This window comes from Vulpes vulpes, chromosome 13 (assembly GCF_048418805.1).
Source record: "Vulpes vulpes isolate BD-2025 chromosome 13, VulVul3, whole genome shotgun sequence".
Lineage (NCBI taxonomy): Eukaryota > Metazoa > Chordata > Mammalia > Carnivora > Canidae > Vulpes > Vulpes vulpes.
The window spans coordinates 144,434,787-144,578,965 of record NC_132792.1 but is presented as its reverse complement, the minus strand read 5'-3'; the positions used below and the strand labels follow the sequence as shown (position 1 = coordinate 144,578,965).

The 144,179-nt window shown below is 39.5% G+C and overlaps 3 protein-coding genes across 3 annotated transcripts in view; 2 read left to right on the top strand and 1 right to left on the bottom strand.

The window, feature by feature from the left end:
• The window catches only part of LOC112921749 (transmembrane epididymal protein 1-like), a 906-nt gene extending 833 nt beyond the window's left edge, over window positions 1-73 (bottom strand). Inside the window, exon 1 of the mRNA XM_026001070.2 lies at window positions 1-73. This exon is cut by the window's left edge and continues 833 nt beyond it. Within this exon, the coding sequence (XP_025856855.1) occupies window positions 1-73 (73 nt within the window).
• Window positions 74-29,576: 29,503 nt separating this feature from the next.
• LOC112921708 (transmembrane epididymal protein 1-like) lies at window positions 29,577-34,899 on the top strand. The gene is made up of 2 exons (XM_026001052.2): window positions 29,577-30,351; window positions 34,781-34,899. Exons 1-2 carry the CDS (start codon window positions 29,577-29,579, stop codon window positions 34,897-34,899), a joined length of 894 nt encoding a protein of 297 aa, XP_025856837.2.
• A 3,432-nt stretch (window positions 34,900-38,331) lies between these two features.
• RGSL1 (regulator of G protein signaling like 1) lies at window positions 38,332-106,360 on the top strand. Its single transcript, XM_072733679.1, has 22 exons — window positions 38,332-38,344; window positions 40,657-40,739; window positions 44,065-44,139; window positions 49,041-49,170; window positions 52,283-52,444; window positions 53,485-54,455; window positions 61,464-61,526; window positions 61,697-61,702; window positions 61,945-62,161; window positions 66,129-66,236; window positions 84,525-84,630; window positions 86,397-86,590; window positions 87,302-87,419; window positions 87,864-87,972; window positions 90,006-90,135; window positions 93,720-93,894; window positions 97,764-97,902; window positions 98,142-98,266; window positions 102,082-102,191; window positions 104,200-104,292; window positions 105,341-105,407; window positions 106,324-106,360. Exons 1-22 carry the CDS (start codon window positions 38,332-38,334, stop codon window positions 106,358-106,360), a joined length of 3,231 nt encoding a protein of 1,076 aa, XP_072589780.1.
• Window positions 106,361-144,179: the final 37,819 nt, after the last annotated feature.

Genomic DNA, 144,179 nt, shown 5'->3' with positions numbered 1-144,179 from the left:
CCACTGTGGCCTGATACAGTCCATAAGAGAAAAGATATAGCCCTGGGTATAAATGACCTATAAACTTTCCCATGAAATTACAGGTCTGTTTTACTACAGGGTGAGGATCAAAACTCAGGGTCTCTCTGCTCTCTTCTCCGTTGAGGGCCCTTCAAGTTTTCGGCTAACTTCTACCTACTTTTATCATCTCCCTCTGCCCACTGGTCCCAGAGAGAATGCAAAGTTCTGGACAGGAGCCTATACTTTTGGTGATGTGAGTCTCATTGTTCCATTCCATTCTAGGACACTGGGAACAAGCTGACTTCTGCCAAAAAAAAAAAAAAAAAGATGAATATTTAATATCTTCTAGTATACACCTATAAGAATGTGTGTTCTCATGGGCTCTATTTTTGGACTTTTGAGATGCTTCTGGTCACACTGTCCCTCTCTCCTAGAGCTTACTTTCTTCTGCTCCTGTCTAGTGTTTAGAGGAGCAGTAGAGAGGTACATGAACTGGAGATTACCCAGAAAAGGTCTGACTTACTCACCAAAATTTGTTCATCTTTTAAGAACCCATACTCATGTATTTTGCCATAAATTTTAAAAGCAAATATATTATTCCCAGATATGGAAGTTTATAAACATTTTGGGATATGCTACATATACACACACTGAGCATCTATCTGGCCTCTTCATTTTTCTGTAACATACTTAGGGGACTACCAAGAAAACCCTGACTGCCCCTAAATCTCTTTCTCGTGAGTAATCGATAAACTTGAAAAGCCACTTTTTGAGATCAATTTTGGGATGTTAAGGTGTGATTTGTTAAAATGTAGATATGTTTAGACAGGTAGATTCAGTGAGCTACTTATATTTCATGTGAATTAGCTCCTCAACTTTATTTTCTAATTATCATTTGCTATGTGTCTAATATATATAGGTAGAATAAGTCCTAGGCAGTAGATGACAGCCAGTTGATCTGAGGCAATGCATCTAGGGCAAGAGTCTTCATTTAGAGGGGATGGTAGAGAACAAGGTACAGGGAATGTGAGGCAGGCCCTTGGCACACAAGTGTTCTGGGTTTATTGCAGGAGGTACATGGAATAGGAGTTACCCTGAGAGTGATAGGTATGTGGAGGAGGAGGAAGTTCATCATTCAACATGAAGGGTGCTGACATCACAGTCTTCTGCATAATCATTTGTCCTCAGGGTAGAGCAATGCTGTGGGGCAGAGAGGCAGCATCTGTATGCTGATATCACCTCCAAATAGTGGGGTTGAGGAGTGTTTACACCCAGGTCACAGCACTGACTCTGAGACCCTCACCACTTATTCTCTCTCTTTCCTACACCCACTTAATATCAGAAAAAAAAATCCAATCTGTCCATGCCCTTGAGGATGAAGGCCATTTCTTGATAGTGGGAGAATGAGGATTTGGATGTGAAAGTGCTGTATGAAAGAGACCTGAAGATTGCTTTACAGAGGGACTTGAATTCCTTATTCCATTTTAATTTCGACTTTCCCTTCTTACACAAGTGTGGCATACATTGGCCAGCAATTCACTCTATTCATTTCCTTTTTTTTTCCTTTGTGCACTGATAAACTACATTTTGACCTCTACCTTACAGTTAGATGTAGCCTTGCAACTGACTTCTAGACAATGAGGTATAAATGGAAATGATACAAATTACTTCCTGGTCTCAGCTATAAGATCCTCCCTCACATACTCTTCCATGTTATTTTCCTTTCTCTGGCTTTATACAGAATCTCCCAGCTTAATATATGTGGAGAATGGAGGAGCCCTAGGATGGAAAGAACAGGTTGCCTGGATTACTCCTCCTAGGAAACCAATATGTTGTTCAGGAACACTCATTTTTTAACTATATATAAACAAGGAATGAAATGTTTTTCTTGAGCAATGGAAATTTTCACATCTGTTTGCTATTGTAGCTGTAATACCCAACCAAATGCAAAACTAACACACAGCTTTTATAGAAAAAATTAGACAAATTCATAAACAAAATAAGAGAAAAATAAGCACCTGCATGCAGTTCCAAACCTGATGATAACTACTGTTAACACTTTTCTGTAAAATCCTAGCTTTCCGGGGGGAAATGACTAAAAATTAAGAGACCAGGATCACAGTCCCAGTTCCCCTCTAATTGGCTTCTTTAAGAAAAGAAAGAACCGTGGCATCTGTGTTCTCTAACTTGAGGGGGGCGGGGAGAGAGAGAGAGAGAGAGAGAGAGAGAGAGCAAGCAGATGGGGAACAGGGGAGAGGGGAAACATTTGGAGATTTTGCATAGAAAGGAGTGTTTTGTCACCCCCAAATTTTTCCTTTTTATCTAGTGGTCAAAACACCCAGGAAACCTCAAGGAGCTGAATTCTCAGGGAGAGAAGGTACAGAAGGAAGCCAAGAGTATGACATTGTAATAGAGTAGGATAGGGAGGCAAAATCTCTGGTACTCTCTGTGGTTCTTGTCTTGTCCTGGGAAATCACTGAGCTGCCCTGAGGGAACTAGATCTCAGTACAGCAGAGCCCATTGCTCCACTATTAACCATCAGCAAAGAACCAGTGTGTGTTTCTGAGTAGCCCAGTTCTACCTAGAATGGACTGCAAGTATCAGAAAAAGACTGTTTGGGGTCACTAGTAATGTTATCTCCAGCACCTCCATGCTGTGGGTTTAATGAACATAGTAGACATTGAGGAACAAGCAGATGCCATTCATCTCCTGACCACCACATTTATCTCCATGTTTGGCCACTCCTGGCTGCTGTGAAGCAGTGGTCAGGGGAAGAGAGAAATTAGCAGCACTGACCCAACAGCAATGCGAGGTTGAAAGTGGCACATATGAGGACAAGTAGCTCCACTTAAGGTCTCATCTGGGATGCTCAGGCCCCCCACCCTGGCCAGACCCCAGCACTACATGTTGTTCATTAAAACGTGAACATCCTGATCTCAGGCTGTGAAGATAGGAATCATTCTTCCCAACCCAGACACTGCCCACAAGTAGCCAAGAAGGAAGCCAAAGGTGGTGAATGATTAGCAGAACTGGCAGACAGCTCCAGAGTCTGTGGACGAGTGCCTGGACAGCTGTTTCATGAGGGAAACTCCAATTGACCATAAGAGTCCATGGAGTTCCTTCATGTCCTGGCTGTTCCACACTGAGATGCCCCTCAGACCTGCCCTCCCGCCCCCATTCTCAAGGGGCCACTGGCACAATCACTGCCACTTGTCTGGTACGAAATGCCAGAGTAAAGCGAGAATATCCTCAGGAAGTTAGTGAACATGAATTTACTAAATACTGTGGGATAATCTTGTCCTCATCAAGCTTACGATTAATTAATTAATTAATTAATTAATTATGTAGTACCCACAGATACACACACACACACATAGAAAACATACAATAATTACAGAATTAATTAGAATTAGAGAATGGCATGCTGAGTGGTGTACAGAGTGCATTTTAGAAGATTTCAGTGACAGTTGTTGTTCATGAGGGAGGTTCAAGTTTAATTAGAATCATCCCTAGATATGTTCTAGAAAACTGCCAGTAAGTCAGGGAAGGTTCTAGTGTCAGATTCTTTCAAAAGACTTTATACCAATTTTCAAGGAATCCTTCATTTCTTCTTATTATAGGGCTGATACAGCAAAGAAACCAGGGTAGCATATGGGTTCTAGAGTGGCATGGTCAATCAAGTGCTTTCCCACCAGTCTCTAATGCTGAATCAAGGGCACTTGTAGGAGAAGAAGTAGGACTGGGATGGGACTGGGAAACAGGTGAGGCTGAGTTTACTTTCCTGAGATTCTAGGTTTAATATATAGCTTGAACATCTGGAGATGGTGTAAGTAGTCTGCTAGATTGGCTGATTGAAAGCTGGACTTCATGGTAGCTTACGCTCAGTGAAGTAGACATACTGACATTTTCCTGGCAAACTCTAAAGAAGCACTACCAAAGAGAACTTTCTGCAAAGATGGGGATTTTTTATAATCTGTCCTGCCAATATGATAACTTCTAGCCACCTGTGGCTATTGAGCACTTGAAATGTGGCCAGTGCAACTAGATAACTGAATTTTTTATTTTAATTATTTAAACATAACAAGTCACATGTGAACAGTAGCCATTGTATTGAATGGTACAGTTCTAGTGTAGGAAGTCTGAAGGCTCAGGGAAATGGCAAAAACACTTTGTTTTTTTATCTAAGTCCACTCTAGCTGTATCCCATAGGTTTTTATATATGGAGTGCTCTCATTACCATTCACTTTTCAATAATTTTTACACTTCTATTTTTTATTTTCTACTTAATCCAAAAGTTATCTAGGAAAACATCTTTTAATTTGCAAATTGAACCCTTTTAAAATTCCTTTTTATGTTGATGTTATTTCTGCTTTTTAAAAGTACGTTGTTTTTCTTTATAAATGTCCCATGAGAGATATTTGAGTATTTGATATTTCTATTTGTTTTGATATGATAACTTCTGAGATGGCTGTAATATGGTTCTTGACTATGACTCTGGGTTTGTTCACCCTCTTTTTATTTCTTTGTTTTTATTTTATGCATATTGCTGCCCTATATTAATACGTTAAATTCATAATTGTCATATCTTCTTGGTGAATTGAATATAAAGGAAAAACATGTTTGTTCCTTTTAATTAATGGTTCTCATCTTTAGTTTTCTTTTGTCTGATATTAGCATTTTAACATCTATTTTCTTTTATTATTTTTCTAGTATACTTATATGCCTATGTTTTCAACCTTCCTGTGCCCTTTGTTTAAGCATGCTATGTATTTAGCTTAACTTTTTATTTTAATGTGTTCTGAAAAATCTGTTACTTCAACAGGGGAATTTAAGAAACTCACCCTTATTGTGATCATTGATATATTTGGACTTTTTTTTTAACTTTCTAGTTCACGGTTCCATGGTCATTTTTTGGTCCTGACCCCGGTTCTTCTTTTGAAAGTCAGTCAGAGAAGGACAAACATTATATGGTCTCATTCATTTGGGGAATATAAAAAATAGTGAAAGGGAATAAAGGGGGAAGGAGAAAAAATAAGTGGGAAATATCAGAAAGGGAGACAGAACATGAGAGACTCCTAACTCTGGGAAACGAACTAGGGGTGGTGGAAGGGGAGGTGGGCAGGGGTGATGGTGACTGGGTGATGGGCACTGAGGGGGGCACTTGATGGGATGAGCACTGTGTTATTCTATATGTTGGCAAATTGAACACCAATAAAAAATAAATTTATTAAAAATATTTTCATAGAAATAAATAACTTACTAGAATTAAAATTTCTACTGAAATAAACATATGTTGGTTGGAATTGAAGGTTTTGGGACTTGAGATTGGTGACACATTACTGTATTTCTGTGTTCTCCAACTTTCCTCACCCTTTGGTCTCCAGCTTTGTTAAACTTTATAGACAATACTGTAGAATCTTGGAAACCTGATGTGCCACCTGGCATGTCACATAAGGCAAAGTTGTCCTTGAGTTCTTGTAGCACCAGCAGTTGATGTGACAACCTCTATTCCTTTATTCCTCATAAATAAATTTTTATATATGAAATTTAATAAAAATCATGGCCTCACCTCACCAGTACCTCGTTGATTCAAAGCCACACTATTGGATGCACCAGTTATTGGTTAGAATCTTTCTTGATTGCTAAGAAAGACTAGAAAATTCTGAGATATCCTAAGAAACAATAGAGTGAGGCAGTAGTACCAATCTGCCATGGTTGGACTCTCTTATCCCATGGTTGGAATTTCACTTATTTCCCGTAAGTATAATATGGGATTGATAATAGTATCTCCTCAGGGGGTTATTGTGAGGATTAGAAAAAATAATCTATGTAAAAACACTAGACACAATCTTTGATACACAATAAGAACTCAGAAAATGGTACCTGACATTGTTAGCAATTATCTTAGTTCATACCCAGGACTCAAGACAAAACTATTTTCATACAAATTGCTATTTCCTTATTGCCCTTCCCCTTCCCTGGAGGAGAGCAATGGAGCTCCTTGAAGACTCTTGAAGAGACATAATCAACTTCTCTTGGTATTGTTAGCATCCTGAAAGCTGCCCGAAGATGTGAATCTGTGAACAGAGAGGGTTTGGGGTTTAAACAGGTGCTACAGGCACTGGCCTTGTACTGGCAACCCCTGTCCTATGTTTGCATTTTGTCTGCAGTTGCTGCATTAAGAAGACCTGACCTTAATGAAATATTCAGTCCTAGATCTTTTTATGTCCCAAATTAACTTTAATGAGCAAACAGGGAAAGATCAAGAGGCTGCGACTGGGACTTAGGGGAAACTTTGAAGCAGAAGCCAGAATGGGGTAGATGCCCTCTGGAGATGGGCCAACGTTTGCTTTTGATGACAGTGAACCTTCAGATCTTGTTCATTTGAGCTGCAAACAAGGGGCTCTGAGAAATCAGTATACCTGAGATTTTATCTTTTGCAATGCCTCTGTGTTCCTCATTCAACAAACACGTGTTGAATACCTACTGTAAGCAAGAACTGTGCTCTAATGCTTTTATTATATGCTTTGGGTAATAATATCAAGGTGAATAACACACTGTCATTGCCCTCAAGGATTGTATGTTCTAGTAGAGGAAATAGGTGCACACAAATGGCAGCATTGTATGTTGGGGGTGCGGGGAGGAAGACTGTGAGATGTCACAAAAGAGGTACAAATTTCCATTAAGTCAAGGAAGAAGCAATTGCCTCCACCTCAGAGAGAACCAAGACTGCTATATGCAGGAAGTTAAATCAATGCTACCCTTTAAGAATAGTGGGATCTGGACAGTGGTCTTTCCAGTGGAACACACTGTGAGAACTGGCAGGGAAGTCCAGGGAATGTTTTGGTAATAGCAAGTTGTCCCTACTCTGTTTCTTCTATCTGTGTGTTCATGAGAAAATCTCTTAATCAGTTCAAGCCTCAGTTTTCCCAGGGGTTAGTTCTATCTACTCCTCAGAATAACTGTAAAGATTAAACAACTTGTTTTAAAATAGGTAAAGATCTGGATCATCGTATGTGCTTGAATAATGGTAATGTCCCTCATGCCAATTTCTGTTTCTCTCTTTTATTACAGTCCTTGAACTGGTGAGAAGCATATCCCTAGGAATTTCTATGAGGATATGGAGTTTGGGGGTTAAAAAAAAAGGGTTGCTGCAGGTCAATACTGATATTTAAATAAGGATGTTTAGGATTTCCACAGTCTTCAGCAGAGGCAGTTTTGTCCTGTCATAAAATGGCCCTAGTGTGTTGGATAGAACCAATCCTAGACTAACCATCTCCACTATTCCTGTCCTTGTTACAAATCCTGGCTGGCATGGTCCTCTTTTCCAAGTGTCCAGCACTGCCACACCACCGGAAAAGTCTTCTATCAAAGACTTTTCCTTCACTCCTTCCCAGGCTTCTAGTTAAAGACTTTCCCAGAAAGGAACTTAAGAATCCACCAGGTGTTCTGTTCTTAACAGAGTTGGTCTTTTGGACTTGTCTCAAGAGTAATAGACCTCATTTGGACCCATATCTTGTCATTTTCCATTTCTGGTATTCAACAAATGTTTGAAACAGGATCTTAACTGTAGCTCATCCTTTTGTCTCTGAGTTTCAAAGGCTAGTAATAAAACTGTTGGTGGGAAGTCCCTTTGTCATTCCAAGGGCAGGTGTAGGAACCTCTATGCAAGACTCAAAGGAAAGGCCTGGAGTCCTGCTGCTGACTTTTGCTCACCACCCAGCTCTAGCCCATCTAAGAAGTTGAGGTAGACAAAAGATTAGAAAGTGGGGATTTCTTTGCAAAGAATTGTCAGTGTCCTATGCATTCTCTGCACCATCCTCACTGGCTAGTGAGAGGGCTAAAAGTCCACTCCCCTTACCTCAAGCCATGTGACAGGGACTCCAAGAGGTGCTGTGTGTAGAGCAAGACATGTGTTACTTGGAGGGATGGAGGGCCTCTGTCTGACTCTCACCTGGAGGTCCAGTGGCAAGATGCTCTCATGGGGTTGTACGTGCCTGGTGCAAAGTGGTAAGAGGTGGCACAGAGGGAGTGACGGGCATGCCCACTGGCAGAAGAAGGGCAATGGTAGTTGTGTCCAAAGTCTGCCTATGAACTGTGTGGAAGTCAGTAGGACTGGGCTTCTTCAAGGGTTCTTCCCCTAGGAAGCTCCCTGTAGGGATGAAGGTATCTAAGAAGTTGAAAGGGGGAATTGCAGGTAACCATGTGGAGGAAGGGTATAGCCAGCATCGAGGTAACCTCACTGCATAATCTCTGAGGGAACCACAGAGGTAGCTCTAGAAAGAGGATCATGCAAAGGACATGGACAAATATACTGGCCTCATAAGACTATGCTCCTTTCCCCAATCTCCTTTTCCCAAAGCCAGCCTGGGACAGATCAGGAAGGGTGCTAGAGAGTGGGCAGAGTAAAGCAAGGAAGAGATAGAAGTTGACCACACACCATCTCAGCCACCCCCCACCACCTCTGCAGACTTCTCAGCCTAAAGCAGTCCAAGCTGGGAGATGAGGAATTTTAAACTGGACAAAAGTTCAGGGTTTAGATAATGCATATGACTTGGGCTAGATTATTTGATGAGTGCATCAGATTGGACCTTTATTATCTGAGTGACTGAGATTTTGGCCCAGGAGCAAAGAAAATTGGTTCCACAGAGCAGGTTTTAGGGGGACCATGGTAGAAAAGAATAAATTGATCCAAGCTTGTCCCTGGATATATTGGGCTCATTCAACCAACTAGAGTCTGTGCTATAATCACAACTGTGTTAGGAGCTGTGGGAGTTAAAGGGTGAACATAGCCCACTATCTGCAATCCAGGAGCTGCTAAAGAACAGGAATAGTTTTAGTAAAAGGCACACCCTGAAAAGTCTGGCAGTATCATTCCAATGGAATATAGGGAAATGGTAAAGAAATTCCATCTTAGGATCCCCAAGGGAGCCCTTGTAGAAGGGATCTGAGCTGGAGCAAATGGCATGAGTGGGGTAAAGGCATTTAATATAGACAGAATTGCCTCAGGCAAGATGAGTATACAAGAATGTACAGGAATGTTTGGAGATCAAGATTATAATTGTGGCAGTTGGGATTAAAAGATTCTCATAGCACTTTACAGTTTGCAAGGCTCTTTTGAATATCTTACTTCATATAATCATTATCACAACCCATGGGACAGGTGGGGAATGTGCATTTAGCAAATGAAATAACTGTGGGTCTATGTTATTTTGTTACCCAGTATGGCATGCTAGCCAATGACACAACCAGCATTTGAACCCAGGCTCTCTGGTCTCAGGTATTGTTAGTTGATTCATGGTATTTAATCCTGACCCTGCACACATGTTATGAGCAGTTCAGTTCTAGAGACTATTTCAAATTTTACTTTTGGAATTATAGGGAAGTGTTATAAGATTATATTGATTGATTCATTCATTCATTCAACAAGTAATTACATTTTAGTGGAAAGAGGAAGATGATAATCTATATATGAGATGCTGGTAAAGGCTAGAGAGAAAAATGAAATGGGGAAAAGGAATAGGACATTCCAGGCCTGTGAAAGATTACTATTTTAAATGGGATCATCTTTGAAGGCCAGTGTGATCATGGTGACATTTGAGCAGAGACTTGAGTGATAAGCTGGTGAGTCATGCAGATATTTGAGGAGAGATTGGTTAAGACTATGGCCATTATCCACATGGGGGACGATGGTGTTGTGGACCAGGAGAAGTGAAGATGATGCGAAGTTGTCAGATGTTACATGTTTTTTGAAGGTAGTGTCAAAAGGATTAAGACCTTTGTCAAAAGAATGACACCAAGATTTTCAGCCTGAAAAAACTATAAAGATGAATTTGCATTTTTTTGTGTTGGCAAAGGCTTCAGGAGAAAAAGGATTTGGGGGAAAGGTAAGGAGTTTATCTGGAGCCCTGTAAGCTTGAGAATGCCTGTTTGATATTCAAATAGTGATAGCGATTAATTAGAAATGCCTGGAGTTAAGGGAGAGGTCAAGACTAGAATATAGATTTGGGAGTGAGCATATACTTCTAGCGTTAGTGAAATGATTGTCAAGAACTGTAAAGGATCTGAATTTTATCCAATTTACAAGCCAAGAAGTCGGCCTACCACAGTGCCATGGATGCTGGCAGAAGACATGAGCTTCTGGGGTCACAGATAAAGACCTTTATTACAGTAATCACAGTAGGCCTTTTCCTTTCTTGGTTCCCTGAGTCTCAGTTCCCCAGGGCAATGTGGAAGGGCCAGAGAAAACCTGCAAATGCAGTAGGTTGCATGACAGAAGAGGAACCCCGGGCTGAGGAACCTAAATCTTTTGTTAACTGGAAATAAGCATGCCTACCCTTTGCTCTGAGGGGGACACACTATCTCTGTGTTTGAAATCTATTTGCTATATTCTTGAAAAAGATACTTCATAATAAAGTCAGTCATCATCTCTGCTCATGAGTTACAGAAACATAAGAGACCATGGAGAATTGTCTCTCCACAGGGTATCACCCCCTAAGGAGCACTATGGAAATTTTAAGGGGCACTTTTTGTTTTTATAATGATTGAAGGGCTACTGTCATTTCATAGGCAGGAGCCAGGGATTTTAGATACCCTGTAGTAAATGGGACAGTATCACACAAAGAGACTTCTCTCATGTCCCATACAACTTTTAATGTCAAGCATTCACTTGAGTGAAAAAAATATATATAATTATTTGAATGATTTGAGTCTAGACTCTTATTTCTACTTTACAAAATATCCCCCCTTCAGCTTACTATATACTCAATATTTAATTATTTAAATCAAAGGAACATTGTACTTTGCTTTGTTCAGAATTCTGTCAAAGTTACCATTTGAGGAAAAAAATACATTGCTAATAGCAACACAAGTTATTTGAGTAGCTGTACTTATGTCAGACTACAAGTATAGCTGACACAAATATAGTGATTTTATGTGTATGTGGATATATATTTATTCCCCTTTTATTTCATGAGGTCAAATATGAAGGTTTTTTTTGGAATATTATCTAACTTCTCTTAAAACTCATTCATTATGAGAAGGTATAATATTGTATAATATCAGATTCTTGTACAAATACTGCTGAGACATCAATGAAGAAGAGCACTGGAAATTGACCATTGGATTTAGCAGCATAGAAATCATTAGTGGCCTTGAAAAGAGCAATTTCAGTGCAGAGGTGGGGACAAGAGTTTGTTTGAAGTCAGTTCAAAAGAGCGTGAGAGGACAGGAATTGAGACACGAGGATAAACAACTTCTTTGAGAAGGTTTTCTGTAACAGGGAGCAGAGCAATAGGGTGATATGCAGAGCATTTGGCACAATGCCTAGCACATAGAAAGGGCTCAATACATGTTGGTCAGAGGAGGACATGATGACCCATGGAAGGTGCTCAGGAAATGGTCTATTGACTGATTACTAACAAAAAGACATGTAGGCATAGGGGATGATCCGGAAGGGCTTCTTGGAATCTTTTCTTTTGATCTTTATTTTTTAAAAAAGGTTTTACTTATTTGACACACAGAGTGCGTGCACAAGTAGGCAAAGCAGCAGGCAGAGGGAGAAGCAAGAAGCAGGCTCCCCACTGAGGAGGGAGCCCAATGCAGGGCTCGATCTCAGGACCCTGAAATCATGACCTGAGCTGAAGGCAGATGCTTAACTGAGTCACCCAGGCGCCCCTCTTTTGAGCTTTACAAGAAATGATGGGTTAGAGGAGTGTAGAGGTAAAGTGGTGTTTCAGGCACAAGCCAAGGAACCCACACGGAGAGATGTTGAGGGAGAGGCAGCCTGTCTGCCAAGCCAGGGAGTTTTGGGGGGTTCCAAACAGGAGGCTTGAATAGAAGTATCTGGAGACACAGCTAACAGAAGGCCTTGAATGTCAGACTGTGGCATTTATTTTGGGTCTGATGAATCAGTAGGGAAGCCAGAGATCCTAAGCAGTCAGGGACATAATGGGAATATAGCATTAATTGTATTTTCAACTACATGCTGTGCTTCCATTCTAAGTGTTGAAGTTGGGCAGGTTACAACTCATGTTCCAGACAATCTAATGAGAAACACATGTTTTCATGCTAATTCCAACCTTTAGTTTCTTCCATAGGTTAGGGCAATGCTGGAAATAAAATTCTGAGGATAAAGATTAACAGAAAACAGAAATTCACTTTAGTGATTTAAGGAGGGGTGGGGAGAAGGGGTCCTCTGAATAAGCATATTTGATGTTGGCTTAAAAATAGACTCTGCAGGGGATCCCTGGGTGGCACAGCGGTTTGGCGCCTGCCTTTGGCCCAGGGCGCGATCCTGGAGACCCGGGATCGAATCCCACATCGGGCTTCCGGTGCATGGAGCCTGCTTCTCCCTCTGCCTGTGTCTCTGCCTCTCTCTATCTCTCTCTGACTATCATAAATAAATAAAAAAAAAATTTAAAAAAAAAAAATAGACTCTGCAGAAAGCCAGGAACTGTGGTCTCAGCTGGACTTTAGCAGAAGTCTCTGGTTTCTGAGACATTCTTAGTGGCATCTCTCACATTCCCATGAGTCACAGTGAAGAACAGTGACCTCACTGGATATTTTAAAGTCAGGGTCATTCATCGTTGTCACATATCGTATTGAGGTCCTGACCAGGTATGGTTGGTGCAATCTCAGAACACAGGGGAATGAGTGGTGAGGATGGGTCTTAGAGGCATTGTGGCCCAGGATCAAGTACCAGGCTTTGGTTTCCACTGGACCTGGGTTTGAATTCCAATCTTTCACCTCCTGCTTGTGTGACCTTGGCAAATCCTTGAACCTTGATCACTTTATCTGTCAAATAGAGATGATGCTGATTGTAAGGATTACTTATCACCAGCATTTGCTGATAAGAATATTTATTGCTTCCATTAGTTTTTAAATTCTGTCTAGTCAATGAATGATGGAGTAAATGGAGAACAATGGGAGAGGCGCAGAGTTTCAGGTTGGGACATGGTGGTTCCACTTAGATACCCCCCCCCCCCACAAGCCTTAGATTATAGTCTACTCTTTGGCAATCCTATTTTGTTCACATGGTACAAATGGAGATTGTGGTCATTTATAAGGAAAGCTCAAACAGGAGATTGTGGTTGTTTCTGATTTTTAAAAAATTATTAGATCATGAGTCAATATCCCTCGTGATCCTGGGGCTTTTCACATAGAGAGATTAGGCAGGTGCATAGCTACAGGGAATGAGCAGGCAAAGAAAATGTGAACAAGTGACCTTCGACTCTCTAAGCAACTTAAACTGTAGCTTTCTGTTAGATTATCAACTGCTGGCTGGGATGACTGAAACACCAGATATGTTTCTATGAGTGTGAGAGCCTGGCTTGCCCAACTCCACCGTGGAAAAGTTGCAGTGCCAGCTACATATGGGCAGCCATAGGAATTCAGCAGGTCTAGTCAGGGAATTGAGTCTGACCCCTCCACCTGGAAGGGAGTTTGAATTATTCTTCAAGTGGAACTTTGAAAGGTGGCCATGGGGTCTGGAGCTCAAACCCAGACTCTAGCATTTTAGCTGTGTGGATTCATGCAATTAGTTAGCCTTTCTTTCTTTCTTTTTTTTTTTAAGTAGGCTTCACACCTAGCATGGAGCCCAGTACAGGACTTGAACTCATGACCCTGAGATCAAAACCTGAGCTGACAACAAGAGTCAGATGCTTAACCAACTGAGCCACTCTGGCACTCCTAGTTGGTTAACCTTTTTCAGTATTAGTTTCCCCATTCTTAAAGTAAGGATAATAATTAGCAGTATTATTGCATAATTTCAGATATTTTTGTTAAGATTAAATGATAAAAACTATAAAGCCTAGAGGCACCTGAGTGGCTTAATCACTAAGTCTCAGACTCTTGATTTCAGTTTAGGTCATGATCTCAGGGTGGTGGGATTGAGCCCCATGATGGGCTCTGTGCTGGGCATGGAACTTTCTTAAGATCTTTCTCTCTCCTACTGCCCCTCACTCATGCTCACTCTCTCTCTCAGATAAATAAATAAAAATAAAATCTTTAAAAACCCCACAACAGGGATCCCTGGGTGGCGCAGCGGTTTGGCGCCTGTCTTTGGCCTGGGGCGCGATCCTGGAGACCCGGGATCGAATCCCACGTCGGGCTCCCGGTGCATGGAGCCTGCTTCTCCCTCTGCCTGTGTCTCTGCTTCTCTCTCTCTCACTGTGTGCCTATCGTAAATAAATAAAAATTAAAAAAAAAAAAAAAACCCACAACAACCATAAAGCCTAACTCAGTGTCTGTCACAGAATACCTCAATAAATGTTAGCAACAAGGACATGAGAATGTTACATTGGGATAATGACAATATTTTTAGAAAATGCTTTCCCAAGCATTATCACTTTCAATTTTTATAACACCCTAGTATATAAGAAGAATCATTATTCCTTTTAATTAGATGACTAAAGTTCAGAGAAGCTATGTGACTTTTCAGGTTTATGCAGTAAGAAAAATTAGGATTTGACGGGGTGGTCCAACTTCAAATGCCGATTTTATTTATTGCCATGTGCTGCCAGCATGAATGCTTGAAGAGAAAGGGACAGAGCAGTATTTGGTGGGAATGGGAAGGCACACAGAAGGAAAAATGAGAGGGTACCCAAATCCACACTTTTGTGCATGGAATTTGGTGTTAACTACTGGAATCTCTGAGTAGATATGTAATTACACTCAATTTACCTTTGAAAGATCATATATAGGAACCTCAAGTATTCAGAATATGAAGAATGTCCAAGAGAAAAGAAAGGAGCACTCCTAAAATTTTAGTTTAACATTCTAAGACTCAAGCAGTGACAGTTATGGAGAGAGGTATGTAAAAATCTCATTCAAAACCAATTTACACTCTATATATGCAGTGTTAATTTGTCCTACTGATTCATTCCCTAGGTCATAGATTAGAAGCAAAATAGCAACCGAAAAAGAAAAATTCACATATTGATGGCAGAAAAGAATTTGCTACTGCCTGACAAGAGGAAAAAACTATGACAAGCAAAATAAAACTTAAAAGATTTTAACAGTTTGGGTCTAAATGTAGATAATCACAGTGCTCCCTCCATATCCCACCCCCTGCTTTGTGGTGTACCTTCCTATATCATAGCAGAACAAGATAAGTAACTGAGCCATAAAAAGATTAAAAAAGTAAAATGTATTCATTATATCTTATCAAGGTAGCAGATATGTTTTAATACATTTTAGCAACATAATAAAACTTTTAGCAGTAACTGAAGAAAAAGGGGCAGCCCTGGTGGCTCAGCTGTTTAGTGCCGCCTGCAGCCCGGGGTGTGATCCTGGAGACTGGGGATCGAATCCCACATCGGGCTCCCGGCATGGAGCCTGCTTCTCCCTCTGCCTGTGTCTGCCTCTCTCTCTCTGTGTCTCTCATGAATAAATAAATAAAATCTTAAAAAAAAAAGAAAAGAAAAACTGAAGAAAAAGAAAACTTATTTTTAATCCAATTTCCTGGGCAATTTGATGGCAGACAAGCTTAGATTTTATTGTCACTAAGAAGTAATTCATTTGTATAAACACTATTAAATGCACAGAACCAGTGTGTCAGATCTCAAAGTCATGACACATCATTTTCTGCTACAAAAGAGTAAGCCATTAAAAACTCAACTTGAATTTTCTGTTTCTGTGTATCAGGAAGACCTGGTGGGACTTTTCACTGGTATGTTGTGTATGTGTCCCGGCTGCAGTAAACATCCCCCTTTCTGTGCTGGGAAAAGAGGTAGAAACTCATCCATGAAGGAATAAAAGATATTGTCCTGACTACACTGCCAGGCTGGCAGATAGGCCTTTGTATTCCTAAAGTTTGGATCCTCCTCCTTGAAAGGGTAGATGTCTCTCCTTTTGTCCTGAAAATGCAGACCCTTGCTAATGGTGCTCAAACTATTGAAGCAGAAGAATCAGAACGGGCCTTTGGGCTTCAGGAAGTTAAAAGTGAGCAGCAGCCTGGTCCTGGAGGAAATTCCAGAAACTGGGAGTAAATGCAATGACTTCTTCTGAGTAGGGCCTCAGAGGGGACTCTAGGGGTCTGACAGGATTGAATGAGAAAAACAAGGTCCTGGGACCCAGGCAACAAACACTGGTGTCTGAGGCAATTCTGAGTGATAGTGTTGTCCAGGGTGGCCCTCCTTCAAAGGCCTCTGCTAGCTTGAGTAGGGACTACACTGTGGCAACCAACCACTACCTTACTGGGGCTAAATCACCAGAAACAGAGATTCAGTGGCCCTCCAGAGCCAGAGGGGCAGGGAGATTGTTGCTGTATCAACAGCAAGAGCACTCTATCATGTTTCTCCTCTCTCTGAGAAAGGCTGTTTGAAAGACTTAGGGGACTGGATTAGCCATGGGGTTCTTGGAAAAAGAGGGAGATAGGTAGTAGTAGATGATGATAGGTCCATCTCCTGACAATCTGGTAGATTGGGGCTAGAGCCAGTTCTATTTTCATTTCAGAAGTGAATGGCATTACTTCTGTGCAGAGAGTGCGAAACCATTTATGTGTAATTTTTTACATCTGTATAGTTAGGAGACCAGGGAAAATGGCCACATATCCTCATGTCTGGTGTTCACATAACCAAACCATCGGTTCTTATGGCTATTCAAAGGAGATGAGTTATTTTGATGCCCTTCTTCTTAGCAATCCCATCTGCGTCTACTAGATTTGGTACTGTGATGCTTCAGCCAGCTAGTTAGCCAGCTGAAGATATGTCAGAATAGCCTTGTGTTGCAACACTTAAAAATCAAGTCTGGGCCCTGAATGTGCCTCCAGGAGAGGAAACTTGCTTGAATTCCCCATCATGAGAAACAAGAGCTTCCATATTGCGTGGAGTACGTCATAGTTTTTAAGGTTATTCAGAAAGCTGGCCAGCATCTTTGGCTGGCTAACAAGCTGGCTGAAGCATCACAATACCAAATCTAGTAGATGCAGATGGAATTGCTAAGAACACTTGGGGGGACTTCAGGTTCTCAGAAGGCTTTAAAGTAACAGACCATCTACTTCCCTCACATGAGGAATCAGGCTCTCTTGGGGACTTGAGTCTCTTAAGCTCGCGATGGAGATGTTAATGAGAATGGACAGGTTCTCTTAATTATGATCATTAACACAGATTATGGGTTTAGTGGGATATTTCTGATGGCTGTAACCCTGACTTAAGTAGTTGGGATTTTCTGTAATTGGCTCCCGTATGTCTGTCCTCCCAAGGAAAGGAGAAATCAAAATCCTTTTCAGATGGTTTGAGACTCAGTTGCAGTACAACAATGTTCTTTGATTTCTCAGGAGTACTGAAAGCTCCTAATAGGAATGGATGTGGGAGGAAAGAGAGTTGCATCAGGGGCCCTCCTTTGGGAGCAACCAGCTCCTAGAGGAGGCTCTTTCTAGACTGGAATGCCCTCTCCCAGCCCCATTCACAAATGGCTTGGCTAGACCAGTGACGCCATGCTCTGGAGAGAAGAAAGCAAAGCACCCACCTGGATGTGTGAACTGCCCCAACTCAAATACCTTTGCTCCCTTTAGAAGATGAGCTTCTCTTTAATAACTACTCCAAGGACTTCTGGTTTGGGCAATATAACAGACTGATGTAACCCCCCTTCCACCTCCACAGGAAAAAAACTTGATGGATAAAATAAGTAAGAAGTATTGGAACAAGATTATTATTTTTTATCCAAGATCTAAAGAAGAAACCCTCAATTCCCAGATAATAAAATATAAACTATAGCTCGATGACAGGATCATGATGGGGAATTGATTCTGTGGCAGGCAGGGTTTGACTGGTCCCTGCTAGTATAGAGGACCTACTAGCTGAGGTTTTCATGCCAATAGGGGGACAGAAGGTATGGACTTGGACTCAGACATTGGGAAAATTAAAACACGGTTTCTACATAAAGACTAGATTTGGAAATGGTCCTGTCAGTATAAGAGAGACTAAACAAACTTCCCACCAACTCAGGAAGTAAAGAAACTGCTCTATGCTAAGAGCTCAGGGTAGAAAATAAAACAAGTCACAAGTGAGATTCTGAAGCCTCTCTAAATTCGCACTATTCAAGTATGAGGCTTGATTCATGGCAAGAATCTCAAGCCATGAAATTAATGTAAAATGTAGTTAGCATCAGCCTAGTAAAACTCATGGAGTGCTTCTGCCCAGCAGAAGCAATGGGACTCCCAAAGGAAAAAGCAATCCCAGCAGAAGTGGGTTCACAATCAGATTTATAGCCCCCTGCCCAAGGAGATGGTAGTAGCTAGCTAGAGGTGACATAACAAATTACCACAAACTGAGTGGTTTCAACAGAAATTGTCTTACAGTTCTGGAAGTGAAGAATCTGATGCAGGTGTCAGCAGGGCTGTTCCTCCTGAGGTTGTTGGGAGGAGTCTGTTATATGCCTCTTCCCTGGTTTCTGGTGGTTTGCTGGCAGTCTTTAGTGTCCCCTGGCTTGTGGAAACATCACCTCCATCTCATCCTTTATTTTCTTTTCTTTTGTTTATTTTTTCACATTTATTATTTATTAGTTTCAGAGGTAGAATTGAATGACTCATCAGTTGCATATAACACCCAGTGCTAATTATGTCACGTGCCCTCTTTAATGCCCATCACCCAATTATCCTTTCCCTCCACCACCCTCAGTTTTTCCTAGAGTTCAGAATCTCTTATGGTTTGCCTCCCTCTCAATTTTTATATTATTTTATTTTTCATTCTCTTTCCCTATGTTCATCTGTTTTGTTTCTTAAATTTCACATATGAATGAAACTATAAGGTATTTGAGGTATTTGTCTTTCTCTGATTGACTTATTTCACTTAGCATAATACCCTCTAGTCCTATCCATGTCATTGCAAATGACAAGATTTCATTCTTTCTGATGTAATAGTCTAGCTGTGTGTGTGTGTGTGTGTGTGTGTGTGTGTATGTACCACATCTTCTTTATTCATCTGTGGATGGATTTCTGGGCTCTTTCCATAATTTGGCTATTGTGAACATTGCTGCTATAAACATTGTGGTGCAGGTGCCCCTTCAGATCACTACATTTGTATCTTTGGGGTAAATCCTTAGGAGTTGCAATTGCTGTGTTGTAGGGGAGCTCTATTTTTAACTTTTTCAGGAACCTCCATACTGTTTTCCGGAGTGGCTGTATCAGCTTGTATTCCCACCAACGGTGTAAGAAAGATCCCCTGTCTCCGAATCCTGGCCAATATCTGTTATTTCTTGAGTAGCTAATTTTAGCCATTCTGACTGGTGTGAGGTGGTATCTCATTGTGGTTTTGATTGGTATTTCCCCAATGCCAAGTGATGTTGAGCATTTTTTCATGTGTCTGTTGGTCATTTGTATGTCCTCTTTGGAGAAATGTCTGTTCATATCTTCTTCCCATTTATTGATTGGATTGTTATTTGGGTGTTGAGTTTGATAAGTTCTTAATCGATTTTGGGGATACTAGCCCTTTATCTGATAAGATAATTGCAAATATCTTCTCCCATTCTGCAGGTTGTCTTCTGGTTTTCTTGACTATTTACTTTGCTGTGCAAAAGCTTTTTATCTTAATGAAGTCTCAATAGTTCATTTTTTGCTTTAGTTCCCCTTGCCTTTAGAGACAGTCTAGCAAAAAGTTGCTGCAGCTGTGGGCTCCATTTTTAATTCCAATTCTACTGTGTACAAGTTGTATGACCTTGACTTAATTACTTAATTCTCAAAACTTCTGTTTCTCCAACTGTAAAATGGAAACAATTATTTGTTTGCCTTCTTAATAGGCCCATGCCTCTTCTTTCATCCTAAAGAAAACTGTCCCCCCCCCCCATTGTGTGTGTGTGTGCATGCGTGCACTAGTTACTCTCCTCCCTCTTCTGTGTATAGAGGAGATGGGCCTGAGCACCAGCTCCAGCTGCATAGAGTAAAGCAAGTTGAGCCCAGTGTTCATTCCTTTGCTTGTGTTGGGTATAGGCATAAAAGTCAGGTCCAGTCAGGGAGATGTCCCCATCATGAATAAATCCTTTATGCATATATCTTTAGAGATGTATCTCCAGGCTTTATATACATAATGGTGGCTTTATATACATAATGAAGAAAAAAGCTCTCTTCTCTGCCTCTGGACATTCTGTAAGGATATGCTATTTGGAAGTGTGGCAGCAGCTTGAAACCATGATGATTATTGATCTGCAAACAAAACCAATGAGAATGGCAGAAAAACTAGAGAGACTCTGAGTCCTTGATGACTTTACCCAGGAACTGTAAAAACCAGCTCTGGGGCTGTACTACATGTGGAGATCTTATTAAATGAGAGAATACATTTCTTAATGTTTAAGACAGTGGAACCGGTTTTTTTTTTATTATTTACATCCCAAACATCTTAAGTGACTTATTATCTCATAGATTTATGTGAATAAATATCTCATAGATTTATGTGAATTATAGGTAATTCCTATAAAGTGCTTAGCCCTGTGAAATGTTAACAATTATCATTGATAAAACACCTCATTATGGAATTATTTACTGCTTTCTTCTTTACTAAGATGTGTGATATTTCTCCAAATATATATGAGAATATTTGTGGGCAGGACCAAAGTTTCTGCTTCTTTGATGCCCAATTCAACTACCAAACAAAACACATAGTATTTAATGAATGTTTCATGATTAGTCAATATATATATATTTTCTCCCTAAATATAACCCAGATGGACAATCTAACCCAAATACCCTTGTGTTGGGTGGAGGCTGTGTCCCCAAGAAGAATGTTTTATTTTGCTACTGGGCAGTGAATTCCAAGAGAATCTAAGTAGTTTGAAAAATGGGAAAGTGGCAACCCTTCCTGACATTGGCAAGTGCTATAATCACAGGCTATTGAGGCTCCCTGGAAATCATATGGTACATCTTCTTTATTTTATAGCTGAGGCCCAGAGACTTCTTTATGGTCTAGAGACCAGGCCAGGACTGGAACCCATCCTCCAGACCCTGCTTTAATCCCTTTCCAGCATTTGTCATTACTTTCTTGACTTTCTCCACAGTCAACTTCCTTTACAACCTGAGTAAGAGGGAAGCCCTCTCCCTAAAGGCTGTTTGGGCTGCCAGGAATTCGTGGGAGTCCATCAGAATCTGTGGGAATCTGTGCATCCACTCCCTCCCAAGGTTATTCTGCAGAGTTGCTGCCAGAGACCAGGTGGCCTGGCATGAGATCTGAGACTCGGCATCCTTTGCTGACTGCAAACATCAGCCCCTCATCCCTGAGGGGTCACTGAGGGCTAGAGGTGGAGAAAAGGCCTCTCCCTGTCCACATACTGATCAGCAACTAGCATGGAGGGCTGGTAACAAGGGTAAGGAGGGAATCCCCATCCAAGTCAGAGCACAGTGGGGCACAGCATCTAAACCTGGATGGTGTCATCCATCCCAGGGTGAGATCTAAAAACTCTTAAAAGACTTTTGTTCCAGCCTGTCCTAGTCTGGCTCTCCATGTGGCCTACCCTACCATCACCCCTGCCCCCAGACACCATATACATTCATAGCTTTGTTCATGCCATTTTGCATACCTGAATGCTCCCACCTTCTCTCATCTGCTCCCCACTCCCAAGTTGTTGGCCTGTTGAATTAAAATTTCAGTGCAAATTTCTGCCCTTCCATCAGAGTTAACCACATTCTCCTCTATGTTCCCATCATACTTGGTTTATTCAACATAAAATTTAATTAAAAATGGCTTTAGTTGGGTCTTTTCTGATAAATCAGTGCTTCTCAAACTTTATATGCATACAGATCATCTAGAGATTCAGATTTGGTAGGTCTGATTTGGGGCCTCGGAATCTGCATTTGTAACCAGCTCCCAAGTGATGCTGACATTCATCGCCCATGGACCAAAACTTTGAGTGTCAAGGTATTGCTTTTGAGTTCCTTAAGGGCAGGTATCATGTCTTATTCATCTTTGTAATACCAGCTTCTAGCAGAGTGTCTGGCTGATTATATGTAATTAATACCCATTCATTAAATTGAAATGAATCAAATTAAGGCACTGGTATTTCTAAGGTGTTTCCTTTAAATGAAAATATGTGGTCTGGGCAACATTACAAACAACTGTAGCTGGAGTAGCAGAAAGTCGGGTGGGGCAGGACTTGGGGCTCATAGGAAAGGCAGGATAAATCGACATTACAGATCCAGAAACTCAATTTTATCAGTCTGTTTAGGTTCTAAAAGACTGATTAACATTAATATGTAAACCAGAAGGCCAATTTATTATTTAACATCAGAAGATATGTCTTTCCAGTGACAGAAATACCAGTGCTTGCCAATGAGGTTCTCTCTTGTTCCTACCACCCATCCATGCTTCCTGCCCACCCCCCACCCCTTCACCCTAGGGATAATTTAGCTCATAACCTTGACTCAGAATATAGGTAACTAAAGGAACTTGCAGGTAAAAGACAAACTTGAGGGGCAAACAAAAGAATTAATCATGAAGGTATCTTTTAAAACATAGTGTACAGGGGCACCTAGGTGGCTCAGTGATTGAGCATCTGCCTTTGGCTCAGGTCATGATCCTAGGGTCCTAGGATCAAGTCTCATATTGGGCTCCCCTCCTGCTTCTCCCTCTGCCTATGTCTCTGCCTCTATCTCCATGTCTCTCATGAATGAATGAATGAATGAATAAATAAATAAATAAATAAATAAACCTTTAAAAAAGAAAAACTTGACAAACTGTCCCTTTTCCAAAAAGACTGTACTTCTGTAACAGAATACTTATTTCCTTCCAATACAGTCTTTCTCCTTGGGTGGTGCTGGGTAAAGACATATACATTCGTGTTGCCAAGTATCTGTGTCTTTCTAAGGTCTTAGTCCCCTAGATCAGTGGAGGGGCTAGGTGAAAAGGGGGCTCACAGCCTTGCCCACTTATGCTTTGTCTCATGTTGAGCTGGACTTTTCTTGTACTTCTTGGTAACAGTCAGTTTGTGACTAAGTACCTCAGCATAGACTTTGTTACAAACTAGCCTCCTAACCATGTGACATCCTGTGAGTCACTTTCTGTGCTTCAGTTTCTTCCTTCCTCTGTGAATCTTCAGAGATTTGGAAGAAATAGGATCTATGATCTCATCCAGCCTTAAGATTACAACTTAATGTATTCTATATTTATAACCTGCTTTAAAATACAATATTTCATGGATGCCCCACAATTCCACATGTACCTATGAGAGGAATGAGTCTTAGAGAAAATGAATACCTTGTCTTAAAGCATCCACCTAACAAATGGCCAAACCAGGTCTTGAACATAGATCAGACTCCTCATTTTCTCAAGCACTACTTGATAAGGTCTCCTGGAGCCTGGACAAGGCGGGCTTTTACTTCTCCCCCAACCTTGGGAGAGAAAGCACAGCTTCTGGCTCCCTTGATTCCCCTTTTCCTTATCTCTCTCTTCTCAGGGTCTGAGTTGTGTTCACCCTTTCTGTCTTTTCTGTTGAGTTCTTTATGTTCTCTCTCAGTTTTCTCTTTCTCTCTCCACCTTCCTTTCCCTTTCCCTCCCCTATCCATCCCTCATTTAGCCTCTTCCCACCTCTGCCAATCTCTCTCCTCTTGCATGCCAGCCTATCTCGATAAACATTGTAGATTCTGTTTTGTTTTGTTTTAAAAGATTTTATTTATTTATTTATTTATTCATGAGAGAGACACAGAGAGAGGCAGAGACATAGGCAGAGGGAGAAGCAGGCTCCCCATGGAGAAAGCCTGATGTGGCACTTGATTCCTGAACCCTGGGATCACAACCTGAGTTGAAAGCAGATGCTCAACCACTCAGCCATCCAGGTGCCCCTGTAGATTCTGTTTTTATAAAGATGTCACTCCATACTCCTGGATGAATCTATGGTTTGGTGAGGGCAGGAACAGGGTGCCCAAGCACAGCTTAATGACGAGGGTGCTGTTTTCTAATCTAGTGCAGTGGTTTCCAAGCCTCAGGAGAGATAGCCTGCATTGGAATCACCAATGGTGAGGGAATGTGTGGTTATAGTTCAAAATGAAGATTCCAGGACCCATCCAGAGACTTTATTCAGTAGGATCAAGGTGAAAATTTAGTACTCTGTATTTTAAAAATCTCTTCTGAGATGATTATGATGAACATTAAGGTTCCTACCTTACTATTGGGACCTGTGTCCACCAGACCCTGTCCCTAGGGGTGAGTCAATGAGTAGCCAAGTATCCGCTGTAGTACCAGGAGGGTTGCCTCAGATAGATGCCTTGTTTGTAGATTATGAAACATCAGTTAATTAGTTTGGCTCTTGCTCCTTTCCCATACCAAGTGTCTGCCCCATTAGTGGTATATCTGGCTCAATGTGGGGGAACTTCTTGCTTTTGCCACATTTGGGCAAGCAGAATCTCTTAATTTACATTCTACCTATTTTTTGGCCACAAACCCCCAAACCATTAGGATATGTCCATTCCTTTCATCCTTTTAGATGACACTTCCCTCTTTCATACAGTTGTCCCCCTGTTGGATAGGAGCTGGAAAGGAGTAGGAGGAAAGCAATTTTCATTTATGTCCTTCTAATAGAACATGTGTTTTCTAATTCCCATACCAGGATTTTCACCATGAAATCTGTGGGTTTTGACAGCCACACATGTAGAATCTCATAAAATTTTTGAGGCCATCTTGTCTACCGGTACCTCAATGTCTATCACTGAAAGACAAACATTCTTTGAATATGAGCGCTTTGCTGGGATTATGCTGTGCCCTTGGTTTGTACTTTGTGCTCTCCGTAGGGGCAATATTGCCCCCAAGAGGGCTGAATATTTGTGTCACAGTTATGCCAAGTCCTCCATACCTTCTTCATCCAAGGACAAAGGAGCTGAAGATAAAATTTGAACTTACATATGTTAGTCTTTCTAGCTGTTCACTGGGAATGATTATATTTGTCCTGACTTCTACAGCTGCAGTGAGCTCTCTCCTTTAATTGAATAGGTCTGGTCATTTGTTTCACTTATTTGGCATCTAGCTCTTACCATTAGTGGCCTTGCATCACTTGTTTGTATCTGGTATCTGTTCCATCTTTATAACTAGATTATAAAGCATTTTATGGTAGAGATCCTGTGTTCATATGATAGTTCACTCATTTATTCATTCATCAAACACTCACGGAGAACCTCCAGGCATGGGGCTAGATTCTAAAGAGACAAGAGAACATGGTCTCCAATTTCAAATACTTTCTAGTAAATAAGGAATGGCAAAACCATGTGACTGTAGAGATGTGTTTAAGTATATGTATACAAGTGTAGCTATAGAGATGTGTCTAAGTTGCATAGAGAGGTATCCTTCCTTGTTGGAAGGAGACAGCACTTGAGTTGAGCTTTGAAGGAGAAAGGAGGAACTTCCCAAATAAAGAAAGAATATGGAACAAGTAATCCATTCCAGGCTGAACTGGAAGCTTCCCATGTGGGAAGGGACTAGAAATGAGGCCAGGCCAAAGCAAGAGGCACCTTCAAGGTTAGTCTAAGGGCATGGATTTTATCCATAAGGCAATGAGATGCTACTAGAGAATTTAAATTAGCTAGTGGCATTATAAGCTCTCTATTCCCAAAGCGCACTCTGGCTGCAATGTGGATAGGAATAGATAAGGATTGGAACCCAGTTAAGAGATGTGGCAACAATGCAGAGTTGGTGATGCTTGTGAAAGGGCAGTATAGGTGGGGATAAAGAATCCAGATAACTTAAAAAAAAAAATCCAGATAACTTATTGATTAATGTATTGTAGGGGTGAGTGAAAATTGGTACCACTATTTTAAAGGAAGATTTATCACTAGTTATTAAACTTTAAAAAAGTAATTGTCTGTGACTCAGAAATGCCAGTATGGTTATCTCCTCTAAAGAAGAATATTTACTGAGCATTGTTTGTTCAAAAGTAAGCCAGCTAGACTATCACATCCATCACTAGAGGACTAGTTAAAGAATATGCTATTAAAAGGATCAGTAGTACCTCTATGTAACAAAATAGTTCTGTCTCCAATACATTCTATGACTGAGTGAAAAACTGCCAGTAGTAGAATGGTCATATAAGTTTTGATGTCCTAGAGAAAAACTCATTTTGGCATTTGGGAGAGGCCCATTGCAACTAGCTATCTTCCTACCTTCTCTCCCTAAAGTAGACTGAATAGACATCAAGTTGCACTTACTTCACAGCGTTTCCACTTAGAATTCTTATCTCTGTAAAAAAAAAAAATTAATATTGAGTGGATACAAAATAGCATGTATAGAATACACGTGAACTCTATAGAGTTGGGATGTAATAAACTCCACCAACTATAAGAACATAAAAGCATTAATATTATCCATACCTGTGTCCCTCTCAAATCTATCCTATTCTTCCCCTCTGGGAGATAATCACTTTCCTGAATTTTGCTTATGCTTCTTTGTATGTGTTCACATTGTTTAGTTTTGTGTGTTTTTGAACTTTATATATGTATATGGAATCATACAGTATATATTATTCTGTGACATTCTTTTTTCATCTAAGATTATATTTTTGAGGTTCCATGTTTGTTTCAGCAGAGTTCCCCAGAGAAGCAGAACCAATAAAGATATATATAAAGGAAATTGATCATGAGGAAATGGCTCATAAGATGATGAAGGCACAGAAATCCGACCATCTGCTGTTTCCAGGCTGGAAACATTATAGTATAATTTCAGTCAGAGCCTACAGAGCTGAGAATCAAAGGAGCTGATAGTATAAGCCCCAGTATAAGGGCAAAAGAAGACTTATGTCCTGGCCCAGTAGACAGGCTGGAAAACAAGGGGATGGATTCCATATTCCTTTGCCTTTTTTTTCTGCTCAGGCCTCAACAGATTAGATGAGGCCCACCCACATTGGGATGGATAATCTAGTTTACCAAATCCATTGATTCAAATGTTAATCTACAGACACACCCAGAAATAATGTTTAATCTGGGCACCATGTGGCCCAGTTAAATCAACACATAAAATTAACTATCATCGTTGTTGAATGTAGCTGTATTTTTCACTTTTACTTCTCTCTCATATGAATACCTTATAAACTTATCTATATTATTTTTTAAGATTTTATTTATTCATGAGAGACGCAGAGAGAGAGAGAGAGAGAGAGAGAGAGAGAGAGAGGCAGAGACACAGGCAGATGGAGAAGCAGGCTCCATGCAGGGAGCCCGACATGGGACTTGATCCTGGGACTCCAGAATCACACCCTGGGTTGAAGGCAGCGCTAAACCGCTAGGCCACCAGGGCTGCCCTTATCTGTATATTTTGAAGGACATTTTGATTATTCCTCCTCTCTACCAGCTATGGACAGTGCTGGTATGGACATTGCTCCATATAATCCTTGTATGGATATATGAGAATTATTGTGTAATATATACAAGTAAGGATGTGTATCTTCAATTTTCTATATAATACCACATAACATCAAATTCTTTTCCAAAGTGATTATATCAATTTATATTCCTGCCGGCAATGTATTAATTATTCTACTCGTTTGACTTTGTCAGACTGTTGTCAAGCTATTTTTTGTCAATCTGGTGGATGAGAAGTAATAGCTAGAAAGCAAATCCTACAGCTACAAAGAATTGAATTCTGCTATAACCATGTGATATTGGATGAGGACTCAGCTTCAGCACGAAGTACAGCCTGGCTGACACCATGAGTGTGCCTTGTGAGACTCTGAGCAGAGGACCAACAAAACTCTTTCTGCAACCTGACCCACAGAAAGTGAGATAAGTGCATGTTGTTTTAAGCCACTGAGTTAAATTGTGTTAAACTGTTACACAGCAACAGATAATGAATACATTATTGGATCCATGGAGAAGGAAATAGAATCCAAACATGCTAATTAGTTCTACTATAAACAGAATTGTTATAATCTATGAAAGGGCAGAGAGCTGTTTTCTTTAGTTAAATTGTTGGTGAAGGGTTTAGATTAGCCTCACTGGGTTAGGCTCTCAATCCCTTGACTGATCTGTGACTAGGAAAGCAGGATTTGTCAGAAAATGACAGCTCCCATTAACCCACATGGTTTGAGGAGACACTTCCCAGGAGAGGGGCGCTTTCATAGTTAAAACAATAGAATTCTGTCGCAGTAATGCAATTGGAAAGACAATTAGAGAAGATAAAATTATATCTAAAAGGAGATCATTTTTTCATCATTGAAGTTAATATGATTATATAAAATCATTTGAAAATTAGAGCAGGAGGTACATGCAACAGATGATTAATATGAAGATCAACATAAAATTATGGTTTTTGATCAGTAAAAATTATAAAATAAAATGGAAGATCCGTTGGTAGTAAGAACAAAACAAAATTTACCAAAAAATAAACCAAAATGGAAATCTGTAAGACCAATATGAGACAAATTTAACTTGAGACATTCCTGTACTTGACTGACTGTCGTGAAGAATAATATGACCATTACATTCTAACTAAATGCTTATTTCATGAGAGAAAATATTCGATGGCCAATTCACACTAAGCTTAGCTTAATAGGATCACTTTCTTTTTTTTTTTTTTTCTTTTTTTAGGATCACTTTCTAACCAGTACCTACAGTTTACTCAGTGATTCTTAAAATTTAGTCTGCCTAAGAACTACCTGGGAATGTGTCTTGGAATGCTTATTTTTTTTAATAATAAATTTATTTTTTATTGGTGTTCAATTTGCCAACATACAGAATAACACCCAGTGCTCATCCCGTCAAGTGCCCCCCTCAGTGCCTGTCACCCATTCACCCCCACCCCCCACCCTCCTCCCCTTCCACCACCCCTAGTTCGTTTCCCAGAGTTAGGAGTCTTTATGTTCTGTCTCCCTTTCTGATATTTCCCACACATTTCTTCTCCCTTCCCTTATATTCCCTTATATTCCCTTTCACTATTGCTTATTTTAAGACCACCACCCTCAAGAAAGTCCACATCAGTACCTTTGAGTAGAACCTACTCACTTGCATTTTAACTTGGAAAAACATTACTTCAGCCCAAAGGAAAGAATCTCAGGAAGTGGCACCTCATTTCTGATCTGGAGATCAGCACAAGACAGATTCTTAGGAGTGAATATTTTTCTGGCAAACCTCAACATCAGAGAAATTGGGTATTGTGTGTGATTACTTAAGACTGTTTACTTTATACCCATGAGAATACATTTGTACCTAGTATTTGTATGAGATTATAGGTGAGGAATCTCAAGGGTTCTGCCTTACGTTGTGTATTCTCTATGCTTTCTCTCAGTTTTTCCTTATGTTCTATGAATTTGAGAGGGAAGGAAGGAAGGTAGCAATGGCATGAAGGACAAGTAGGAGAGGCAAGGAGAGTCGATAGCATAATCTCTGAGAACTGCAGATGCCCAGGCATTGTGATGGAGAATATGCTTATTTGCTCTTTGGCAATGGTTGGTTAGCTATCAATGAACCAGAGCAGAAGACCAGAACGGAAACCATGACACCCACCCCACCATAAGTTTGGGTTTCCTCCAAAACCATTTCCCCTGTGTATGTGAATGCAATGAGCTAGAGAGAGGATATAAGTAGGCTTCAGGAGGTTCCCTCCACACTCTAGAATCTGTGGTGACCATTTCTGAGCTGTTTGCTTCTACCTTTGATCAGATCTACCTTCAGTTCCATGGGAGGCTTTGAGGGTCATCTGTACCCAGGGCTGTCTCTCTTCTTCTATGGACTTTATCATGCACGACTAGTATCAAGGGCCTTGATATGCAACCACCCTGTCCAGTATCGGCCATGTCATCCCTGGAGAAAAGGAAGATGGGCAAGGCTGCAGCAAATATGCTATGTTGGGCTGGTGAAGATATTAAGTGCCTTCATTTTAGCAGCACAAGAGCTGCATAACGTACATGGACAATTTGTACTTATCAGCAAGATATATCATCAGAGAAACTTTTTGTACCGCAAACAGTGGCAGCATCTCACTCTGTATATGACTTTCTTCCTGAGCGGGTGTGTGGATGTAGTGAGCCAGAACCTGCTGCCCCAGAGGTGTGCTGCTCTGGAGCAAGGTGCCCAAGCCCTGGGCATATTTCTATTTCTGCCTCTCATGATGTCTCACATGCAGGACTCAGAAGGTGTGGAGCTACAGTCTCACATCCTGCTTACTCAGGCCATATTCGTGCTGGTGCTGGTGGTGATTGCAGAGCTGTGGGCTCCCAATATGCTGCAGCTTTGGGTTATGAAGGCCTTTTTTTATATGACGATAGGCTCTTGGCTGATTCAGATAGGCTTTATGCTGTACAAACCAATTTCTGGCTATAAATGGATGGATGATGACAAAAACAACGTTATATTTGTCACCACCTTCTTCTGCTGGCATGTGGCTTTCATTGCCATTTTAATGATCTGGGTCTATGGCTTCTCCTTTTTGTGGTATTATTACATTTGTAGAGGTATGAATCTTGGTGATCCCAGAATGGCTCCTGTCACCTGCACATTCTGGAATACCTGGATGAGAAGTTGTAGGAAGTGGAGGTGTTAGAAAGGAAGATGACTGAGGCAACAGACTCTGCTGGGATGGACATCCACCTCTCCCCTTCTGGCTTCTGAGCAGTCTCATCTGCTGCACAGTATGCTGGGACAGGCAGATGAAACCCAAGAAGCATGTTATGACCTTCACTCTCAGCTCCCCAAGTATTTCCCCTACCTCTCCTACCTCTCAATTCCAGACGAGGCATTCTCCTTGTCTTGCTCTTCTCTGTACTCTTCACATCCCTCCTAGGAGAATATGAAAATAAATGTGCTGTATCCTGCCTTTGGGTCTTTATAAATATCCTCACCTACCCCAGAGAATACTGATCACTACTTACATTTAGTACATCATAATATTTTACCCATGATAATAATTACTTCTTCACTCTTTCTCTTTCTGGATCTCTTCAATGCCTATACTCAATCTAAACAGATATTTTAACTATAAAGAGCTCAGAGAACTATTGTTGAATTCTTTCTTTAGATTATTATTTGTCAGACAAAGAGATCTTGTATTTTTAGCTTTATTGAAGTATACTTAATTTAAAAACCATTGCACATATTTAATGTATATATTTTGATGGGTTTGGACATATGTGATACCATGATAACATCATCACAGTCTTTGAAGGCAATTTCCTCTGCAGGATCTAGCAGAACAGAGCAACACTTTGCATATAGTGAGAGCAAAAAAGGATCCATGTGCTTCTGGAATTTATCTATCAGTCTCCTTGAGTGCAGAGTCTGTCAGACTCTTCCATCTGGGTAGATCAGTCCATTGCTCTGTACACACCTTGATCAATTTCCAAGTAGTAGACTCCTCTGGAACCACTCCTTTCTGGTTCTCATGTGTAGTAAAATTCAGTGGCTTATTTATTCCATGAAAGTTTAATCCCTACAACTATCTTATCATGTAGATTTATAGATGATAATCTAAAACTCAAAAGGGTTGAAAAAATATCTTAAGATAGCCAGAGATTTAGCTATGTCACATAATGCCATACCTGGGTGTCAAGGAAGGTAGAATTTTTAAGTAGTAGAGTTAAATTGTTGGCAACTTGCAAAAGAATGTCTTGATGCTTCTTTCCCTGCTGTCCTCAGGATATGGAGAATCTGTTAAGATTCCCTTACTCTTGGTCATGGTCATGGTTAAGCTTCCCTTACCCTCTGTCATGGACAGAGTAAGGCTGGGGCCTGGATTCTAGGGAGTCATCATCCTTCTAATTTCCCTTTTGCTTCTGGTTCCTAGAACTAGACGTACCTCTTTTCCTTTGGTTCTGGCCTTACTCTTCCTTGTTAATTTTATTGTTCCAAAGTTAAGATGTAGCAGTGGTGAGTTATTGTCTGATTGGTAAGGTTTTCTACCCTTGTGGTTCGAGGAGCTTCTGAGCATTCTCAGTTACTGCAAAGGGGGGGGTGCTTCCCAGTGTCATTTCGGTGGTGTTCAGCAATGTCTCGGAATGCATGCATGTGACCAGCAATGCAATGTTGGGATGGCATGCATGTGACCAGCAGACAGCTCTCCACGGAAGGCTTACGCCTTGCACCACTGGGTTATCCAGTCAGGTAACAATGCTGCTCTCCACTGGAGATGAGCTATGGTCCCTGGGGTGGAAATAAAATATTTCTCAGGCATTGTTTCAGCATCTGTGCTTCACCTTGGTCCTGATGACCAGTGGAGCTCTTCAGTTTTCCCTGTAGTTTCTGCCCTGTTCCTGGTTGTCACCCCTGGATCCCATCTGTCACCTCCCCCAACTCTGAGTATTTCTCAGGCCTTGCCAAGCCTCACAGCAACTCTTTCCTGAAGCCTAGTTGAACCTCCTCTAGTGTCCTAAGACTAGGAAGGTGGGGAATCTGTATTTCCTCTATGCTCTTTGTTAGTGGTATGGTAAAGACCTGTTTTCTACCTCACTCAGTCCTCCAATTTTTTTAACCTAAAAATTGACTCTTGTTTTTTGCAATTACAATCTGACCTCATCTTGAGGCAGTATCTGTCACTAATTGGGGGAAAAGTTATTTACAATGGTGGAAAAGCAAAGCCTAATATTAATATATTAGTATTTCAATATACTATCTCTCTAAAAAGATAAAAATCGAAGAGATACCAAAGCCATCTATTGACAGATCTGTCCATTTCTGAGGACTTTTGAGCTCTTGATACTGATGAACTCATCTCTTGTCATAAAATAGTGCTTCCAAATATTGTCATGTTTCACAATATGTTCCTCTGAGGTAAAATAATAAATATTAGCAGCCTCCTACAAAGCCACAAAGGATTATTACTGAGGCTTGCTCTAATGGTGGAATGGACAGGCTTGATATTTCAATCAAATGGCCTTTCTGTACTCTTCACATCACAGTAGGTATGAGTACTCTGAAAAGTAATCCTAACCACTTCGGAATGTAAAACCAACTGAAGATAAATTTAGAAAAACAAGGAAATACCCTCCCGAATTAGAGAGAGAAAGGTGTAATCTTCACCACTGTCCACCAGAGGGCATCATCTTTACATGAGCCTGGAAAAGGCAATTGTTCTCCATTTGTTACTGAATTATCAATTTAAAAGAAATGAAGGGATGAAGAGGAAGGCAGAAAAATACACAAGTGTCATCCAGGCATCCAGTAAACATAATGAAGATCTGTTTGTTTCTTGTTAGATGTGTGGACATGAATAAGCATAGAATTCAATCAATAGATACAGGTAATATGTAGATAGATACATGGAAACATAGATACATAAGGTATATAGCTATATAGATAGCTATGTAGATAGATAGATAGATAGATAGATAGATAGATAGATAGATAGATAGATGATAGATAGATAGATAGATAGATAGATAGATAATGTTTGTGTCTCAAAAAACAAAACAGTGTCACAATGCCCTTTGAGTTGAAGTGGCTGCTGTTCTTTCAGCAACTATGTAAATATAACCAAAATGCTCTTGTTTGGCTTATCACAGAATAGGCATGCAACAAATAATCAGTGAATGAGTAAATAAAGTATCTAGTACAGGTGTAGCATAGATGGAATGTTGGTTTAATTCTGATCTGGGTTTTGACAAATAAATAGGAGTTTGTTAGAGGCATTCAGAGCAGGAATTCTGAGGTCTTGTATGTTCCTGTGCTCAGACACCAAAGCTCAGCAAATAGAAGCTAAGCAGAGCACTTCTAGGGATTTCATGGCCCAATGATACAAGAAAACTACCAAGTTCCTGCCCTGTAGAGTGGATGGCAAAGGAAGAACCACGCAAAATTATGTGATGAAAAGTTTAATAATTTACTTTTCAGTTTGAAGGCAGCAGATCATTAATGAGTTCTTACTAACTGAAGGGGAATGCTGTGCCAAAACAACAGAAATACTTGCAATTACTGTACTCGATATTCAATATATCAGGGTATATAATTAATATACTAATTAAAATTTTAAACTTCACATATAAAGTTACTTATAAATATAATAATATGATTTGAAATTGCTATCATTTGTTCATTATCTTTCAATCACGCATTTGATAAATCAAATTTTCCTAAACAGACACCATTTCCAGATTTTGTTAGTCAAAATTCCTCAGTCACTTCATATTATGAAACTCAGAATTTAAGATTTTCCACTCAACCAAAAGAAAATTACTGTTGCCTACTTCTTGAGGCTTCTCTGTCTGAATTTTTATATGTATTTTAGATCAAAGAATAAAGGACCAAGACTAACCCTAGAACTATAAGGTAGACTCCTTTTTATGATCATATCCCTGAGATTTTTTTTGACCTTTGGCCAAGACTTCACTAATCACCAGTACAAAAGACTGTCCTCTTATAACTCAGTATGTTTCCTTAAAATGAATTGTTAAATAGGGTATTTTTGTGAAAGACTTTCCCAATTTTTATTCTTTTTCTGTATTACTGTAGATAATTGCACCAAGACCTAATTACGTACCGAAAGCATTTGGAACCTTTTATGTAGGATACAATTACACCTCCTTTGACTTTAAAACTTACATGAGTTGTATTGACCATCATTCTGAGATCTTTGTATCAGCAAAGATAACAATAATTAGGAGCAAGGTCTAAATTCTACATGCTGTATCTTTTCCTTAGATAGCTGACGAGGAGCAGTAACAAACACAAAGTTTTGAATCAGAAGTCACAGTTCTGCCTAGGAGAAGTCTATTGTCTGTCAATATCATATCTAAACTTTTATAAGTTAACACTGGGACAATGACTCTATGTTATTTGCTTTGTCTCTCCTTCATCTTCTTTCTGTGTCCCAATTCCTCAATCACAACTTTTAGGTCTTTATATTTGTATAGGACTTAAAACTTCCATATTGCCTTCACATTCATTTCTCAGCTGAACTGAATTATCCAGCACCTACTAGTGCCAGGTTCTACAGGCATGAAGATGAGTTGGACATGGAGTACGACTTCCTCTATGCCATTGCCTTTCAGCTGAGTTCATCCAATCCCTAATTATTGTGATTTATTTTTCTACTGTTAAAATAGGATGTTAGTTTCAGAGAACAGATTGCAAAGGGGCCATTATTTCAATGTTCTGCCATCTAACTTTCTATTTGTTTAGTAACCTTTCTAAGTCCCTTTCCAGATTACTCTATCCTCTCCAACCTTGTGACTTTTGCATCACTAAACTCACTTTCCAAGGGTTTTGAAAACTAGTTGGTATTATTTTGACAAGCAATATCTCCTGGACATTCTGTCCACTGAAACATCAGCCTACAAGAGGCTTGAATTCCCTTTCTCTGAAGGGCTGTCAGGCACTTGGTTATCTTATTAAACAATTCTTCCATTTCTCTGGTTCTCTTCTCATGGACCATCACTGCTATAAGCCCTAATTTGGCCAAAGTTACTGAGAAGAGAATCATTCAGTATCATACCCAAAAGAGGCTTAAAAACTTGAAAAGCTCTAGGATTTTTGGGAAGCTCATCATATCTAAAAATCTTGTTGTCCCATAAAACAGAAGAACTTTGGAAGTTAGAAGAAATGTTAATAATGAACCGCCAATAATTTATCATTTAGATTTGGAAAAGTGTTACAGTTTCTTTAGTATATGTAAAGGCCAGATATTCTTCCTTAAAGTGATTTTGATTTTTAAAGTAAAGAGATTCATTATGTCTTGATGTTTTATGTGTTCCAAGATGAGTTGATAGCCTACCATATTTCTTCAATCAATTATCAATTACCTCATTTGTTAGTGTGATACAAGAGAGTTCAGGATGAAGCTCTGGATGGTTTTTACTAATCTCATTTTATTCCTTAGTTTATCATGTCCTTTGTAAAGAGCTATCACAACCTGAACAACAACAACAAAAAATCTCTTCAGTCTCTTCCTAAAAGAATCACATAATAACATTGATAGATACCCACATTCCTTGGGCATCTTTACACTGGAAATGGCAGTACATCTCTTTAGCAAAGATTAGGAAAGAGATTCACAGTAATTTCTGCAAAAGTACTGCAAAGCTCCTCCTAAAGGGCAAAGAATGCTTTCTTTTTACTTAAAAGCTCCTGTGTCTCACTCAGGACTGAAAATTGAACAAGAGCTTCAATATTTCACTGTGATGGCTCATTTTTATATTAATTATACATAGGTTCCTATTGATATTAGTACATTCACTTCACAAATATTTATTGCGCGCTTACATGTGATAGAAACTGCTCTAGAGGTTTGGGATGCATCATTAAATAAAACAGTCAAAAATCCCTGCCATCATAATAGAACTTGTATTATGAAGTAAAATCCTAGTGGCCTACCCACACATTTTTCCAAGGGATCCTTAGATCAGTAGCCATCACAAAGAATCTATCGATTGGATCATTCTGATACCGACACTGCCATAGCTGCTATTGTGATACCCACATAAACTTTGTCATTTGTGGTAAGCACCACCTCCCATTTAAATCAAAGCTCGTTTTCAAGTAGAGCATCTTCTTTCAGCATTTGTGGCCATCCACAGTGTGCCACTACTGCTGGCACCCCACCTTTGAGCATTCGTTATCATAGGCACCATCATACATAGTCTCACATTGCCCCTCAGATTTTGAGTCATGCCTCTAAGATGAAACATTCTGGTGGAGTTTAGGGCAGGTGTCATGTCCTTGCTGCCAGGGCAGGATTCACTCAAGTGGGGCAAGTGGTCAGAAACTGAGTGACCAAAACAAAACAGCACAAAACCCTACTAAATGACTTTCTCCTGACCCCACTCAGTGATCAGGACCCTCTTTGGGCTAATTTACAGGTATCCTAGGACATTGCAAGGAGAGATCCAAATGTGGTGAATCAGACCCAAAGCCTGGATGACCCCAAAATGACTTACCTACACTTGAAGTGAAGATCTTAATCTTCAAATCCATGTAAGGCAATAAAAATTAGTAACAAAATCTAATTTCCATATTAAAATATTCTAAACATTTATCTTACCACAAGTTGTTCTCTGTGAGTAAACTTATACCCCAACTTGCAACAAACATTTTAAACCTTGGTAAACTGGAAATATTTTTAACTGGAAATAATATCCTAGAAATATTCTAGAAATATTCTTTGTTCTCTTTCTTTTCATTTCTAGGACTATTTCTATGTGGATAAAGTTTTCTGTTTTTTTCTTTGAACTGGTTATGATAGTGTGTAAGTAGGTGTGGGCCAAGTTTACAGTTGAAAAACGTTATACCATCTTGAGAAAAGTTAAAATGAAAGATAAATAAATACAGCTTCTTTCCCATATTGCCTCTTGCTTGCTTCCATCTTTTCTGGAGTGACTGGTCTAGAGGAATGGGGGACTGATCATGATTAAAAACTTTGGGGTCAAAGTTTATTACAGAAAATCTCCAGCTGTTACCTATGCTATGATTTGATGAAAATATTAAATGGCTTTGTTTCAATATTCTGGTAAATTATTAGATATATGGGATGACTTTTTCTAAATAGCTTCTCCCCATAGAAATATGGTTTATTTCTTTTGTGCCATCTGCAGGAAAGGAAGTCTAATTAAACATGTAAGGATATACGCAAGAAGTGGTAGGAGAAATGATAGAGAAAAATAGATCATTGTGAGGAAGTCCAAGGGGCTTATTTTTAAGTCCATTCAAATACACTTTTCATATGAAAAGTAGGTATGATTTATTAGCATATTTGAAATAACATGGGCTCTTGAATCAAATGGGGTCTTGAATCAACACAAATCTGTGGTGTAATTACTATCTTTCAGTGAAAGGGAGGCAATGCTCTCTATTTTGTGAGGTTAAGAATTGAATGAGAACAAAGTATAAATACCTAGCCTAGCTTCTTCCTCATGGAGGGTGTTGAACTAATGTTTATTTTATCCGTTTTCAAAGCCAATGGATTATGAAGTAACTCACAGCCAACCAGAGGAAAAACTATCTGGGAAAGAGGAGAGAGGGTAGAAAACACACTTGGATATTTGGTTGAATTTGCCAGCTTATCTGAAAGATAAGTCAAGTTATTAAAATTCATTGAGTACTCGTAAATTTCTAGAAGGATATTGGTACAAAAGACACATTAGAAATAAGTGAACATATCCTTGCTTCCCTGAAGCATAAAGTCAAGTTAAAGAGACAGAACTAAAATTCAAGATCTATATCATTGGACAAAAATTTATAAGGAAACTATCAGTGCACACAAAATACTATGGACTAAAAGCCTAAATATAGGAAGAGTCTGATACATTCCAGGAGATCTAGGAGATCAGGTAACAAAGACTTATCTTCAGATCAAGGTCTACACCAGAGATAAATAGGCCACTTCCTGATAGAATCTGGAACCCCTTAGAGGGGGTGTCACTGTGTGGTCACAAGGAGTGGAGTCCTGTTGACTGGGGGCTAATTCTGCCTCCTAAAATCAATCACAGTGGCAGGGAAAGAATGGCAACATGAGCAATGCTGGTGAGTCTCTAAAAGGGATGTCTCTGAGGCTTCTAGCAACCACTACATAAGGCAAATCTCTCACCTGCCCAGCCTTAAACCACATGTGGCTTTTATGTTTCATGCCCTTGGTTTTCTTTTTCTCTTCTTCTCCTCCCCAACTTGCACCCCCACTTTATGCCACCTGATCTTTGGAAGAAAACAGTGACTTGTTAATTATAACAATAGGAGGTGTGAATGATGGTGCAGGAGGGTAGTGATTGATTCTACCATTGTGGTAGATTATTTGTAAACCAGTTCTTGATAGAGGACTAGTGCTTTGCAAAGAAAATGGGTTGAGAGGACATTTCAGGTGATGGGAATGTGGGAATAAAGATATGTAGGTTGGAAGTTAGAGTGTATAGCATATTCAGGAAAGAGCAATGTCTTGGCTGGCAAACAGAAGGAAGCATGGTATGGTATAGTAGGAGATGGTGCTGGCAGGCAACCCAAAAGCCAGATCTAGTGAAGCCTTAGATTCTTTAGCATATTGAGTAGTTTTTGAACAGTATCAATAAGAACAGCATTAGAAGATTAAGGTGGTAGTGTGTGCAAAGTGCTTGGACAGGAAAGATAGGGAGACCATTATAAGAAACTGATGCCATAAATTCAAGGTGAGAGATGATAGGGCCCTGAAATAAGACAGTGACTGCATGGATGGAGAGGAGAGGATAGATTCTAGAGATATGTAGGAAGAGAAACCACATAGCATGGTCCTCTGTTACATGTGGGAGTGTTTGAGAAGAAGAGAAATAGAGCAAAGGAGTAATCATAGATGATTTTCAGGATTCTGATTTAGATAATTGGAAGAGTGGTGGTTCTTGTGACTGAGATTGGGAATACAGAAAAAGATCAAGCTAGGAAGCAAATGATCATATAAGCTTTGAAAATGTTGAGATGGAAGTGCTGGTAGATGTCCATGGAGAGATGTCCCATACATAATTCATTGGATATTTAGAACTAGAACCAAGGAAAGAAGTCTTGACTTAAAACAGATTTTTGGAATAATTCGTGTGGAATACATGAAATAGGTCAGGGAATGCTTCTAAAAAGAACAACAAAGGCATCTGTCTAGCAAAGGGCAAAACTGACATCAGCTCTGTCTATTGAGTGTTTGATTGTCTGGGTTCTATTTCTAGTATACAAAGACAATAACCACCAAGAGTCATCAGGAAAAATGATGGAAGGGTCTGTTTAGTTTTCTTATATTATCATAACTACACTCTAACAATTTTGAGTAGCACTTACTATTCTCACCAGACATATAACCCAACTAAGAGATAGGACTAATACAGTATTTATGTTGCTCATTTTACAAGTCTTTCATTATCAACTTTGGGTGTGATGGAAAAATCCTGGGCATTGATAAAACAATTGGATTATTCACTAGTTGTGCATTAAAAAGCATAGACAGTAAGTTAGAGCAAACTTTGAGGAGGCACCTACTCTACCTATGGTCTCTGTGCTTGGCTTTGTGACATTCAATATTCATCTCCTCAGATTAACTTAGGCAGCACAATGATCAAGGCTGAGAGAAGTTATAAATACTTTGCATGACCAAATCAGTATTCAAAAAAGCTCCTGTTGGGCCCAGTTGAATTTCAACTGGAATAGATGTAAATTCCTGCCCTTGGTTTCTGAAAAGTGACTGAATAAATAAAGAATAATGGAGTTAATAGTATAATGTGAGAGCTCCCAAAGCTAATCCTATTTGGGGCCACACTAATAGAACATACAATATGGGCAAAGTTGTTTTATGCTCTTCCCTGGGAAGCATGCAGAGTTCTTGAGTTGTGGGAGCCACTCTAGCCAGAGGGAGAGGACCCAGGTAGAAATGAGGCCATCTGAGGAATGGCTGAGGAATTGCTTAGTGACTGATGAGCCAGAGGGATTGAGGTGAACAGAAGGTTGAGATTTTTTTTTTATAAATATGAGAGCAGCAACCCATTTAAGAGGACTTATATGAATTCTGTCAAGGTTCAGAGGGCAGAACTTCTACAAATGGAAAGAAGATAAAAGAAGGCAATTTATAGTAGGAAAATCTTCATAACAATTTCATCTCTTCATAAATGGAATGGGTAGCCCTGTGTGGCTGTGAGCTCCCCACAGCTGGGAGTGCTTAAGCAGAGTGACTTCGCAGAGTAAGTCCTGGAGAGGGGGAAAAATCAAGATAGATGATCCTAAGGGTCATCAAATGCTGAGATTTGGCCCTGTGAAATAATCCATTCTATTGCTTCATTTTCTCATCCTGATGTAACTCTAGTTCATAAGGTTTTTTTTTTCTTCCCACATAGAGATAATCAGTTCTACAAATCTTATAATTCTGCTAGAGGATGAAATCTTTGCCGATTTTTTCAATACATTTCTTTCTCTTCCGGTAAGTATTCCCAGAATTAAATTCAAATGTTTCATCAACAGCCAAATAGTGAATCTCACTGACATGAGTACATTTTTAAAAAAATAATAAACTACTACTAACTCAAAACTATTTAAATTTGAGCAAATAAATAGGTATCAGAATATCTTTTAAAATCTCTAGGAGCTTCACACTACTATAAATCCCAAATCCTCAGCTTCCTTGATTGCCTTTGCCTGCCAGGTTATTTCTCATCATACCCTTTGTTGGTACCCAGATCTGCATTCTCTCACCTCTGCACCCCTTCTTGGCTGTGTGGTTAATTTTTATAGTTCCACCTACCAAAGTCTTAACCATTTTCCAAATCTCTGCTTAAATCCTGTTCTTGAGAAATTCCTAGCTTCTCCTTATCAGAACTTATTTCTCTCTGCCTCTGTGCCCCTTGGCACTTTGCATCCTTCTTGTGTTAAATGGATGTGTCTCTCCCACTAAACTGTGAGAATGTGAATTTATGCAGGACAAGGACCATGGATTATTTATTTTGCTCTATTTTTCCTACTAAGTGTTTGGCATCTAGCACTTTTTGAGCTATTGCCTGAAACCAAATATGTATTTTCTTAACCTGTGCAACTAAAACAAATGTCAAACATCAAAATATTCTTAGATCCAAACCTAGACTAATCCCATTTTTTTTTTTTGGTTTAAGTTTTTGGTTATATCTTAAGGTTGGTGCCTTATAATCTGTAGCTCAGTGTGTCCTTTTCCTTGGAACACCATCTATTAAAAGATGGAATTCATACAACTGGGAAAAAACAATTTTGTACTACCTCAATTTATTGAGTAGTTACTTTGTGCCAGCCAGTGGGATTATTACTGGGGATGCAGGTATTAATGATCCCATCCCTGTTCTCAAGGAATCCTCAGTCTAAGGTGAAAGAGTAATACTTAAGGTGAGTGCAAAATGGGTTGTGGGTGACATGATAAGAGTGTCTAGAAGGAAGTAAGAGTACAAGTGCATCAGAGGAAGAGACCATTCCTACCTGGTAGGTCAGGAAAGGCTTCAGTGAATAAGTGACACAAGCCGTCTTTAAAGAAGACAACATATTTGACAATTGGCCAGGGAATAAAATGGGGAGAAAAATGTGGATCTTTATCTTTATGCTACCTCTTTAGGTATGGGGAAAAGATGGCAGGTGTTGGGGGGAGAGTGGATTGAGTGGGGGTGGTAGATTGAGTACTACAAAGCAGAAACCTTACAAACAGAATGGAGTAACTAAAGGCACCAAGGAAAACAATCCTATGGTACTTGGGGAGAAACTGTAAGCAACTTCAAGGCAAGTTGAAGAAAAAGTTGTGAGAGGCAGACATAGCAAGAGACAAAGCTGCATAAACAAGCTCTGTGAAAGGCAGGCCATGCTTAGGAGTTTGGATATTATCCTGAAGGTGCTAGAGAGTCATCGAAGGGTTTCAAGTAAGAAGTCACATGATCAGACTTTAATTTGTGAAAATTATTTCTGCAGAAGTCTGACCATAGGTTCAGTTATAAGAGGGACTATGATGGAGGCAGGGAAACCAGTTAGGAGATTATTCAGTGATAGGGGTCTAAAGGCAAGAGAAGAAGAGAATGGAAAAAATAAGAGATTTTTTACAAAGGAAAATATTGGAACTTGTCACTGTTTGAACATCAGGGAGAGGTAGTAACAAGAAGGGAGGAGTCAGATGCTTGAGTGAAAGGTGGTGCCACTGTCTTAATGAAAGGTTGCAGAAATAATCTTGAGGCATGTTAGTTGGTTAATTCGTCAACACAACTTATGCAGTCTACAATAATGTTCTAGAAATGGTGAGAATGATGTGGGAGGTAAAATCCCAGACAAGAATATAAGAAAGTCTTGGCCATTTAGGTAGCTATAGTCTATTTAGAGAGACAGTATTAATTCATGTTGAATACCACTGTCAATTTACAAATTTTAACTTTAATTTCTATAATCACCCTATGATATGGACACCACTCCCTTCTTAAAGATGGATCTCAGAAGTTAAATAGCTCACCTAAGAATACATGGCAAGTCTTGAGAAGTTCTGGAACCTGACCAGGTTTTGAGGCTCTATACCTGGCATGTTTCCCACATCAGCCCCATGCCCTCTGTGGTGGAAATGTCATGTGGTGGAACTGCTTCCATGTACTACTCCCACATAACCTCATGATTCCATAGTCCTACCACACATCTCATGAAGGCAACTTCACATGCCAGGCAAAACATATTATGTCATACCCCAAGTGCAGAGCAGATAGGGGTTATTAAGAACTGAGCCTCCTTCACAGGCTGATATTTGTAAGTTACAACCAGTGACATTGCTTTCCTCTTCTATCTCATAGTCAAAGACAAAGGAGAGAGAAGGAGAGGGCCTAAAACTAACAAAATTTGGGGCTGATAGTCTTGGGGAGATGGTCAGGCTGACATACTGTGCTAAGAGTTCAGGGAGGAGTTGGGGCTTCAGCCCCTCTAGTTTATCCCCAAATGATGTAGGGATATTTTGAGACATGTTGGTGCCTATGGTGAGACTGATAAGCTTAGATACCTGTAAACATAGAAGCCCTTGCCCATCAGTCTCAAAGCTGGTTGCCTAGGTTGCAGTCCCTTCTCCAAGACAGTTACATAGAATTATCTATTAATTTTGAACACTCTTTATGCCCCCACTAAGTAATTTGTACCCCTAATCCTCATATCCTTAAGCCCCTCTGCTTTTCCCAGTTCAAGAGTTTAGGCAAATCCAAAGCTGTTTGTCCTTCTAAAAAGGCTTCAAGTCTTTGCTCTTTCTAAATCCATGTGGAAATAAATAATGTGGGGTCCTGGGTGGTTCAGGGGGTTTGGTGTCTGATTCTTGGCTCAGGTCGTGACCTCAGGATCTTGGGATCCAGCCTGGCCAGCTCTGCACTCAGTGGAGAGTCTGCTGGAGGATTCCGTCTCTCCCCCTCCTTCTGCTCCTTCCTGCTCATATTTTTTTTCTCTCTCAAATAAATAAATAAATCTTTTAAAAAAGAAATAAGTAATGCAATGCAAAAGTAAATGCCTTTTAATATCATAGACTTTGGCCTTTGTATGTAGACAAAATAACTCCCAGGTTGGGGCAGGGCAGACTGAAAAGATTGATGAATCTTACAGTTTAGTCTATTCTGGGTGTTTTTCTGTAAGGCAAGTTGATTTAGTGGAATGAATTTAAGAATTAATATCTCTTGAAATAGGAAATCAATGGAACCTTCTTCCCCTGTGGCTACAGTTGGACTGTGACATATTTGTGAAGAGAAACTCTACCTCTTTGGCTATTTCCTAGCTTTCTTTTGCAGGTCTTTGGTCAGACACCATTTTACACTGTTGAAAATTCACAGTGGAGCTTGTGGCCAGAAATACCTTATGACTTGGTAAGATTCTTGAATGGCAGAGGGTTTGGGATGGGGAGAGAGGAAGCTCAATTTGAAGTGTGGATTGAGAGATGGAGAGATAAAAGGAAGAGGAGGCCCAGAAGGTGACTGAAAGAAACTATAAAGCAGGTGAGTAGGACCTTGCAAACAGCATCAAGCCAAGTAGACATTTCTCCTTTTTGTGTTTTACCACATGGGCAGACAATTGCTGGTGAGTTCTCTCCTCTATATCCTAGTCTATGGTCAGCAAGTGATATTCACCTTTCATGTCCACTGTGGTCATTGGGTGGCAAATGCTTGGAACACCATTTGGAGAACTCTGGGGCTACACCTCAGCAAGAAGGAGTCTGAGAGTTGATTGGCAATGCCTTCCATGGGTGCAGGATAGAAGTGGCAGCCCCTGAGCCACCTAATGATTATTTGCACTATAAGTTATAGCTTAAGGTAAGGTGCCAATCTGCAATTCCTAATGACTACCCTACAATTCTACTTCAGAAACATGTCTTTTCCTAATCTTTTTATCTCTTTATATGTTTTCCTTGTCTATTGTCTTCCTCCTTTCCTTTCCTCCCTTGGGTTCCCTTTTTCCACTATGTAGACCTTAGACTTACCAACGACTTCTGCATGCTCTATCAGTGGCATGTGGAATCACAAAGACCACTCTAACCCATACTCACAACAAGATTTTGTTTTTCTCTGAGACCTGGAGAGCTGAGAAAGATACTCCCCTCTGCTTCTTATATTTGATTTCTCTAGGAAAACCCTGAAACCTAAAATCTTTATTTTATTGAGAGAGAAGAAATAACCACCACCACCACCACAGAAATACAAAGAATTATAAGAGACTACTATGAAAAATTATATGCCAAAAAATTGGACGCCCAGAAGAAATGGATAAATTCATAGAAACATATAATTTCTAAAGCCAAATCAAAAAGAAATAGAAAATCTGAACAGAACAATAACTAGTAATGAAATTGAATTGGTGATCAGAAAATTTCTAACAAAAGTTCAGAACCAGATGGATTCACAGGTGAATGCTATCAAATGTTTAAAGAAGAGTTAATACCTATTCTCCTCTATTCCTAAAGAATAGAAAAGAAAGGAAAGTTTCCAAATACCTCCTACAAAGTCAGCATTACTCTGATACCAAAACTAGACAAAGCCTACCAAAAGGGAGAACTACAGGCAAATATCTCTGATGAACATAGATGGCAAAAATCTCTAACAAAATATTAGCAAACGGAAATCAGCAATACATTAAAAGGATCATCTACTGTAATAAAGTGAGATTTATTTTGTGGGTGCAAGGATGGTTCAGTGTTTGCAAATCAATCAACATGATAACATCATATTAACAAAATGACAGATAAAAATCATATGATGATCTTAATAGATGCAGAAAAGGCATTTGACAAAATTCAACATCCATTCATGATAAAAACTCTCAACAAAGTTGGTTTATTTTTTTTTTAATTTTTATTTATTTATTTATGATAGTCACAGAGAGAGAGAGAGAGAGAGGCAGAGACATAGGCAGAGGGAGAAGCAGGCTCCATGCACCGGGAGCCCGACGTGGGATTCGATCCTGGATCTCCAGGATCGCGCCCTGGGCCAAAGGCAGGCGCTAAACCGCTGCGCCACCCAGGGATCCCAACAAAGTTGGTTTAAAAGGAACACACCTCAACATAATAAAGGCTATATGTGACAAACCCATGGCTAACATCATACTTGATGGTAAAAATTGAAAGTTTTTCCTCTAAGATCAAGAACAAGACAAGAATGTCCACTCTTAACCACTTTTATTTAACTTAGTACTGTAAGTCCTAACCACAGCAATCAGATAAAAAAATAAAAAGCATCCAAATTGGTAAGGAAGAAGTAAAATTGTCACTATTTGAAGATGACATGATACATATAAAGCCTTAACCAATCCATCAAAAAAAATGTTAGAAGAAATAAATGGATTCTGTAAAGTTTCAGGATACAAAATTAATAAACAGAAATCTGTTGTGTTTCTATACACTAATAATGAAATAGAAAGAGAAATTAAGAAAGCAATTGCATTTACAATTTTATCAAAAAGGATAAGATACCTAGGAATAAACTTAACCAAGAAGGTGAAAGATCTATACTCTGAAAACTATAAAACACTGATGAAAGAAATTGTAGATGGCACAAACAAATGGAAAGACATACCCTCATGGATTGGAAGAATTAATATTGTTTAAAGGTCCATAATACCCAAAGCAATCTACAGATGCAATGCAATTCCTATCAAAACACCAATAGTATTTTTACAGAACTAGAACAAATAATCCTAAAATTTATATAGAACCACAAAAGACTCCAGAAAGCCAAAGCAATCTTGCAAAGAAGAACAAAGCTGAAGGTATCAGAATCCTAGATTTTAGGATATACTACAAATTTGGGGCACCTGACTGGTTCCATCAGTTAAATGTCTGCCTTTGGCTCAGATCATGATCCCAGGGTCCTGGAATGGAGCCCTACAGTGGGCTCTCTGGTCAGTGAGGAGCCTTCTTCTCCCTCTCCTTCTGCCTACCACTCTGCCTACTTGTGCTCTTCTCTCTCTGTCAAATAAATAAATAAATAAATAAATAAATAAATAAATAAATTTAAAAATTAAAAATAAAATAAAATATACTACAAAGCTATAGCAATCATGGACTGACAAAACATGGACACATATATCAATGTGGGTAGATCTATGGTTAAATCAATCTATAGGTCTATCCATAGTATGGCATTGACACAAACATGGACACATATATCAATGTGGGTAGATCTATGGCTAAATCTATCTATAGGTCTATCCATAGTATATAAAGCCCAGAAATAAACCCACACTTGTATGGTCAATTAATCTATAACAAAAGGGAGAAGAAAATACAATAGGGAAAAGATAATCTCTTCAATAAATAATGTTGAAAAAACTGGACAGCTACATGCAAATGAATGAAAGTACTTTCTAATACTATACACAAAAATCAACTCAAAATGGATCAAAGACCTAAATGTGAGACCTGAAACCATAAAAATCCTAAAAGAAAGCATAGGCAGTAATCTCTTTGATATCAGCCTTAACAACATATTTGTGGGTATGTCTCCTCAGGCAAAGGAAACAAAAGCAAAATTAAACCATTGAGACTATGCCAAAATAAATACCTTTGCACAGCAAAAGCTGGTGAAAGAAGAAGATATTTGCAAGTGATGTATATATAATAAAGGGTTAATATCCAAAAAATATAAAGAACTATACAACTCAACACCAAAACCAGTCCAATTAAAAATGAGCAGAAGACCCAAATAGACATTATTTCCAACAAAGATGTACAGATGAGGGTGCCTGGGTGGCTCAATCAGTTAAGGGTTGGACACATGATTTCAGCTCAGATGAGGGTCTCAGGATCATGAGATTGAGCCCTTTGTAGGGCTCTGTTCTCAGCATGGAGTCTGCTTGAGATTGTCTGCCTCTCACTCTCCCTCTGCTCCTCCCCCTACTAGAGCCCCTCCCCCTCTGATTAAAATAAACAAATCTTTTAAAAAAGATGTACAGATGGCCAATATACATATGAAAAGATGTTAAATAACATGAATCATCAAGAAAATGTAAATCAAAACTACAATAAGATACCACCTCCTACCTGTCAGAATGACAAGAAATAACAAATGTTGGTGAGGATGTAAATTGGTACAACCATTGTGGAAAACAGTATGGAGATTCCTCAAAAAATCAAAACTAGAACTGCCATAAAATCCAGTGATTCCACTACTGGGTATTTACCCAAAGAAAATGAAAATACTGATACGCACACCTATGTTTATGCATTATTTACAATACCACAAAATATGGAAGCACCCTAAGTGTCCATCAATAGATGAATGGATAAAGAAGATGTACTATAAATATACAATGGAACATTACGCAGCCATAAAAAAGAATGAGATCTTGCAATTTGTGACAACATGGATGGGACTAGAGGATATTATGCTAAGTGAAATAAATTTTTTTAAAATTTTTATTTATTTATTTATTTATGATAGTCACAGAGAGAGAGAGAGAGGCAGAGACACAGGCAGAGGAAGAAGCAGGCTCCATGCACCAGGAGCCTGATGTGGGATTCGATCCTGGGTCTCCAGGATTGCGCCCTGGGCCAAAGGCAGGCGCCAAACCACTGCGCCACCCAGGGATCCCGTGAAATAAATCTTTAAAAGCAAATACTGTATGATTTCACTTATATGTGGAATCTAAAAAACAAAACAAGTGAACAAATAAAAGCAGAAGCAGACCAGATCCATAAATACAGAGAATAAACTGCTGGTTGCCAGATAGGAAGTGGATGGGAGGATGAAAAAAATGGAGGAAGAGGAGTGAGAGATACAGGTAAAAAGAAAAGTTATATCCTTCTCCCTTCTCTGGTGGCTCAATCTCTCAAGGATCCAACCTGTACTCTAAATAGTATTAAGTATAAGTCTTTGTTTTTGTACATGTTGTGTATTTGATATGGGTGAGGAACTTGTGAGAAATTGTAAGTGTGCTTGCAAAGAAGCAAGTTGAATAGAGTTATGACTTGACATCATAGATCAAAATCTCTTCTGCTTCTCTTCTACCTACCAAGACTTATATATTTAACAACTTCCCTCAGGGATAAGGAAAATTTTTGATAAAAGACCAGGACTTTTGTTCCTACCAATTCATTCACTCGTTTAGGAGCTTCAGCTCAAGTCTTTGCTCTCCTTTGATACTACTTTTAATCAAATACGTATCCTGTGGGCCAGATACTGCAGGTATGAAGTTCTTTATTGCCCCTTGCTAAGCTTCATTACTTAGCAGTTCAGTTCCATTTCTCTTTTCTGTTCTCATTTTGTTTGGACTCTAGATTCCAAAGTACAAAGGATTATTGACCTGGTTGGAAAAATACCGGTTACCCTTCTTCTGTAAAACCAACTTGTGTCTCCATTACATTCTCTGTCAGGAGCTCATCAGTTTCATTAAGTCCCCAGAAGGAGGTAAGCAGGAGTGGAGAAATATGGGAAACCAGGTTGCATAATGATCCTGTGCCTATTATATAAGATACTGACTACCCATGTACCCTTAGATGTGACGGTGGCTCAGCTTGTAATGCAGCAGTAGGTGAAATCTTAGACTGAAAAATTGGTACCTAAAGGAATAAGCAAGAATTAGATAGGTTGTACGTGTTATTTGTCTCACTGCAGCCAAAAATGAGAGAATTACTGGTGGACACAGAACATGGTGAAATTGCCTAAAATATATCTGGAATCAAACATAGCTCACTACCTTCATTGCTACCACTTGGTCTAAGTCACCATCATTTCTCACCTGCCTACTGAAATCATCTCTTAATTAGTCTCCCTCCTTCTGCTCTTTTTCTGCTCACAGCAGCCAGAGAACCTTTTAAAACTTAATTCAGATCATCACTCCTCTGCTTGCTACTCCCTACCCCTACCAATGACTTCTGTCTCAGTATGAAATCCAGTGCCCCTGCAATGGACTTCAGGGCCCTAGGTGTGTGATTCCATTACTTTCAGGACCTCATCTGCTCCTACTCCCCCCGACCCCCACCCTGCTTACTTACTCCATTTCAGTTATATTTGGTCTGCTTGCAGTTCCTCAAATATGCTGTACACATTCTCACTTCAAGGCTTTGCATTGACTATTCACTGTCTGGAATTCTCTTTCTGTATATATACACATTGGCTCCCTCTCTCACCTCTTCAGATCTCTGTGCAAATCTCACCTCCAAGGTGGAGGTTACCCTGATGACCCTAATGTCCCAACCCCCTTTACCCTCTCTTATTTTTTCATTTTGTACTTCTTACAATGTTCAACCTTACTAGATAATGTATTTATTGTGCTCATTGTTTATTATCTGTCTCCTTTACAAGAATGTGAGCTCCTTGAGGGCAGGGATTTTCTGTTTGCTCATGTATTCCAAAAACCTAGAATGGTACTAAGTGGTAGACTTAGTAATATGTAATAAATATTTGTTGAAAGAATGAATTAATAACATTTCCATCAAGGGCTGAATTGATCATTTGACTCTCAGCTCAACTAGCCAAAGGAAACTATGGTCTACTCTGGGGAAAGTCAAGATTCAGTAGATACCATCAAGTAAAATGTAACAAATGTATATTTGATTGGCAAAATCACTGTCAGGTGGGGATTATAGAAGGCAAGAGGTCTTGGTCAGAGGGTGTTTTTATTTTTATTTATTTATTTATTTATTTTTCATATTCTTTTTTTTTTACTGGAGTTCAATTTGCCAACATATAGCATAACACCCAGTGCTCATCCCATCAAATGCCCCCTCAGTGCCCATCACCCAGTCACCCCCACACCCCACCCACCTCCCTTTCCACCACCCCTTTTTAGTTTCCCAGAGTTAGGATCTCTCATGTTCCGTCTCCCTTTATCATATTTCCCACTCATTTTTTCTCCTTTCCCCTTTATTCCCTTTCACTATTTTTTGTATTCCCCAAATGAATGAGACCATATAATGTTTGTCCTTCTTCAATTGACTTATTTCACTCAGCATAATACCATCCAGTTATTACTCAGCCGTTAGAAATGACAAATACCCACCATTTGCTTTGGATGGTGTTTTTAATTTGTGGATTGTACTGTGTTTGTGGGTCCCTCATTTTATGCATGTCACTACTGGGTCTGTTTCCTACCTTTAAAAGTAGATAACCCAACTCATCGAACTGGCCACCATTTTTCCTCACTCTGACTGAATGGAGGTCTAGCTGTCTGCAAGGCTGAGAGAGGTACTGGGGGAAAAGCTCATTCTCTCTCTCTCTTCTCTCTCATCATGGACTTTTCATGGCAGCCAAGATGATGAGATGGAGAAAAGCAGACCAGTGGCTACTCCAGAAGTGCATTGGTGGAGTCAGGGGGATGTGGCGCTTCTGTACCTACCTCAACAGCAGTACAGGTAGGTTCTTGGAGTTGTTTCTGGAAACTTTGAAAGTTGTTAGCAGCTTCCAGGATGCCCCAGAGCACTTATTGATAATAATGTATGTGCATGGGAAATAAAATGTTTTATATTGTTTGGGTTAAGGTCTTTGAAAATAGGCCCACAGTATAGGTTAGGGCAAAAGTAATCAGAGTCCCTTTCTTTTTTTATCCATCCATCCATCCATCCATTAACTTAACAGTGTTTGTTGAACACTACTGTATGGCAGCCACTATGAACAAGATCCATAAATTCCCACTTAATAAAGCTACTACAGGCACACCTGGTTGGCTCAGTGGTTGAGCATCTACCTTTGGCTCAGAACCTGATCCCTGAATCCTAGGATCAAGTCCTGCATCAAGCTCCCGCAGGGAGTCTGTTTCTCCCTCTGCCTATGCCTCTGCCTCTCTCTGTGTCTCTCATGAATAAATAAATAAAATATTAAAAAAATAAAGCTGCCACAATGTGAGGAGACAGACAAGGAACAAGTAAATAAACAAATCCCTATAGCACAAATGTTGGGATCCACTGTTTTCTCTTCTGGTAGATCCAGTGGTTGTTGAGTGCTGGAAGGTCAGCAGCCAGCACTGGCTGACACTCCAGTTTAGCAGCATTAAGTTTTATTTAAGGACAAGCCCTATTTTAAGGGTGAAATCCTGGATTTCCAGGAAGCAGGTAGGGAAGAACTAGACAGACTATCTTTTATGTCATTCAGACTTCAGCTTGGCAAAATTGTGAAACAGAGAATGTAGTCCTTGGCACCTTTAGGCTCAATTATTCTTCTAGCAGCTCTTGGTCCATGATAGAGCAAATGTTCTTTTTGGATAAAACTCAAATGTCTCATGATCCATTCTCAGAGTCTTGCAGTTTTCCCTAAAGTGACAGTTTTTCTCACAACAGCAACAAAAGTCACAAAAGATCCTTACCCATTAAGTCCCTTTTCCCTTTTCCCCATGCTTCCATCTGACTCTACATTATAACATTACTAGAGATGATGACTTAACCCAAAGAAGTGACTAACGATGATGTTGGAGGAAATAGAGCAGGCTGGTGGCGGGGTATGGTATCAGCTGCTACACCCAGATGCAACCACTGAAGGGGCAAGATTGGGCTGCAGCTCTGTGCTTACCCTTTCTAATCTGTAGGTGAAGAGCTGGTGGATTTCTGGATCCTTGCTGAGAGGATCTTGAGCATTGATGAGATGGACCTGGAAATGAGAGACCACTATCTGTCCCTTCTCCTTGTACTGAAGGCTACCCATCTGCAGGAAGGCTCAAAAGTAGTAACTCTCTGCAACATGAACATCAGTAAGAATTATAAAGCATATCTGAAGTGAAATCATGGAGGGATATAACAAAGAAATCAAATCAGTGTCTAATAACTCTCAGTCTCTCATTTTGTAGACTGCCACCTTCTCCATTTTCTATGTATCCAGGGATGCCATTGGGAACCCTTAACAAGGAGGGTTTGCAAGAGGCAAGTTATCCTTAAGCTGGTGTGGGCTTCTTCCTGAGATATTGCTCTCCAGTGAAGATTGGCTGGAAGGAGGAGGAGGAATTAGGACAGGGTAATTAAACAGCTCCTACATCTTCTGAGACTGTATTGTTTGTCTTTTCAAAATTGATATTCCCTAGAACAAACTACAGCTTATCAGCCAAATAATGCATGTAGCCTATGAGCTAAAAATGTTTTTATATTTTTAAAGTGTTAAGGAAGAAGGCTATGCAGCAGCACCTGCGTACAGTTCTCAAATACTAATATATTCACTATCTGGCCTTTTACAGGTTTGCCAGCCTCTCCTCAGAACATCAGATTCATCTAAATTTATTTATTTATTAAGTAAGGAGACATTCCTAACCCAAATATAATTGTGTTCCAGAAGATTTGCTGTTTGGGATTGGTCACACTCCTCTATTTATAGTGATAATTGAGAATTTATGACATTAAAATCAGGGCTAGTAATGATTTTTTCAAATTATCTGGTCTAAATCCTTTCATGCAGGCAGATGTGACTCTAAGAAATCTCATTCTGATACATGTCTCTTCTTAAATATATATTTTTTGTGCCTTTTGCTCTTCTTTACAATAACATCTAATTGTCTAAGAAATAATTCAAGGAATCCCATAAACTGGCTTATTTCTATGGGGAAGAAGGAAGGTAATCAAAGAAAGGGGTCACTATTCCCTGAGAAAACCCTAAAAATGTTTTTACTATATATTCATACTGTCCACACCCCAGGATTCCATGAAGAACAAATAAAATGCTATACACAATGACATTTGGAAAAATTCAAAAAAAACACACCCAACATTATTTTCATCCTTCATGTCTCTCTATTCTTTCCAGAGTCCCTCCTGAACCTCTCCATCTGGCATCCCAACCAGTCAACCACCAGGAGGGAGATCCTGAGCCACATGCAGAAAGTGTCTCTGTTCAAACTTCAGAGCTATTGGCTCCCCAACTTTTACATCCATGCCAGGACGATTATGGCCAAGGAGGAATCATGCCAAGGTTTGATGCAGGAATATGAGACTCGCCTGTGCACTGTTTGCTGTACTCATGTAGGAGGACTCCCTCTAAACATGAGCATCAAGAAGTGCCATCACCCCCAGAAACAGTACTCAAGCAGGAAGATCAAGAGGCGGATGTGGCAATTGATAGACCATGGCTCCACTCTGGAAATGGATACTAAGCCAGATGCCAACATTTTTCCACCCCAGGAGATGTGTTCTAAAGAGGACATATACAAATACCTACAAATGCCTTCCCCAAAAGTGACTTCTTCAAGAGAGCGAATAATCAGTTCCCTGGAAAAGGATATTCTCTGTGCCAGGAAGTCCAGCATGAAGAAGAAATCCAAAAGCCACCTCCACATGGAGGGCCTCTTTGAGACAGCATTCTCTACACATCTGAGGACTGTCACCCCCATCATCAATCACTCCCCCCAGATGACTATCAAGAAGTCCATTAAGCAAAGCATTTCCTTAGGGTACACCCACTGGGCCTTGTGTGCTGATGCCTATGCAGGGAGTCCCTTCCGGGACCACCTGAAAAAGCAGGATTTGAAAGTGGAGATCCAACTCCTGGACCTCTGGCAGGAGCTGCACCATTTCCTCAGTGTCCTGATGAGTACCAGGAAGACTGGGAATGCCACCTTTCGGCACATGCTGGGCAACCGAATTTGTGAGCTCTATCTGAATGAACAGATTGGTCCATGCCTACCACTCAAATCACAAACCATTGAAGGCCTGAAGGAGATGCTGCCTTCTGGGGAAGTAAACCCCTGGATACCCAGAGCCCAGAGAGAGATCTGCAAGGTAGGCTAAGCCCCACAAAAATGGGTTAGTATCTGGAAGATTAGGTCAAGACTGACCAAAAACCCTATTTGGTCATCTAGACTGGTTAAGTTAATGATACAATATATCAAAAAGTTGGTTGATCTCTTAGGAAAAAACTATGTGAATTCCCAAGAAACAGCTAAAAATCCAAAATAGAATGGAAGTGGCATAGTGGTCAACATCCACTTTTTATTTCTTCCTTAATTTCCCCTTGTGTGGAATCTCCCAAATCTATGAAACTTCAGAGTGTTCTACTGAAGAAAGTTCTAAGAATTCTGTTCTAAACATTATATATTGAAATGCAGGGTCTCCCTTTCCTAGACTAGCCATCAAGGAAATGGGCCAGTTGGTAGGAGTTTGTTCTTATCCCAAAACATTAGATTAAAGCATGCAACTATCCCGAAGATTCACAGGAGATAAGGGCCATAGCCTGACTATTGTATGGTCAAGATCTTGGCAGAAAACAAATGGAAGAATCGAATTGAATAATAGATTAAAGCCCAACACAAGGAACTGCTTACAAAGGAAAGGGCAGGAGGGTAGGGAAAACCACAGGAGATAATATAATACTTCAGGGCCAGTAAGGCTGGGTCACTTTTTTCCCTCCAAGGTCTGAAGAATTGAGAAGAGGAAGCAGTTTTCAGAACCAGGAGAGAAAGAGCTATATGGTATGGGACACTTGGCAGGAACTCTAATTGTCAGAAGAAGTGTATAGCCATTCCTCAGTGAAATGGCCAAAAAGGGTCAAGGGGAATAGCTAATCCCAAGCTCACTCTCCTCCTGCTTTCCCATCTCCTACTAGGTCTTTTAATTAGATCAGTCCAACCTGAGGTCAAGGAGGTCTATACAGGTTAATTTTCCAAGGCACAAGCAGGGTGAAGAAGGATAGAGAGTAGATCTGGAAGGGCAGGTGTATATAAACAACTTATTTAGTGCATTAAATAAAATGTGTTTGCCTTATAAAGCATGTTCCCACCCATTACCTCTATTAGGCTTCTGAGAACCTCTGAGAGGCAGAGTAGTTCTGTTGCCTCTGTTGTACAATTGAGGTAAATGAGACTCCTAGAGGGTTAAGTGGGTTATCCCAAAAGCACACAGCAGGTTAGTGGAAAAACCAGGAGGTCTTGGTTCTAAATCTAGCACAATTTCCAGTACATCTTAGTTATCCATAGCTGCACATCGAGTAGTGTAAGACCAAATCAATCCAGTGGGTACACAGCCAGAGCTCTTCTTTGCATAGTTCTTTAGTGGAAGGCCAGAGGCCCCACTTTTCTTTGTGTAAGTATTTGGAATTAGAGGCTTATACTAGGGCTGTGCTTCTTGGATTAGCAGATCCACACAGAAAAGCCTCCTGCCTGGACCTTGGTCTTCAGCGAAGATATTGATGGTATTTGTATTAGGTAAGACTAGCTATCACAGTTTCTCAGGTTAAAAATCTTGATATCATCCATGGCTTGCCCTTTTGTCTCATACCCATGTCTAGTCCTGTGAATCCTGTTGAATCCAGTTGGTTCAACCTTAAAAATATATGCAGAATCTGGCATTCTTCCCCTTCCCTGTTACAGCCACTCTTGTCCAAGCCCCATCCAGTGTTATCTGGGTTACTACAGTGGCCTCTTAACTGATGCCTATGGATTTGTCCTTGCAGATGACAAGAAGGCTCATTTCCACACTGGCAGGGTGATCTTGCAAAAGCATAAGTTGTGTAATTTAACTGAAAATAAGTAAAAGGAAGTAATTGGGGACGTTGAAAACAGATGGCTTTCTGTCTTCAGTAAAATCCAAGGTCCTTGCCCAAACTGACAAAGCCTACATAATCTCTCCTGGACACATCACTCCAGCCATGCCAGGTATATTGCCAGCTCAGTAGCAGTGCTCCCACTGTGTGTAGTGTGCAGATGCTCATGCAGCTGTGCCCCCACTCCTTCAGCTGTGTTTGCTCAAGTTATCTCAGTGAGGCCTTCCTTACCCACTTTATATAAAATTTCATCCCCACTCCCATTTTATTTTTCTTCTTAGTACTTATCATCATTATCCAGATCCAACATCCATTCTTACATACATACATACACTCTGTGTGAGGGTGTGTATAATACATGTGTAATCCTTACAATGTACATATATGCATATGTGCATACCATATACATCTATTATGTATACATATGCTCATATTATTTTTCAGATATATAATATTACGTATATATGTTTAACTTATTTTGCTTATTTTCTTTCTCCTTATGAGGGTGGGGATTTTCATGTTTTGTCAGTACTGTCTCCCCCAAATCTGGAACACTACCTTGGGGTATGGTATTCAGTGCTTGATAGTACAGATAGACATTCATACTCAATAGATGTTGGTTGAACCAATCAACCCAGTTAGCAATGGCCCCTCTTTTGGCATTGCCCAAGACTCTTTTTGCTTGTTGGAGACAAATAGATTCTATGAGAACTTGGATTTTCAACCATCTCTTCAACCAACTTCCAATTATCCAGTCAACCTTTGTAAAGTGCCAATAGCATGCCCGCTGATATGTTCATTTCCTGACTTCTGGCTCAACAATGTAGAAACACAGTCTACATGGAGGAGGAGGACAAGTTTTAAAAATTCTGGCTGTGTCATTGTTTGGCTATGTGGTCTTGAACAAACCCAAAGTCTAAATTCTTGAATTTCCCCAGGTCTTTTAGTCCTCATATATAAAATGAGAATTGGGACAAAATCATATTTGATCATATTTGTTGGATTTAATATGTTTATAGATACATTAACAATACTATAAAAGGAAATAGGTAGAGAGAAGTGGGTATGAACCTGGAAGACAGAACATCAGCTTAAAAATTTCCTTGGGTTCTAACCAAAGAGGGAAGGATTGAGAGAAGATACTGAAAATGGTGAGAGTAAGGGGTTCCATGAACACTGGAAAATATTTACTGTCTGGCCTCTTTTACACTGCTTTCAGGATGGGACAGAAGAGTTTAGCAAATTATGGATGAACTGAATTCTGAAGTAAACTCTGATACATTCTGATGAAAAATAATTATAGAAAAAATACATATATATTACAAATAGGTCAAATTTTAAAAAGTAATTATAGGTTAATAGGTCAAATTTTAAAAAGTAATTATAGGTTAAGATATTGTTTTATTATATTTATTATAAGTAGTATGTTGCTACAAATCTGACTATTCTAATAGAAAATGTTCTATTAAGCATTGTTAAGATACCAATTAGATCACTTATTCACTAGTTATTAGAGTCATAAGTCTTTTAAACTAGAAGGAACCTTAGTAGGATACCCCTTTCACACATGTTTATTTATTATTCATATTTTATATATGTATTTAGAGATTATACATTGGTCAATCATATTGTATTACAGTATATATTGTTAGTATTCAATCACTGAGCTGAATTTCCTTAAGAATATACTTCACTCCAGTTCCCCAGTTCTGATGAAGTTTCTAAAACTTGTACTCTTAGACTCACCTTCTGGCATCATGACTGAGGTGGTTTGTAAAACCAGTCTTACATTATTTAAAAAGTATTGTTGTTGACTCATTCCCTGCAAAATAATGCCTAGACTACTTAGCAAGCATTCAAGTCCCTCGTGAAATCCCAACCAACCTTCACTGCCTCAACCCTTGCCACTACCTCACGCTTGAGCTCTTTGCAGAATGCTGCAGCTCACCCATGCTGGAGTACCCATCATTTCCAAACATGTCCTTTCCCACCTCTGTGCTTTTGCTTAAGTTCTTCCTACTGCCTGGAATGCCATTTACTCAACTTCCATATAATAAGCTCCTACTTATCCTACAAAATGCAAATTCTGGTTTAAATTTCCTTGCCTTTATTAATTCTTTCTGGATTTCCTGGACTCAAAACAAAAATAAATGATCCCACGTTTCTGCTCCCAGAGAACTTTGTTCACCTTTGTGTGGAGGCATGTGCTTTCCTGTGCTGCTCATCATGCTAGAAAGTGAGCTCCTTGAGAACAAGGTTTATAGCATATTGATCTGTGTATTCTCAGCCATTTGCATGTGCTTGGCAGATAAGAGGCCCTCAGAAACTATTTGTCAAATAAATGAATGAATGAAGGTGAGAATACAAAAAAATAAACCTAGCTAGCACTAACTCTTAGGTTTTTTGTTGTTATTGTTACTTTCTCTTTGTTTTAATGTGATGAAAGAACCATGTGATCCTCTCAATAGATGCAGAGAAAGCATTTGACAAAATACAGCATCCATTCCTGATCAAAACTCTTCAGAGTGTAGGGATAGAGGGAACATTCCTCAGCATCTTAAAAGCCATCTATGAAAAGCCCACAGCAAATATCATTCTCAATGGGAAAACACTGGGAGCCTTTCCCCTAAGATCAGGAATGAGACAGGGATGTCCACTCTCACCACTGCTATTCAAAATAGTACTAGAAGTCCTAGCCTCAGCAATCAGACAACAAAAAGAGAAAAAAGGCATTCAAATTGGCAAAGAAGTCAAACTTTCCCTCTTCGCCGATGACATGATACTCTACATAGAAAACCCAAAAGCCTCCACCCCAAGATAGCTAGAACTCATACAGCAATTTGACAGTGTGGCAGGAAACAAAATCAATGCCCAGAAGTCAGTGGCATTTCTATACACTAACAATGAGACTGAAGAAAAAGAAATTAAGGAGTCAATCCCATTTACAATTGCACCCAAAAGCATAAGATACCTAGTAATAAACCTAACCAAAGAAGTAAAGGATCTATACCCTCAAAACTATAGAACACTTTTGAAAGAAATTGAGGAAGACACAAAGAGATGGAAAAATATTCCATGCTCATGGATTGGAAGAATTACTATTGTGAAAATGTCAATGTTACCCAGGGCAATTTACACATTTAATGCAATCCCTACCAAAATACCATGGACTTTCTTCAGGGAGTTGGAACAAATCATCTTAAAATTTGTGTGGAATCAGAAAAGACCCCAAATAGCCAGGGGAATATTAAAAAAGAAAACCATAGCTGGGGGCATCACAATGCCAGATTTCAGGTTGTACTACAAAGCTGTGGTCATCAAGACAGTGTGGTACTGGCACAAAAACAGACACATAGATCAATGGAACAGGATAGAGAATCCAGAAGTGGACCCTCAACTTTATGGTGAACTAATATTCGACAAAGCAGGAAAGATTATCCACTGGAAAAAAGACAGTCTCTTCAATAAATGGTGCTGGGAAAATTGGACATCCACATGCAGAAGAATGAAACTGGACCATTCTCTTACACCATACACAAAGATAAACTCAAAATGGATGAAAGATCTAAATGTGAGACAAGATTCCATCAAAATCCTAGAGGAGAACACTGGCAACACTCTATTTGAACTTGGCCACAGTAATTTCTTGCAAGATACATTCATGAAGGCAAGAGAAACAAAAGCAAAAGTGCATTATTGGGACTTCATCAAGATAAGACCTGTGCAGAAGATACCACCAACAAAACTAAAAGACAACCTACAGAATGGGAGAAGATATTTGCAAATGACCTATCGGATAAAGGGCTAGTTTCCAAGATCTATGAAGAACTTATTAAACTCAACAGCAAAGAAACAAACAATCCAATCATTAAATGGGCGAAAGACATGAAGAGAAATCTCACAAAGGAAGACATGGACATGGCCAACATGCACATGAGAAAATGCTCTGCATCACTGGCCATCAGGGAAATACAAATCAAAACCACAATGAGATACCACCTCATACCAGTGAGAATGGGGAAAATTAACAAGACAGGAAACAAATGTTGGAGAGGATGTGGAGAAAAGGGAACCCTCTTGCACTGTTGGTGGGAATGTGAACTGGTGCAGCCACTCCGGAGAACTGTGTGGAGGTGCCTCAAAGAGTTAAAAATAGGTCTGTCCTACCACCCAGCAATTGCACTGCTGGGGATTTACCCCAAAGATACAGATGCAGTTAAATGCCGGGACACCTGCACCCCGATGTTTATAGCAGCAATGTCCACAATAGCCAAACTGTGGAAGGAGCCTCGGTATCCATCGAAAGATGAATGGATAAAGAAGATGTGGTCTATGTATACAATGGAATATTCCTCAGTCATCAGAAACGACAAATACCCACCATTTGCTTCGACGTGGATGGAACTGGAGGGTATTATGCTGAGTGAAATAAGTCAATCGGAGAAGGACAAACATTATATGGTCTCATTCATTTGGGGAATATAAAAAATAGTGAAAGGGAATAAAGGGGAAAGGAGAGAAAATGAGTGGGAAATATCAGAGAGGGAGACAGAACATGAGAGACTCCTAACTCTGGAAAACGAACAAGGGGTGGTGGAAAAGGAGGTGGGCGGGGGATGGCAGTGACTGGGTGACAGGCACTGAGGGGGGCACTTGATGGGATGAGCACTGGGTGTTATGCTATATGTTGGCAAATTGAACTCCAATTAAAAAAATAAAATTAAAAAATATTCTTCAGAAGTGAGTAAGGTCTTGGAGTGTGAGATACTAAGAGAATACACTTTAAAAGAAGATCCTTAAAATAAAAAAGAAAGAAAGAAAGAAAGAAAGAAAGAAAGAAAGAAAGAAAGAAAGAAAGAAAGAAAGAAAGAAGAAAGAAAGAAAGAAAGAAAGAAAGAAAGAAAGAAAGAAAGAAAGAAAGAAAGAAAGAAAGAAAGATCCTTGGTTTTTAGGACCATTTTGAGAATCAAATGAGATGGTACTTTATTTAGAAAAGAACAAGGGAGTACAAAGATGCCAAGTAATTGTCTTTCAGTAAATTGCTATTATTTTCTTAAATACCAACTACCATTCTCTGAGATTCAGAAGGAGACTGCACGAGCTGCCATATTCAGAGACACATAGATTGTCTTGTGGTTGAATCAGAGAATCCAGAATCTGCAGCCTGCTTTTCTCCCACATGAACACTGGCACAAGAGATGCAGCAAACAGCATCACCTTGTAACACTTATGTCCTCTTTGGATTTCAGATGCTCTGCTCCTGGTATGATGAATTCCTGGATGAAGAGGACTACTGGTTTCTCATTTTTACAGTAGGAGGGACCTTGAGTTGGGGAGAAATCATGAGGTTGTAGGGAGAAAAAGAGTAACTGCTCCCTTAGAACCCTTATTTGTCAAAGTAAATGAAATTTTTATTTTTCCTAGAGGCCACTAGGTGTTGACAAGGTCCCTGATGTTCTAAAGATAAACCTTAAGGAAAAAGACTCAAGTGCAATAGCTGATTTTGAAGAAGTCACATTCAAATAGAATTTCTTCCTTATAGAAATGGATTTAATTAGAAGCGGGTGGAGGGGTGGTGTGTAAAGGAGCAATGGTTCTTAACAAAATGAAAGCAATCAGCAGCATAAATGACATGTGACAAGGAGGCACAGGGGACTGGGCTGTTAAAAAATCTTGCTTCTCGTCTAGCTCCTATAGCAGGTGCTCTCTGCCCTCATCCTCTTCTCTTAGACCAAGTTCAGCAGCAGCAGATGGCATAAAAAAGGATCTATAAATAAAGAAGAGAACATTCTTCTTTATAAGAGGTGTGAGGAATCCCTGGAGTTAAGCCAGGGTTTGGCTAACATGGAGAAAATGGATTCTATGCAGTGGCAAAAGATAGCTACTGAGGACCTGAGACAATGCGGGTCTCTCCAGGTAGAACTGAACTCTCCAGTGTTCCAAGCAGGTAAGGGCAGTCACCATAATTTTTTGATCCTAATATATAGGCAACTGGGAAATATTAATATTTAACATTTAGTGAGTGTTTACTACATGTCAGCACTGTGCAATGCAAAGTTTACCTCATTTGATCTTCAAAATAACCTGTGAGGTAAGTACTGAGTAACTGAGGCACAGAGAAGATAATTGACCTTCCCAAGGTCACACAGTAAATGGCACGGCCAGGATTTCACTGACTGACTGGCCTCTTCTAGCTCTGAAGGGAGCAGAGCACTGAAGTTTGGCCAGACTCATGTCCACCAAAGCATCACCTCAATTAAAGAATAATTCACTTTTGTACATCTGATAAGCATGGTCCCCCTTGCCACACTTCCTCCAGAGTCAGGTTCAAAGCATTTTTGTGAATATATTTTTAATAGCTACTGACCTTGCCCAACATAACATAGTAGCTGACTCACGGAGTAGAGAGGAGTGGTTGGGAGCACAAGGCTCTGCTGTCCCAGAGGTCTGGGTTATATCCTAGTTCTCCTGCTGACTGGAAACTTAAGTATTTAAGTATTTAAATGTATTTAACCTCTCGTTAAGCCCTAGTTTTCTCATCCTTAAAATGGGAATAATAATAATAGATTTGTTGTGAAGAAGCCCCCAGGTCACCTATGAAAGCAATTACCACAATGTTTGGCAACAGTAAAAGTCCATAATGTCAGCCATTAATATCCAAATTGAACCAAGAAAACTGAGGCAATCAGAGTACTGCAGCATTTCTTTTTTTTATAAATTTATTTTTTATTGGTGTTCAATTTGCCAACATATAGCATAACACCCATTGCTCATCCCGTCAAGTGCCCACCTCAGTGCCCGTCACCCAGTCACCCCCACCCCCCACCCCCCACCCACCTCCCCTTCCACTACCCCTAGTTCGTTTCCCAGAGTTAGGAGTCTTTCATGTTCTGTCTCCCTTTCTGATATTTCCCACTTATTTTTTCTCCTTTCCCCTTTATTCCCTTTCACTATCTTTTATATTCCCCAAATGAATGAGACCATATAATGTTTGTCCTTCTCCAATTGACTTATTTCACTCAGCATAATACCCTCCAGTTCCATCCACGTCGAAGCAAATGGTGGGTATTTGTCATTTCTGATGGCTGAGGAATATTCCATTGTATACATAGACCACATCTTCCTTATCCACTCATCTTTCAATGGACACCAAGGCTCCTTCCACAGTTTGGCTATTGTGGACGTGGCTGCTATAAACATCGGGGTGCAGTTGTTCCGGCGTTTCACTGCATCTATATCTTTGGGGTAAATCCCCAGCAGTGCAATTGCTGGGTGTTAGGACAGACCTATTTTTAACTCTTTGAGGAACCTCCACACAGTTTTCCAGAGTGGCCGCACCAGTTCACATTCCCACCAACAGTGCAAGAGGATTCCCTTTTCTCCTCATCCTCTCCAACATTTGTGGTTTCCTGCCTTGTTAATTTTCCCCATTCTCACTGGTGTGAGGTGGGATCTCATTGTGGTTTTGATTTGTATTTCCCTGATGGCCAGTGATGCAGAGCATTTTCTCATGTGCGTGTTGGCCATGTCTATGTCTTCCTCTGTGAGATTTCTGTCCATGTCTTTTGCCCATTTCATGTTTGGATTGTTTCTTTGCTGTTGAGTTTAATAAGTTCTTCATAGATCTTGGAAACTAGCCCTTTACCTTATAGGTCATTTGCAAATATCTTCTCCCATTCTGTAGGTTGTCTTTTAGTTTTGTTGACTGCATCCTTTGCTGTGCAAAAGCATCTTATCTTGATGAAGTCCCAATAGTTCATTTTTGCTTTTGTTTCTCTTACCTTCATGGATGAATCTTGCAAGAAATTACTGTGGCCAAGTTCAAAAAGGGTGTTGCCTGTGTTCTCCTCTAGGATTTTGATGGAATCTTGTCTCACATTTAGATCTTTCATCCATTTTGAGTTTATCTTTGTGTATGTGCAGCATTTCTTAAACTTCAACCCACAATAAACACATTTGACTTCAGGGAACATGTACTTGTAAATATGTGTGTGCATATATATGGGACAACATTTTCACAAAGCAATATTACCCTTATTATATAAGGTGATTTCCCCTAATATTCTCTATTCTATTTTGTAAAAGCTGACAATGACAGTTTTTTGACATATTATTGAGTCGTGACCTGCACTTTTAAAAACACAGAGGAGGAGTAAGCCAAAGCTTTGAAAATTCAATTCCACCACTCCCTTGCTCTGTGAGCCTCAGCGAGTCATCTCATCTCTTTGAGCCTCATTTTCTCAAGTATACAGTGAGGATAATGGCCCCTACTTGGTAGAATTGCTGAGGGTATTGAAGGCAATGCATTTACACTGCAAGCAGGTGCTCAATACATATTTGGTAGATTACACTAAAAAATGTAACATTTTATTTTTTAAAGCTTTTATGTGCACTCCATATATAAAACAGGGTGCCTTAAATGCTTGCCTCTCAAGAGCCATGCTTGGGCATGAGTTATTTAAATCTAGCATGAACAAGTCCTCTGTTTCCTATCAGAGTTTCACCTTCTCATGCCACAACCTGTTCAAGAGAAAAGTGGAAGAAAGGATGGCTGATAAATTTCACCACACACATACTTGGCAATAGGCATGGTTGGTGGCCTTGGAGTGCCAGGGATGACCAGAAAGAGTGGGAATTACTTTCCATGAAGCTGCTTCTTCCCTCCCCCAACACACATCATTATTCCCTCAACCACTGCCTTTTTGGAATGCAAGTCTGACCTGATAAGGTCCTCCTGTATTTTTGCTCAACCCAGGGCCCTGACTCCCAGATGGACTGATGCCTCCACTCAGGATGCACCATAAACTCACAGAGCATCAGAGCTAGAATACTTCTCTCAGATTTCATACGGAGAAAATGAGTCTCTGAGAAGTGGAAAGACTTGGCCAAGGTTGCTTAATAAGGGAGGGATTGGTCCAGGACTAGAAATCTGGATCTATTATAGGAATGATCTACTGCTCTTATAACTTAACAGCCAGATTCACCTGGCTGAGAGAGGAGAATGATAACAATGACAAAGCTGACATAAGGACAACTAATCTTTGTGGGTCCCTCCCCCAGCATTCCTTCTAGACTCCACCAATATAATCTTCAGAAAGTATTGGACTGCCTTGGGAGAGTTTCTGGAGAACTGTGTGCAATTAGACTTATTTTAAACCCCAGAACTCACAACATGATTGAGTGTTTTCACCTTGGTAGGAGGTAAGGTGCTGCTAATCTGTATCTATTGTCTAGTATATGACTAGAAGGAAGGCTGCCTCATCTTATTTTGGATACAAAAAGGTATTCCCTCTCAATTCATTATGTATAACTAGAAATAACATATGGCTATTTCTAGAAAAAATAATTTTCTCTCAAAGGACAATGATTTGCAACTATTAATGATATTCACATATATGAACTGTCAATTCTGAAAGTAATTCCCAAAGACAGGGCCAAGCAAGAGAGAACGTTCCTAGCATGTTATTTGCCATATACAATCCCTAAGTGTATCAAATTCTTTGAAGCAATAGCAGAATGTTTGGAATACATTTGCAATTCCTTCCCATAACAGATGGCTGCTTCAAAGGGGTCAATATTCATTTGGATACATTACTTCTTGTATATGTGTTAAATATTAGTATTTCTTTCAAAACCATAACTCAGTTACCCCTGCATCCTTCAGGCAGAAAATCTCCATGGGTCAGGGGTCCCCAAGAAGGGCAGTGTTCTAATATTCTGGAGAGGAGGAAAAGCTATATTCCCTTACTTCTGATTTGGCCTGAGGAACTTATATTCCTTGTGTGAACATTTTATTAAAACATTCTTATCTTAGTTAAATAATATTTTAAAGGTAATATCCTCAATAAAATTGCATGAATCTTTGAGCCAAAGTGGACAATCAGGCTCTATTCCTTTTTTTCCCTACTTGATAGACACAGAGAAAATGTCCTTTGAGGAACTCTGCTATAAGTATCCAAAGGTGGCCATACAGAGAATCAGTGATGACTACAAAATATATTGTGAAAAAGCACCTAAAACAGGTAAGTATTTACAACTCAAAGATAAATTGGAGACAATCAGGTAAGAGATTCTCCAACTTCAAGAAGCATAAGCCAAGAGAGGAACTGTGCTTCTTTTGAAATGAGGGATGGTCAGGGAAGAATTGCCATGTCTTTTTTCTCCTACACAGCCATAGAAGGGCATCCTGAAACTGACAGGCAATTATAAATGAATGAGGGTGGTGATGAAAATTGTTAATTCCTGCTTTCTCACTTAGTTATCACTCTGGGGTTTTAAATAATGCAGATATGTCTTCTACTGAGTTCATTAGAGTCGGAGATGTGTGGAAGGAGGTTTGTTGGTGTGTGTTCCTAGTATAAGGCCTTTAAAGAAATGAGGAAAGCAGAATTGGCAGAGGTAGATGTTGAACTGCAAGGCAGTTACAATAGACCTCAGCAGATCCCATAGAAGAAGCTCAAAAGCTAGGATGGCCTTTCAGAGTTGTCCCTTACTGAGACAAAGGACCTTTTTTTTCTTTTCACTTTTACATTGACTCAAAAGGGATTTGGCTGACCAAGGGGAGGATACAACCTTGGGTCAGGCAACACCCTTTGGCTGAGGCAATGCCCAGAGGGGGTCTCAACTATGAGCTATCTGTATCCAATACTCCAGGTAGCTGGGAATGGGTGTGGTTAGATCCTAAAAGGAGGATCTGAGTTGTGCACCAGCCGTGCACCACAGCACCCTGTTGACTTTTTTTGTATGGAAACCTCACTCCATATTGGAATAGTTACCCCAGAATTCTGGTTGGTTTCTTTTTCCTAGGGAACTTATACTAGAAGAGCTCACTCACACTCCTAGAGTTTATCTGGAGACCACACCGAATACTCTTCTTCACCCTTCTTTGCTACCCATCCTAGAGTCCCTTTATTCTTAGATAGTGTCTCTGCTGGTCTTAGGGGACTTACCTGGGAGGATGACATACATTGTCATCCCTAAGGAGCCTAAGCTTCCTGATCATCGTGATTTTTCAGGCTATAGTTATTGCGTTTGACAATTTATCATCAAAATTGGGCAGTAGAATACTAAGAGTATTCCCAATGCCAAATTAATGCTCTGCTCCTGCTGTGTTACTGATGTTATAAGGGGGATGATAAGAGTCAATTACTCTGCCAGTACAGTAACTCCTTTGCTTGCCTGCTAGCCTCTTGGCCTAAGGAGCTTAAAGTGCTTACTGTGCCTACTGTGTCCCTAGTAGAAACATTCCCCTTCTGGGAACCAGGATCTCCAGACTGGCACTGTCCAGTACAGTACAGGATCCACTAGCATCATGTGGCCATTGAATACTTGAAATGTATCTGATACTAATAAATTACACAAAATACATTTTATCAAAATTAATTTCAACCTTATATTTTATCTTTTTAATGTTACTACTAGAAAATTTAAAATTATATATGTGATTCATGTTATATTTCTTTTGGACAGCACTGGTATAGACCCACAGAACCTAAAATTGTAAGGATTAAAAATTTTCATAAGTATGGGGCTCCTGGGTGGCTCAGTTGGTTAAACATATGCCTTCAGCTCAGGTCATGATCCCAGGGTCCTGAGATGGAGCCCCTCATTGGGCTCCTTACTCAACAGGGAGCTTGCCCACTCCCTCTCCCTCTGCATGCTGTTACCCTTGCTTGTGTTCTCTCTCTCTCTCTCTCTCTCTCTGTCAAAAAAATAAATAAAATTTAAAAAAAAAGAAATTTCCCTAAGTAAATCAATCATTGATATTGATGTTAAATGGGCCACCCCTACTTTTACTCCTTGTCCTCATAACCTTTGTATTCTTCTTATTGGGGACATCTTATAATGGTCTCCAGTTTATCCTCGTGGATGATGTCCCATTTCCCAAGATCATAAACAAGCTGGTTTCATAGCTGCACCTTCAAAGAATGGCTCCATTGCTGTACCGGGCCAGCAGCTATCATAGTTGATAGAACTAATGGATCCCATCATCATATGTCCATTGCCAACCTCACTTTAAGCATATCACTTGGTCAGAGGAAATGTTACATGGGAGAGCATTCAGGTTTCTTGTAAGTTTCCTGATAGCAATGCTTACTGAGGCTTTGTAGCCAGGAATTCTTGTCAATTCCAGGCAAGATACATTGATACTCATTCCAGAGTTGAAGTGATCCAATGTCATCAATTTCTCACCAAGTGGGTTATTGGTTTTCTATGAGAGTTGTTTTTTTTCACCACATAGGTTTGATGTCTTAAGATTTTGACATATTTGCTTTTGATCATTTTTCAAAGAAATAACAAATTATAGAAACAATCAAAGCCCCTTTACATCTGTCCCTAATTTCAACCTCTAACCTCCCTCACTAGAGAAAATTCCTTCCATTTATTTTCTTATGCCTTTTATTTTATTTTTAAATATTTTATTTAATTGAATATTTTATTTAAATTCAATTTGCCAACATATAGTATAACAGCCAGGGCTCATCTCATCATGTGCCCTCCTTGATGCCATCACCCATTTACCCCATTCCCTGCCACCTCCCTTCTGCAACCCTCTGTTTGTTTCCCAGAGTTAAGAGTCTATTATGGTTTGTCTTCCTCTCTAATCTTTCCCCACTCAGTTTCCTTTCTTTCCCTTTTGGTCCCTTTCACTATTTCTTATATTCCATATGTGAGTGAAACCATTATGATAACTGTCTTTCTTCAGTTGACTTATTTCAGCATAATACCCTCTATTTCTATCCACAACAATGGAAATGGTAGGTATAAATCCTTTCCGATGGCTGAGTAATATGGCATTGTACATATATATACCACATATTCTTTATCCATTCATCTGTTGAAGGATATTGTGGCTCCTTCTGCAGCCTTCCTGGTTAAAGTATTCTTGGCATGGTTTTCTCATTTAGTACCCTGCATACATCATGCCAGCCCTTTCTGGCCTGCCAGGTCTCTGGGGATAGGTCTGCTGTTAATTTGAAATTTCTCACCATATAAGTTAGGAATCTCTTGTCCTGAGCTGCTTTCAGATTTCCTCTTTATCTCTGAAATTTGCAAGCGTTACTATTATATGTTGGGGTGCTGATCAGTTTTAGTTGATTTGGGGGGGCGGTCTTCTCTATCTCTTGGATATGAATGCCAGATTAGGGAAGTTCTCAGCTATGATTTGTTCAAACACGCTTTCTGATCCTCTCTCTCTCTATGTCCTCTGGAATCCCAATAAGATGAATGTTATTCTTTCTCAAACTATTAATTCTTGGAGTCTCTTCCCCTGGGCTCTTAGTTGTTTTTCTCTCTTTTCCTCACCTTGTCTTCTGTGTCACTCACTCTCTCTTCTGCCTAGCTGTTAGAGCATCCAGTCTAGACTGCATCCCAGTGAAAGCATTTTTAATTTCGGCCTGATTAGATCTCATCTCTGCAGTAATAGAATCTCTAGAGTCTTTTATGCTTTTTTCAAGAGCCACCAATAATTGTATGATTGTAATCCTGAATTCTATCTCTGGCATTTTACTTAAATGCATATCCATTAGATCTGTGGCAGAGAGTATTACTTCTGGTTCTTTCTTTTGTGGTGAATTCTTCCCTCTAGTCATTTTGTCCAGCGCAGAATGACTGTCTGAGTAAGCAGAGTAAAAAATATCAACCATGACCTGAGAAAAATATACCATAAACAATTCTGAAGAGGTCAGGGACCAGAAAATTTTAAAAGACTATGAAAGTGAAAAATGGATTTTAAAAAATAGTAAAAATTTAAAAAGGGAGAAGGGAGGAAATGAGGAGGGAGAGAGAATATAGTCTCACAGAGTGGACCAAGATGGTGATCCTCTTTGTTCTGAGTGTATTTTTGGTCTGTATGTTAGAAGGTACTAAATTCAAAAATTATAAAACAAAACAAAACAAAAACACCAAAAACTTATGTACATATAAAAATTTAATTGAATACAAAAAATTTAATTGAATATGTTGAAAGGAAGCCAACAATGAGGAATATATCTATGACATGTAATTGTAAAAACATGAAAGTCAAAAAGGAAAAAACTTAAGATCAAAGAGTTGATAAAATATTATAGTTAAGCAAGAAAAAAGAAAAAATATTGGAAATTTTTTACTCGAAAGATAAAGAAGTCTTAAGGAAAAAACTTCGAGGTCTATACACTATTTTCCCTCAGTCCTGAAGCTTTTCAGTGCTATTTGGTCAGTAAACTTGGTGTTCCCCTGTTCTTCCAGCTGGTCTTCTAGGGGAGAGGCTGCTGCACCGATTCCCAGGTGTCTCTGCCTGGGCGGAAGTGCCCCTTGCCAGGTGGACTGGTTCAGTGTAAGCTGTTTGTCCTGTGAGGTCTTTGTTCCCTGGGGACTGAGCCTTTCTAGGGCGAATGGTCTCCAGGGTGAAAGGAGGAAAAAAAATGGTGGCAGCCAGATCTCCAGCCCCAGAGCCAAGAGCTCCCAGCAGGTGCCAAACTATAGTCTCTTAGTGCGCACTGGCTCAGGTCCTCCTGGGGGTAGGTGAAGGGGGGCACTGGTTCGTACAATTTAAAGGGTGTCAGGAGGTGGGACAGCTTTCCCCAGCTTGGTATTCAGCGGCTTCATCTCTCCCAGAGGAAGCGGAGATAGCCTGCTTCTTCCGCTGCCTGGCTCTGGGGCAGAGAGCCTTCGCCTTTCAAATAAGTATATAACACTCACAAGTATTTTGTGTACTTTATGATAGCAAAATAATTTAATTCCTTCCTCCCAACCATTATATCATTGAATACATTGCCACTATCATTTGAATACCTTGTTACTATTATTTGAATACATCATTACTATTTTTATTTTGAACAAACTATTACTCATTAGATCAACCAAGGAGAAGAAAAATAAAGGGTTTTGACTTTTCTTACTCATTCCCTTTTTGATCCTCTCCTTTTTTTTTTTTTTTTTATGTAGATCCAAGTTTCCAACCTATATATTATTTTCCTTCTCTCTAGCAAATTTAACATTGCTTACAAGGCAGGTCTACTCGAAGAAATTCTTTCATTCCTTTTTTTTTCTTTTGAATGAGAAAGTATTTATTTCTAATTCACTTTTGAAGAATAATTTTGCAAGATAGAGAATTTTAGGCTGGTGGGGGGAATTTTTTATCAACACTTCAAATTTTTTATTCCACTCTCTTCTTGCTTGCATGGTTTGTGAAGAGAAGTCAGATGTAATTCTTATGTTTGCTTCTCTCTAGGTTAGATGTTTTATTTCCCCTTGGCTTCTTTCGGAATTTTTTTGTTATTTTTTTTTTTTTTTTCACCTTTTCTGCTCTGTTCTCTGAGCTTTAGGGATCTGTGGGTTGGTGTTTGACATTAATTTGGAGGAAATCATCAGCCATTATTGTTTCAAATATATCTTATGTTTATCTCTTTTCATTCTAGGATTCACATTATACATGTGTTACACCTTCTATATAGTTCTCACACAATTTTTAGGTGTTTTGGTTTTGGTTTTGGGTTTTTTCAGTCTCTTTGTGTTCTTTGTTTTTAAGTTTTAAAGGTTTCTATTGAGATATCTTCAAGTGCAGATATGTTTGCTCAGCTATTTCTAATCTATCAATGAGCCCACCATAGACATTCTTAATTTCTGTCAGTGGTTTGATCTCTAGCATTTCTTTTTGGTTCTTTCTTGGAGTTTCCATCTCTCTGCTTACTTTGCCCATTTGTTCATGCATGTTATCTACTTTATCTATTAGAGCCCTTAGCATATTAGTCATAGTTTTAAATTCCTAGTCTGATAATTCCAAAATCCCTGTCATGTTTGCTTCTTATGTTTGCTCTTCTCTTTAAATTATGGGGCTTTTTCCTTTTGGTATGCCTCATATTTTTTTGTCCTAATATCAGGACATGATGTACAAGGTAAAAGGAACTGCTGTAAATGGGCCATTAGTACTGTGGTGGTGAGGTGTGGGGGAAGGGCAAGCATTCTATAGTCCTGGGTCTCAGTCTTTTAGTAAGCCTATGCCTCTAGACTGTGAACTTAAGAAAAATCAGGAAATTAACAATGATGTATTACTACATTTAATTTTCAGGCTATGTTCAAGTCTCACCAAATGTCTATTATCTGGAACAGTTCCTCAAATTTTCTGATTCTTATATCCTTGACATTTTTAAAAATTGCAAGGTTATTTTTATAGATGTCTCTCAATAAATTTGTCTGGTGTTTTCTCATGTTTAAACTTGGATTATCCATTCAGAAATATCATTGCAGTCCTTCTCAGTGCAGTAGGTGGTGCACCATTTTGCTTTTTTCCATTACTGGTAATATTTCCTTTAATCACTTAATTATATGGTGCCTCCTAGGATCTTCCCCTGTAGATGCCAGGCTTGATCCCATGATCTCAAAATCACAACCTGAGCCAAAATCAAGAGTCAGATTCTCAACTGACTGAGCCACTCAGGTGTCCCTGTCTTTCTCATTCTATTCAAGTTTCCACACTTCATCCTGATCTGCTCCTTTGTGCCCCAATGTGGGTGCCCTTCTCACCCTAGTTGAACCCCAAATGCTAGGCCTCCCTTTATGTGGATGCCTCCTCATCCTGCCTGAGTTCTGAATTCTCCAATCCAAGTTGCCCTTCATGTGAATGTTCTCCTCACTCAGCTTGAGCTTCAGCACCAAGTGTAGGGCAGTACTTCTGTGGGGAAGTCCCCCTTACCCTACCTGCAATTTGTGGCTTTCTCCCTTTTCATGCTGACAAATGTCTTGTTCTGCCCTTAGTAATGGTTTTATAACTTAACTATTTAGGATATGAAGTCATCTTTTCAGTTTTTAAGGGTGGCTTTAATCTCTGCCATTATCCCCAGAATATGATATTGTTTTTTATTATCTTGACTAGGAGCATGGAAAGAGTTTCAGAGACTTCCACTTGATCTTTCTCACCATAATAGCTCTTACTCCTTAGACCAAGGAAATAATATGGAGATCCTGTCAACTACCAAGTAATTCCATTCCAATACACATTTAGAGATTGGAGAAATGACTACTTAATGGATCTGTGGACCCAGTGGACCCACACTGTTCCTACTGTGAGATGTACCTGGGCCAGGACTCCACTTATTACCTAATTTTCATAAGTCTCTTCTCTAGTGGCTTCCATGATGACGTTCTGGGGATCCAAATAGTGTTAACTAGGACCTTGTGTTCAATAGTCTTTAAAATAAAGGCCCCATTGGAGAGGGACTATGAGTATGATTAGAATTCACTTTCTATAATGTTGTAGGGTCTTCCTTCATGGAGACCTTTCTTCAGTCAGTGCATCTCAGGTCTAAAAATTGACTCAGGTTTAGAAACTGAAGAAGACGGGATCCCTGGGTGGCGCAGCGGTTTGGCGCCTGCCTTTGGCCCAGGGCGCGATCCTGGAGACCCGGGATCGAATCCCACATCAGGCTCCCGGTGCATGGAGCCTGCTTCTCCCTCCGCCTGTGTCTCTGCCTCTCTCTCTCTCTGTGACTATCATAAAAAAAAAAAAGAAAGAAAGAAACTGAGCAAGAGATTGTGACTTTCTTTGGTGCAAGTGCTCTCAGTCATTTTTCCTTGGTGTCTTTTAGTTGTATATATTAAGCGGGAACTTTTTTGGCTGCCTATTTAGCCTCTAGGAATACTATGTTCTATTAACCATACCTACAACTTTCTGAGGGTCAGGTCCTCCTAGCTGCCACTCTGTTGTTCTACTGCCACTTTATTGTTCATTATAAAAGTAGCACCTTCTTTACTTCTGGCAACAAAGTGCTCCCACCTTATCTCTATGATTTTGGGATTTGATTTCTATTTCTATCAGAGACCTCAATTTAATAATAGTTGGCCCTGACCTACAGAGAAAAATGTGTTGGAAAACACAGAGTTGGTGTGTTAAGAATATGCAGACTATGAGTGAGAAGGCACAAGCCACTACCACAGGTTAGCAGGTAATTCCCTTGGCATCTGAGATCCCACTTTGGAAAGAGAAAACTCTAGGGCCATTTTGATTAAAAGCACTATATATTCACACAGAAGAAGTAAAGTCACAAAATTTATTACTTTCAAGTCCCAAAATGAGGTGCAATGAGCCAGGGAAAAAGCATTCCTGACATCTGAGGTCACCAGTGAGCAAGAGAGAAAGCACAAGCAGGGGAGCAAATTACTTATTACCTATTACTTATAAGGAGGTTAGGGCAACTGTCACTAATTTTTCATGGACCCAAATTTGAATGACCATTTTAAAAGATGCCCCAGGAAAAGCAAAGCAGGAACTTGGGGTGAAAATCCTAAGCTTGGATTCTTATCTAAACATCCAGACTCTGAGTTGTTGCACTGCAAAATGTTAGGCAGCTACTCAAAATGGATGTTTTCTCATCACAGAAAGTCACCAAAAAGCTCCTCAGTGATACTAATGCTGCTCTTATCAGCACTTCTGACTTTCCGCCCCCACCTTGACTTTAGTCAAAGGATTGAGCCCTCTGTGGCACATTGTTACCCTGTGGGGTTTTTAGTCTTATGTAGTTTATCTTCTGTAGCAGGCTCAGTTCTATGAGCCATTTGATGTCTTCCTCACCTGTTTGTTTTGGCCACTAAAATTTCTACTTAGTATGAGCCATTGCTTTCCCCAAACTTCTAAGAGTCAGCCTAGCAGTGTTGCACTCCTTCCCGGGATCCCTCTCAGGCTCTTAATTCCTATATCCTAGGAGAATGCTCCCATATTAATCAACTCTCCCTTAATCAAGTTTATATTCTGTCCCTTTTGAGCCAGCATCCTCAGAATTATTCCCATACATTGTCTCCTAGCTTCTGCCAATACATGTTAGCTGGGTTCACTGCTCCTATGAAAGGCTCACACCCTCGATTGAGCAGCTCTTCCAGCTGAGGGCCAACTGTGCACAATCAGAAGGCAAAATTCACAGCAGGTTAGGAGAACGAGTGCTTCAACTTGGATAGGCAGAGTGGGATCTGAGCTGCAATCCTATAGCATTAACTGCAGTATTCTAGACCCAGAAAAAGCTTAGGATACAGTAATGAGCATGATTAAATTAGTACAGTCACAGGGAGAACTTCTATGTCTATTCTAAGTGTGTTTCTCCAGCTCTACTCCTGTGTACAGTTTATATAGCTTTATTCTATGTATACCTTGTAGTCCCTTAACAGATCTTGTGACCTGATGCAGTTAGCCTGCCCCCATCCCAATATCTCAGCTCTGCTCTCCCTGACAGAAGGGAATGAAGAGCCAAGGCATGATGGCATTTTTAAATTTTTCCCAATATGGTATTAAAAAGTTTCTATTTCAAATGACCCAGCCTCTGTTCTTTGCTCTCTTCTAAATCCCCATTTCCTCTTTTCTAGTAATTACTAATAATTGTGAAGAATAGGAAAAGGAAGAATATGTCTGATCAACTGCTCTTTTGGACAAAGGTTGCTTTTATATTACCTCCCAATTTTTAATCCTTTCCTATTTTCCAAGGGTAATGGTAATTTGGCTTTATCTGGTTTTTAAAATTTACATAATTTTTTGATATTTTATAAATTGAGTCATGCAGAATATACTCCCGTGACTGGCTTCTTTAACTCAACGTTATGTTTATGAATTCAGTCATGTTGAAGGCAGCAATTGTTGACTTATTTTTAGTAATGCAGAGCAGCTGTGTAACCCTCACCTCAATTTTTTTCATTCTTGTTCCCCCAAGGAGCCTCTTTAGACATGAATTTCGGTGCCACTGAAATACTATATATATGCATGGCATACAAAAGAGTACAATTTTTCTGACCCTCAAAACCTAATTTTCACCTGTTGGAAACAAAATCATCCATTGAGAGTACATGCTATAGAGTATTCTAATATATGAATATATCATCTTTAATTCTTTCAAAAATGATGAATGTTTGAGTTGTTTCAGTTTTTTAATACTCCTAATGAACATCTTTGTACATATTATTTGATGCGCACTATGAATACATTTCTGTTGAACATGTATCTAGAATTTCTGGGTCATAATATCTGCATATATTCAACTTTTATAAAAATTCTCAATACTTTTGCAAAGTGTTTGCACATGTTTATGCTCTTATCAACAGGGCATGAGAATTCCAGTTGCTCCACAACTTCACCAATATTTGATGTGCCAAATTTTTATTCTTAGCTATTCTTGTGGATATATAGTGATGTCTCATTTGTTGTTTTGACATCTATTTCCCTATAGAATAATAATGTTGAGTGCCTTTTCATTTAATATTCAATTGGATTTTGTATGTGTGTCTGTGTACATGACAGTCCTATTTAAGTCTCTTGCCTACTTTTCTATTTGGTTTCTGTCTTTTTTATTGATTTGTATGGGTTATTTATATATTCTATACATGAGCCACCTATCAGCCATATGTATTATAAGGATTATATTCTCTCTCTCAATGGTATCTCTAACAAACAGAGCTTTTAATTATAATCCAATTAAAATTGATTTCATTTATTGCTTTAAGTATCTTTACTCCATAAAGATACTCATTTTTTTAAACTGTAAGCTTCTTTGCATTATCTTTAATGTTAAGATCTACAGTCTTACTGTTATAATATAGAATTCACCAGTGAAACCATGTGGTCCTTGATTTTTTTGTTGAGAGGTTTGTCACTACTGATTCAGTCTCTTGTAATAGTATGTTCAAATTTTTTTATTTCTTCTTGACTCCATTTGATAGTTGTTCATTTTTAAGACTTTTTCAATTTATCTAGATTATTTAATTTATCAGCATACAATTGCTTATAATGTTCTCTTTTTTATTTCTGTAAGGTTGGTAGTAATGTCTCTACTTTCATTTCTGATTTTAGTCATTTAAGTCTTTTATTTCCTAGTCTAACTAAATATCAGGTTTTTTTTTTTTATCTTTTCAAAAAAGAGCTGTTGGTCTTAGTGATTTTTTTTTACATTGGTTTTCTATTCCCTATTTTGTTTACACTCATTCTAATCTTTTTTATTCTGTTTTTCTGCTAACTTTGGGTTCAGCTTACTATTCTTTATCTAGTTCCTAGAAGTATAAGTTTCATTTACTGATTTGACAGTTTTTTCTTCAATATCTGCATTTATAAGAATAAATTTCTCTTTGAGCAGTGCTTTTGCTACATTTCATACGTTTTGGTATGTAATGTTCTTTATTTCATTTAGCTCAAAATTATTGTACTTTTCAGCTCCAGAATTGCTATTTGATTTCTTTTTGTCGTTTCTATCCTTTTATTGATACTCTATTTGTTGAGACTCCATTCTCTTGACTTCCTTTAGTTCTTTATCCATGCTTTCTTTTAGCTCTTTGAGCATATTTAAGACAGTTGATTTAAAATTTTTGTCTAGTAAGTACAATGACTGGACTTCTCATGACAGTTTCTATTGATTTCTTTTTTACTGTGAATGGGCCATATATGGCTTTTGGCATGCCTTATCAATTTTTTGTTGTTGTTGTTGTTGAAGACTGGACATTTTGGATGTTATAATATGACAACTCTGAAAATCAGATTACCCCTTTCCTTCAAGTTTGCTGCTGCTGCTTTTGTAAGTGTTGTTTTTTCCTTTGGTGACTTTTCTCAACTATTTTTGTAAAGTCTGTATTCTTTGTTATGTGCGACCACTGAAGTCTGTGTTCTGTTAGCTTCTGGCCAACTAGTGTTTTGATGGTTTCCTTAAATGGCAGAAAGAAAGAAAACAAAACAAAACAAAAATTATTCTACTGGTCTTGGCAGATTCGCTGTTTTAGAATACTCTTTCATTGCTCAGCCAGGCTATTTACAACTCTGCCTTAACCTTCATTTCCATTTGCCTGGACCCTGAATTTCAGCCAGAGGTGGAAGTTTTGGATCTTCTCATGGTTTTTCTGAGCACACATCCAGTTCTGGGCATGTGAATAGCTTTCTTGATTCCCCAGGATATGTGGAAGCTTTAAAAGCCCTTATTCCCTCATGTATCTACTTTTACAACCTCACCTTTCCTCAGCTTTATATTGTCTGATGTCCCAGCTGTTGGCCCAGGCTACTATAGCCAGTACCTGTGCCTATAAATGCTCTCAACAAATGTCACATAGGATGCCTCTCAGCCCTGAAAACAATCTATTTTTTTAAGATTTTATTTATTTATTCATGAGGGACACAGATAGAGTGGCAGAGACATAGGCAGAGGGAGAAGCAGGCTCCCTGCAGGGAGCCCAATGTGGGATTCAATCCCAGGACCCCAGGATGACAACCCGAGCCAAAGGCAGATGCTCAACTACTGAGCCATCCACACATTCCCTGAAAACACTCTAAATAGGGCAAAACAAAGGCTAGTCCTTGTACCAGTCTTTCAGGAAGCCAAGAGACAACTTCATTTAAAAAGAGGCAAACACATTCTTTGAAAATTAGATCCATACTGCTACCTCTGTACGTAGGCTGCTTTCATATGGCCACCACTGATGTCGATGGGGCAATGGTAGGTGAACAATTTAAAATACCACAATAGGGATTCCTGGGTGGTGCAGTGGTTTAGCGCCTGCCTTTGGCCCAGGGCGCGATCCTGGAGACCCGGGATCGAATCCCACATCAGGCTCCCGGTGCATGGAGCCTGCTTCTCCCTCCGCCTGTGTCTCTGCCTCTCTCTCTCTCTCTCTCTCTCTGTGACTATCATAAATAAATAAAAATTAAAATAAAATAAAATACCACAATACTTTCTTACCAGATTCAGCCTCTTATTTCTTCACTAAGCCTTCCCCTGGTTACTGTAAGTTCCAGATTCCAGAGTTCTGTAAAACCCTGATTCTGAACATTTTTGCCACATCTTTAGCTGCTTTTATGGAGGGTGGGACCCCGGAGCTCTCTACTTATAATTTTCTGTGATGCCATTCCCTATTATACTTTTTAATTAATGAATTTAGTGTATTTTTCCACTTATTTAAGTTTAATTTCTTTCAAAAATGTTTTATGTTTTTCTATATATTATTTTATAGCTTCCATCACATTTGTTTCTAGGCCTTTGATGTTTCCTAATACACTTGTAAATGGTATAATTTTTAAAGTTCCATTTTTAAATTGTATTTGGCATTTAGAAATATAGTTGATTTTCACATATTGGTCATGTATTCCACCACTTTCCTAAATTATAAATTCTAATAATTTGTCTACAAATTTATTTGATTTTTATACAAACGTTGTGTGAATAAAAATTGTGCTCTCTGCCAATAAAAAGTTTTATTTACTGTGCTAAAATCTTATACCTTTTATTTATTTTCATTTCTTCATCTTACTAGGTCCTCCATTCCCCTTTTAGATACAAATAGTGTGGGCAAGCACACTTGTCTCAATCTCAGGGAGAGGTTTAATTACAAACTTAACTTCTTTAAAATATATAGGACTTTTCAGACTTTCTATTTATTCTTGTGTCATTTTAATACGTTGTTATTTTTCTACAAATTTATTATTTCATTTGAAATTTCAAATATTTTGTTAAGTTGTGATACTCTCTTTATTATAATTAATTATCTATAAGGCATGTAATGTTGGATCCAATATTCTGTATATGCAAGTAGGTATATTTGACTATGTTCAGATTTTCTATAACTTTTTTTAAAGATTTTATTTATTCGAGAGAGAGAGAGAGAGAGAACATAAGTGGCAGGGAGGGAGAAGCAGGTTTCCCACTGAGCAGGAGCTTGATGTGGGGCTCTATCCCAGGACCCTGGGATCATGACCTGAGCCGAAGACAGATCCTTAATCAGCTGAGCCACCCAGGCCCCAAATTTTCAATATCTTTTATTAAATTTTTAAATCCCTACCCAGGATTTTCCCTTCTTTTTTAAGACTTGTAGTTTCTGGGACCCCTGCATGGCTCACTCAGTTAAGCATTCAATTCTTCAATTTGGCTCAGATCATGATCTCAGGGTCATGACATTGAGCCCTGATGGTCTCCACATGTAGCGGGAAGTCTGCTTGAGATTCTCTCTCCCTCTTCCTCTGTCCCTCCCCCTACTTTCTCTCTCTCTCTCCCTCAAATAAATAGTTCTTAAAAAAAAAAATAAAGACTTGCAGTTTTTTCTTTACATTATTTGAGGCTACATCTCTAGGTGCAAGCAAATTTGGAATCATATAGCTCCTGGTAGAGCAAATCATTATTTCTAATAATGCTTCTTACTTTATTGTTTGCTTTGTCTGATATTATTATAGTCATCACCTTTCTTTCTGGCTAGTGTTTGCTTGTTATATCCTTTTCCATTCTTTTTTTTTTTTTAACATCTTCTTTTATATCTAAGGTGAACCTCTTTTAAGCAGAATCTCTCTTTTTTGGGGTATTTGCATTTTTTGTTAAATTCAATTTGAGAATTGCCTTTTAATTATTTAGTATGATTACATTCACTGTAACTTCTCATATTTTAGGTTTTAAGTGCTACCTTACTATTTTCTATTTGTTCCTTTTGCTGTATGTTCTCTTTCCTCTCCTCTTGGCTTTCTTTAAGATAACAAATTTTTTTTGGTTAATAATTCTATATATTCTTTTTGCTAATGTGTTGTTTTTACATGTTTTCTTCCTTCAGTGGTTACCATATAGATTTCAAAATGCATCCTTGACATATTAAAGTTTAATGTAAGTTACTACTTTTATTGCATATATATTACTGTTTTATATATCGATATTTAGGTGGGCTTACTCACAAATTCATTTTTTTATAAATTTATTTTTTATTGGTGTTCAATTTGCCAACATATAAAATAATACCCAGTGTTCATCCCATCAAGTGCCCCCCTCAGTGCCCGTCACCCAGTCACCCCCACCCCCCGCCCACCTCCCCTTCCATCACCCCTAGTTCGTTTCCCAGAGTTAGGAGTCTCTCATGTTCTGTCTCCCTTTCTGATATTTCCCACTCATTTTTTCTCCTTTCCCCTTTATTCCCTTTCACTATTTTTTATATTCCCCAAATGAATGAGACCATATAATGTTTGCCTTCTCCAATTGACTTATTTCACTCAGCACTGCTGGGGATTTACCCCAAAGATACAGATGCAATGAAACGCCGGGACACCTGCACCCTGATGTTTATAGCATTAGACACATATTCATTTTTTCTTTCTTTTTCATCATTTCCTGCTCCTCTTAGTTGCCTCTAAGAATGCCTTTTGGCATTTCTTTTAGTATGAATTTTGAAAGTATCTTTATTTTGGTTTTATTTGTTAAGAATAGTCTTAGGTTGTAGAGTTCTTGTTGGAATTATGTTCTTTTAGCACTTTACAGATATTATTTTACCATCTCTTAGCTTCCTTAGTTCATCTTGTGGAGTCAGTCTGAAGTCTTCAGTGGCATTGTTTAGTAGAAGGAAATACTTCTTTTATTCATTCCTCTTCCCCCCGTTTTTTTTCTTTACTTTTATGGGATTTTACTAAGATGGATCTCAGTATTTATGCTATTTGTGGTTTCAGGACTTCTTTCATTTCTGACTTGATATCATTTGTCAGTTTTAGAAAAATTTCAGTAATTATCTCTTCAAATATTTGTTCTGCTCCATTTATTTTATTTCTTCCCTCTTTCTAATGATTTTATTACACATTAAACATAGTCATATGCTTATGTCTTATATGAGTTTTTTTATTTCCATATTTTTCTCCATATGTTTCAGTCTGCATAATTTCTTTTTTAAAATATTTTATTTATTTATTCATGGGAGACACAGAGCGAGAGAGGGAGAGGCAGAGACACAGGCAGAGGGAGAAGCAGGCTCTATGCAGGGAGCCCAATGTGGGATTTGATCCTGGGACTCCAGGATCATGCCCTGGGCCAAAGACAGGCACCCAAGTGCTGAGCCACCCAGGGATCCCCTGCATAATTTATTTTGATCTAACTCTTAGTTCAGTAATTCTTTGTTGTGTATAATTTGTCATTAAACCAATTTATTTTTTTAATTTTTCAATTTTTCTTTGTATGATATTCAGTCTATGTTGATATTTTCCTCCTTTTAATTCCTTGAACTATATGAATAATTGTAATTTTAAAGTCCATATTTGGATTCCCTATGTCTATTTCAACTACCATTTTTTTCCCTTTGTTTTTTGGTCAGGTCTTTTAAAATCCCTTGTTATTTCTGTTTTATGTGTCACATTGCTGGTTTAAAAAAAATTGTAGCAATAGTTTGAGTCTCTAGGTAATGTTATTTTCCTCCAGAGAGGGTTTTATCTTACATCTTGTTCACTAAGTTAGTAGCATCCAAATAACTTAAATTCATTTAGGGATTGAGTTGGTTCATAGCTGGCTTTTATTCCTTTTGATGGATGAGCTATTTCTGGTTTCCCTTACTTTTTGGGATCACAACTGAAAGACTGAGGTACTTATCAGAACCCTTTCTACTTTGCTGTTTTGCGATTCTGTCTTCTTCTGCCCCGAGACTCTGCCAAAAGCCTTGTTAAATTTTTCAGTAGCAACTGTCATAATTGGCAAGTGTCTTGAGAATACATGCAGTGCCAAGTTTTTTGTGTCCATTTTCTAAAGGCCAGGGCTTTTGTCTTCTGACCTATTGCGTTGTGGGGTTTTTTTAAGATTTTTTTTTTTTTTTAAATTCAGGAAAGACACACACACAGAGAGGCAGAGACACAGGCAGAGGGATAATCAGGCGACGCGGGACTCAATCCTCGGTCCCCAGGATCACACTCTGGGCTGAAGGTGGTGCTAAACCACTGTGCCACCCAGGCTGCCCCCTATTGTGGTTTTAACACTACAAATACCTCCAGGGTGTCAGTTTAACTTTCTGGTTTCTAATATCCTCTTTGTTTCTAATTTCTATGTTTTCATTTTGTTTTGTTATAATTTTCTACAAGTTTACATATGAGTTTAAAAACGTGTTATTTTGGGATCCCTGGGTGGCTCAGCGGTTGAGCATCTGCCTTCACCTCAGGGCGTGATCCTGGAGTCTTGTGAGTAAGTCCCACATCAGGCTCTTTGCGTGGATCCTACTTCTCCCTCTGCCTATGTCTCTGCCTCTTTCTATTTATTTATTAAGTAAATAAATAAATAAATAAAATATTTTTAAAAAGATAAATAAAGCCGTGTGATTTTTTTTATCCAGCATTTATATGTTTTTGTATTGGAAAGTTTTTGAGTTTCTTTTGTGTGGATATTTTTTTAGTATCTAGTCTTCCATAGTCTGGATTTTATTTTTTCACCTATTCAACTGCATTTATTTAGAACCAGAATATACTTTACTTTCATAGCTTTCTATCTTTTTTGTGTGCTATCACTGAAGGTGTTACCAAACCATACAAATATTTTCTGTGGGACTATATACTATTTAATAAACATTTTAAAGCATTGACTATATAACTGGGACATCTTCTAATTTCTAGGAGTAAGATAAGTAATATGTCATCCTTCCCTTAGTTAGTTGAGAGTTGTATATTTTCTTCTACAATATTCATCTCAAAGGACTTTCCGAAGATACTGAGATCCTTGGAATCTATTATTCTTCAATAGAATTATTTGAATATACTTTTTAAAATAATGGTTTTTATATGGCAATAGGGAGCCAAACATGCACTCTAAACTATATATGGTGTGATAGACTATCTTTTAAGAAGCTTGCAGTGGAAGCAGTGTTCTCAGAAAAGAGAATGAAAAAAAAATGAAAAAAAAAAAGAGAATGATTCCAGTTAAAGCAAGAAGATAGAGGGAACATTTAACAAAGAGCTAAAAACTATGTGAGAGTTTGCTGATTACAGAGCAGGAGTTCCAGAGGGCAAGTGAAAGGGCTTAGGATAGGATATTAGAGGTGTCAAGGCAGACTGAATGTCATACTTGACTAGTATGATCTGGTCAAAATGGTTGGTTAGGGGAAGGATAGATGACATTTGGTGTTAAAATGAGAAATAAAATAGATTTGGTCTTAGGTGTCTTCTGAGGAGGGTGAGTTCTTGGCCTAATGGTCAACAGACTTAAAAAAACACAATGTGGACTGAAGTCAGGGGTAAAAATCATCCCTAAGTCTCTTTTCAGCAGTAATGGCCTAAGATGCTGGCAGTTGTGGGGACTGTGGGGTTTTTCCACATGCATGCAGTGTCTGATAAATATCCTTTTTTTTAAAGATTTTATTCATTTATTCATGAGAGAGAGAGAGAGAGAGAGAGAGGCAGGGACACAGGCAGAGGGAGAAGCAGGCTCCATGCAGGAGCCCCAATGCGGGACCCAATCCCGCGACTCCAGGATCACGCCCTAGGCCGAAGGCAGGCACCTAACAGCCGAGCCACCCAGGGATCCCCTGATAAATATCCTTTTTAATTTCTGCCTTTTTATTCTCTGAAATGTTCTTTATAACAGGGTGTTAACTTCATGATTTTTCATTAGATTTTGCAGTGGAAATTGTCAGAGAACCAAAGGTGCTTTCACCCTCATATAGGAAAATGTCTTTCTTCAGAAAGACTGGTATAAGGAAGCCCTCGTTAAGACCCAGGTAAGACATAGGATCTAGCTACAGCAATGGTCTCTAGACACAAGCTCTCTTTAATCTCAACATGTTTAATGCTGAAATTATCTTTCTGTGTTTGGGCTTTTTACTTCTTTCCATATATCACATACATACACACAGGCACACTTTGTATTTTATTTTTAATTATTTTAATTTTAGTGAATATATAGTGTGCAATATTGGTTTCTGGAGTAGAATTCAGTAATTCATCACTTACATAAGTGTGTTCATCACAAGTGCTCTCTTTAATATCCATCACCCATCTAGCCTATGCCCCACCCACCTCCCTCCATTAAAGGATTGATTCCTTTCTCCTCTTTCTCCTCTTATTTTTCCCCTTTCTCCTCTTATTTTTCCCCTTCCCATTGTTTATCTGTTTTCTTTCTTAAATTCCACATATGAGTGAGATCATATGATATTTGTCCTTCTCTGACTTATTTCACTGAGTATATTATACTCTCTAGTTCTATCCACATCATTGTGAATGGCAAGATTTTTTTTTGATGCTAAGTAATAATATATATATATATTATTTTTGATGCTATATATATATATTATTTTTGATGCTTTTTTGATGCTAAGTAATAATATATATATATATATAGATATATATATATATACTCACATCTTTATCCATTTATTACTTGATGGACATATGGGCTCTCTCCATAGTTTGGCAGTTGTTAATAATGCTGCTATACATATCAGGGTGCATATATCCCATTTGAATCTGTATTTCTGTATCCTTTGGGTAAATACCTACTACTACAATTGCTGGATCATAAGGTAGCTCTATTTTTAACTTTTTGAAGAACCTCCATACTGTTTTCCAGAGTGGCTGTACCAGTTTGCATTCCCAACAAAAGTGTAAGAGGATTCCCATTTCTCTTCATCCTCACCAATACCTGTTATTTCTTATGTTGTTCGTTTTAGCCATTCTACAGCTGTGAGGTGGTATCGCATCATGGTTTTGATTTGTATTTCCCTGATGTATTTCCCTGATGATGACTGATGTTGAGCATCTTTTTGTGTCTGTCAGCCATGTCATGTTTAATGAGGTAGTTATATAAAGGAGGGAGAATAAGTTGGACAACATGTGGATGTAGGTATAAAGGTTTAAATAATAACTATGACAAGGATGAGGTTGAATAGGAAGTTGTAATTTTGAAGGGGAGGTCATGAGAATTAGAGATATGGTATCAACGAAAATCAAAATGAAATGACACCACTTCTTCATATCAATGAAAACTGGAAACCCAGAGGATGCAGATATTACCTAGGGAAAAAAAGTCATAAAGCAAAAATAAACAAGATTGAGGATAAAACCTTAGGAGCACCTATAATTAAGGAAATGTGAAAGAATAAGTCAGCAAAAGAAATTTAGAAATATTTATCAGTAACAACTGATCATTCATGCTCTGACTCACTGATATGAGTGCCATTTAAAGTTTGCTTGGAATCTGCAGTGTAAAAAGAGGGTTTCCTTGGGTGGGGCAGGGTGGGGGGACATTATCTCCTTTAAAATACCTCTCCTTCTTTTCCACTAGGGTTGTCAAATGATTGGACAAAGCTCAGGGTAGATATATAAAAGTTTAAATTTATCTCCAAGGAAATGGGCATAGTAACCAATTTATTCACTCTCCTTTTCACGCATGGCTAAAGTCTTGGAGATGCCCTTCCCCATTCCCTAATAGCAGAATCTAGGGTCACCGTCCTTTTCTCTTCAACAATGATGCTTTTTTATTTTCCAGAAACTTAACAGAAGTCCTCCTAAATACACACCACTTGGAGTTCTTCAGGGAGTTTCTCAAAGAACGGAAGGCTGAAAGCCCCTTGCAATTCCTGGTAGCCATACATAAGATCAGTATTGAGACAAATGAAAAAATGTACAAGTCTCTCTTTGAAAATATAATCAAGACTTTCTTCCATGGCAAAGTCTCTGCTGGTATGCATCCTTTTCTCCAGATATGGTTTCCTTTTCCCTTTAGCCTCTTAGGAGAAGTGTTTGACAGAGAACCTGTCTCATGTGCCCCCTGTAAGATAGGAACAGAGCAGTGACCACATGGGTAGAACTGAGACAAAGATTAAGAGGGTCAGTAAAAGCAGAGAGCAACAATTATAAATCTAAAATAAATACTAGTATGAGAAGCCAAGTGCAAGACACTTGTACTTATATGTGAAATATATCCATCCTCTCATTTAATTATATTTTGTACTGAAAATAGAATTTTATTTAATCTCTGAGAGGTAGGAATGAATAGCTCCATTTTACTAATGAGGAAGATGAAACACAGAAATTGAATTCAAACTTAATTCATTTGACCCTTAAATCAACTAGACAGTAATTTAAATACAAAAGCAAAAGTTAGCTGTATGTAAAGTTGGAGTGGTCACCTGGAGTAGGTTGTAGAGAGAGTTGTACTGGGAAAAACAGTCTCCTTGAAAATCTTTGTGTCCTAAATTTTGTTTACTTGTCTGTGAAGGGGGGGGGCAATCTGACCCATGGCCAGAAACAGAATTTGCAAATAAATTGTTAATCTATAATCCTAGAGGGGGAAAAGGGAGGTAAGCATAATCCCATGAAAAACATACCAGCTACCTCAGAAAAGGTAGACAAGAAAATGATGACTTTTTTCCTCTCTCTTGCATTTTTTAGAAGAAATACTGCAGTGTGATGCTCCTATTATCAAAGAAATCTCTCACATGCGTCATGTCAGCACAACCACATTGTTTATGCTACAGGGCTTTGTCATGAAATCTCTGGAAGAAAAGTGGTGAGTATTGCTCAGCGAAGGTGATGATTCTGGAGCTGCTCATTGGCTTCTTAGAGCCATAGGACTCTAGGGAGTTTCGAATTTATTGTTATAGTTCACTGCCAGAGCTTCCCTACAAGAGAAAAGTCAAATTTATCTTGAATCCTCTACCTACTTACCTGTGCACATGCATGTGCATGCACATATATGCATGTGTGTACATGTACAAACACACACACACACACACATACACACTTTAGTTCATTTACCTGAACAAGAACAATACAGTATTGATCAGGAAGGACATTAGCCAAGGACTGAAATGTTAAGAAGAGTATTTGTGTTTCGCCATTCCCCAATTCCCACTTTGACCTTCTCCAAAAGCTGAGATAGGTTTGCCTTAACGGTTACTTTTTATGTACCAGGTGTTTGCCTTCTTTGATATTCTTCATCTCCTTCTGGCAGGTTTAAAGATTACCAAGAGCTGTTCCCACCTCATCCTCAGGAAGGACTTACTGACGTACAAACTTATAAGAAGCCCTCAAAAACCACAACTCACCTGCAGGAATCCCAGGTCAGTGAGGAAGACAATGAAGACACGACATGGGGGATAGGAAAAGTGCTAAGTGCTGCGTAGGCAGAGTTTCATTGTTAGCGTATTTATTCACAAAACAACTGCTTTTTGGGTATGCTTCTTAACTCACATTTTACAAAGGACTCTTAGGCTCAAAGAAAATTGTTACAGTTGGATTTTAAGAAAAATCTTTATCTTCATTTCTCTGTGATGAGAACCCATTGAGGGATAGACACCGGGTCAGATACAAGGAGATCAAAAGGTCAGTTTTTTTTTTTTACTGCTAAAAGCTAGCTTGAAGGACATGGATTTGGCCATAAAGCCCAATGGGTTTGATAATCTTCCCTGCATCCAAATTAAACTTAGTTACATGTGCAGCCACTGCCATAACATAACAACTTAGGCCTCCACCTACCTGGGTGAACCCCTTACTGAATGACGAAGGGTAGGCCTAAACACAGGCATCCTACAAACAAGCCATTCCCAAAGAGGGAATGTAGAGGGCTTAGAGTAGAACACATCCATTTTCTTCTTCCAAACTTATCAATTATTTAACTCCTTCTTTCTCCATGCAAACAGTAAAAAAAGAAAGAAAGAAAGAAAGAAAGAAAGAAAGAAAGAAAGAAAGAAAAGAAAGAAAGAAGAAAGAAAAAAGAGATAGAATTCTTTTCCAGCTTGGAAAAGCATTTTAATTGATAGTGTACAATTTTCCAAAATATAGTTTTATAAGAAAATGGCAATAATTAAATTCCATCTTTACAAAGAAGATTCTCAGTAAGGTACAGTGTACTTCAGACCCCTATCCACTAAGACACATGCTCTCTCAGATAGGAATTTTACTCAGGAAAGTCTCTTTATATGATTTGAGAAAAAAAATACATGCTCCTTTAAATAATCACTTGCTCAATGTGTTGTAGAGTTGGTTAGTATCAGAAAAATTTGAGCCCAACTCTGACTCCAAAAATCATGCTTTTTCTGAAAACAATGCCTATGCCTTCCTCTTTTCTCCTGTCTTTTCCCCTCCATGCCTAAGTCAACTCTGTGTTGGGGTACCATGAATGCTCTTGTGGGACATTAAAAAGAATATTGCACCCAGAACCAGGAGACTTCATTTTAATTTCAGGTCTTCAAGTTGCTCTTAGATAAGAAAAGATAAAAAGAAACCTATATGTACTTAGTGCCTACTTTGTACCAAACCCTGCATTGGAGTTTACATATAAAATCACTAACCCTCACCACAACCCTGAAGGTTGTTGTTTCTATCTTACACATGGAGAAAACAAGACATAGATTAAGTAAACTGACCCAAATTACACAATTAGGGAGAAGCTAGACTCCAGACTCAAAGTTTTTGATCCCAAATCCAGTGACTCTTGTATTTCACTACTGGCTCTCTAAATCCATGCTTGCATTGAGGATCCCTCTTTGTAGAATAAGACAACTGAACTAGTTGATCACTAAGATTCTTTCTGAGTCTAAATATCAATTTGTCAAGGGATAAATGAAGTACAGAATAGTCACTGGGTATTAAGAAACAGATAAGGAACTTATAAGATGTGTGTGTGGGTGTGTGGTGTATGTGCACATAATTATACTTTTTTAATCATTAGAAATGATATTATTCATTCCTTTATTTCTTCAACATTTCCGATTTTCCCCAACCATTATTCCCTTCTTGTGAATTATGCTTTTCTCCTACCTCTGTTTCTCCCTATTTTTAGCTTTCACACTCTCTTTTCTAATTTTGGCATCTTAAATCTTATTGTTGAAAAACTGTGGTAGACAGCATTGCCAATGGCCCCATGCCTGGGTAAAGCCAGAATCTTCTGCTCAGTAGTTGCTTCATTTGGGGAAGGCATATAATTCCCTGACCTGTTTTTCCTCACCTTTAAATTGGAACTAAAGATTATTCCGTATAGAGCAGGTGTGGTGAGGATGAAATATAATGAATGTCAAGTTTATGGCATATAGTAGACTTTCAGCAAATAGCAGCTATACTAATGATTGGGGCCTACCCCTTTCTCTTTCCCCAGAAGAGAGGCTGGATAAAAATGATTAGCTTTATTAAGAGCTTTTGCAAGTACCGCAGATTTATGTCTGATCCCAGGAAGTGCCACGAATTTGAAGAATATCTTCACCTAGAAGTGCAAAATAACAAGGAAAGTAAGTCACTTCACTATTCACTGTCTTTCCTGTTGATACTTTGGACACAGGGGTTAGTCCACATAAGAAGCTGCAGAGCTCTTGCTTTATGTCATGCCTGTGTTAGCCTGGGGTCTACCAAGAACTCCAGGTCCTGGGTGCAAAACCAAGCTCAAGACTGCTTAGACAGGATGTAAGTCCAGTGGCTTCTGCTCACAGAGCCAGCAAAGGGTAGGGAATGACTAATCTAAAGCGCAGCAAAATCTTACATTTCACAAAACTATTGTCCATTGTATAGATTTATTCAACTACCTCGCTTATCAGTTTATTCATTCAACACACTTTTTGAGAATCCACTATGTGGCAGGAACTTTGTCAGGTGCTGGGGATACAGTAGTAAACATATAGTACAGGACATGTCCTCATGGCACTTAAGTTTTGAGGGCAGGACAGAAAGTAAGAGCCACAGATGTTGAAGCCAAATTTCCTGGGTTGAATATGCCATTTTTGAACTAAAGGACTTTGTCAAAGTGATTTTGTGCCTCAGTTTTTTCCTCTGTAGAATGGTAATAATAATGGGATGGGTGCTCATGTCATAGATTGTTGTGAGGGTTAAGTGAGTTCATACACACAAAGTATCTTTACCCATTGCTATAAAAGGGTTAGCCAGTGTTATTGCTATTATTATGTGGTGAGTGATCCCACTGATAATTGTAGGGAGACCCTAATTAGTCAAGGAGAAGGATCAGGGAAGACTTCTAGAAAATGACATAAATTTGTCTTCAGGAATGAGCAAGTTAGACAGGCAAAATAGGCAGGGAGCAATTTCTAGGTCTGCATTGAATGCTAAAAATAACAAAGAGTGTGGCACATTCCAGGAACTGCAATCAGGCCAGTTGGACTGGAGATTAATGATTATGATTCATTAAGATTAATGAGATGGTGAAAGTATCTGAGACAATACTGAAGGAATTGATAATGATAAATCTCATCTCTCTTTTTTTTTAATCTTTTAAATTTAAATTAACATATAATGTAATGTTAGTTTCAGAGGTACAGTTTAGTGATTCATCAGTTGCATATAATACCCAGTACTCATTACATCAAGTGCCCTCCTAATGCCCATCACCTTCATCTCTTTTGATGACTTTTAAGTTGTTCCAATTGTCACCATAACAAATAATGCTTAGGGTGCCTGAGTGGCTGGGTCCATTAAGGGTCTGCCTTCGGCTCAGGTCATGATCCCAGGATCCTAGGATGGAGCCCCACATCTGGTCTCTGCTCTGCGCGGAGCCTGCTTCTCCCTCTCCCTCTGCCTGCACTCCCCCTGCTTGAGCTCTCTCTCTCTCTCTCTGTCAAATAAGTAAATAAAATCCTTTAAAAAAGTAATGCTACAAAACATACAGATTTTGCAATCATGTATTTCTATGAGATAAATCCTTTAAAATGGGAGAAATGGGTAAATGGTTAAAAAGTTACATTTCAGTCCTTCAAGAAGACTACACTAATTAAACTTTCACCAACAATATAAGTGCCACATGGTCACCAACATGGAGTATTATGCACTTTTAAAAAACTGTCAATCTGGTAAGTGAAAACTAATGTGCTGTTCTTATGTATATTTCTTTAGTAATTGAACTCCTTTATTTGTTGGTCAGTTGTATTCCTTTTTGAATTGCTTATGTCCTTTGTCTATTTTTCTATTGGAATTTTAATTTTAATATTATATTTTCTAATTTTCAAAATTACATATATTTTTGCAAAATATATAATATAAATAATATATTTTATAATATAAAATGTAAAATGTAAAAACAAATTCTAATTTGTTTTACGAACTGCTTCACAAACATTTAGGATTTTAGAATAGCTCTAGCTCTTTTGTTTCCTTTTTTAAATAAAATTAGTTCAAACCCTTATTCCCCAGAATGGTACAAAGTCCAATTTCAGACATAATTCAACTTCCCACATCCTTAGCATTGTATGAGAATAGCCCAAGAAGAATGCTTCTGTAACTCGGTGGGAGATCTACCTACCAGTGGTCTGCTTTCTCTCACTATCATTTAGACTTTTCTGTCCTTCAATCAATTAATCCACTTATCATTACAAAAAAAAAAACCCACTTTGTTTATCCTTGATAGTATTCTTTTCTCTGAAATCTACTTTGTCTGATATTAAAATAACCACTCCAGCTTTTTTTTAGTAATGTTAGTATGTATTATCTTTTTCATTTCCTTTACTTATAACCTATTTATGACATACATTTAAAGTGCTCCTCTTGTAACTAGCATGGAGTTGGGTCTTAGTTTAAAAAAATAATCCAACCTGACAATCTTAACCCAATTGAGAATGAACTGTTAAATATTCAGGACATTTTGTGAGCCATTGATAGCTTGAAATCAACTATGGTGGGAGTATTTATTACAGAAATCAGCAAATACTACAAATCAAGTCTCCCGCTCCCCTGTCATAGCTGGTTTATCACTGCTCCCAGATTTCTTGAGTGGATTTAGCACACCGTTTTCCTAAAATCCCTATCATACCAACTTCCACTACTATGCAAACTTTTTTTTCCCCCTTCAAACTCAAGTCTAAGAGATAAAGCGAGATTGCAAGATAAAAAGAAGAAGCCTTTGCTTTATTTGGTGCTGTAACCCTAGGACCTAGTATGGGGTCTGGGACATAAAATAGGTTCTAGCTATTTATACAATGTTGTAGTACCCTCCCACCCAATATATAACACTGCTCCAAAAGGAATGCCACTTACACCACAGGAAGCACCACACCCACATCAATGATTCCTGAACAGATATCCAGAAAAATAGATTTTATAGGAAGAATAGTAAATTCTAGAGCTGAATTAGACAATTTTCTTAACCTGGCCAGTCAATTAACCAGGATCTACTTGCCTGAAACAGCGCAAAACTCTTATCTTCTTAGCCCTAAATCCCTATGAATGTATTTCTTTATATATATATCCTAGTCAAGAACCTTTCTAAAGTGTCATATTTTTCTGAGGCACAATCCAAACCTTCTTGAATCTTCAATGTTTTTCTTTGCTCATTTCTGTCTGTTTTCTACTCTAGCACCCTACTTTCTTTTTCTTTAATAAACTTCTATACTCTTGATGTTTTGGCTTTTTGTTGTGCTGCTTTCCCAGTTTCCTTCTAAATTACTTACCTTGATAAACCTAGAACAAGTGTTGTCAGAACCACAGACTCCATTTTGAAGGTCACATCTGCATATTCAGTTTCTGCAGAAATGTTAGGGATTAGCATAACTACGGTGCAATTATATTCCTATGAGACAAGTACCAGGAAAACACTTTTCAGCACTCATTTGATTTTTTTCTTTTCTTTTTTTTTTCTTTCTTTTTTTTTTTTTTTGGTATGTATGTGGTCATACCATCTGAGCAAACGGCTTTTTCAGCAGTCCTTCAAGTCAAAGTAAAGGTTGAGCCCAAGGGTAGGAAATCACTATTTCAATAGGCCCAAAGATTGGTCCATAGTTTCCTTTCTTCATTTTGTTATGCCCATGCCAAAGCCTTCAAGTTTAAGAGGGACTTGCTCAAACTAGATTTTAATTCCTTCCTCTTTCTCTCTCAGATTTCTCCACATCACCAAATTCATCAGGACGTCCAACCACATATGCCACAAATGTCCGGAGTGCAGACCTTGAGAATGGTGATATAATCCTTATGAAGCGCCGTATATTTGGCCACAGAATTATCACTGTCAACTTTGCAATCAATGATTTATATTTTTTTTCTGAAATGGAGAAGTAAGTTTCCCATCTCTCCTGATCATGACTTTCCCTGGTTAGTACCATCCAGCAAAGACTGGAGGGGCCTGTAAGTGGAGCAGTGATTTCAGCCCTGCCAGGCAGGAATATCCAACTGAAAATCTCATTGAATTCCGTCACTGTATCACTTTCTCCCATTCTTCCCTTTAGGTCCTAGAAGCTCTTCAGTATCCTGGAGTTGCCAATATTGAAGTGATTGAACTATTGAAATGATACTTATACTCAGGAACTGGAGCATTTTCCCCCCCTATTATTTGTTAATATGATAGAAATCCTCTTACGTAGCACCATAGGGCCAATAATTCTTTAGTTAGAGCAAAGAATTATAATAATAAAAATTGTGTGTGTCTGTGTGTATGCATGACATTAAACAGATAACTATATCTATATAAAATTCCTTGCTTTATTCATCCATCTTATGAAAAAGCAAGTAGTAGGAAAAAATTGGAGATCATTCTGTTTCAGCTTTTGGTGAAATATATGAAGCAAAACATCTTTCTGGTCTGGGTTATATAATTCTTACTGTTGATCAGTGTGGTTTCTACTTAGAAATATTTCTTTTTGAGGGGGATGGAGGGGTAGAAGAAGAGGAAGAGAGAGAATCCGGAGCAGGCTCAACACACAGTACAGAGCCCTACATGGGACTCGATCTCACCACCCTGAGATCATGACCTGAGCCAAAATCAAGAGTCCAAAGCTTAAGTGATGGAGCCACCTAGGCACCCCTCTACTTAGAAATATTCTTAACCAAGTGTGTCTCATGTGTACAGTTCTCCAATTTCTGAGCCCAGGGCCTGAATTTGCAAAACAACCATACTGGAGTAGAGGAGTTAGTCAATGTTCTCAACCCTGGTACAGGATCACTGGGGACTTGTGAATACTGCCAATGCCAACATCCCTGAGACTTGGATTTCACTGGTCCAGTATGGAGCCTGGGAACTGGTATTTTCATAAACTGCTCATGTGATTCTAATGTGCAGCACAGTTGAGAACCTGGATCTAGCCCCTCCGAAAGAATTGACTTAAAATTTCTCTTGAATATTTGCATATAGAAACAAGTGACTATCAGAGAAATGAGTCTCCACTTCTTTCTCCATCCTCATCAATGGGAACATCTTTGCCACTATCAGAAATGGCATGTTCCTGGAATACTGATTTGAAATCTGGAATACATTTCACCTGTAGAAATAATGTACTACATGATTAGGTATCTTATATAAAGTAGAATGACTCGATAGCCTTATGAGTCTTTGTTTTAGAATGTGGTAGGTGTTTTTTTTTTTTTTTTTGAGAACTATCAGAAGTCCTAAACTAATTTTGAAATAAAGATGGAAATGCATAAATGATTTTTAAATTGATGTAAGTTGGAAGTCTCCTGTACATACATACATACAGGTTACTCAATCTTCTATATTACTTCACTCATTGTGTATCATTATTATTATTGTTTTTGCTTGCCTCTGATTGATTAGCTTTTAAAAAATTTTTAATTCCAGTAGAGTTGACATACAGTGTTATATTAGTTTCAGGTTTAGGATATATTGATGAAACAATTCTATACATCATTCAGTGTTCATCATGATAAGTATATTCTTATCACCTATTTAACTCATTCCCCACACTTCCCCTCTGGTAACCATCAGTTTGTTCTTTATAGCTAAGAGTCTGTTTCTTAGTTTGTCTCTTTTTTGTTTGTTTGTTTTGTTTCTTAAAGTCCAAATATGAGTGAAATCATGTGGTATTTGTCTTTCTCTGACTGACTTACTTCACTTAGCATTATACCCTCTATCTCCATCCATGTTGTTAAAAATGGTAAGATTTCATTTTTTTTATGTCTGAGCAATATTCTATTGTATAAATATACCACACCTTTCTTTAGCCATTAATCTGTCAATGGACACATGGGCTGCTTCCATTAATTTGGCTATTATAAATAATGCTGCAACAAACATAGGGGTACATATATTTTTCTGAATTTTTGTATTCTTCGGGTAATATCCAGTAGTGGGATTCCTGGATCATATGGTAAATCTATTTTTAATTTTATGAAGAACATCCATACTTAAATAGATATTATGTTAAATTATACTAATATATTTTCACTCACCATCAAACTTTTGATATAAAGTCAAATATAAAGTCAAAGCCATTCCTCTAGTTGGAAATCCACATATATTTCTTGCATAAACTATATCCAAAATGCTATCTGCTAATTCTAATTTTTCTCTCTTTAAAGTAGAGTGAGAATTTAGAGGAAATTTAATCCTTCTGGATTTTTATACTTGTTTTTTCAAAATCTTAAATTGCTATGTCACATCTAGCTTGATAGTAACTTTTTAAAAAGTAGCTTGTCTTTACTGGAACATTCCAACACATTCAAATTTATTTTCACAGAAACAACAAATACTTTTTCCTTTTATGTTCATATTTTATTGATCTTTTTTTTTATTTTATTGATCTTTATGCATTCAAATTATAGTAACAAGTACAATAGCAAAAATATTTGAAAAGAAACATGAGTAATTCTCAGTATATATCGCCTCAACTCATTGAGAAAATGTGAGTGTATCACAGAAGGTACACCAGTGTATATAGTGAGCATGTCATAGGCATCACTCAATGTATTTTCAGAAGTGCAGAGCGCCTGATAATTCAGCACACTAGTTAGGGTACTTTGGTTAAAAGATCTTCCACTGCACCCCCATGAGGCATTCACTCAGTTCCACAATTGCTTTCTGATCGCACCTTGTTCTTGGGCACTGGATTTGGAATTAGAGATACAAAAGAAAATTAAGACGTGCTCTCTATTCTCTAAGATCTTAGAAACTAATCTGGATGGCAGACAAAACACAAATAAGAGTTAAGAAATAGGATGGTAGGTGAAAGAAGTGCATTTGGACAACTAAAAAGAAAAACAGGACTTTGTTTACCATGTTCACTGCTGAATCCCTGCTCTTGGAACTGCACCTGGCATAGAGTAAGCCTTTATAAATGTCCACTGGTTAAATAAATGAATAGGTATGCAAAACAAGATTCTAATGGGAAAATCTTGGTATTCTACTCTTAGGAAAATTTTAAATGGTTAAAATTTAAAGAGGCCTGAGAAAAATAAACTGTGTACTTAAAGCAAGATAAGGTATAACTGATATATTTGGTGGTTAGTAAAAGAATATATTTCCTAGGAGATAGAAAGTAGTTGCCAGGGGCTGGGGAAGGGAAGAATGGGGAGTTATTGTTTAATGGCATAGAGTTCCAGCTGAGGAAGATTAAAAAAGTTCTGGAGATGCATTCTCCACAACAAAGTCAGTGTACTTAATGCCACTGACTGTACATTTAAAAACAGTTACACTAAAAAAATAATAATAATTTAAAAATAAATAAATAAATAAATAAAAATAAAAGCAATTACACTGGTGAATTTTATGTTACATATATTTTACTATAATAAAAAAATTAAGGAAAAGAATATGTTGCTCATAGAGTGGTAGTAATTATAAGAGCATCAGCACAGAAGGGGAAAGAAAGAGCAAGACAGCCCTTAGCCCTTGAAGTCTTCAGAGGCAACACTGGTACAGAGGCCAGGATGGAGACAAGATGAAATACATAAGGGAGTTTGTGGTAAAGAAATACACTTGAAGAAGCACTTAGCATATCACCTGACATATGGTAGGTGCTCAATTAGTTAGTATTTGCCAATGGAAGCATTATGATTGAATGAATTAAGTTGCAACCTGGCCAGGATTGGGCCCTGTCTTATTTAGGCCAGAAATGGGTCTAAGCTGGCTGCCCTATTTAGTTGCTGTATTTATCTTCTCCTCGCTGACTTCCTACTTACTGCTTCTTTTTAGGTTTAATGATTTGGTGAGTTCAGCTCACATGCTGCAAGTCAACCGGGCATACAATGAGAATGATGTGATCCTAATGAGGTCCAAAATTAACATCATCCTAAAGCTCTTCCTGCATTCTGAAATCCCTCCAAGGCTGAGGGTAAAGGGGACTCCCACTCTTCCTTGGGCTTTTGCCAAGAAGCATTTCTTCCACAAGAACTCTGAAAGTTGATATGCACCTGTTAAGTCTTGGATCAACCAGATAAACTTTACCTAGCAGTTGCATGAAAAGCTGCTGCCTTCTGGGGAGGAGGTGGTCTTATAGGTCCTGGGGATCAAAAGAGGTTTTCTGTCTTCCCTGGAGCCTCTCCCAGTAACAGGCTCCCACTCTATGGGTAGGTAAACATCTCTGAATCCCAGAAGGATGCCATCCTTGCTGCCATTTCAGAGGGCCACCTAGATCGGAACATCTTCCACGGGCCTATCATGTCTCTCTTCCCTGTCATTATGTACTTCTGGAAAAGGTAACTATTTCCCTTTGCCCGAGGACTGTGAGGGCAGGAAAACACATTTTATTTTCTAGAGAGTTTTCTGTTTCCTCTAGCCCTCTGCTTCACAGCTTTCCAGTCTCTTGGGAACTACAATGGTATATTCTTATCCTACTTGATACACTCCATCCCTCACACTCTCACAATGAAACTGAATCAGAGGATGAGAGGCTAAGTAAGACTGGGGATCAGAGTGCTTGGCTTCTATTTCCCCTGTGCTTGCTTGGAAAAGGGATGTTAGGGATGCCTGGGTAGCTCAGTGGCTGAGCATCTGCCTTTGGCTCAGGACGTGATCCTGGTCCGGGGATCGAGTCCCACATCAGGCTCTCTGCACGGAGCCTACTTCTCCCTCTGTCTCTGCCTCTCTCTGTGTGTCTCTCATGAATAAATAAATAAAATGTTTTTTTTTAAAAAAAAAAAGGAAAAGGGATGTTAGTTTTCTTTTTTTTCTTTCTTTTTTTTGGGGGGGGGGGATGTTAGTTTTCTTAGGATAGATTCTTCACCAAAGTGTGAGTATGTACTATAGCTACCTGGGAAGTCAAAATTAACACAATTGTACTTGTGCTTTTAGGAGCTTCACTGAGACAGTAGGACAAAAGAATTTTACCCTGTTGTGCCCAAATCCCATAATTACCAGTAGAGGCACAGTTGCTAGATATTTCAATTTCCAAGAGGAGCTTAGAAATTTAGGGGTTTTTGTTGTTGTTGTTAAAGACTTATTTACTTGAGAGAGAGAGAGTGCAAAGAGAGGGAGAGAATCTTCAAGCAGACTCCCTGCTGAGCCCAGAGTCTGACACAGGGCTCCATCTCATGACCCATGAGATCATGACTTGAGCCAAAAACCAAGAGTCAGTCACTCAACCAACAGAGCCACCCAGGTGCCTCCAAAATTTAGGTTTTTAGGTCATATATCCCAAAGTTAAAATGGCAAATGTGGCAACTAACTCAAATTTGAAACATAGTAAGGAAATTATGAAGGCCAAAAACAAAAATGAAGCAAATGAAATATCTGCAGGACAAATGCAACCTGTGGCCCACTGGTTTCTAACCTAGCCTGTCAAGGTTTGGGCTGAGACACTGGCCCAGGTCCTCCCAGCTGGTTATTTACTCCTGTGGTACATTGTAGCTTCACCCTATACCTTCCATGTAGCAAATGGCATGTGCCCTGGGTGACAGTGACCAGAGGACAACGGGCTGAAATGTTACAAGACAGGTCTAATTAGGATAGATTATGTGATTCCAGCTCTTAGGGGTCCCCTACACACACACACATAAAAGTTACTTTTTAGAAGTGTCAGGATTGCTTACCAATCTCCAACCTTTTATTTTAAAATCTCTATGATAAATAGAATTACCCTACATTCCAGAAATTGCATTACTAGTCTTTACCCAAAGGATATGAAAATATAGATGCAAAGGGGTACATGCACCCCGACATTAATAGCATTATCAACAACAGCCAAACTATGGAAAGAGCCCAAGTATCCCTCATCTAACGAATGGATAAAGATGTAATACACACACACACACACACACACACACACACACACACACTGGACCATTACTAAGTCATCAAAAAGAATGAAATCATGTCATTTGCAGTGATGTGGATGGATTTAGAGTGCCTTATGCTAAGTGAAATAAATCAGAGAAAGACAAATACCATGTGATTTCACTCGTGGAATTTAGAAAACAAAACAGATGAATGGTGGGAAGAGGGAAAAAGAGAGAAGGAGAGGGAGGTAAACCATGAGAGACTCTTAATGATAGGAAAAAAACTGAGGGTTGATGGAGGGAGATGGGGGGATAGGCGAAGTGAGTGATGGGTATTAAGGAGAGCACTTGTTAGATGAGCACTGGGTATTATATGTAAGTGATAAATCACTAAATTCCACCCCTGAAACCAATATTACACTATATGTTAACTAATTAGAATTTAAATAAAAATTAGGGAAAAAATAAGTATCATTCAGTTCAATTAAAAAAATAAAACCTCTATGATAATAAATTACTTAATACAGGATTGAAAGAATTAAAAACCGAAGTTCAAGATAACCAGTTTATCCTTTGAACACCAATTATTATCTAGCACCAAGGCTAGACTTGATCCTAGTTCTGCTAAGCAGGATTAAATAGAAATTTGTCCTGAAACTTTCTTTAGGATCAGAAACTCCTGGGAAATGCATGGCTTAAGTCAGTGCTCAGCACTCCCTCATACTAATAGGGAAGTAGAGTAGTGCTTCAGGGAGGCTTTTAATCCCTAATCCTTATGCAGCTGGTTCTTCCCTTGCTTTCCTATATACTCTTTTTTTTTTTTTGTAATGGAGGTTTTATTTTTTTTTAATAAATTAATTTTTATTGGTGTTCAATTTACCAACATACAGAATAACACCCAGTGCTCATCCCGTCAAGTGTCCCCCTCAGTGCCTGTCACCTATTCACCCCCACCCCTTGCCCTCCTCCCCCTCCACCACCCCTAGTTCATTTCCCAGAGTTAGGAGTCTTTATGTTCTGTCTCCCTTTCTGATATTTCCCACACATTTCTTCTCCCTTCCCTTCTATTCCCTTTCACTATTATTTATATTCCCCAAATGAATGAGAACATACACTGTTTGTCCTTCTCCGATTGACTTACTTCACTCAGCATAATACCCTCCAGTTCCACCCACGTTGAAGCAAATGGTGGGTATTTGTCATTTCTAATGGCTGAGTAATATTCCATTGTATACATAAACCACATCTTCTTTATCCATTCATCTTTCGATGGACACGGAGGCTCCTTCCACAGTTTGGCTATTGTGGACATTGCTGCTAGAAACATCTATACTCTTATATAAAGAGTTTTATATTGCACAACTTGTGTTTACATATGTTATCCCAGATAAACCTCTCAATAGCCCTATGAGGTGGGTGGGACAAAGAGTTATTATCCCTATTTTATAGATGAGTAGTAAAACCAGGATTAAAAACCAGATCTCTTATTTTCTTAAGCACCATAAAGAATGCATTGTGGCTCACTGGGAGCTCCATAATGGGAGGGAGACTCATTTTAGCAAGTGGAACAAGAGAAAACGAATGTGATCAAATAGAGTGCCCCTTGTGAAAGGGAAAGAGGACACCAGTTAAGACCATCAGAGCAAAGGCAGGATAAAAAAATCCAGTCTTAGCCAAGACCAACTCTGAGGGGGTCCAATGCAAGGATAGACTGAGGAACAGCAAGGAGTTGGCCAGGGAGAGATGAAGAGTGGTGTAAGGGATTCCAGGTCTCAGATTGCTGTGCCTATTATAAGTCCAATTTCATGTGAGGAGCAGTGGTCTACTCCAGGGAAAGGACTGCTGGGGATATGATGACAAGGTCACGACCTACAGTAAGGGACAGGATGAAACCAGGGATTGGAACTTGAGAGGAAACCAGTCAGATGCTCTGGCTACAGCAGGTGTAGCTAAGTGGGAACCTCATAGTCTGATGCTCAAGCATGCATCAGAATGATTGACCCCTCCTCACACCTGGATATAGCAGATTCTTTACAGATTCCATTTACTGGTTCCAGAAGGGAATCCGAACATACTGTTCATGCCAGGTTCTCACTGGAGCTAAGCCTGGACACAGAGAAGGCTCAGAAGAAGGGCCTCTGATGGGCAGCAGTCCAAGGCCCAAGTCTTTCCTCTTCTCTATTGACACTCCACTCTCTGTGAGGACTGGCCCTAATCCAGTTGCCCTGTGCTCAGCATTCCAGCCTCTTCAACTGGTGGTATCTTTCTCCATGTGACCAGAAGCATTCTTCTCACAGGTTTTGTTCCTGGAAGGCAACCCGCTCTTACTTCCAGTACAGGGGCAAGACATATAAGGATAAAAAATCTTCTCCTAAGCCCATGGCTAAGTACCCTCTTTGGAGTGGAGGTAAGCTGTACCATGATCTATAGCCCCATTCTTTAGCAAGTGAGACTCATGAAAGGAAAGCCAGGGTCCAAAGGACCAACATAAGACTCCACAGGGGGTATTTGCTAGAGGGGTGTGCATCTTATAAACTTGGCTCTCAGAGGAACATTAAAGTATATTTTGTCTATTGATATCAGTACCAGCCAAAGAGTACCTCACCCATGTACCACTCCCCAGCAGTACCTCCCAGTAGCCTTAGGAGGTAGGTCATGGCCCATGTGGTGGGTAAATGGAAATGGTGACCTGCTTTACTGCTATTTAAGAAGCCCCCTGCTCCAACTATCTCCAGAAACCCTATCATTTGAAAAGCATCTATTTTATAGTTTTGAATAAGAAAATTAAAAAGTGGATGTAGGGTATGATTTTAATGTGGTAAATATACATATATATCTATATTTTATGCATAAGAAAAATTTTTATGAAAGCATGGGAAAAACTCAGCAATAAAGTATTAATAAGATTATCTCTGCATGGTGTGATTATGAGATATTTACATATTAATATATTCTTAATACGTGCTATTCATATGTTCTATATTAATACATTTATAAATAAGCAAATAGATGTGTTTGAAAACATGCAGACGTATATGCTTTCTTAGCAGATCAGTTAAACTCAGTCCTTTTCTTAATATCTGCACTGAGATCAATACTTAAGCAGAAGGAAATTTTTAAAGAGAGGGGGGAGGGTATATTGAGAAGTGCCTGGAGAGGACAAGGCTGGATGTCTCTGCAGTGGAAAGTTCTGGGAACCAGAGAACAGGTCTGTGAGTCTGAAAACAGTAGCAACATCAGAATAAATTATGGAGTTAGGACAGGAGTCTTAAAGACAGCAGCAAACTGTCTTGTGGAAGAGCTGGGCATTCCATGGTTTCAGCTCAAACCTATGCAGTTCTCATCTTTTTTCCCAGATACTTAATCCAGCCCCCCTTCCAGCCTCCTCACAAACAAGCATCCCCACCCCTTTGTGGAGTACAAATGAAGCCTTTGAAACTTAACTTATTCCTAGCTTGTGTGAACAGTGGGAGAACCAGCTCTGGCTGGTTGTAGAGCACAGTTCCTGCCCCCCAAGAGGTTCCTCAACTAAGTAGGAAATAAGTCACCTCTACCTCCCTGGCTGCAGCAGCCCTAATGACCAATGACTGTTGTTCATTATCCTTGTCTCTGCCTTGTAAAATGTCACATCAGTAGAAAGAAATCAGCAATCTTTTCAATATGTGGGACAAAGTGTCCCTGTGGGTGCAAGGGCTTATTTGGGGTGAGGGTGGAGGGGTGGCGGTAGGGGACAGTAAGAGGGAAAAGAAAGGGAGGTGAGCAGGCAGGGTGGGCAAATGATACTCAGAAGGAGCAAGAACATTCCCCTATAGTGGCAACCAAAGAGCTTCCATCTTTGGCTCATTTCCTATAGCTGAGCTCTAGGGAAGTAAATCCCTAAATCTTTTCTGGTGTCTTAAATTGGAAGAGAGTAACAGGATGCCCTAAACTAAGTGTTCAGGGCACTTGGGTTCCTGTCCTGAAGAGTCCATGTGTATGAGTTGAGAGACCTGGAGCATCTTGCTTCTCTTCTTTCTACCCCAGGCCCTTGATCTCAAATACAGAGGTTTGGATTTAGATAATGTCGATCATTAACATTGTACACTCCAAGGAATGTTATCAAGAACTTCCTTGCTTGCATATAGGGGAGCCCAGGTGGCTCAGCAGTTTAGCACCGCCTTCGACCCAAGGCCTGATCCTGGAGACCTGAGATCAAGTCCCACGTCGGGCTCCCTGCATGGAGCCTGCTTCTCCCTCTGCCTGTGTCTCTGCTTCTCTCTCTCTCTCTCTCTCTCTCTCTCTCTCTCTCTCTCGGTCTCTCATTAATAAATAAATAAAATCTTTAAAAAAAAAAAAAGAATTTCCTTGCTTGCATATAAAGATTTATTTTGTCAGATGTTAAAGGGATTTTAATACTCCCTCTCCTTCTTCTCCAGGAGACCATGCCATCTTAAGATTCACCTTGCTCAGAGGTATTGAGTGGTTTCGGCCTCAACAGCGGGAAGTAACGACAAGTCCAGTCCAAAATTGTGAGTTGGAGTTGGAATCCCACTGATCTAATTACTCAGAGGGTGACTCTAATCCCAATTTGGCCAATCTCCTTATTGACCACAAGGAGCCTGAGGTACCCAAACTGTGAAGCAATTTGCTCCAAACCACACAGCATCATGTGAGTGGCAGGGATGGGATGAGAAGCAGGTCTCCTGACTGTCTTTCTGGGCCTCAGCTCTCATCTGAATAATTGTATCTTCTTAATTCTTTTATAGCCCCTTGAAGACAAGTGCTTTAAACTTCTCTGTATCTCTGCTGGCTCCTCTGCCATTTCTAGGTGTGGTGTGTGATTTTTATTAAGAGACAATCATAACATCCCAATTGTTATTTTCCCCTCCCTGTGATAGCACCTGCTGGCTTGAACAGGGCCTCCATCCCATACTTCCTGCTTCCTGGAAGTGCCTGCTACTGATCTTATCCCTGTAATAAACACTCTGGTCCTAGCCTCCTGCATTTGAGCCATGTTATATTCTTTTTCTCCCCCATCTTCAGTTTCAAGGAGTAATCCCACTCCCAAGTATTAAAGTTGCCTTGGTTTCCACATGGTCTCTCCTGACAAGCCCTTTTTATTTTTCTGTACCATTTATTCACTTCTATTTCCAAGTTGGGGATACTGTTTCTCTCTGCTGCTTATGGGCATAAAATGCCAGCTTGCCTATTCTGCTATTTGCATATGTCCCCTAGTTACTCAATGGGAGAGCTACTATGGAACAGTGCCCATGATCCAAAGGGTCCAAACAGCCCTAAAATTTTGTGATTCTAGTGTTCATTTGGTCTAATCTCCTTATCTTCCCTGGGTCTATGGGGATGGCATAACCTTTGAATCCAGACAAAATGTCTCCTAAGACAAAAGGAACTGCAACATTCAAACCAGGTCTCCCTAATGGCCCCGGAGCATCACTGCTTCACCTTCTATTTCCAACTCCCCTGGAAGCTGCTCTGGGATAGCCTTCCTGGGTTGGAGGCCCTCCAGTAAGTGTCTGTGCTCTGAGTTATGATGCAGTTTTTCTCTATATTTGTCTTTAGCTTCATCTAGCAACTTTACGCTATCAAGACATGTGCTCTCCACTGTGCAGCTGTGTCCTGTCCCAGGGTAGGCAAAGTCGGAATTATTCTTCTTTAGTTCAGAGCTGTTTTGTCCAAGTGTACAGTGGGAGATAGGGGAGAAACTTTCCAGAAACTTAGTTCCACATCCTAACACTCCTTAGCATGTGTAAACCAGGAAGTTGAGCTTGCTTCTTCCAGAGAGTCCTGTAGTCAAGATAGTTAGGGAAGGGGTTTCTCTGTGGATATCCTTGCATGCCTCCAACTAGGACAGGCACTTTTAGGAAGTTGGATCCCCTGACCCACCTTCTAGGAGAGCACTATTGCTGGAGAAAGAATGTCCCAGATGGCCTTTTATTACCAGTCTCCTTAATAATCCAGCCTTTCAAGATAAGGTACATAAAATGGAAAGAAGAAAAGTTATTCTACTTGGCAGGATATTGGCAATAAAAGTATAAAGGACTTGAGCCTGTTAAAATCTGATTCAGCCTAACTCACTTTTGTACAAGCAACAAAGTGGAATTAATGCTAAATTAGGGCTCTGAGAAAACCCCATGGGGTCATGAAAACATAACTGAGCCAAAGAGCTGCTTGAAAGTCTGGGAGGCTTGATAGCAGGCTCTGTAAATGGAAGGCCTAGTTTCCTCACCAGCCATCCCACCTTCTCAGACCTTCTACAGGTTCAACAGGGGTTTAGAGCTGCCCCAGTATCACTTGCTTATGCTGATGCCTGGAAGACAAGACCTTTGGATCTCTTTTTACAGAAAGGCAATGCACAGATTCAGAGGTTTTAAGTTTTGAGGAGGAAGGTGAGAATAAGAATGCAAGGCTCCCTGTCCTGAAGTCAAAGGGTTTTGGTTTGGACCACTGCCATTCCTAAAGGGAATGACAGTAACAAACCAGTAGAATATGCCAGTTACCTCATTGCCATTCTGATAACTAGCCACTCTTCTCTCTTCCTACAGACCAAAATTACCTGGCACCAAAAAGGAGAAAAAGTAATCAAGTCAGGCTCCTAACAGAGGCATGTCATTTCTTAGAAGCCTCCTAACACTGACAGAAACATTTCTGGTCAGAAATTAAATGCCCTGTGTCATCTGCCCTGGAATGATCAATGGAATGACAGCCCAGACATGGTAGGATGGGACTGCGGTGGGTAACATGTGAGCAGAGAGCATGAACAGAAGTACCTCTGCGCCCCTTGATCCTGGGGGTTCTGTCAGAGATGGTTTTCCCACAATGGACATGTAACAAATCATCTATCTCTTGGGGTCAAGAGACCAGACTTCTTAATTCACTCTGGTGCTGCATGGCCTTGAGCAAATCTCTGACTTATGGTTGTCAAAGAATCTCATGACAAATGTGTGTAGATGGCATTAAACATTCTAGTAAACAAGTTACTATTTTTATCAACAGTGAACAGATGGGATCTTAATGCTAGCATCTCCCATTTGGACAATAACTCACATCCATTATCTTAGGAAATCCTCACAACTCTGCAAGTAACCATGTTAAAAATTAATTGTTTTTAAATAAAGAAACTGACACACAGAGAAGGTAAGTGGCTTTCTCGAGATCATCTTCAGAAGGGAGAATCTGAACTAGAACACATCACTTCTTAATCTTTGCCTAGTTCTCATTCCATGGTCACCTTCTACACAACTTTTCACATACAAAAGGAATAGTTCTTCCCTGGAGTTCTGTTTGTTTGCCAATTAATAGATAAAGAGACTCTTTGGAAAACTTTTGACCTAAAGACCTAAATTATGGTCATAGTTATAGAGTCACTAGGCCCATTTTGTTTTCTTTGAAGAAAATCAGGAGTAAAATAAATGACCAAATGTTAAATATCTTCCATTTAAGATAATGGAGAAAAAACTGACTGGCTCAACTCTGTGAATTGCAGAAGAAGGAAAGACTAGAAAGCTTGTTGGAGAAGTCTCTCAAATTTCCAGGCAGTTTCCTGCTATGTTGATGCCCTTTATTTCCTAAATTTTATCAAGACTAAAAAATGTGATGTCAGGACAGGGCTCACAAATACTTGGGACTGTGAGATCATCTGGATGGAGCTTTGATTGTGACAGGCCAGGAAGCCTATAGGCAGATGTGACTAGAAAAGTTCTCAATGTAAATGAGGTACAGAGAGCCTCAGGCCACTGGGAGAGGGTCCAGGGAAGCAAGCATTCAGCCTAAGGAAGGCCCAGAAGAAAGGAGTGAGAATTTCCTCCCCTAATGGGCTAAGCTAGGAGCTAACCCAAAATAGAATTTGAATTAACAGATGGAGTAGAGGGCAAGAGACAGAATTAGAGTTTTTTAAAATAGGCAAGAAACTAAAGCAAGATACCAGGATAAGAATGGAGAAGAGCCCTATTATTGGAATCAGGTAGCAGGAATGATCTTGGTCAAAGATGAACAAGTCGAAACATATGGAACCAGAGAGGTTATCAGGCCAGCAACAAAGCAATTTATGAGAATCTGGTAAAATATTGACTCAGGGCCATATGCCTAAATACCCTCACATTGGACTGCGGCAAAGCTGAAACTACAGATTGGCAGTAGATAGGTCCCACTGAAGAAAAAAAAGATCACTAAAAGAACTCATTTGAAACTGTGACCTTTCCCCATTTCATAATTCTCTACCTGTATTATGCTCATCCATGAGTATAGTCATGTGCAGATAAGCAAGCACACACAAACATGTTATTCAAAATATCTCACAATACATAATAGGACCACCTGAATAGAAAAAGTGATCCTGCTTATTTATTGAGGCTTGTTTATCACTTCCTTTGCTTTCAGATCCTCTCACTTCAGAGATCCCAGATCTAGTATCTTCTTACTCTAGATTTAGGCTAGCATCACAAAGGCAATCAGTTACCATGCAAGCAGATAATATAAATGAGTAAGCAACCCATGAGAGATAACAAGGAATGGTAGAAACTGTGATGAACTGGTGAACACCTCTTAAAGGGGAGAGTAACACTCAGCTGGAAAGAAAGAAAGGAAGAAAAGTGGGGGAGAGGAAGAGAGAGAGAAAAAAAGGTAAAAAGAAAAGGAGAAAAAGAACAGGAAATTTAAAGTTTTTATAATACTATGCAAGTCAAACAAAACTTGGCAGTAGGCAACATTGGCCCACAGCCCAACAAATTGCAATCTTTGCTTTAAACTTTTTCTTTCCCCTTGTAATTATATTTGGGTCCTGGATCTAAGAAAATGTTAAAAGGGAGGAAGAGAAGTTCAAACAATAGACCCATGAGAGTCACTGGCATCAAAGGAAAAGGCCAGGGAAAGAAGCTGGCCTCCTCTAGTCTCTGTACTGGTGTTCTATTGATAACATAACAAATTACCAGATACTTTTTGGCTTAAAACAACACAAAATTACTAGCTTACAGCGCTGTAGGTCAGAAGTCTGACTTGGGACTCATGAGGTTCATGTCAGGTGTGCAGAAGTGCATTCCTTTCTGGAGGCTCTAAGGGTAGATCCATTCCCTTGCTCATTCAGGTGGTTGACATAATTCTGTCCCTGTAGTTGTAGCACTGAGATTTTGTTTCCTTGCTGGCTGTCAACTTTCTTTCCCTGAGAGAAAAAGCCTCGACTCCTTTTTAAAAAAAATTTTTTTTATTAGAGTATGATTTGCCAACACTTAGCATACACCCAGTGCTATCCCAAGTGCCCCCTCAGTGCCCATCACCCAGTCACCCCAACCCCCAGCCCACCTCCCCTTCCACTACCCCTTGTTCATTTCCCAGAGTTAGGTGTCTCTCATGTTTTGTCACCCTCACTGATATTTTCACTAATTTTCTCTCCTTTCCCTTTCTTCCCTTTCGCTAATTTTTATATTCCCCAAATGAATGAGACCGTATAATGTTTGTCCTTTACCGATTGACTTATTTCACTCAGCATAATACCCTCCAGTTCCATCCACGTCGAAAAAAGCCTCAACTCCTTAGGGACATATTATACAAGACCACTGACAATTTGACCCCAACCTGGATTTCCAGATTCATCTGTTGCCTCTCTTCCTCATGCACTCCATTCCCCAGCAACAAGGTCGTGTAAAATGCCTTTCCCTTTTCCTCCACCTGGTGATAAGAGATATCACAACAATGACACCTCCTGATTGTCTCCTCTCTCTTCCCACAATTTCCTCTCTGTTTCTGCGACAATTTTCCCCTTTAGAGATCCATATGTATATGTATATATATACGTGTATACGTGTATATACACATATATATATATATACCCTTTACCTACTAGACTATAAATCTTTGTAGGACAGAGACCACATCCTGCTTTTCTTTATGCTCCCAATACCTAGCACAGTGACATGCGGATAATAGTTGCCCCATAAAAACATGTTGGATGCATTAGTAAATGAACCGTGCTAGGTTTGGGAATGTAGGGGACAAATCAGAATGTGCAGTTTATGCCTGCCCTAACCTTACAGTTAATTATGCTGACTTTACAATTGGAGTAGACCATGATGTTTACCAGAAAAATCAAATCAGTAATCAAATCTAATTATGACTAGCACATTAAAGAAGAAATAACAAATTTTCCTTATGAATTTTTTATATTCCAATAACTCCTGATGCTTTAAGAACACTCTATTTTTTTTTTTTTTTTAGAAAGTTCATATAAGGGCAGCCCCGGTGGCTCAGCGGTTTAGCACCGCCTTCAGCCCAGGGTGTGATCCCGGAGACCCAGGATCGAGTCCCATGTTGGGTTCCCTGCATGGAGCCTGCTTCTCCCTCTGCCTGTGTCTCTGCCTCTCTCTCTCTCTCTCTCTCTGTGTGTCTGTCATGAATAAATAAAAATAAAAATAAATCTAAAAAAAAAGAAAGTTCATATAAGCCATTCAGATTAAATAGTGATGGAAAGAGGCAAGAGAAAACAGCAAGAGAGATAGAGAGATCCACCTTCCACCTTCAGAAGCCTTCCAGTTCTGTGTGTCAGGAAATGACATAAAATCTTCCCTCTTTTTACAGAAGTATGAAAAGATACTTCATTTTGAAAGCCTCCAACTGATCCAAGTGTTGCTGCAGAGGAAGGGGCCACTTGTGTGCAGCACCTCGAGGTGCCAGTCCTCACTCCTAATTTCAACCAGAGCTACAAATCATTTACCAGAATAAAAGATATCCATATTCACAATTGATGGGCCTCCCATCCTCTTCTTAAAGGAAAGGGCACAGGAAAACAATATGTTGCTCTCCAGAGGTTCTTAAGATCATTTTCAAGTCAAGAAATAATGGAAATATTACTTCCCATTCTGGATTAAGACCATGGACCAGACAGTCTCATCCAGAAGCTCTGACACATGGGCCCTCCCTTGACCAAGAGCCCAGGCCAGAAGGTCTCCTGCCTTCCCTATGAGCTCCTGTTTTTCCATGAGGCAGGCTGGTTTTAAATCCCATCCCCACTCCTTAGTGATCATTAGCAAATTACTTAAACTTGTTTAGTCCCAAAAACTTTATGTGTAAAATAAAGATGTTAATGTCTACCTCCTAGGGTTGTTTGGAGACCAACTTGGAACACTGTAGGCCAAATGCACTGACTGCATGGGGCCAGGCACAGAGCTGGCAGTGAGGACATTAGTTGCTCCCCCTCTTTCCACCTTTTCCCTCAATTTCCTGGAACATGAAGGAAATGATTGACCAGGAGTGACATAGTTGAAGAATTAAATTCTAAAAAAATTCTGAATGCTTTTCTTCCAACAAGACACATGATTCATGAGCTTTGAGTAGCTAGGACATCCACAAACTCATTAATTTCTAATGTGCAATTTCTACAGAGTCATTTGGAGGATTTCTTTATGTTCCATGAATCTACTATTAATAGGAGATAAAAAGATTTTCTACTGAGCCCCTAACAGATACTTTAAAACATTCAAGACCCTTCACTGAGCATTTACTATGTGACAGGTAGGATATGAATCACAAGACATTTCACAGGTGAGCTAATGGAGGTCTGTAGAGAAGTCTCTTTTTGCCTTTTGCTTGGATGGTTACTGAGAGGTAAGATGTAACTCTTATCTTTCCTCCTCTATAGATAAAGCATTTTTATTCCTCTGACTTCTTTCAAGATTTTTTTTCTGTATCTTTGATATTCTGTAACTTGGATATAATGTACTTAAGTGTAGTTTTTCTGGTGCTTATTCTTCTTGGTGTTCTTTAAACTTCCTGGATCTGTAGCTTGGTGTCTAATGTTAATTTGGGGAAATTCTCAATCATTATTGCTTTAAATATTCTTTTTCCTTTCCTCTTTTTTCTGGTTATTCCATTACATGAATGTTACACTTTTTGTAATTATCCTACAGTGATTGGATGCTCTCTTCCCCTTTTCCCAGTTTTTTTCTCTTTTTGCCTTTCAGTTTTGGAGATTGTAATGGACAGTTTTGAACTCAGATTTTTTCTCAGCCATGTCCAGTCTACTAGTATGCCCATCAAAGATATTCTTCATTTCCGTTACAGTCTTTTTATCTCTAGCATTTATTTTTTTTATTTTTTCTTAGAATTTTCATCTCTTTGCTTAGATTACCCACCTGTTCTTGCATGTTGGCTACTTTTTGCATTAGATCCCCTAGCATATAAAGCATAGTGGTTTTAAATTTGTGGTCTGATGATTCCAACATCCTTGCCCTATCTGGGTCTGTTTCTGATGCTTTTTACCATACTAAAATGCCTTGTAATTTTTTGTAGAAGGCCAGACATAATGTACTTAGTAAAAGAAACTGTGATAAACAGGCCTTTTATAAGGTAGTAGTGTGGTGTGAAAGAGAAAAGAATATCCTACAGACACACCTTGTATTTTTGCACTTTGCAGACATTGCATTTTTTTACAAATTGAGGTTTGTCGAAACCTTGTGTTGAGCAAATGTATTATCACCATTTTTCTAACAGCATTTGCTCATTTTCTGGTCTATCTTATTTTGGAATTCCTGAAACTCTTGCAGTATTTCAGACTCTTTCATTACTATTATATTTGTTATAGTGCTCTGTGATCAAGTGATCTTTGATGTTATTTTAATTGTTTTGGGGTGTCATAAACTGTGCCTATATATGACAGCAAATTTAATCATAAGTATCATGTATTTTTAAATTTATTTATTTATTTATTCATGAGAGACACAGAGAGAGAAGCAGGGATATAGGCAGAAAGAGAACCAGGCTCCATGCAGGGAGCCTGATGTGGGACTTGTTCCCTGGACTCCAGGATAACACCAGGGGCTGGAGACAGACGCTCAACTGCTGAGCCACTCAAGTGTCCCAGTATCGTGTATTTTGACTGCTCTACCAACTGGCTGTTCCCCTGTCTCTCTCCCCTCAGGTCTCCCTGTTCCCTGAGACACAACAATATTTAAATTAGGCCAATTAATAACCCTACAATGGCCTCTAAATATTCAAGTGAGAGGAAGAGTCATGTTTCTCACTGTAAATCAAAAGCTAGAAATGATTAAGCTTAGTGAAGAAGGCATGTCAAAAGCTGAAACAGTCTGAAAACTAGGCCTCTAGTGGCAAAGAGTTAGCCACGTTGTGAACACAAAAGAAAAGCTCTTGAAGGAAGTTAAAGGGCTATGCCAATGAACACACAAATTAGAAGAAAGCAAAATGGCCTTATTGCTGATATGGGGAAAATTTCAGTGCTCTGGATAAAATATCAAACCAGTCACAACATTCCTTTAAGCCAAAGCCTAATTCAGAGCAAGGCCCTGACTTGACTGTCTTCAATTTTATGAAGACTCGAGAAGGATGCAGAAGCTGCAGAAGAAAAGTTTGAAGCTAGCAGAGTTTGGTTCATGAGGTTTAGGAAGGAAGCCATCTCCATAATATAAAAGTTCAAGGTGAAGCAGCAAGTGCTGATGTAGAAGCTACAGGAAGTTATCCAAAAAATCTAGCCATGAAAATCAGTGAGGGTAGTCACATTAAACAACAGACTTTTATTGTAGATAAAACAGTCTTATATTGAATGATGCCATCTATGACTTTCATAGCCAGAGAGAAGGCAAAACCTGACTTCAAAACTTCAAACCTTATTTGTTAGGAGTTAATGCACCTGGTGAATTTAAGTTGAGGTCAATATTCATTTCCAGTCCAAAAACCCTAGGACCTTCAAGAATTATGCTATATCTACTCTGCCTATGCTCCATAAATAGAACAACAGAGCCTGGATGATAGTACATCTTTTTATGACATAGTTTACTGAATATTTTAAGCCCACTGAGACCTACTCCTCAGGAAAAAAAAAAAAAAAAGATCTCTTTTAAAAGATTACTGCTCATTGACAAAATACTTGGCCACCTGTGAATCCTGATGGAGATGTGCAATGACATTAATATTATCTTCATGCCTGCTAACACAATGTCCATTCTACAGTACATAGATTAAGGAGAAATTTTGACTTTCAAGTCTTACTATTTAAGAAATACATTTCTTACAGCTATAGCTACTATAGATAGTGATTCCTCTGTTAGATCTGGGCAAAGTAAATTAAAAACCTTCAGCAGAGTATTCACGAATGAACATTAACATTTGTGATTCCTGGAAAGAGGTCCAAATATCAACATTAATAGGAGTTTGGAAGAAGTTGATTTCAACCCTCATGGATGACTTTAGGGGTTCAAGACTTCAGTAGAGAAAATCACTGCCAATGTAGTAGAAAGAGCCAAAGAACTAGACTTGGACTGGAGCCCAAAGATGTGACTGAATTGCTTTAATCTCATGATAAAACTTGAATGGATGAGGAGCTGCTTCTTATGGATGAGCAAGAAAGTGGTTTCTTGAGATGGAGTGTACTCCTAGTGAAGATGCTGTGAAGATTGTTCAAATGCCCACCAAGGATTTAGAATATTGTGTAAACTGAAGAAGCAATGGCAGGTTTTGAGAGGATCAACTCCAATTTTGAAAGTTCTCCTGTGGGTAAAATGCTATCAAACAGTATTGCATGCTACAGAGAAATTGTGAAAGATTCAACCAATGGGACAAACTTCACTACTGTCTTATTTTAAGAAATTGCCACTAGCCACTCCAGCCTTCACCAGGCACCAACCTGAGCAGCTAACAGCATCAACATGGTGGCAAGACCTTCTACCAGCAAGAAGATTATGGACCTCTAAAGGCATAGATCACCGTTAGCATTCTTAGCAATACTGTATTTTTTTATTAAGATATGGACATTTTTTTAGACACAATGTCATTGCATACTTAATAGACTATAGTATAGTGCAAAGATAAATTTTATATGCACTGGGAACCAAAAAAAATCACTTGACTCACTTTATTCATTTTATTGTGGTCTGGCATTGAATCTAATATTTCCAAGGTCTGCTTGCATGGCCTTATGATTAAATCCTAGGCTTTTAGTGAGTCTGTGCTTTTAATGAGTCTGTGCTTTTAGTGAGTCTGTGCTGGGCTGTCAATTTTGCATGTGCTTTGCAGTTTTTCCCTTTTTTTTCCCTTTACCCATTTAAATGGCCCAGGATGGCTAGAGGGGCCTGGATTTGTGAGTTTGCCTTCTCCCACATAGGAAGCTAGAGTACCTGGAGTTGGCTATTTTCCCTTCACCTGAGTTGGTTAGACTCTGCTAAAACCCTAGTATATTAGGTCTGATGAAATAGTTTCTCTTGTGGGTATGCCTTTCTTGGAATGCTCTGGTGTGTTTCAAAATGGTCACTTTTTGCCTCCCTCTCCTGGAAGCCCAAGCTTTTTCTCTGATCTTTACCGTGAGAACCTGCTACAGCTCCTGGAGATAAAATGCACAAAAATGTGAGCCCTGCCCCTGTGATTGAAGCTTCCTGTTTTTGTTTTTGTTTTTGTTTTAATCTCTCAGACTTGTCCATACCGCACTCCAGCAATTTATCAGTTACAGCTTAGATTTCTTCCCTCATTTTTGGTTCTCACTGAGGTGGGTTTCTGCTCTGGTAAATTGAGATTCTCTGTACTCATCTGTCTGTCTCTCCAGTTTGAGGAGCAGCCGTTTGCCCTGTAATATTGTTCCTTTGGTAGATCTAAGAAGGCTTGTTGATTTTTTAGTTTCTTCAGTATTTTACCTATTGATAGAATAGGGTAAAGGAGTTTCTAAACTCCTTACATGCTGGATCAGAAACCTGAAGTCCTGGGAGATTTTTTAAAAGATTGAACCTGGGCCCCACAAAAGTTTCTGACTTAACTGGTCTGGGATGGGGCCCAAGTGATTCTAACATAGAGCCAAGGTTGAGAGCTATGGACAGGTGCCAGATACACTTTACTGCTAAAGTAGAGAAATAGGGAATGAGAATGAGTACAGAGGGCTTTGTCTTCTTGATCAGTCTAGTCAGGCTTCTCTGGGCTAGATCTGGTTCTTGGGTGCTATCAAAGGAAATAGCTGCATATTTGTAGAATTCTACATTTTAAAAAATATATTTACAGTGTTATACAGTCATCAACACAAACTAATTTTAGAACATTTTTTTGTTGATCTGTAGTTCAACTTGGAGAACACTGCCATCTTAATATTAAGTCATCCAATCTATGAACATGGAGCATCTTTCCATTTAGCATAACACTGAGGCTTCTATAATCTTAAAACAAAAAATCAGCATTATAGGTGTATGTCTTGCTTTCTATACCAGCTGAATTTGGTAATAGTGGAATAAAAATCCATCTTTATTTCAAATTATTTTCTTAATTAAGACTTTAATTTTAGAGCAGTTTTAAGTTCACAGCAAAATTGAGGGAAAGGTACAAAGATTTCCCATATTCCCCTACCCTACACACATGCATAACTCCTCCATATCAACACCCCCACCACCAGAGTGGTACATTTTTTACAACTGATGAACCTACATTAATGCATCATAATTACCCAATGTCCATAGTTTACATTAGAGTTCACCCTTGGTGTTGTACATGTAAAAGTTTTGGACAAATGAATAATGACATGCCATCATTACGGTATCATACAGAATATTCCCACAGCCCTAAAAAGCTTCTGTGCTCTGCCTATTTATCTTTTCTCCCCTGACAGCCCCTGGCAACCCCAGATCTTGTTTATTGTCTCTATAGTTTTGCCTTTTCCAGAATGTTATATAATTGAAATCACATAGTATGTAGCCTTTTTATATTGGCTTCTTACACTTAGTAATATGCATTTAGGGATCCTCCATGTCTTTTCATGATTTGATAGATCATTTCATCCTAGCATTGAATAATAGTTAATTGTCTGGATGTCCCAGTTTGTTTATCCATTCATATACTGAAGGACAGCTTGGTTGTTTCCAAGTTTTAGTAAATTATAAATAAAGCTGATGTAAATATCCATGTGCAGGTTTTTGGATAGCCATAAGTTTTCAGTTCCTTTGGGCAAATACCAAGGAGCATGACTGTTGGATCATATGGTAAGAATTTGTTTAGTTTTATAAGAAACGACCAAATTGTCATCCAAAATGGCTGAACCAGTTTGCCTTCCCATTGATCATGAATGATAATTACAGTTGCTCCACATCCTTACCAGCATTTAATGTTGTCAGTGATCTAGATTTTGGCCATTTTAGTAGGTGGTGCATGGTGCTATCTTGTTCTTGTTTTAATTTGTATTTCTCTGATGATATATAATATAGGACATATTTTTGTCCAGCTGTATATCTTCTTTGATGAGGTGCTCATTAAAGTTTTTAACCATTTTTTAGTTAAATTATTTTCTTATTGTTGAATTAAGAGTTCTTTGAACAATTTTAGATATCATCCTATATCAGGTATGTCTTTTCCAAATATTTTTTCCTGGTCTGTGGCTTCTCTTCTTATTCTCATGACATCATTTTTTACAGAGCAGAAGTGTTTAATTTGAATGAGGACCAGATTATCAATTTTTCTTTCGTGGTTGATGTCTTTAGTTTTGTATCTAAAAAATCATCACCACCTGGAGTCCCGGGATCGAGTCCCACGTCCGGCTCCCAGCGTGGAGCCTGCTTCTCCCTCTGCCTGTGTCTCTGCCTCTCTCTCTCTCTCTCTCTCTCTATGTCTATCATGAATAAATAAATAAAATCTTAAAAAAAAAAATCATCGCCAAACCCAAGGTCATCTAGGTTTTCCCCCTGTGTTTTTCTCCTAGGAGTTGTATCATTTTTTAACTTTAAATTTGGGCCTATAGTCTATTTTGAGTTCATTTTTGTGAAGGGTGTAAGGTCTGTATTTACATTCATTTTTTTGCATGTGAATTGCAGTTGTTGCAGCACCACTTGTTGAAAAGACTACGTTTACCTTATTGTATTGCCTTTGCTCCTTTGTCCCTTATGTGAGTCTATTTCTGGGCTCTCCAGGCTGATATAGATCTATTTGTCTGTTGATCTATTTTGATAAATTTGTTTGTTCTGCTGATCTATTTATCTGTTCTTTTGCCAATACCACATTGTCTTGATTAGTGTTGCTATATTGTAAGCCTTGAAGTCAGGTAATGTCAGCCCTCTGACTTTGTTCTCCTTAAATATTATGTTGTCAACTCTGGATCTTTTGCTTTCTGTATAAACTTTCGAATAAATTTGTTGATATCCGCAAAATAACTTGCTGGAATTTCTACTGAGTTTACATTTAACATATAGATCAAGTTGAAAATTAACATCTTGATAATATTAAGTCTTCCTATCCACAAACATAGTATATCTCTCCGTTTACTTTTTTCTTTGACTTAATTCAATAGATTTTTGTAGTTTTCCTAAGATAAATCTTGCACATATTTTGTTAGATTTACATCTAAGAATTTCATTTTGGAGGATGCTAATGTAAATGGTATTGTGCTTTTAATTTCAAATTCTACTTGTTCATTGCTGGTATATAGGAAAATGAATGATGCTTGTATATTCTTAGCACCCTGCAATTTTGCTATAACCTCTTATTAATTCCAGTAGATTTTTTGTTGATCCTTTTAGATCTTCTACATAGATAATTATGTCATCTACAAGCGAAACAGTTTTATTTCTTCCTTCCCAAACTGTATATTTTTAATTTCCTGTCCTTCTCTTATTGTGTTAGCTAGAACTTAAGTAGTATGATGTTGAAGAGGACCAGTAAGAGGTCCTTGTTTTGTTTCTAATCCTAGTGAAAAAGCTTAAGTTTCTCACTACTAAGTAAGATATTAAAAGATAGTTTTTTGTGGATGGATATTCTTTATGAAGTTGAAAAAGTTCTCTATTCCTAGTTTACTGAGGATTATTATCATGAATGGGTTTTGAACTTTGCAAATACTTTTTCTGCATCTATTGATATAATCCCGTATTTTATTTCTTTTTTTAGCCAGTTGATGTAATTGATTACATTAATTGATTTCTGGATATTAAGCCAGCCTTGCACACCTGAGATAAATACAACTTGGTTGTGTTATATAATACTTTTTATACATTATTGGAGTAGATTTTCTATTACTTTGTTGAGGATTTTTGCATCTATGTTGATGAGAGATATTGATTATGTGTTTTTTTTTCTTGTAATACTTTTGTCTGATTTTAGTATTAGGGTAATGCTGATCTCATAGAATGAGTTAGTATTCCCTCTGTTTCTATTCTCTGAAAGAGACTATAGAGAATTGGTATAAATTCTTTCTTAATAAGTTTGGTAGAATTTACCAATGAACCCATCTGGGCCTGGTGATTTTTCTTATGGAAGTTTACTAATTATTGATCCAATTTCTTTAGTAGATTTTCTATTTTCTTTTTGGTGAGTATCAGCAAATTGTGTATTTCAAGGAATTGGTTTATTTCCTCTAGGTTATCAATTTTGTGACATAGAGCTTCTCCTGGTATTCCTTTATTACCCATTTAATGTCCATGGGATCTATAATGATGTCCTCTATTTCATTTATGATATTAGTAATTTTTATCCTCTCTCTGTTTTTCTTAGTAGCTTGGCTAGAGGTTTATTGATATTTTTGAACTTTTCAAAGGACCAGCTTTTGATTTCATTGATTTTCTCTATTAATCTTCTGTTTTCAATTTCATTGATTTCTGCTCTGATTATTATTTCTTTTCTTCCTGCCTACTTTGGATTCAATTTGCTTTTCTTTTTCTAGTTTCTTTTTTTTTTTTTTTTTTAATTTTTATTTATTTATGATAGGCACACAGTGAGAGAGAGAGAGAGAGGCAGAGACACAGGCAGAGGGAGAAGCAGGCTCCATGTACCGGGAGCCTGACGTGGGATTCAATCCCAGGTCTCCAGGATCGCACCCTGGGCCAAAGGCAGGCACTAAACCGCTGCGCCACCCAGGGATCCCTTTTTCTAGTTTCTTAATGTGGAAACTTAGATTGTTAATTTTAGATTTTCTTATTTTTTAACATGCATTCAATGGTATAAATTTCCCTCTAAATGGTGCTTTTCCAGTATCTCAAAGATTTTGATAAGTTGCATTTTCATTTTTATTTAGTTAAAAATATTTTAAAGTATTTTTTGATATTTCTTCTTTGACCTGTGTATTGTTAGAAGTATGTTGTTTAATCTCCCAAGTATTTTGGGATGTTCCAGCTACCTTTCTGTTACTTATTTCAGTTTCAATGCATTGTGGTCTGAAAGTAGACATTGTATGATTTCTATTCTTTTAAATTTGTGTAAGTGTGTTTTATGACCCAAAATACACATTTTTGGCTTCAAAAGTAGTCACAGAAATCCAAAATTATACAGGAGAGTCTGTTTTTTACCTACAGAATTGACAGAGCTCTTTTGAGGTTTTTTTCCTCCTCCTCCTCCTCCTCCTCATCCTCCTCCTCCTCCTCCTCCTTCTTCTTCTTCTTTTTTTTTTTTTTAATAAACTGCCTCTTGCCAGCATGAGGGAAAAAAGACACCCTCATATAGAGAAAGAAGTTTACATGATACAACTCTTCTGGAAAGCAATATGGTAATATAAAACAAAAATATGAAAACCCTTAAATCAGCTATTCCAATTCTAGAAATTTAACTCTAAGGAACTAATCGTAGATGTTTATAAAGACTAATTTCAAAATAATTGTAGTGTTGTTAAATATAAAGTATTAAAAAAAACCCACTAAGTGTCTAATAAAGGGATGCAATTAAATCATGGTGCAGGCTACAAAGAACTATATAATAAAATGAGAAAATATTCTTGAATGGAAGTGGATGCCGAAGCATCCATACTATGCTATGACTCAAGCTATTACTAATAATACACATAAATATGAGTCCCAAATATTACTTGATAACTACATAAGGAATATGCATCTTTATAATAACAGAATTTTAACAGTAATTATTCCAAGTGTTGGGATTACAAGGTAGTATCTATTTTTTTCTTTTCTAAAATTAACTTTCCTTCATGAAGTAAAACTAAACATACACTCACACACTTAGACACATATTTCACATATTTCAAGCAACAACTATAATTTTTTATTTGCAAAGGATGAAGTTATGTGCTTAGAGTAGTTCCTTGGAATGTTATTCATATTAATAAGAGGAAGCAAATAAAAATAAGTCAAAAAGAGATGTTTAAACAATCTTTGATAACATAATTGATAGAATATTTAGTCATTTTATTTTTATTTTTTTAGTCATTTTAAATAATTACTATAAATCAGTATAATGTGCTTGTAGTATATTGTTTCTTAATTTAAGCAGCATCACAGTGGAGCAATACAATAGAATGTCAATTATGCAAAACTCTCCTATGCATGTAAATAAAGTCTAAGGTGGAATATGGAATATTAAAATAGTTTATCATAATGAGAGTGTGGGTGTTTTTTTTATTTGATGTTTTTGCGGTATTACTTATCAAATAATGAATTATAATACATATCAGACTTATCACAAGATACAACTATTAATCTTCTTATAACAAATTTTATTACTTTTTAAAAATTAATTTGTATCTTAAAACTCAATACCCAATATCCAAGTCTCGTTTTGCTTTTAATTCACTTCCCATCCAAAAACATACAAGAATCTGACCTGAAGTCTGGAAGGAACTTGGCCCTGATCTGCCTTGGCACTGGCTGTGTGACATTGGGCAAATCATTGAACATATCTGAATCTGTGTTGTATCCGTTGAATGGGCATTACATCACCTAACTTGGGAAAGGGGCAGGATGGTTGTTATTCATACCTTGGGACTAGTAGAACTTCACTATGGAGGACCATGATTTATTCCTTACCTTGGGCCACCGAAGTGGAGAAGTAAATTGAAGACACAGTTCAAGGACAATGGCAAATAAGCTCTGCCCTCTGGAGGTTCTTTGCTGCCATGTATATTGGCATAAAAGACCCACCAGTATATAACACCAATGTTTTTTGGGGGTAGGGGTACTCTGTATGTCTCCCACTCATAAGTCTTTCATGTTGTTCTAAAATGGCCTGGGGGAAATGCCAGTCAGCCAAGAAGACCTGATCTGTAATTCTAGAGTGGGAAAATAAGCTGCTTTTAAGGCCACTGGCCTGCCTACAAGGGTCGTCTGAATCAACCACATTGGAATGAGAGTGTACATACATAGAGGAGGTCTTGAGGAGGTGGCTTCCAGTCTAGTGCAGCAGTGACATGTAATACTGTGAAACAGTAATTCCATATGTCAGTGACTTCAGAACATGGGTACAGCCCCCTATTCAAGTGGACAGAGTGGTGATGCCACACACCCCTGGGGAGTTTCTGTCTTCTTTATATATTAACTCAAATCTTCTAACAAATGCCTTTATATGCTAAGTGGGGTCAGTTAATTAAAATCAATAAAATCGTATAAGAACTAAAGGAGGAAACTAGCTTGGCATTATGTTGACAAGAATGATTCAATGACAGAACGGGAGTATTCGTTTGGCTGGAAAGTATTGTGCAAAAATAATTCTTAGCCAGAAAATTACTGCTAATCAGCTCCAGTGAGAGGGGGAGATGTATACAGATAAAAGACCATAGGCTTCTGAGCTGAATAGGATTTCATTTCTGGGTCTTACTAGCCATGTGATCCTGGACAGATCATTTATATTCTCTGTACCTCATGTCGCCACCTGTAAAGTGGAGAAATAAAACTGTCTTTCAGGATGATTGTGTCAATGTAGAAAATATGTAACAGCCTAATAAAATATTGGACTTATAGCATATGTTGAATAAATGTTCATTCCAGCCCACAACCACCACAACCACCACCTCCACCATTCTTGTGGGTTGTCTACTTATTTCATAGATCCAGAAGGAGACATGATAAAGCATGTCACTCAGCCATGTCTTGGAATCTTACTGGAGTTGTCAGAAGAGTATCCATAGCTACAGTGAGCATGGTATCCAGGAGTGAGCAATAGGCAAAATAGTATGTGAGATATGGCCAGCAGGCAGCAGGCTGCACTAACCCACTTGGTAATAGTAATAGAGTTAAAGATGTATAGTGGATTCATGCCTGCAAAATAAGGTAGGTGTCCTATAAATTTTTAATTCATTCCTGTTCTTGCCACTGAGGGAAATCTACGGTTATTATGGCCATTATTGCTAATATTTCCCCAGGCATAATCACCGTACATCATGCTAGGCTAAATATTAGGCATGTAGTGTTGATACATGATGGTGTTCTTCCATCCAGAAATTATTATAGAGGCATCATATTATTTTCTTTAATTTGAAGTAATATGCCCTTTCCTCTGGTCATCCTATAGGTTTTATTAGTGGCAGGTGCTATAATTTCCCTGGTACTATATATATCATAATTCTTTTTATTAATACTTTGCTTGTTGATTTAGATTCTGGGGTGTTGTTAGTGCTAATTCTTATCTCTATGGATGGCTGCACTATTCACTAGTTGAGAGTTCTTATATCCTTTCTATAATTATGGCTTAGAAATCTTGTCATCTCCCAGATTGTTTTAGTCCAAGCTTTCATATCTTGATTGTTAGTAAGCAACCCAAGCTTTTGCTTCAGCAAGCCATGAAACCTTTCAACTGATTCAGAGGTGGTAGAGCTATAGAGTAAGTGAAAGTTCCACATTATGCCTTATCCTTAGCCCATTCTTATATTCACTTTCCTGTGAAGTGGGAGACCTGATCTGATTTTATGATGGATGGGATACCATACCATCCAGACTTTTAATGCTCTAATGCTGGATTTTTTTCAAATCATTTTTCCTGCAGGAATAGGGAGATGTCATACAATGCTATTTTCTGCCACTATGTCCTTACTCTATATATTTCCTATTTTCCAGTTCTTTCCCATCATTTTCTGACCAAAATTGTTATTCAACTAGCTACTGCCCATTAGTCTGAGAAAATATATACCTCATTCTGATTTTCCTTAACAGATTGTTCAATCTCCCATTTTATGGCTATTAGTTCAGCATATTGTACTGATCCTCCTGAGCCTGATTGTGTTAGGTAACACTACCATTATAATGTCCTCAAGACCACAGCCTGCTAGTGTTCTCCCCATGGCATCATGGAAGCATGTATTGTTGAGTGCCACGGACCAGGTTGGTTCCTATTGCCCAACTGCTTGAACTTGAATAGGTTCACCCCTTGGTAATTCAAACTTCTCCACTACTGGCATTGCCGGGATTTCCTCAGTTAATATAGGGGGTCAACAATCCAACTATTTATCCCACTCAGAAGTTTACAATTTCCGTGTTAGAACTTTATGGTCAGATGTCGTTCCCCTCTGTTAGGGATCTGCTTTACTTCCTCCAGAATAGGCTGTTGGAGTTTAATTGGCTTATTTCTGTTAGTGGCTCTCTATTTTGTAGGGCCTTATCAAGGACCCAGGTGAGACTTTCAAATGATTGGTATCTGTTCTTGGACCATGGGCACTTAGCCCAAAATGCTGTCAGGTAAAATTTAGTATCCTGCAGTGTTTTTATCCACAGACACCATTTGCAATCCTCTATGAACATAGGTACTTTCATTTATACCATTTCTCGCCAACTGGTACCAATGTATTAAAGGTTCTGACAACATTTCTAAAATAAGGCTGCCTTTTGAGCATCTGAATTCCCTACTTTTCCTAGTTATTTTATAAATGTGTTTTAATATATCCTCATATGTGGTATGTGCTCTTTCCAATATTGAAACAGTCCTATCAGTTTGTGACCTGCTGCTTTTGTGGTAGAAGTTTGTATGTTATCTTCTTTATAACTGGGTCAGTTATTTTTCTGCCTTCAGAGGACCAAATTATACCTAGAAATTTTACTGTAGTATGGACATTATTTGAGTCAATTGTCCATCCTCTGTGAGTTATTCTATTAATTATATTATAACCCTAGTCTATGTTCCAAGTTATCTTCTTAAATAAAGATTTCATCAATATAAGAAATACTGGTTTGTGTGTGTGTGGTGTGGTTTCCCAAAAGACCTAGATGTCTTGTGTTAGAAGATTGCAAGTTATTACTGGGTGGTTAAAGCATCTTGTTGGTAACCTAGTAAACTTGGTATCACGTGAAGGCAGTCATGGGTTGGCTCTCCTTATCAACTGAAATAGCAAAGATATTCAGATAAATCTATCCCCAGATAATTAGTTCCAGATCCAGTGGTGATACTGCTTATGATAGTGCCTATGTCCCCCCCCCCCCAAATTAGGGAGGTTGTTTGTTTAAATTCCTATAATCTACTGTAAATATATAACACTCATCCAGCTTTTTAATAGGCTTGATTGGATTATTATAATATGAAACAGGAGGCACAATAATGTGTTCCTTTAGGAGTTCCTGAATGTTTCCCTCAAATTTTATGTCCTATTACTTCCATTTCAAGAATGGACCAACATAGTAGTATATGTAGTATTTATGCTTGCAAAACAGGTTTCTATTGATATGTCCTGTGTAATATATGGACAATTATCTTTGCCTTGGGCCAAGAGACAGTGACTACAGGGTCTCTATGGGCGGGTTCATGAGTTTTGCTTTCCTTTGACTATCAGTGGTTTGTCTGTTAATGGGATTAGATTTTATAAAGCAGTTAGTATTTATAGTAAATGGGGTAGTGGGTATATGTCCATTTATTTTCTATGGATCTATCTACCATAAAAGCTTGACTGTTTCCATTTCTCTGCCACTGTACATACTTTCTTGGGTTCTCATTTAAGCTTCTACTTTTATAATTTGTTTTCGAGGGTGGTGACCTAAATGGTTTAGGGAGCCAAAAAGGCCTTATAGACTTAGGTCTAGATGGTCTGTTTTGATCTGGTTTATTTTTATTAACTGTAAGCCTGTTTTGTTTATATACATGAGGTTTAAAGCTATAGCCTTTATCTTAATTCCTTGGCTGTTCTTATCAAGTCAATCAGTTCTTTTTTTCTGACTCATGCATATACTGTAAGTAATGCTGTTCCATCTTGTAGGGTACAGCTCTTAAGCTGGCCTTTTAATTTGTTCTGTTGCTTCTATATGTATCAGTAAGGATGTCTGTCCTCTTTCATAAATCAGAGTTAATAGCCCTAATTTCATAATAATGAAATATAATAATGAGGTACATTAGTAGTTTCCACTGCTGTTTTCCATGGAGATGTTTTAAGGGATAATATATTAGGTATTGGTCATTTTAATCCCCAGTTTGCTGCTACCCAAACAAAGATCGTTCTAAGTTAGTATTATTTTCCCCATAAGCTCTGGGGTATTGATTCATTTTAGTATCAGTGGTAATGGGTTTGAAGTACATGATTTCTATTATGAGGGGATGAGGTTTTGTCCTCCTTTGGACCTTCTATGTCCACATCAATTTGTTGGAATTCCATTCTAAGTAATTTTTGTCATTTCTTGTCTAGTATTAATGTTCTTTTCAGTGACTCTTATTGATTCTATGTTAATCATGTGTTGTAGTTTTTGCCTATTATCATGGGCTTTTAGCTTCTAGTTAATGTTACTGTTTCAGGATTTCTTTTCTTTTCATGCCCATGGTTCTTGATCATGCTGCTTCGAAGAATGAGGAGGTAGACCAGAGGAGAGTTGTGGACAGCAAAGCAAAGTTTTTTTTGTTTTTTTTTTTAAAGCAAAGTTTATTGAGAGATAGTACCAAGCTCCTGAAGAGAGACAAGACCAAAGAGGGTTCCCAATTTGGCATTAAAATCTAAGGGTTTTTATGGGCTCTTATGGGCTGTTTTAATCTGATTAATACTTTCGGTCCATGCACTCCTCTATCAGGCAGTTGTTCACAAGGGACAGGGTGGAGGCTCCTTCCAGAGCAGTGTTTCGTAGCCTCGGGGATCAAGAGGGTGGCCCTAAGTCATTCCAGCCAGCCACAGGTCACCAGATCAAGCTCTTTGTTCAACTATCACACTGGCTGTTGAGCTGGTCCCTAGGCCTGAGTTAGGACGCTCAAGGCCATGCTTTTCCTTTCTGTCACAAGTGGTAAGTCCTCCCAGTAGGCAGACTTAAAGCTAGAGCACTGAGTAAAGCCGGGAGAACAGGATGGGGTCTTTTTCCTTTTCAGAGTAGTTTCCTCTTAGAACAAGGAGGGAACAGGAATTGCCTTTCTTCCAATTATCCTTCATTATTACCAAGGTCAAAAGGGTGGAAATAGTTATTATCCTCGGGATGTAGACTGGTGCAGTTAGAGTCAAAAGACTCTGGGTTTCTTCCTACCCTGGAGATAATTTTTTGCGCTAAGCACTTTTTCTTCCTGCCTGCTGGCATCTGTGTTACCTAATGCTTCTAATAAGAGCACTGGGTTATCTTCCTTAGTTGCTCTTTTTAATATAGGATATAACTGACTGGGTTGGATGATCAGGCTAATATCTGGAGTTTCCTTAATTTTAAGGTTTTCCCAAAGTCTTCAGTAGGTCTCTATGGATCCTCAGATGTTAATACATAATCCATTCTACCCCTAAACCACCCCTTGAGTAATTTGGCAAGGTTAGTAAGTGAGGTGTATATTTGCTATTGTTTTGCTGCCTTTCACAACTGTTTTGTGATATATAAAACAATATATGTTTTATCATAGTGATGCCTAATAGGATTCCAAATCATTTATAGTATGGTAAAACAGAATAAGATAATTATTGTAGCCAACATTAGCATCCTAATTATAGTAGTTCTATCCATTTTATCTTTTTAAGATTTCATTTGACAGCACAAGCAGGGAGTAGTGGCAGGCAGAGAGAGAGGGAGAATCAGTCTCCCCTTTCAGAGCAGGGAGCCTGATGTGAGACTCCATCCCGGGATTCTGAGATCATGACCTGAGCCAAAGGCAGATGCTTAACCAACTGAGCCACCCAGGTGCCCTCTTTTATCAATTTTATCTATTCAAAGGCTGGTTATAATTTCAGTAGGATGCCATAGCTAATAAATAGTATATTAAAATTTGTCAAGCCATTAATGGGCTTTATCAGATTTTGGTTAATTATAAATTTATTATAATTTATCACCTGTTTCTAATTTACATGGAATTTGACATATTTCATAGCAATGACCAATGTTAATTATTATTACTTTGGTTCAGGTTGCAGACTATACCCTTTGTTTTGTTTGATGAGATGAATTAAAGCTCAGATACTGAGTTTGTTTTTGCCAAAAATTTACTCAGCATTGGTTCACTGTGGAATTTTACAAGTCAATTGAATACAGGATAATGTGTTTAAGCCGATAAAGAAACACCATAGTCCAAACCAATGATAGATGAGTCACACTATTGTTCCAAGCAAAAGGAGATGAAAGGAATAAAGTCCAAATTTAGTTGAGGCGTACTTTTCTTTAAAAAACGAAATTTAACTGTGTAAATTAGAATATCTAATGGACTTTACTAAGAAATGTATGAATCCAGCAGCACCACATATAGCAAGTAGAAAGATGCTCTGAGAGTTGTATAAAATGGAATGTTTTTATAGGAAGGAGGGTGAGGTCAAGGTATTAGCAAAAGAAAAAAATAAAAGGATTGTTTCAGGCCAGGGCAGATGCTTTTAAGAGGGGGAGGGACCAACAGGGTTTTTTTTTTATCAAGTAGATAATCACACCGAAGCTGATGGGGAAATTTCAGATTGACTTTTAAAAGGTCACCTTGCTGGGTGCCTGGCTGGCTCAGTCAGAAGAATGTGCAACTCTTGATTCAGGGTTATGAATCAGAGCAAAAGGCTCCATTTTGGATTTTCTTTCAAAAAAGAGAGACAGAGATTTACTGAGAGAGAGAGAGAAAGAGAGCACAAGCTGGAGGGGCAGAGGGAGGAGGAGAGAGAGACTCCCAGGCCGACTCCATGCTGAGCACAGAGCTCCATGTGGAGCTCAATCTTACAACCCTGAAAGCACAACCTGAGCTGAAACTAAGAGACACTTAACCGACTGTAGCACCCAGGTGCCCTGAATTTCTCTTTTTAACATTTTATAAGCGATGAAATCAAGAGAGGCTTAGCCAAGTGAGAGCTGACATCCAGCAGCCAGTGCAAAAAAGTCCTGTGCGGCTATAGCTTGTTGCTGAGCAACAAGGGCATAGGTGTTGTTTGGCAAGATGACCTTCACTGGGACACTACATGACCATGCGCCTGCTTGTAAGAGAGTTAACTTTCCTGGGGTAGGAGCTAATTGTCCTAGGGTCTTTGAGAGCTATTTTAAATAAGCAAACTTCATGATTGCTCACAGGGGCCATTGTCCAGGAGCCGCCAAAGCTCTCAGTATTTGTATTCTAATATCTCCTTGGCCAGTTACGTCGTATGTTTTACTGATAAGCCACCAGCCAGACCCCTCAGCAGCTGAGCTGCCAAGTTCTAATGGGCAAGAACAGAAGAGATGATGATGTCCTGACACAACTTTTTTCATTGTTATACCCAAACAACTTTACCTCTAAAAACAGTTTGTGATAAACAAGTGGACTTGAAATCCTATCAAACCAATACACAGCATGGGCAGGGCTGGAGGAATCTGGACCGCCTGGTCACTGGGGGCGGGCAAGGCTGTCCATTGCATTCTTGGATAAGTGACCCCTGGGATGCTTGATTGCTGGAGGAAACCCAGGATCCTCATTAGGCAGCTGGTCACCAATTTTAAAGCTGCCTCCTGACAAACATTTTCATGCGCCAGTTTCCCTACAGCCTGAGACAATTCAGGTGACTGGGTTCTGACCAGAATTTCGCAGGCCTGGGGTGTCCCCTGCAGCCCTAGTCCCCCTGACAAGGCGCAGACTGCATGTACCCACTGCACAGGTCAGGATCACCTAGAGGCCTGGAACAAGGCAATGCCGAGTGAGGCCAGGTCACAGGACGGGGCTGTTAGGAGTATAAGTCAACAGCCTAATATGCAAGGCCTACCTAGCCATTGTGGGGGTTTTCCATCTGTTTTGCCAGGGAGGGGCCATGCTGGAAGCCTCAATTTAGGCACATTTGGGAGTCCTGGTGCCTAGAGAAGCCTAGGAATCCACTGGCTGCAAGTTCACATGGGAGCTGTTGCCCATTTGCAGCTTTCTGCTGAGAGCAGTTTTCAGAAGGTGGGCTTCCTCCAAGCTGGAGGCTGTGCAGGTGATTGGGGCCTGGAGGGAGGTCGACGGGTTTAGAGGGCGGGATCTGCCCAAGTCCAGCTTCTGCGTACAGACTACGCATGTGCAGGCTACACAGGTAAAGCCAGGGCCACAACAGGGCAATGTTGGGCAAGGCCTAGTCCCCTGAGGAGGCTTTTGGAGGCACCCAACATCTGCTAATCCCAAACCTTCACGTACACAACTAAACATATTCCCCCTGAAGGTAGACCGTAGACCTGGAGTAATCTAGAGTGCCTGGCCTGTTAGATCAGCAGGCTGGCCGGGGTATCCTCCAATAAGGACACCTAAGAACCTTCATTGCTACAGAAGTCCCCCACCCCAGCTGACAGTAAGTTTCCATGCGATCTGACCAGCTGCCATTTCAGTGACTGTTTCAGAGCGATTTTCAGGGTGTTGGGTTTCTGCACCCCTGAGGTTGTTCAGGTGGCTGGGGATGAGTCTGGCTCCAAAGGCCTAGTGGCCCCAGCTGCCAAAAGGATGGCTAATGGGGTACATACTCCTCATGGCATGCACCGTGCAGGTTAACATAGCCGTGGACCTGAGAAAGGGCGTCTTGTGAGGCCAGGTCACAAGAGCAGGCTATTGGAAGTACCAGGCATGTGCCTAATCCCAAGGCTTAACTTACTCAAATGCATATATTAAGCACAGCTGGAGAAATCTGGACTGTCTTACTAGGACCAGGTGGGATGCCCCTTATAAGATACACCTGGGATCCTTAATTGCTAGAGGAGTTGGGACCCCCACCAGACAGCCAGTTCAAATGGGGACTGAGGGTTCCCAGTTTAACCTAGAGCCTCAGAAAGATTTTTGGGAGGTGGGCTCTCTCCCCCCCAAGGACTAGTAGGCGAATGGCAACTGCTGAGCTTCATAGGCCTGAAGGAGTCTGACAGCCAAAAGCTGGCAGACAGGGTGTGGAATGTACATTCCAAGTCACAGGTCATGATTGCCAGGATCCCGGAATGGGGCAATATTAGGTGAGAACAGGTCACAGGAGGGGGTAATGGGGTACAAGTCATTGACCTAATTCACAAGACCTACCTATGCACTGTGGAATGTTACCCTCTGAAGCTGGAGCTTGATGTTTTTCAACTGCCTTGCCAGGGCAGGGACCTGCCAGCAAGAGAGCTTATCCTCCATATGGAGGCACCTAGAAGTCCTGGTCTCTAGAGAAGACCCAGCCCCATCGGGGCAGCAGGTCTACATAGGGACTATCACTCATTTGCAGTTTTTGGCTCAGCAATTTTGGGAGATGGGCTCCCTCCATGTTGAAGACTATGTAGGTGACGGGGGCCTGGCCAGAGTTTCACAAGCTTGGAAGGTCTAATCTCAAGGTTAGCTTACAGGATGGGGACTGTGCTGTGTGGGTTACCAGGTAAGGGTAGCCAGGGACCTATAACAAGGCTAGTGTCGTGTAAGGGAGGCCTGGTCACAAGAGCAAGCTATTGCAAGTACCTGGCATGGGCCTAATACAAATCTTAACCTATACAAATGCATATATTCCCACCTGAAGACAGAGCTAAAGGGATCAGGACTGCCTTGCCTGGGTGGGGCCCAGAAGGATGGCTAGGGTAACCTCCACTAAGTGTCCTCTAGGAACCTTGATTACTGGAGAAGCCCAGGAGCCCAGCCAGCCAGTGCAAATGGGGACAGTCAGTGCCTCAGATTTTCAGGAGGTGGGCACCATCCACCATGAGGCTGTTCCAGTGGTAGAAGTTGGGCCGGAGCTCCACGGGCCTGGAGTGCCCTGTGCACCACAGAACCAGCTAGCAGTGTGCAGTCTATGTGTGAGCAGGCTGAGCAGGTCAGTGGCATCTGGGACAGGGCAATATGGGGTGAGGTCAGTTCACAGGAGGGGGTTATTGGGGATATGAAGTACCAGCCTACTGTGAGAAGTCTACCTACCCATTATAGAGGTTTTTTTCTCTCAAAGGCAGAACTAGAGGTTATCCAACTGCCTTGCCAAGGAGGGAACATTCTGGCAGAACAGGGCAGCCTCCATTTGGAGACACCTGGGAGTCCTGGTCCCTAGAGAAGCCTGCAAGTATCCAGGGGGACTACCCCTCACTTGTGAAGAGACTCAGTGATTTTCACAAGGTGAGCTCCTCCACCCTGAAGACTGTGCTTTGGGGGCTGGCCAGACTGCCATTAGCTTGAGGGGTGAAGTCTGCTCAAGGCTAGTTTCAGGGGGTGTAGGGCATGTGCAGGCCACACAGGTCAGGGAATCCAGAGACCTGGAACAGAGAAATGTTGGACAAGTCCTGGACACCTGAAGGGGCTTTGGAGGGTACCTGGCATCTGACCTACCCAAATCCACATTGCCCAGTAAAGGTAGACCTAGAGTGTTCTGGATTGCCTGGCCAGGTTTGGATCAGTAGGCTGGCTGGGATAGCTTCAACAACAGACACCTGGAGCTTTGCTGCAGAAGCCCAGGACCAAAGCTGGTAGTTAACTCTACATGCAGGTTGACTCACCCATTTCAGGGGGCCCAGCTGTCTGCGGCTGGCTTATGAGGTGGGTACTGCCCATGTGTGGGCCTCTCACGTCGGGGTAACCAGTACTTGGAACTGGGCAAGCAGCTGGAGAGGCCCTGTCACTGGAGGGGGATAATGTGGGTACCTGGCATCTGCCTAATTTCAAGGCTTAACCTACATAGATGCTCATATTCCTCCTAAGGGCGGAGCTAGAGGAATCTGGACTACTTTGTCAGGACGGGCTTGGGCAGAGGCCTGAGTACCGTTCAATAAGAGATACTTGGGAGGGCAGCCCAGGTGGCTCAGCGGTTTAGCGCCGCCCTCAGCCCGGGTGTGATCCCCGGGATCCCGTCCCACGTTGGGCTCCCTGCATGGAGCCTGCTTCTCCCTCTGCCTGTGTCTCTGACTCTCTCTCTCTCTCTTTCTCATGAATGAATAAGTAAATAAAATCTTTAAAAAAAAAAAAAAATACTTGGGAGCTCTGGTTGCAGGAGAAGCCCTGGACCCCATTAGCTAGCTGGTTCAAATGGAGACAGCTGCCAGCTTAAGCAGGGGTCTCTGAAAAATGTTCAGGTCTCCCCACCCCGGCAGCTAGCAGGTGGAAGGTGTTTTATACCAGCATGAGCTCCACAGACCTGGAGGACCCCAGCAGCCAAGGCAGGCTGACAGGGTGGGTACTGTGCACACATGAACCATATGGGTCAGGCTGGCCAGGGACCTGGAACACGGCAAGGTCTAGGCCAGTTCCCAGGAGGGGTTACTGGAAAACTGGCAGCTCCCAAATTCCAAGAGTTAACCTATACAACTGTGCGTATTCTTCCGAGGGCAGAGCTGGAGTAATCCGGCTGCCTAGACAGAGCTGGGGCAGGTGGGATGCCTTAGTGGCTCCTGAAGCCTGGGACAATAGCAGATGCTAAGTCTATCAGGGACTATCACCCATTTTAGCAACTACTTCAGGGCAATTGGGGGGAGGGTGCGGTAGGCCTTCTCCACACTTAAGACTATGCAGGTGGTTGGGGATGCATCCTAGTCCCACAGCCCTGGAGGGCCCAAAGGACGGTTGCCAGGCAGGATGGCTGGGGTACTCCCAATAAAAGACACCTGGGAGCCTTGTTTGCTGGAAACGCCCAAGAACCCATTAAGCAGCAGCCTGTTCAAATAGAAAGTGAGTCACCAATTTAACCTAGAGTCTCAGATTTCCAGAGAAGGAAAGGTTGGGGGCTCTTTCCCCCACTAGAGTCTAGCAAGTTTTTGTTCACTGCCATGAGCTCCTCAGGCCTGGAGGACCCTGAAAGCAAAAGGAGAACTGACATGTGGACTGTGATGGGCAGGGTGTGCAGGCTATGGTAGCCAGGCACCTGGAACAGGGCAAGGTCAGCTGAGGCCAAGTCACAGGTAGGGTTTACTGGGGGTACCTGGCATCTGCCTAACTCCATGAATGAACCTACAAGAATGTGTATATTCTCCCTGAAAGCAGAGCTGGAGGACACCTGAATGCCTCGCTAGGGTGGGAGCTAGAGGCCTGGTCCACCTTGCCCCCTATAAGAGATACCTGGAGCTAGTCCAGTTGGGAACTGACTGGCCTGATTAAGCTGCTGCTTTAGAATTTCAGGTGGGTTCCCTTTCAAGTATCTGGGGTTTATTTATTTATTTATTTATTTATTTATTTATATCTGGGGTTTAGCCTCCACTCCATAGGCCTGGAGCACCCCATGCAATCCAAGGTTGGGTAACTGTGTAGACCATGCATGCCAGAGACACCTGCCTTAGTTGCTGGAGAACCCCGGGACCCCACCATGCAGACAGGCCAATTAGGGCAATCTGTTGATAAATAAAGTAGTTGCCTCAGAAAAACTGGCTGGGAAAGCGGAGCACGGTTGGAAGTGTGAAGCTCCTTCACCCTGGCCATTCAGGTTGTTCCCATCAGACCAGAACTCCACAGGCCTGGAGTGCCCTCTGCAGTCCAAGACTGTGACAGGATGTCCCCATCCTGCACATGCGCAGGCCACACAGGTCAAAGTTGCCCTGGAACAGGGAAATACCCAACTCAGCAGGGCTACAGGACAGGGCTGTTGGCGGTGTCCACCTAAACATTAAAAGACTTCCAGTTATTTTTACTAGCAAAATGAGTTTATTCAAGAACAGGAGAGGAATTGCGATTCAGGACAAGCAAACTATGGCAAACCTTTATAGGCAAGTTGGAAAAAAAGAAAGGGAAGGTCAGCTTTTATTAGTTTTAGGACGAAACGGGGAGTGTTTTTTAACACAAATTCATTGGAGAAAAGTGTGAGGCTGTGGTGGTTTCTCACTGGCTGTAAGAGGTTGTTGGTGCACTGTTGCTGAGGCTGGAAAGCTCTTCCTTCCTTAAATGCAGGAGGTAAATTCCAATATGCAAAGTATCCTCCCCTGTCAAGATGAGAATTCTCTTCCTTGCCCTCGCTGGTTGTGCAGGCTGTGAGGAGTGGTAAGAGCAGAACAGCTCCCTTTTCAGGGCTTCCTTCATTCAATTTTTAATAAGGTTTCCTTTACTCAGTTTCATAGGAGTAGCTGGATCTGGCCAGGTTCCAAGCCTTAATGTCCACAAATGCAAACAATTCCCCTGCAGGCAGAACTGGAGGATTTTGTGTCAGGGCTGGATTGTGGGGAGGGTGCTGGCTGGGGTATCCTCCCATTAGAGATACCTGGGAGGCTGAGTTGCTGCAAAAGCCCAGGATACCAGCAGACATGGAGTCTCTATGGGGTGTGACTGTCACCTATTGCAGCAGTCGCCTCTGAGTGATTTTTGAGTAGTAGACCTCCTTCACCCTTGAGTAATGTAGGTGGTTAGGGACAGCTCCTAGCTCCATAGGCCTGGAGAGCCCTGGTTGCATAAAGGGAACTTCTGGGTTTATTGCACATGTGCAAACCCACAGCCGGGGACCTATAACAGGGCAAGTGTCAGGGGAGTCTGGGTCACGTGAACTGGGGTAGGGGTACCTGGATTCCACCTTATTCCAAAGTTCAACCTGCACAAATGTGCATAGTCACCCTGAAGGTACAGCTGGAGAAATCTGGACCTGCCTTGCCAGGGAGGGCATGGCTGGTTGGGATGGTCTTGATTACAAGAGAAGCCTGGGACCTCATCAGGCAGCCAGTCCAAATAGGGACAGACTGTCACCAGTTTAAACAATTTAGGGGAAGGGGGTATTCCCTCTACACTGAAGCCATTCAGATGGTTAAGTCATGGCCAAAGCTCCACAGGCCAGGAGTACTTCCTGCATCCCAAGGCCAGGTGACAAGGTATGACATGCACTGGTACGAACTCCACAAACTAAAATAGCCAGGCACTTGGAACTGACAAGGCTGGATCATAGGACGGGTGCTGTTGGGGGTACAAGGCCTAGTGCATAAGGCTTACCTACTCATTGTTTAATATTCCCCCTAAAGGCAGACATGGAGGTTTTTCAACTGCCTTGCCATGGAGTGGCCATGCTGGCAGACAGGGTAGCCTCCTTTGGGAGACACCTGGGACACCTGGTTCCTAGAGAAGCCCCAAACCCAACAGGCAGCAAGTGTACATGGGGACTGTCACCCATTTGTAGCTTTCTAATTAAAGCGATTTTTGAAAGGTAGGCTCCCTCCACACTGGAGGCTATACAGGTAGTTGGGGCCTAGCCAGTGTTTCACAAGCTTAAAGAGTCAGGTCTGCTCAAGGCTGGCGTACGGGATACCACTGTGCATGTGTGTATCTCCCAAGTCAGGGTAGCCAAGTGTTTGGAACAGATAAGCATCCAGGGAGGGCAGCTCATGGGTTCAGACTCTTGGGTTACAAGGCATCTGCCTAATTACCAGCCCTAACCTATTATGTGCACATAATCCCACTGAAGGCAAAACTAGAATAATCTGGATTGCCTTGCCATGGCTGGAGAAGACCAGCTAGCTGGGGTATCCTCCAATAAGCTATCTCTGAGAGGCTTGATTGCTGTAAAAGTCTGAGACCTCAGCAGACAATAAGGCTGAGGATTGAGCTAACTATTGCCTGTTTTAACAGCCACCTCAGAGCAATTTTCAGGAAGGGAGAGATTCCCTCCAATGTTGGAAATATAATCTTTGGAAATGAATTTTAGCTCCACAGACCGGGAGCACCCTCAACTACCCAAGGGTGACTTTCAGGTCATGTACTGTACATGTGTGGACCATGCAGTTCATGGTAGCCAAGAACTTGAAAAAGGGCAAGATTTGGGAGATGGCAGGTCAAAGAGTGTGCTGTTGGGGACTGGCATCCACCTAATTCTAAACCCTAACCTACTCAACTGTCTGTATTCCCAATGAAGACAGACATGAAGAATCTAGCCTGCCTTGCTGCAGTAGAACCAAGTGGGGTTCGATAGGATACCCTCCAATAAGAGATACCCAGGAGCCTTGTTGGTGCAGAAACGTGGGACCCCAGCAGACATTAAATCCATATGGGAATTAACTGTCACTCCTTTTAGCAGCCAGCTCAGTGATTTTCATGAAATGGGTTCCCTCCAACATAGAGGCTATGCAGGTAGTTGTAGAGGGGCCCTAGCTCTGAAGGTCTAGAGGGCCCGGGTGCCCGTGGGCAGCTGACAGGATGCATACCATACATGTGCAGGACATACAGGTCAGACTTGCCAAGGACCTAAAATAGGGCAAGTGCCTGGGGACTGGGTCACAGGAGTGGGTTACTGGGAGTTCCTGGCATCTGTCTAATTCCAAGCCTTAATGCTACATAAAGGTGCATATTAGCACTGAAGGCAAAACTGGAGGAATTAGGTGGGATTTCTGGGGTGCCCTCTGCAAAGATACACCTGGGGGCCTTGATTGTTGGAGAAGCTGTTGTATCCCATCAGGTGGCTTAAGAATTGCCAGTTTAGGATGGAGCCTCAGAACTACTTTTGGGGGATGGGCTTTCACCACACTGAATGCCAGCTGGTGGGGCACTGACCAAAGCTCCACAGGACTGGAGGGTTCTGGCCAACCAAGGCTAGATGACAGGAGGCATACCGAGCATACATGGAAAGCTCAGGTCAGAAAAGCTAAGGACCAGAAACTGGGCAATGGAGAATCCAGTTCTTACGAATGGAAGTCTGTGACATCTGCCTATTTGCAAATCCTAACCTACACAAATTTGCATATTTCCCTTGAAGATAAAACTATTAATCTGGACTGCCAAGACTGAGCCAGGTGGCCTACCTGGAAAACCTTTGCTAAAGACACCTGAGAGGCTTCCTTATTGGTAAGCTCAGGATTCCATCAGACAGCCGGTCCAAATGGGAACTCTATCTACCTTAAAGCTAATGCCTTAGAAAGATTTTTGGGGGTTCTGCTCCCTGTGCCCTGTGGGTATGCAGGTGGGTGAGGACCAGTAGAGCTGCAGAGGCCTGCAGTGCCCCAGCTGCCCAAGGCTGGCACACAGGTGCATATTGCACATGTCTACATATCAGGGTAGACAGGACCTGTTAAGAAGAAAAATGTCAGCAGAAGCCTAGTCACATAAGGGGGCTGTTTAGAGTACATGACACCTGCCTATTTCCAAGCCCTAACTTAAACAGATGTTCATATTTCCCAGGAAGGCAGATCAGAGGTAAGATGTAGTGCCTTGCCAGGGTGGGGCCTGACAGATGGCCAGGTATCCTCTAATAGGAGATACTTGTTACCTTTGATTGCTAGAGAAAACTGGAACCTCATCAGGCAGCCCGTCCAAGTGTGGACTGACTTGCCTGTCTAAAGCTGCTCCTCAGAAAGATTGTTGGGAAAGGGATCCTTCCACCCAGGAAGCTAAGCAGGTGGTTGGAGACTAGCCTGAGCTCCACATGCCTGGAGGGCCCTGGTTGCCTGAGGCTGGATGTTGGAGGGCAGGTAGCATATGTGTGGGCCATGCAGGTCAGGATAGCCAGAGACCTAGGACAGACCAAGTATTAGAAGATACCATGTTACTGGTGCAAGCTTTCATGGGTCAAAAGCATCTGCCTAAGTCCAAGCCCTAACCATCATTAATGTGCATATTCCCCCTGAAGTTATGGTTGGAGGAAACTGGATGCCTTTCCAGGGTGAGGCTGAGCAATCTGGCAGGGGTATCCTTCAGAAGGAGACCTGGGTGCCTTGATTGCTGGGGGAAAAAATTGGGTCTTCATCAGGCAGCTAGTTGGTTGTAGACTGACTGTTTAAAGCTGATGCCTCAGAAAGATTTCAAAGGTAGGCTTCCCCTGCCCTGGAGACTATGCAGGTGGTCGTAGACCAGCCCAAGCTCCACACTGGAGGGCCCCAGCTGCCAAAGGATAGCTGTTAAAGTGAATAGTGTGCATATGCCTGCTGCACAGGTCTAGGAAGACCTGGAACTGGGCAGCGTCTGGAGTATCCTGATCTCAAGAGCATCTCTTAAGGGCCCCTGGCATTTGCCTCATTCCAAGCCCTAACCTACACAAATGTGCATGTGAGGCGTCAAGGGTAACATTCCCCAAAATGTGCCACTTCAGTGTATTGATTATTTTGAATTAGAAGCTATTTAATAAGTAGCCAGTGTAAGAACAACCAGAGTCCCCTTTGTCTCAAGAAAGCAGGAAATAGATCTCTCAAATAAAAGAAACCCTTTGTAGCAAGATGTCCTTATCATCAGAGATAGAGAATTCAGAGCAGAGAAGGCTATTTAAATAAATATTGTTACTTTTACCAATTTACTACCCCAGCCCAAATTCCATTTAGAATTTCTTACTAATTGAAGCTGTCAAACATAAGTTTTCTTTTTACTGTCAATTCTTCACAAGCTTATTGCTTCTTTGTCTAAAAAGTATGAAAGTTGCCTATTTTGGTCATTTCTTTTGGGTCTTAATATTGGGCCTCCATGTACAGTTAATTAAATTTTGTTTTTTCTCCTATTAATTCTATTTCTCCTATTAATCCTATTAATTTGTCCATTTAATTCTTAGACCAGCTAGAAGAATCTTGAATAATAGAGGAAAATTTTTCCTCCTCAATAGTCGGCATAGTTGGCAGGATAAACTTCCCTGGCTGGACGTTGCTGCAGCTGAAAGATCCTGGGACATCTGACAAAAGCCAGCAGAAGGTAGGAGTTCTTACCACAACAGTGGTAAGAGAGTCCTATCTCTCTCTCTCTCCCTCTCTCTCTCTCTCTCAATTTAGATCAACAGGAGAAAATATTTGTGGAACTAGTTCCTTGGGCTTAGCAACTCTAATAAATTTGGTAGCATACTCTTGGTTTGACAGATCCGTTTTCTCCCAGAGATGGTTACAGTTTTTTGTTTTCTTTGTATTTGTGTCAAATACAAATACATTTGTGTCATGAAAAGGAATTGCCATAGAGAAAGGCAGGCATAGGATCTATCAGCCTGTTCTTTGAGCCAGCCAACCTCACAAAGTAGAGAGTTCATGATTCTCTTAAGACTGGCATTTGTTTAGACAAATTTTGTTGTGGGTCCTATATGTAAACACTGGGTGAGGTTTTCCATTTCACCTGTTCTGTGTCATAAGAGCCTGGATTTCTGACCAGTGACCGTATTCTGTCTGGTCTCAACCCTCTGAAGGGTACACTTACTTGGGTGTACCTTAGCGGCCAGTGAAATAGACTGGGATTTCAAGACACATAGTTGCAAGCAGTGTTCTCTTTGCCAGCCATACCAGGTCTCGGAAGAGCTTGCCTAAGAAGTCCCAACCCGTAAAGGACCTTTGTCGTCTTAATCTTTGTTGCTTGCTGGTGCTGGAAAAGTCTCACTTCAGTATCATATGCCCAGTGTAACAAGTTAGCAGGTCTGTGATTAGAGGTGTCTCAAGTTTTCCTGGGACCAGAGATATCATGTTTACCAGTCTTACTGCCTGTGCAACAAAGGCTTTTGCTTTCTTAAACTATTTTTGGAAGTAAACTTTTGGATCATTGAGCTGTATCATCTGTGCCCTGTCCAGGGTTGCCTCTTGCATCTATGATCTAAGCCTAGAAAGTTACCTCCAGGTCATTCCTGGAGGCAATCATAAAAAGGCTTATTGATCTGAGGGAGCTTTTGATGATTAGCAAGATCTGTCTGTCAATGGCCAGACATGAATCCTTTATAAATGGCTATATTTGAAAGAAAAAAAAAAATCCTTACAAAGCTCTTAAAATTGTCTTACAACAGCTAGCCATAGGGACTCCCTTGATAAGATGAGAGAAAAGAAATTAGACTTAACACAAAAAGTAATATCCACGTCTCATGCATATTTCCCTTCTTAGAGTCTGGTACCTTCTGCCTGTTTTTAAGTTCCCTTTCCCTACATGATTTACAGAGGGCACTCTGGCCTAACTAATCTCTAGAGTCAAAGTATACAGGTACTCCTATAAATGCTGAAAGTTAGGAAATGAATTTAACACAAGCTCCTGAGACAGGCAGTTAGGCTGGGTTTGCTTCTACTTTCTACTCTGCCAGCTTCAGGCATTCCTATGCAATGTCCTTTGCAGATGTATCCTAGACCCTCCACCAAAATGAAATTCATGTCCCCTGAATTATGCTCTCAGAAACAAGACTTTTGTTAAAATGCTTTATACAGATTCCTATTTACGTAAAAAATATATCTTTCTGATATAATGTAGCAAATTTGTTTGAAGAGGTAGGTCCGTCCCTTAATACTTAGGCTGTAATCCAGTTCTTTGGGGGGGGGGGATTAAAAACAACTTCATCTTGCACATCTCTACAAAACCGGAAATGCAACTCTAAAAACAAGCCTGAGCACTGGGTGTTTTTCTGTATGTTGGTAAATTGAACACCAATAAAAATTTAATTAAATAAATAAATAAATAAATAAATAAATAAATAAATATAAAATCTAAAAACAAAACAAAACAAAACAAAACCCCCAGATTATAACCTGAAATCAAAAAAATAAAAAATAAAAAAATAAAAACAAGCCTACCTGTCTTTACTAACCTCCAAAGCTTGCCTATTTCTGTCAAAATACTTGTAGATAAAGACCAGGGTATTGGAACAAAATTATCCTATACTTCAAAAAGGTATCTTACAATTACCCTCAAACTCTTAGGGAAAAAAAAAAAAAACTTGCATTCTTTCTCTGTTCCTTAAAGTTACAAATCGTGTCTTTGAAATGTAAACACAGGCCACAATCCTGTGACACTGAAGGGAAGGAACAGAGTCTTGTAAAAAATACAGACAGCTAAAAGGGCCCTTGTGCCCAAACTCTAGCACAGTTTAAGATTACTTCCAGGGATAAATACAAATCTTAAAAGTCATTTCTATATGTGCGTATGTGTACATTATATATATAGTATTTTTCTACCTGTGGATGGTATTGCCAAAATAATTCATAAAGAAATTACTGAATTGGCTTAAATTTAAGCACATAAAATTCTCAAAAGTAAAACACTACAAATGAATTTCAGGTTTCTATGATCTGGGAAAATATTTGGTATCAAAACTAAGATTGTTGGTTTAATTAAAATAAACAAGTCTTTAAAAAAATAGATGTGTTGGGATGCCTGGGTGGCTCAGTCAATTAAGCTCTGACTCTTGATCTCAGGTTCTTGAGCTCAGGCCCAGCTTTGGGCGCTCCACAAAAAAGTAGACATGTCTTTAGAGTTATCAGCATTAAATATATTTTTATTCGGGTTTATTCATCAAATAAGTTCATGTTATCCCTGTTATAAAATTTGTGAGAAAATAACTTAGAATAATAATTGATTTTATGTAAAGTCTCATTAAGTTTTTGTAGATAATCTAAACATAATTCTTAATATTTGCTTTATGTATTTAGGTGTTCCTATGCTGTTGATATAATGTTATATCTTCTCATTGTGTTGATCTCTTTATCATTATGTAGTGCCCTTCTTTGTTTCTTGTTATATATAGTCTTTGTTTTAAAGTTTAAATTTTATCTGATATAAATATTGCTATCCTGGCTTTTTTTTTTTTTTCCACTTCCATTTACATGGAATATCCTTTTCCATCCCTTCACTTTCAGCTTATATATGTCTTTTGGTCCAAAGTGTGTCTCTTGTAGGCAACAAATAGATGGGTCTTGTTTGTTTATGTATTTACTCACCCTGTGTCTTTTGATTGGAATATTTAGTCCATCCACATTTAAAGTAATTATTGATAGGTATGGGAACAGCCCGGGTGACTCAGTGGTTTAGAGCAGCCTTCAGCCCCGGGGTGTGATCCTGGAGATCTGGGATCGAGTCCCACATCGGGCTCCCTGCATGGAGCCTGCTTCTCCCTCTGCCTGTGTCTCTGCCTCTCTCTGTGTGTGTCTCTCAAGAATAAATAAATAAAATCTTTAAAAAAAATTATTGATAGGTATGTACTTATTGCCATTTTGTTAATTGTTTTCTAGTTGTTTTTGTAGTTCTTCTATCCCTTTTTTCTTCTCTTGCTCTCTTCCCTTGTGGTTTAATGGCTTTCTTTAGTGATAGGCTTAGATTTCTATTTTTTGTGTATGTGTTATAAGAGTTTGACTTGTGGTTACCATTGGGTTCATATATAATATGAATACAGAAATCTATATTAAGTTTGGACACATTCTAAAGGCACTAGAATTTTTTAAGGTTTTATTTATTTATTCATGAGAGACACAGAGAATGACAGAGACATAGGTAGAGGGACAAGGAGGCTTCCTGCAGGGAGCCTGATGGGGTACTTGATCCCAGGACTGGGATCATGACCTAAGCTAAAGGCAGGTGTTCAACCACTGAACCACCCAGGTGCCCCAAAGCACTACATTTTTACTTCCTGTTGTAAAGGAAGAAAATACAAAATAAAAAGAACCTTTTTATTTTGTATTTTCCTTGAATAATTTTTGTAGATATAATGGATTTTATTATTTTTGTGTTTTAACCTCCATACTGGCTTTATAAGTGGTTAATCTATCTTTATGTATGCTTTTAACTATAATTATCCCTTTATAACTTTCTTCAAGTTATGCCCTTTCTTTCCATTTAGGAATTTCCTTTTATATTTCTTGAAAGGCTGGGTTAGGAGTGATGAAGTCGTTCAACTTTTGTTTGGGAAAGTCTTTATCTCTCCTTTTATTCTGAATGATAATTTTACTTGGTAGTGAATTCTTGGTTGTATTTTTTTTTTTTTTTTTTTTTTTTAGCACTTTGACTATATCACGCCACTTTTTTTCTGGCCTGCAAAGTTCTTCTGAAAAATCTATAGCCTTCTGGGGTGTGCACTGTGTGTAACTGTTTTCTTTTGCTGCTTTTAAAATTCTTTATCTTGGGACACCCTGTGCCTCAGTAGTTGAGCATCTGCCTTCAGCTCAGGGCATGATCCTGAGGTCCTGGGATCAAGTCCTGCATCAGGCTCCTCGTGAGCAGCCTGCTTTTCACTCTGCCTATGTCTCTGCCTCTCTCTTTGTGTCTCTCATGAATAAATAAAAAATAAAATCTTAAAATTCTTTATATTTATGTTTTGCCATTTTAATTACATGTCTTGGTTTGGTCCTCCTTGACTTCATTTTGTTAGAAACTCTCTAGAATTTCTCTACCTGAGTATATGTTTTGTTCCCCATATTAGAAAAATTTTGGCTATTACTTCTTCAAATAAGTTTTCTGACCCCTTCTCTCTCTCTCTCTCTTCTACCTCTAGGATCCCTATAATGTGAATGTTATTATGCTTGATGATGTCAGAGTTCCCTTATCCTAGTCTCATTTTTTATTATTCTGTTTTCTTTTTGCTGTTCAGCTTGTTTGCTTTTCATTATCCTGTCTTCCAGATCACTGATCTGTTCTGCATCCCCTAGTCTGCTGTTGATTCCCTCTAGTATATTCTTCATTTCAGTCATTGAATTCCTCAGCTCTGATTGGTCCTTTTTAATTTTTTCTACTCCTTTTTGAAGTTCTTACTGAGGCATCTACTTCTCTTCTCAAGTCAAGTGAGTATCTTTATGACCATTACTTCAAATTCTTTATCAGGCATATTGCTTATCTTAATTTCATTTAGTTCTTTTTCTGTGATTTT

What these genes read in the sequence shown, in the direction of transcription:
- RGSL1 (XM_072733679.1), top strand. An exon ending in ATACATTTCTTTCTCTTCCG is followed by an intron (nt 40,740 to 44,064) that starts GTAAGTATTCCC and finishes TTTCTTTTGCAG; the next exon opens with GTCTTTGGTCAGACACCATT. An exon ending in AGTGCAAAATAACAAGGAAA is followed by an intron (nt 90,136 to 93,719) that starts GTAAGTCACTTC and finishes TTTCTCTCTCAG; the next exon opens with ATTTCTCCACATCACCAAAT.
- LOC112921708 (XM_026001052.2), top strand. Translation starts at nt 29,577, where the DNA reads ATGGGAGGCTTTGAGGGTCATCTGTACCCAGGGCTGTCTCTCTTCTTC. An exon ending in GTATTATTACATTTGTAGAG is followed by an intron (nt 30,352 to 34,780) that starts GTATGAATCTTG and finishes TTCATTTCTCAG; the next exon opens with CTGAACTGAATTATCCAGCA.